The sequence below is a fragment of the Diceros bicornis genome, chromosome 27 (assembly GCF_020826845.1).
Source record: "Diceros bicornis minor isolate mBicDic1 chromosome 27, mDicBic1.mat.cur, whole genome shotgun sequence".
In the NCBI taxonomy this organism is placed as follows: Eukaryota; Metazoa; Chordata; class Mammalia; order Perissodactyla; family Rhinocerotidae; genus Diceros; species Diceros bicornis.
The window spans coordinates 43812333-43916503 of NC_080766.1; the positions used below are offsets into that span (position 1 = coordinate 43812333).

Genomic DNA, 104171 nt, shown 5'->3' on the forward strand with positions numbered 1-104171 from the left:
TCCGTGACTCCTGAGCTCGCTGTACCCTCCACGTGCGTCCCCACCGCGGTCACCTGGGCACTTATGTGTCCAGGGCTGCTCCAGGCCTGTGCTCCTGCCCTGGCAACTGCAGAGGCTCAGGAGGAGGTTCTGGGACCCACGAGGTTTTGTGGGGCCTCAGGGGGCCCACAGGCCACATCAGGGGTCCCCTTGGGCAGGGGTTCTTACAGTGGGGCCCAGGCTGGCAAGGTGGCTCTAGGGATCAGGTTGGGCCCTCTGTCCCTCAGGCTACCTTCATGTCCCCACAGACCTTGGCAGGGAACCTGGGTCACTCCAGGGGACAGCGGGCATGGTTGGCCTGGCCCTGTGCCGGGGGCCACGCCAGCCTCACTGTGTTGGCCCAAAGGCTCCCGGGTGTCCATTTCTGGAGCTGGGGCCCCTCCAGTCTGCTCTGCCTGCCGTGTGCGTGGGCGGTCCTGGGGCAGGCCCAGGAGCGGCCAATGCCCCACACAGAGAGCCCTGAGGCTCTGAGCCTTTGTCCTGAGACCAGGGACAAGTTCCAGGGGCCAGAAACCCTTGCATGTGTGAGCATGTGCATGTGTGCAAGCATGCATGCAAGTACGTGTACACGTGTGACTGTCCTTGTGCACACGTGTTCACATATGCACGTGTGCTATGTGTGCAAGTACATGTACATGTGACTGCCTGCGTGTCCATATGTGCATATGTGTGCCATGTGCGTGTCTTAAGTACATGTACAGGTGTGACTGCCTGTGCGCATGTGTTCATATGTTTGCGTGCTGTGTGCGTGTACATGTGTGCATTATGTGTGTGCCTGTATGTGTGTGCACGCGTGTGCATGTGCCTGTGCACGAGTAGGGAGGCTGGAGCTCAGAGGTGGCAGCTGAAGGAGACCCTGGCTGGCAGCAGGGAAACCCTCCGCTGTACAGCCGTGTGTGCACTCTCTTCACCACACGTCCACACCCCGCCCAGATGCCAAGCTGGCCCAGGCGCTGCCCCGTGCTGGCCCTCCCCTTGCCCCCTGCCCCTTCACCCTCTGCAGTCCCAGGGTGAGGCCACCCAGGGCGCCCAATGCCCTGCCTGGGGAAGGGGAGGGGAGGAGCACTGCGACGCTCATTTCCCTGGGTTTTCCTATTGGTTTTGCTTAAATGTGCAGCATCTGGAGATGCTGGTGAAACAGGTCCTCCGTGAACGCTTCAGCAACAGCAACAGGACCGGCCTCGTGCTGGCCTCTGCTGCAGACACGTCCTCCCCGGCCTGCTGCCCGCCGTCCCGGAGCCACTCAGCCCTCCCTGCAGGAGGGCACGCAGGAGGCCATCTCCCTGGCTGAAGGGCAGTCAGCGGGCGCCATCGGCCACCCATCCCACAGCCTGGGAGGCCGAGGCAGAGGCTGTGGCGGCTGCTGCTCTGCTCCTTCCTGTCAAGCCTTTCCCTCCTCGCAGCCAGCCCTGGGCTCCCCAGTCAAAGGCCCGGCCGCCCTGGAGGTGGTCCCAGGTCAGGGAGTGGGCCCTGCACCCAGACCCAATGGGCTATACCCTCCAGCTCACCTGTGAGGACACAGCTTCCCGGGCCGGTGTGACGAGGTGACAGGAGGGGGAGCCTGTGCCCCCTGCGGGTACCCAGGTGGTTGCGGGGTGGGGGATGGGGGCGGCCCCAGCAGCCTGAGGGGCTCAGCAGGCTGTCAGCCAGACCTCAGGGCCGGCAGGGGGTTTGTCTCAGCCGGTGTGGGGGTGGGCTGGGGGCAGCCACTGTGGGAAGGACGTGGTGAGCCAGGCGCAGGCAGTGGAGCGGGCCATGCCCAGGAGGGAGCTGCTGGCGGCAGGGCTCAGCTGTGGGCTGGAGTTCCCGCAGGACCTCTGCCTGGTTTCCTAAAAACCACCACAAACGTAGCGGCCTCAAACACCCCCTTCTGTGATCTCACTGCAGCTCCAGAGTGTGGCACGGCCTTGCTGAGTCCTCTGCTCAGTCACAGCCGTGCCTGAGGTGTCAGCTGGGTGTGGTCTCACCTGGACCTCGGGCCCTTCTGCACTGCCTGTTGGCAGAATTCCGGAGGCAGCAGGAGGGCATTTGCTCCGCTGGCCTCCTGAGCTCAGGGAAGGAAGGCGCACGGCCTCTTAGCCCGATCATGTGACGCCTGTAAAGGCGTGCTGAGGCTCACTGATCAGGCTAGGCCCACCCAGACACTCTCCCTTTCAATTAACTCAGTGTCAGCTGGTTAGGGACCGTAACTACATCTGTGAAACCCCTTCCCCCTGGCTATACAGGGCCGTCCATCCATCACATCACAGACAACACCCCCTCCACTTGGGAGTGGGAATCATGTGGGGCCTGCACACTTGGGTCCCCCTGAGAATCCCGCCCCCTGCCCCCACCCCCAGCCCCAGACAACATGCCTGGCTTCACTCACAGGAAAGCATGGGCCCAGCAGGTTCTCAGAACAGGGTGGCGGTGTGAGGCCAACAGCAGGCCCCAGGGAGCATGGCTGGAGAAAGAGGGGTGTTGGGGCCCCAGGAATGGGGTGAACCCGGGACCCGGCAGTGCTGTCTGGCTGCCTGAGGGTGGGGCAGGGTCCTGGGAGGGGCCAAGTGGGGTCCCCTGTGCAGTGGGGAGCTGGGCAGGTGTCCACGCAGTCCAGAGAGTGGAGGCAGTTATCCCACTGGCCTCGGGAAGCAGCCCCACCCCCATGGCTCTTGCAGTGCTGGGGTGGGACCCCCAGCTGGCAAGGGTGAGGAAGACTTGAACCCAGAGCCGGCTCTCAGCCCAGACAGCCATCCCCGAGGCTCAGGGCAGCCCTGGAGCGCAGCTGCCCTGAAGCCACCATCCCAGGTGTGGAGGAGGGGGAGCCCCACGGGGCAGGCTGTCCCCAGTGCCCATCCTGAGCCTGGGGCCGCTGGGGACGCAGCAAGGGCAGGCTCTGGGACGTAGGTGACTTCAAGTGCATTGTTCTTCTGTCATGTCACTTTTGCATTCTGTCTCACTACGTGAAGACTAATTTCAGGCCCTGGAAAATACTGATATTTCTTCAAGCTTTCCAGGAAATGAAGCCCGTGAGTGAATCTAAGCGGGACAATGGAACTTGGAGAAGCATCTGCCCAAGCAGAACGCCTTGTGCCCAAGCAGAACGCCTTGTGCCCGGCAGGTTTAATGACAGCGTTTTCCCACAATTCTGCTGGCGGTGGGCGCTCAGCGGGATGCTGGACAGCGTTTCTGGAAAATCACCTCAGAGGCGGGTGCGCACAGGTGCCCTCACAACACGACCTCGGGAGGAACCTCTCCTGAGGGCCTCAATGCACCGTCACAGCCCCCCAACAGCCTGGCCAGGGGACGGCAAGGCCCCACACGGGGTGTTTGTCTCAGTCTGACGGTCCAGTCGGGGCGCTCATCCGTCGGCTCACCTGTCAGGCACGTGGGAACGGTGCAGTGACACTGTCCTGGCTTTCCTACTCGAGGTTTTGAATGATGGTTTGACGCAGACGCCTCACCATTGGCCTGGGTAAGATTCACAGGTTTGTCTCTTCCAGCCCTGCCCCGCCCGCCCGTTCCCGCGGAGGGGAGGGCACTGGCTGGGCTTCCACAGGCGAGACCCGTGGCCCCCTGCCTCCCTCGAGCGCTGCTGTGATGGCAGCTCTACCTTTACGTAGAAACCACATTTCATTCTAACATAGAAGGCGATGGACCTGCAGGAACAGAAAGACATCGAATTCCTGGGGAACGTCTGAGCCCAGGCCTGGCTAGTCATCTTGGGGACCCGGAGCAAACGAACATGCAGGCCCCTCAGTGAACAACGAGTAACACTTTCAGGACGGCAACAACGGAGTGTTAACTGAGTGCAGGGTCCGTGTGCCCACATGGGTCCCGGCCCCGTCTGAGCATACTGCAGGAGCACAGGGGTGCAGGCAGGCAGGACCAGGCACAGGCCGGCAAACAGGTCCCCTCGCTGGGATGGTGGATGTCCAGCCCCACACCTCACTCTACGAGGCCACTGTGAGCGTCCACTCCTAGCTGGCCAGGTCTCTCAGCTGGAGAGGAGAATTCAGCAGTCGCCACGGTGGCATCACGCTCAGCAGACCTGGGCTGTTCCTACGCCCTGGCGGGGACCCGTCAGAATCCCAGGCCCCCCAAGGGGAACACTGGAGCCCGTGTGTCTATTTATAGCACCCCTGGAGAATCACTGTTCTCCGAGAATGCCGGCAGCAAAGACCCCTGGTTCCTTCTCTAATTTCCCAACTGATTTGACTCCAGAACCCGTGGGGGAGCTGTGAGCGTGCTGCAGGCCCCTCTGGGGACAGAGGCCTCCACAAATGCTTTCCCGGAGGACGACCATCAATGAGAGAGCCACCCATGTCCTCCTCCAAACAGGGCCACTCCGGGCTCGGGGACAAGGTGAGCTAGCGCTCCGTCATCTGGAAGACTCCTTTCCACTCCCTGCTTCTCCCGAAACTCGTCCCCAGGCACCAAGAGCAAAGGGCACCGTGAACTTCATCTTCCCCAGAGCTCAGAGCTCACCTCCCGCCCTGTGTAGGGGAGCAGAGGGGGAGGGCCTCCGGCTCAGCAAGCTCCTGTGCTGTGGGGCGCTTAGGGCCCAGCCCCAGCGCCGTGGGGTGAAGGTCCCCACCCAGTGGCAGGAGACAGATGGTGTCGCCTCCACATGGGAGGCTCCAGTGGGGGGACACCGGCCACTTCCTGGTCCTGGTTATGCTTTGGCCTGGCCCAATCAGTGTCACACGCTGGATGAGGACTCAGTTCTTGGGGTGGAAGCCCCTCGGCTTGTCCTGCCAGATGAGTGTTGGAACCTGCACAGCTGTGCATCAGCCACTGGCCCTGGTGACCAGCTGGGTGGTGCCTAAAACACAGAGTGACCGCTCTCGCCCCTGGACAGCGGCTCTGCAGTGAGGACACGGAGTGTCGGGCCCACCTATGGCTGGACTGCCCAGCATTTCTAGCTGGGTGATGTGTCCTCCTGGGTCTCAGTCTCTAACGGGACACATGCACAGGGTGTAATGCCAACACCTGCTCTGCTCTAAAGCCCGGCTCTCAGGGTTACTTGGGGAGAAGTCCAGAACAGGGACTGTAAAGGGCCTGTTAATGGCCAGAGGCCACGGGTTCCAGGCCAAGGGTGGACATGCTCTGTCCTCGGTCCAGCCTGAAGGCTTCAAAAGGGCACCGAGTGAGCGGGTAGCCAGGAGCAGGACCTGGCGAGCTGACGGGAGGCTCTGAGGAGGGCAGCTCACCCTGACCAGGGTCCAATTCAAGGGTCCCCAACTGAGGTGTACCAGGTCACGGGGCAGGCGGGAGTTCGTGTGAGCCCCGCCCAGTGGATGGGAAAGGGACGGTGTTCTTAACATAACCACGTCCAACTTGTTCTCACCAAGATAACGCTTTATTGAGAGCGTCCTGTAATTACAAGAGAAGGCACACACACGGGCTCTGCGCCGACCCTTCCTAGCTGCCACCAGGCAGCGACTCCTTGCTTCCCACTGCTCAGAGCTCACCCCTGGTCCTGAAGAACTACAGAAGAACTCCGCAGATAAACCGCCCACCTAGCCTGGGCTCCCACAGCTGGTGGGCAACAGCCTTCCTTCAACAGCTGGGAACGGCCCGCACCACAAGCGCAGCATCATCTTCAAGGAGAGCGTGGTCTGCCAGGCGCTGTCACTCCATCACTGGTTTCTCGCACATGTGGTGGTGAAGTCACCCCTTCGCTTTGTGTGGCTCTGACACAGCTGGCATGTCCTCAGCTCGCACAGGAATGTGGATGTTCCCCGCAACAGGAAGAAAGGGGCGGACAGAACATCACTCTTTCCCTCTCCGGTCCCAGTCATTTCAACTGCAGTAAGAACGGGCTTTTCTCTAAGGGCTCAGGGCTCACACCCCTCCCCTTCCACGTGGAGGCATCCTCGGCTTTTGGGGGCACTAGGAGGGACCCCCAGGGCTGCAGCATCATGGCCCAGATCCTGTGCATCATGTAAGGCCTGATACTCCTCCCAGAGGAAGAAAATGTTTTAGACGCAGTTTCCACAAGGCTGCCGTTTCCCACCTAGCTGCTTCACCTGTGGCTGCCCCGGGGCCCCATACGGCAGTGGCAAGCCGGTCTGTCCAAGCCCTCTCCAGCCGGGTCAGCACAAACCCTCTGCATGGCTGCTGGGCTCTCAGGAAGGGACAGAGAAAAGAGGAAGCACGTCCCTCCCAGCCCCTGCCATTCAAACACAACGTCCCCAGCGGGCAGCAGGAGGCTGTGTGTGCTGATGCGAATGCAGGGCAGCTTGTCTCTCTAAGGATGCTGTCATTCTGGAAGTCTCTGTGGTCTATCTCACGACCGAGTCAGAGAACTGACATGGGAAAGCATGGGTGAGCAATGGCTCTGACCTTTGAAAAGCACGTCCAGAGCGTGTCTGTCACTCAGGAAATGTCTGCTTCCAGATCAGACTTGGCAAAAATATTTATTAGGGAGAACGGCCTGCGAAGCCCACCTTCAGGAAGAGCTAGGTCAAGGTGGGCCCTCCCGATGGGCGTCCAGGCCTGGGCCTGGCATGTGGTTGGGACCCCTCACGGTGGAGGGCACAGGAACGGGTCTGCCCAACAGTGCCCAACGCCCCTTCTGCCCTCGCCGGGGTGGCCGGCGTGCGCCCAGAGCTCAGCTTTCCTGGGCGGGCTGAGGCGTCCTAGGGAGGCAGTCCTGCGTGCAGGGACTCAGCTCGCAGGTCCAGGGGAGGCCGCGGCTGTGGCAGTGACCCTGTCTCTCAGGTGCTCGGGACCTCGGGGCAGGGTCCTGCGAGGAGGGCCTGCCAGCTTGGGGCCCTGCTGACGGTCACTCCATGTCCTCCTGCAGCTCCGGCTTGTGCAGGGTCTGGAGCTGGCTGACCACGGTCTGGTGGACGGCCTCCAGCCCCTCGGTGTCCAGTTCTCGCAGCAGCAGCAGGATGGCGGTCAGCACGTTGTTCTGGGGGCACAGGGAGTCACTGGCTGAGCACTACGCCCCGCACCGTGATGCACTGGTCCCTGGCCAGTGTCACGTGCACATCATGGTTACCGGCCTTCAGGAGGGGCGGGCCTTCCGGGCAACCAACAACAGACCACTCGGACAGAGAGCCGGGCAGCCTGAAGCCTCAGCCGTGGCACTGGTGTGGCTCACCGCATCTCACGCTCACAGCCTTGAAGCCCAGGGAGGCTGAGTGACTGGCCTTTGGTCACACAGCTGGTCAGTGATAGAGCAGCATTAGAGGCAGGCTGAGTGGCCCAGAATGGCACTCAGTAACACGTGCTCAGATACATGTGCTTATGTGTGTCGTGCGTGTGTACGTCCATACATCTACACACAGTTTCTACTGTCATTTCTGCCGGAAACATGTGGGAAGGATTTTGCACACAGGGGGCTCCTTAAGCTGATTCTCGTGAGATGAATGGAGGAATGGTGTGAGCTGGGAGCACACCGCAATGTGAGATCTGCTCAGAGGCTCACACACGGGACAGAGCATGGAGCTTCTGGAGCCCCTGCTCCATGGCCTACACCCTGGGTGCCCACCCCTGAACGCCCCCAACACTCTAAGGCTTCTGCTCCCCTCGAATCTCACTCGGCTCCCCACGTCCCCAGGGTCTCCCTGGCACCTGCATCCTTGCACTCAGGAGCCTGTGGGGGGCTTGCCGCCCACTGGGGCACCCAGCCTGGCTGGGACTGTCCATGGCAGGGCCTGGGCCCTTCCTTCCTCTACTGCCCAGAAGCAAGTGTGCCTGTGTAAGCAGCTTGCATGATTTCTAGTTTGCGTTTATGGGAGCACAGAGTTGAACCAGTGTTTCCAACTCTGGTCCACTGTCCTCAGCTCTGCAGAGGCCCCAGGCGGGGGGAGGAGGGAGCTTCGGGCCTCAGCCCCCTGCAAGGACAGGCCTGCTCCTGGGGACTGTGTCTCTATCCAGGCTCCTCCCGCAATGCGTCAGGGAAGTATGTGCACGGACCACTGAGCTGGCTCCACACAGCCACCTCTCTGAGAAGCAAAGTCCTGAGGGGACACTGACCTGCAGGTGGGGGGATGGGCCATAGGCCCAGCGATGGCTCCCCAGACCGGCCATCAGTCTGCAGCCACATCTGTTCGCAGCTCTTGGGGACACTTTTCATGGAGGTTGGGCTGGCACTTTCCAAGGCCGGGGCCCCCATCTATCCATGTCTGGACCTCCCACAGGCTCTGCATGCACTGCGAGTGGTCACTGAACGAATGACTGAGCCCTAGCCCACAGTTTCAGGCCAACCCCACCCTTTGACTGTGGGGCCCTGCCTATGTGAGCCCACGTGGAGACCACAGTACCCCGACAGCTGTGGTCAGGCCAAGCCAGGCCCCGCAGGGCTGAGGACAGCCGGGCACCCTGGGAGCAGGTGCTGAGGGGTCATGGGCCTCCCTCACAGACCCCGGTTCTGCTCAGGCAGCCCCTTCCCACATGACCAGGTGGTAAGGTCTCCACTGGGCCAAGCTAGCCGTGGTGACCCTGGTCTCCGGGCCAGTGACTGGGTCTGGCTTGGGGACGTGAGCAATTCCAGCTGATGAAACCAAGACTGCTGGGGGTGAGGTGGGGGAGGCACACAGGGGAGCAGCTGTTTGCCGATAAGATGACACACAGGGGATGTAATGTCCCCTGTCCTTCTGTTGGGTGTGACCCTGGACGAGAGGTGTCAGCCCTGTGACCAAGAGGGGCATGAGCTCAAGGACGAGCCAGAGTGACGCGGGCAGCAGACAGGAACCCAGGTCTTCCACAACGTCACCCAGCTGCCCACTTGACCCACTTCTTGTTAGTCAATGACCCATTATTCCTTACAGGGAAGCCTCTGGAGCCACGGGGCCTGCTTCCTGGTCACTGCACGGTGACACGGCATCCACCCTGGCCAGGACGAGGAGTCCCCACCTCTAACTGCAGGCAGGAGGCCACTCCACAGCAGCAAACCTCTGCGGTTCAAAGCACTGCCACAGCAACCTAAGCCCAGGCCAGATGCGGGGTCCTGCCTGCAGCCTCAGGCCCTCGGCAAACCCCGCGTGCTGGGAGGCCCAGTCGCACACACGTGCACACCCTCCCCCGCCCTTGTGCCTCTTCTGATAATCAGCTTAGATCAGACGACTGGCCAGCCTCCCACCTTTTGGGGCCTGGCTGTGAGGCCCCGAAACGTCTCCAGCCCCTGTCCCCACCCCAACCCCCGCAATTCCCACATCCTGGGCAGAGACAGCGGTGGCCACCTCTGGCCAGGATCACCTCCATCACTACTCACCCTGTTCCTGCGACTGCTCACAGCGTCCCTCTGTGGGAAGGAAGGAAGCTGGTCCCGTGAAGCGGGCTTCAGGCCGAGCTGCCCCTGGATGCTGCTGTGGGTGGGGGACGACAACGGTGCGTGAGGCCCGAGGAGCGCAGGGCCCGGCGGCACCTTCACAAGCGTCTGTAGGGTCAGATCCCAGAGCCCGGGGCACAGCGACAGAGACTCCTGCGCATGAGTCTCCACCCCTCAGTACGCAGGGAAACACCGCTACGTGACACTGCTCTGGAGGGATGGAGCACCGGACAGAAGGGTGGAACTGGTGGATTCGTGGCCCCAGCACTTATTTCTCTGTGATCCCATTGGGGGCCACTCCCTGCACCTGGAGCTCCCCCAGGGCCGGGGGGGTCACTAAACACAAAAGATGTGTGAGAGAGCCCCTGACACAGGGCGGCGGACGCAAGTGCCCACCACTGAGGCAACATCCAGACCTCCCCGTGCAGAAAACAGAAAGGGAGACTTCATCTGCTACGGGGAAGCTCAGCCTGGTGGCCCCGCGGTAAACGCGGTCTCTACAACATCCGCCACGTTCAGTTCCTGCTCACAACGTCCGTGACAATCAGGGAACAGCCCTCAGAGGCCGCCCAAGCCCTGTTTGAGGTGGTCTTTGGGTCGGGGAGGGCCGTTCCTCAGGGCCCACATGCCCCCCCACCGGACTCCCTGAGGCTGTACAGCAGCTCAGGCAGCCACGGCCACGTGGCTTTCCCTCCTGCCCACTAATCCACTGCACCGCATCCCACCTCCAGGCCACGCCCACACAAGCTCCTGTGTCCTGTGCCTCCTCCTGGACACACCACTGACACCAGGTTGGGGGCGACAGAGAGCCACAGACAGGAAGAACCACCCTGAGCAATTCCCTTCCCTCACTCCCCAGAGACGAAGCCACAGGATGGCCCGGTGACTCTCGGTGGGAGGACCGGGACAGGCTCCGCTGGCGCACCTGGCCTCCTCCTCGCCGTAGCTCAGCGGGTCCCGTTGCATCTCGGCAGTGGCGCTCATGGTGCTCAGGGCGTAGGGCAGCTCGGGCCGGCCGTTCCCCGTGCCCTCTAGGCTGGGGGCCGTGACCTCCTCTCCCTCCATCAACGCTCGGGCCAGCTCCTCCTCGGTCACAGCTTCGGGGTCAAGGAGAGGGGCAAAAGCGTCAGACCGGCCTCACGCACACCAGCCCCACGAGCTGCGGCTCTGTCTTCACTGCAGCATCAGCCCAGTTTGCTTTAGAAAAGAGGCGTCTGTCTGCCCACCTGATGGCCAGCAACCCGAGAGCAGGACCGGGTCCTGCCACTGTCACATCGCCCCCCCAGCACTTGCTGGACACACAGCAGATGGTTAACAACTGCTTGTGAATGTGAATTCCACCATTTGCCAAAAGCAAACACTCAAAAAAACCCAAATTAAGATAAATTTTAAAAAGGAACAGAATACATCACATTTATTCCATTTCACTCACATGTGACTAATTTCCCTGAAGTTTATTTATATGAAAATTGTTCATCTGGGAGAAAATCATTGTGCACATGTGACAAGGATTAGGAACCAGCACACAGGGAACGCCAGTGCACTAACAAAAAAGGCACGGCCCCTGGAAATGGGCTGGACCTCACTGGAGGCCGGAGCACAAACCACCCACTGCCCATGACGAGCTGAGCTGCTCACCTCAGGGTGATGGAGATGCAGATTAAAACCACAGGGAGGCGGCCATCCACACCTCCAGCAGCAAGAGCGAACACCAGGTAACCCAGCGCTGGGAGGGCGAGGAGTGAGGGGTGCACCCTCACCTGCCGGTGGGAGCATGGGGATACCACCACCTCGCGTCCCCATGGACCAGCAGTGACACTGCTTGGCCGGCCGGGACACTCGCCTGTGCTCCCCAGGGTGTGTGGATGAGTGTTGGAGCCGAGTGTACTTAACAAGGAAAGGAGAAGAAACAGCTCAGCGGTCAACAGCGGGGGGATGAACAATTGTTAGGGTCCAGAGATGCTGCCCTGTGCGGGTAGGCCATGCCCAGTAATCGGATGACCCTGACTTTTGAAGGAGCAGCACGAATCTGGGGGACACCCCTGAGGAGACCGCAGAGAAGGAGGCACCCACAAAGTCTCGAGAGATCCGAGTTTGCAGAAAGGGCGGGGAGGGGGAGGGACTGCCCAGCTCAGCTGCGGCACCTGCGGACACCTACCCTGGTTGTCCAGCTTCTGCAGCTGGGGCAGGTTGCGCAGGACGGTCATGCGGTAGAGGTGGGGGTTGGCGCCGCAGCACGGGTTCTCGGCCAGCCACAGCACGCGGAGACGCGGCAGGCCCTTCAGGTAGAAGAGCTCGGCCAGGCTGGGGATGCGGTTCTTCCTCAGGTAGAGCTCGCTCAGCTGCTGGCACTGGCTCACGGGCTCCAGGGTGGACACGCTGTTGACGCTGCATGGAGACCGCAGGGTTAGCAGCTGCCTCCCGCATGCCCGGCATGTGTGCCAGGCACCCCTCCACCCTGTCTCGTTGCAATTGTGAACACCAGAAACCAGCCCTCCCGGGGCTGGGCCCAGCTGCTCTCTCCTCAGGAGGAGGTCAAAATCGGCTGTAATGAGTCAAGTTCAATGAAGACCCCAGGAGACCTCAGAGGAGGAAGCTTCAGGGCAGAAGTCCCTTAACTGAAGGTGTGGGCGGCAGGGACAGCCCCTCTGGCCTCCTGCTCCATTTAGGCCTCGAGGAGTCAGCGTGGGGGGAGGGATGTTTTACTCTCACGTATAGGAGAGGAAACGCAGACCCCCAAGGGGTAAGCACTGCACCCCAAAGCAGGCGGTGCTAGAAAAGCCCACGGCAAATGTGAGTAAGCTCCATGTTACACAGAACTGAGCACTGGACTTCCGAACCCCACATCTAAAAAAACCCAAGCGTATGGGTTTAAATTTGGTTCCACAGAATCATGAACACATCAGAGACAGAAAACCAGCTGGGATTGAGGCAGAGCCCTGCGGGTTTAAACTGACACGAGCAGAATCATCCACCTCCACACCCAGACAGGCCGGGCTGCTCACACGCTCAGCTCAGGGCGGGGCCCAGCATCCTCCGGCGTCCCCAGCCCCAGGCCCACTGCGCCCAGCGGCAGCGCCACACAGCCCGGTGCGTTCCTCCTCCACAGCTTTGTGGGACGCCGCTGTCCCCTGCAGAGCTGGAGGCCGTGAGTCGGGCTACTCTGTGGGACCCTGCCCGATGTGCGAGACCTATCTAGAACACTCTTTCCGGGAGGCTGCATTTGTGTTTGCACGCACGTTGAAGGGATGTCACAGTTCTCCCTCAGGGACACCATACTGGACACTTGCTTGTTAATGCAGTTACTGGTGGGGGTGCTGTGCTTGGCACATGGGTTATCTCACTTAGCAGCTGGGTGTGGGGTTGACACCACTCGCTCTTAAGCGAAACGCAGGCTTTGGAATCCTCGAGATGGAGGAAGCTGCCCAGGGCACAGGCAGTCAGTGTAAAGCGAGGAGGTGAGCCTGCAGCCTGGCCTGGAGGCCCCCTTCTTGACCAGGGGGCTAACACCGCCTTTGCTGTGGACTGAATGCTTCTGTCCTCCCCGAAAACCTATGATGACATCCTAACCCCCAATGTGGTGTTGGCAGGAGGGGCCTTTGGGAGGTGAGTAGGTCGCGTGGGTGGAGCCCTCATGAATGGGATTAGTGCCCTTAAAAAGGGGACCTTGGAGGCCAGCCCGGTGGCATAGTGGTTAAGTCCGTGCACTCAGCTTCGGCAGCCCGGGGTTTGCAGGTTTGGATCCTGGGCGCCAACCTGCACACCACTTGTCAAGCTATGCTCTGGTGGCGTCCCACATATAAAGTGGAGGAAGATGGGCACAGATGTTAGCTCAGGGCTAATCTTCCTCAGCAAAACAAAAAGGGACCCCAGAGAGCCTGCCCGTTCCGCCATGTGAGGACACAGTGCAGAGATGGCTGTCTATGAACCAGGAAGCGGGTCTTCACCAGACACCCTAATCACGGACTGCCAGCCTCCATATTGTGAGAAGTACATGTCTGTGTTTGAGCTGCCCGGTCTGTGGAATTCCGTTACAGCAGCCGGAATGGACAAGGACAGCTTCCCACCCCCGGCGCTCAGACCACAGTGCAATGGATTCACCCACAAAAGGACTGCCCCCTGTTTTCAGGCAGCAATGCCCACACGGCGTGGCCCCACTAGTTCCAATGCAGCCAACGTCCAGGCACCGTGTACCTGAGCCTGGTCAACAACCCCGGGCACTGCCCTTCCTCCACGCTGTGTACATGAGGACCTGCTGCTCAGAGAGGCCCAGAATCGCACAGACAGAGCATGGCAGAGACAGGGTTAAAGTCACACCTGCCTCAGAGGTTCCTGCTATTCTGGGGAAATGGAAAGCTATCATCTGTCAGGTCAGGCTTTCTGGGGCGCAGGCTCAAGTCCCAGCTCCACTGACAATTGTAACGAGTAAACGACATGACAGAAGTGGCATGAGCACACTTGCTACATGCTCCACGATCCCGACTGTAGCCGCTCCTCATCGCCCTGTGAGGTGGGTGCTGGTATTTTCTCCCTATTACAGATAGGGAAACCAAGGCACAGAGATCCAAGCCTTGCCTGAGGTGGGAGAGCAGCTCCAGGCCCATACGTTCATCTCACGAGAAGGCATGGCAGTGACAGGACAGGCTCGGGCTGGGGCTGGGGGAGCCGTGAGCACAAGGTGGGTGGACATGGGGGTCCACCAGGAGACCATGGAAGGCACAAAACAGAAGGAGCGGAGGGGTTGATGAGGGACAAACAGTGGCCATCAGTGTGATCAGGAAGGTAAGTCACAGGGGTCTGCAAGGGACCAAGTGCCTATGACCCCCACGTTTAGGGCGACTTCCAGAACCTTCTGAACTACCAAACAGGCAGAGTATGCCTTCCTTGCAGGGTTTCAACTCTGTGAGGTTTTACACGGGGGGACTTGCAAAAAGCACCCACGCTAGCATCTGGCAAGTAGTGGCAATCCACAATTGTGGGCTCCCTCCCAGGGTCTAGATGGGCAGGAGTGAGTTCGGGGGCAGAGTACGTTCCTCCCTCCCCCGACCCCCCAAATACTCCCCGGCTGCCTGGAATCCCAATGACAGTGTTTGGTTAATTCAAGGTTTCCTACGTCTGTTAAAACGCCAATGGCGGGCTGGCCCCGTGGCTTAGCGGTTAAGTGCGCGCGCTCCGCTACTGGCAGCCTGGGTTCGGATCCCGGGCGTGCACCGACGCACCACTTCTCCGGCCATGCTGAGGCCGCGTCCCACATATAGCAACTAAAAGGATGTGCAACTATGACATGCAGCTATCTACTGGGGCTTTGCGGGGAAAAGAAAGGAGGAGGATTGGCAATAGATGTTAGCTCAGAGCCGGTCTTCCTCAGCAAAAAGAGGAGGATTAGCATGGATGTCAGCTCAGGGCTGATCTTCCTCACACACACACAAAAAAAAACGCCACTGGCTCTGGACGAGGTAACTCTTATCAATGACAGATCACGTGACACACAGAAACTGGCAGAGCTCCTAGCAGTGAGGGAACCAGGAGGGCAGAGAAGGCTGGGGCGCTGGGGCGCTGGGGGCAGACGCGGCCACTGTGAGGTTGGCTGCTCATCGTTAAGAGGGCGGCATCCACCGACTGCAGTGAGGGTGGGCAGGGACGCAGCAGGGCGTGCTCAACGGGGGGGCCCAGGTTCCCTCCAGAAAAGCGGTCGCAGCGCGGTGGGAGCTGAGGAGCAGCCAGGCTCCCCTGATGGCCGTGGGCCGCCTCCCCTACACAAGCGGCCCTCCCAGACTTTCCCTGGGAGTCTTGGGGTTATCTGACGTCCCGCGGTTCTGGGGAGGGATCTGAAGGCTCTCCCCCTCTTTCAAGCCCCAGTGACTCAGAGTGACAGCAGGAGTTTAGGTACCTGAGGGTAATCACTTCCAGGCTTGGCATTTCCCGGCAGATGGAGATCTAGGAAGGAAAAGAGTGTGATGTAAACAAACATACGTACAGAGAACAGATCGGTGGTTACCAGAGGGGAAGGGCGTGGGGGGAGTGAAAGGGGTAAAGGGGCACACGTGTACAGTGGACGGATAGCAACTAGACTTCTAGTGGTGAACATGATGTGGTCCTTACAGAAGTCAAAACATAATGAGACTTATATAATGTTATAAGCCAATGTGACCTCAAAAAAAAAAAAGAATGTGATTGTAAACATTGCTGGGCACCGGCACTGTGACATCACCTCTCTCTATCAGCCCAATGGAGAATCCAGTTGAAGGCACAGTCAACTCCACTTCAAGGGCCTCCACGGCAGAGTAGCCTCCCTCACCTCGCCAGGGCTCGCACAAAATACTCAAGAGCATGCTGGGCTCTGCACTACACTCTACCCTGCAGCCTAGACAACTCCCCCAACCGGGAGGAGAAATGTGCGTGCTCTAACACTTTAAACAGCATCATCACCATCAAACACTGCCAGCTGTGGATATAGAGCACTCCTAATTTCAGATGCCCTCAAAGCACATCAGGTGAGGGGACCTCAATGCCCCTATGCTGGACAGAACCTTCCTTCTTGCTGTCCCTGATGTACAAGGAAAGGACGAAGCCCCTTCTTGCCAACAAAGCTGGGCCAAAAGGGAGACAGGCTTGAAATGGGATCTCAGATCACATTAACACTGTCGATGCAGTGGAAAGAGCAGCGAGGTGCTCAGATTGGCCCATAAAGGCACCCCAACCTGTAAGGCTGATGAGTGGTGTAGCCCCAAATATCTCCGTGCCTGCTGTACGCTGGCCTGGAGCCAGCCGGGCCCCGGACCTCACCTGACCTCAACTAGCTCATGGTTTGGTCAGAACGCTTCACACTTGCAATGGGTTCATTTTCTGCTACGGTGGTGCTTTTGTTTTTTGGGGTTTTTTTTGCTGCTGAATGAGAAGCACTTTGGCTATAGCAGGAGGTGGAGTCGGCTTTTCCGGACAGCCCAGTTACTCAGTGTTTCCAACTTTGTTTCTAAGGAAAGGTACAGTTCAAGTTACAAAACAAAAGGAGATAAGAAAGAAGTGGCTGGTACACAAAGTCTGTGTAAGTTGGGGACATTCAGTCTAGAAGAGAGAGAGAGAGAAAGGGAAAGAAATCTATTCCTAGGCCCACAGCCCAGCTCGGCTCTGCGCACTGCCCCCCCATGAGGCCCCATCTCTTCCTGCCATGCGGGGGCAGGGGAGCATGATGCTGGATCTGACCAAGGGGAGGAGCTGAAGTGACAACCCTCCTCAGTGACATGAAGTCCAGGCACCTACAAAAAAAGACTCCCAGCCAAGCGCACTTCTCTGTAAAGTCAACCAAACCCCTGGGATTCCTCCAGGGCAGAGCAGGGGCTGCACTTTGGCTCTGCTCCCTCCTCTGCGAGGCCTGCAGGACACAGGGGCCTTTGATCCACATGAGAATAGTCAAAGGAACTCAAAATAAACTTGGGCTTTAGAGAGTATTTTCTTCATTAGCGGCTCTGCCTTATGAAGCACCGCATTAGGGGACGAATCGAATGGGTGCCCTTCTGTCAACTGAACAACTCTCCTGGGGAAGAGGCTACAGCTTTGGGGATCAGGGAGCATTTGGAGATGATCAACATAATACTTACATCGGTGAGGCGGCTGCCCCTGGGGAGGAAAAGACACATATACTTTAATTTTGTTACAGTTGAATACAAAAAATTAAAAACAAAAATTCCAAAAATTAGTGACAAATGCCTACAAACTTTAAGATTCTATGATTTCAATGACAAAGTAAAAGAAAGCTTGCCCAGATAACCAAGAACGATGTCAAAAATTGTTTCTTGGTTGATTTAGAACAAAACTATACACGTTTGATGCTGGAGGGTGACTTCACAGACTAAGGAGTGGCAGAGGTTGCTCCATTTGGAGGACACAAAGATCTACGCATTCTCAAGGCTGTCGCATAGCAGGATAATTTCTGTCATTAATGTAAATAAACAAGTGAGTCTTTATAAGAGGCCAAGTTCAAAGGCTAAACATGTAACTTATGAAACACACTTTAGAAAGGCTGAAATAGAGTTGTTGTTTCTCCCTGCTTAGAGAAAGTATGATAGCCTAATGCAGAACACAGGGATGCATTATTGAAAACAAATGACAGGGGATATTGTGGCCAAAATACCAGCTGTGCCAGGGCAATAAAAAGGCTTAATAAACAGGCAGAGCTCCCTGTAGTCAATCGGCCGACACCACAGGAGTAAGGTCTGCTCTTGGCTCAGCTCCCCACGCCCCACCTGAACTGCCCAGTTCACAGAAGCGCGTGAAGCCTGGCTCTGAGTCCCCATCGAACCATGTAGGTCTTTCAGGAGTTGAGGAAGCATTCTGGTCCTTCCTTGGCCCAGCTAGACCTGGCCACCCTGCCCTTGAGCCTGCACTGACTCCACAGCACCTATATCCCGTCGTGTCACCTCCCAGGCAGTGAGTCACCTCGAGACAGCACCTCCCACCCAGGACTCAAGTTCAACAATGTTTACTGAATCATTACTTTAGAGTCTCAGTTCTCTTTCTTTCCCCCTAGAAATGGTATTGTGGAAATTAATAAAAGAAACTTTAACTAAACTGGAGTCGGGAAGGCTTGTAGGGGGAGCTCTCACCCCCATCACACATCATCAATTACACCAACTAGGAAGAGATGTACACTTGCATCTCGGGTGGAAAGTACAACTACTTTTCTACTGAAGGAAGATTTCTCTCCCCTCCCAGCAACATCCCAGCCAATGAGAAACCGTTGCTGCCCTGAACTGTTACTCCCCACTCCCCACAGCCCCTCCCTCTCCCCCTTTTTCTCCATAAAAGCAGTTCCCCTCCTTTCTTTTCCAGATTTGCCTGTGGTTCACCATAGCACGCACACCCCGAACTGCAACTCTTTTGGCTATTCCCAAATGAACTCATTTTGAGAGAAAATAACAGGAAATTTTATTTTTTAAGTTGACAGTATTAATCCCCTTGATCTCCCACCTTGTTAGTAGACATGGCTCCCAGTGACTGGCAATGTCAGAAATCAGACCCATCCACGGAAGGATCTATCTGCCCCACTAAAGGTACCTAGAAGCCTGACAACAGTCTTCAAGGCAATTCCAATTGTTTCAAGCAAGGATAGCAGGTTTGGAGCCTGGGTCTGAAACACCACCACTCGGGGTCGGGAGGGGGGTGGGAGTGAAAATTCTGGAATGACCTTTGCCAATGGCCACCAGAGCATGTGGCAGCACCTCCCAGAGGCTGTGTGCCCCTGGGACTGGGCAGGCTAGCCTAGGGCAGGGGCCAGGAATGCTTGGCCCCTGACTTAACATAAATGTCGCCATGTTTGTCCATTTGGTGACCCTGGGAAACCACCCACACTAAAAAAATGCAGAGCAGCTGCTTGTGGTGGGAACCGGCCCTTCTCTCACAATACTAGCTGCAATTATTTAGGTTATAAATCTTGTGGGATGTCAAGGACAGGCACAGGCCGGCCATCTGTGCCGGTCCGAGATCAGTGCTGGGAGTTACAGTGCACGTACACACGCCATAACAGTGAGAAGGAAAAATACCAAAAGTTCCCATCGAGATGGTCTCTAAGTAGAAACATGCATAAAAGCAACTCACAATTCTGCTTGGGTGAGAGTTTCGCCTGTGGGGGGACGCCTTGCCCAGGACCTCTTTCCATGGGCACTCCTGCCTAGCCGTGTCAATTAAAGGGACTCTCTGCCGTGTAAGGGCGTGGATGTTGTGAGTACTCGATCTGATGTTTTCTCTTTTTGATGAATCTGATGTTTCTCTTTTCAATTGATCTGATGTTTTTCCCTCTCGGTCGATCTCATGTTTCTCTTTTTCGATCGATCTGATGTTTTTCCTCTTTTGATCGGCACTCCCGCCTAGCCGTGTCAGTCAAAGGGATTCTCCCAGCATAGGGGCGCGGATATTGTGAGTGCCGATCTGATGTCTCTCTCCGCCCCCGCCCCCCGTCTCTCACTCTCCCCTATTTTTTTCCATTGTTATTGAATTACTATTTGCTTCTGCTTCTGCTATAGTATACTCGTGTATATACATATATATATATACAGCCTATTGTCTTCCTAATAAATATATGCACTATTTCTCACTAAAACCAGTATATTGGTGTCTTATCGAGCCAAAACAGTCCATTCCATAAGTCAATCCAAACGTGCCCCTTCTTCCCACTCCTGACACAACATTTTTGGCGCTGTGAGCAGGACTGACTGGGAGAATGGCCTTTATGTTCAAACGCACCAATACTGCTACCACCCCCGTTGCAATTCCCAGGTGGGAAGACCCTCCTTTTTGTGTTTTGGCTGAGGAGTGGGCCTGCCAGTTGGGCCTCTGTGAATCTTGGGACATTGGGTTGCGCTGACATGAACCACTAGATGTCACTAAAGCTTTTCAGTCAGTAGAAAGGAGAGGCAAGAATGATGCTTCTTTTCTAGCACGGAGGAGCTGGTGCCTGTTAACTGCTTACCGTCGGGCTACTGAGGACAGAGATAAAATACGAAGAGAGAAGGCACTTTTGGAGAAAGAAATGTCAGACTTACAGTCCCGACTGGCTGTGATTCAATGCCAAACTTATGTTTTGGGAGATCAGGCTCGTAATTACCAACATATAGCAGAAAAAGCAGCTGTGAGAGCGGCTAAGTATAAATATAAGAAGAGGAAAGAAAAAGTAAACAAACAAAAAGAACATATGGCAATAGCCTCTGCTGGTCCTGAGTGGGACCCGGATACTTGGGATGGTGATATTTGGGATGATGATTCAGAGGGGACTGATTATGAAGAAGAGCCTATCCCCCGACCTAAACAGCCAGAAGCACGCCCTCTGCGGCGCAGGTGAATGGAAACTAATGGGGAACATCTGGTCAGGAGGGACGAAGTAGATTTTACTCAGCAGGAAATTTCTGATTTCTTAGCTCAGGCCACGCAGAAGCCTCGTGAAACTATTTTGACTTGGTTAGTTCGTCTATACGATACGGGGGCTACTGGGATCAACTTGGATGCTGGAGATACATTTAAGTTTGTGACACTCTCCAATGACCCAGTAATACGGGGAGCTTTCCGAGATTGGAGCGTGAATGCTCACCACCCGAATGATCATGGACAAAACTCTGATGGTACAACTTTATTGGCTCTTGCAGTAAAGGGAGCTCAAGACAAATATCCTACGGATGATATTTGGCTGGACACTGATAGACCATGGTATATTTTAAAAGACTGTGTCCAAAAACTGAGAAAAGAAACAGTAAAGAGGGCTGTGTTTTTGGGGCCTGGTGAAGTCTTAAATAAAATGGGTCTAAGCATCCAGGTTCATAATAAGCTAATTCAAACCGCTTCCCCCACATATAAACAAGTTATGACTCTATTAATGAATGACACTGAGAATCCTATTTCGGGGATTATAGATAAAATTATGCAATTAGGAGATTTGGGGGACTGGGAGGCTAATAAGCCTCCTTCCAATAAAAGGGAAATGAAAGATCAAATGTCACAGAAAGACATGTTCATGGCCCTGCTACAAGCAGGAATTCCAAAAGATCAAGTAGATGGGCAGACACAAGGGATCTATGGAAACTATATTAAAAAAGGGGTTAAATGTAAAGAAGGTCAGCACGGAAGAGGGGCCTCCCCCGCTAAAGAAACTGTATGTACCCCTGTCAGTCCTAGCGCGCCTCCCGCAGCAGATCCATTGCTTGCAGGACATTGGGACTGAGAAACAGGCCAAGCCACCTTGCTGCTTGAGACCGCTGCCACTATTTGGTGGGATGCACGCCCCCATGTCCCGTTAAAAATATATTGGAAAAATGGTTCAATTACTGCGGTATGAGCCGTAGTAGATACGGGGACGGAGGCCACTCTCATTAGTGGAAACCCTACAAAGTTTAAGGGAGCACCAATTGTCATTACTGGATTGGGAGGAAAGGAAATTCCAGCCACAGCTGCTAAATTATGATGCAAATAGGCCAATTACCAAAACAAATGTATTTAGTAATGATTGTTCCAATACCAGAGTATATAATAGCAATTGACATTCTTAAGGGGCTCACCTTAAATCTTGCTATGGGAGATATCAATTCGCAATAAGAGCTGTTTCCTTTCACATACATGCAGTCATTGTGACACTACCCATTGCTACTCAGCTAATTAATAAAAAACAGTATAGAATCCCAGGAGGACAACAAGAGGTTTCTGACACCATTACAGACTGTTTAGCTGTAGGAGTATTAAAACGTGTTACAACAGCTTGGAATAATCCAATTTGGCCAGTGAAAAAAGGAGATGGTACCTGGCAAATGACAGTAGATTACTGGGAATTAAACAAAGTTACTCCCCCGATACGGGCTGCTGTCCCTGATTTGGTGTCCCTCACAGAGCCCATTCAACATCACCCTGGCACTTGGTATGCAATAGTGGACGTAGCCAATGCTTTCTTTACCGTACCAATTCCTGAGGAAGCCCAAGAGCAATTCGCCTTTACATGGATGGGCCAACGATATACATTTACTACACTCCCCCAAGGATATATACATAGTCTGACCATCTGTCATAGGCAGGTGGCTGAAACTCTTTCACCTTTTAAATTACCACCAGCAATGCAATTGACACATTACATAGATGATATAATGATACAAAAAACATCAGAAGAGACAACACAGGAGCAATTAACTAAATGAATAGAGCTTTTAACTACAGAAGGCTGGAAAACTAATCCAGCAAAAGTACAAGGACCCAGCACAACGATAAAGTTTCTGAGAATACTGTAAAATGCTGGTAAACAAGAAATTTTACCTAAGGCATGTCAAAAAATACTCGATTTTGCAGCCCCATGTAATAAAAAAGAAGCCCAAAGGTTTATTGGATTATTTGGATTTTGGTGGGCTCATATATCTCATCTTAGTTGTTTATTAGCTCCCCTATATAAAGTAACCAGGAAAAAATATGATTTTGTGTGGGGCCTCTCCCAGGAGGAGGCTTTTAAAGCTGTTAAACAAGCAATGCAGACTGCCTTAGATTTACGGCCTATACAGAAAGGACCTATTGAAATTCAGGTAGATGTTACTGATTGCTACGCTAACTGGAGTCTCTGGCAAAAGCAGCAAACTAAATGCTTTCCGTTGGGTTTCTGGAGCCGTAAACTTCCAGACACTAGCAAACATTACACACTCTTTGAGAAACAGCTAGTGGCTTGTTATTGGGCCTGATTAAATTCAAAAGGATTGACCTTAAACCATAAAGTTATATATTAAGACCTCAAATCCCTATAATGCAATGGATCCAAAGTAACCCCATTACACATAAAATTGGTCATGCTCAGGAGCCTAATATAATTAAATGGAAATGGTATATCCAAGATAGGGCAAAACCCGGACCTAAGGGAATATCACCATTACATGAACAAGCTTCTACATACGACATGGAGACTCAGATTTCCCCCACAGGGCAGCACGAAGAATCCCCCGCAAGACGGGGAGGCCCTTATGACTCTCTCATAGAGGAGCCAAAACAACATGCTTGGTTTACTGATGGTTCTGCTAAAGTTGTAGGGGGACTAAAAAACTAAAAGGAAGTAGCTTATAATCCATCCACTCAACAAACAATTGTTACTACTGGGGATTATGTGAGTAGCCAATATGCTAAACTTTATGCAATATATCAGGCAATACCACAGAAACAGGGGCAATAATGCTTCGTCTATACTGATTCATGGGCGGCGGCACAAGGATTGACAACATGGATGACACAATAAAAACGACGGGGATAAAAAATTGGAGACAAAGAAATATGGGGTCAGCCAATATGAAAAGATATTTGGAAATGGAGTAAATCAACCACTATTTCAGTATTTCATGTTGATGCTCATAGTCCTTGGATTTCAACAAAACAAAAATATAATGCACAGGTGGATCGACTAGTACAGATTTGCTCCACTGAGACTAATCCAGGATTAAGTGCAAATAATTACAAACAAATTAAACATCTGTCCTGTTCACTCACTCATGTTATGAAAGACACTGTTAGAGCTTTATTTACTATTTCTAAAAAATTACAAGAGTTACGAAAAAAAGCATTAATTCAACAAACAGCTGTAGATTACCTTTTCCTATTACATAAACTGTCATGTATTCAGATACCAGGAATATGTTGTTTTAATGTTACTGATGAAACCTCTACCTTAGACTCTGTAATCAATGACTTACAAAATCAAATTGATAACATTTCTTATTCCAAAGGATTGTTTAATTGGTTACCCTGGCACATGGGATCTATTTTTCGTGATTGCTTTGTATTTGTTTTATGCACTGGCATTGTCATCATGGGATGTATTATGCGTGGCTGTGTACGAAGTTCACTGTCTGTGCGGCTGGTTTCTTACGGATAACCAAGCAGCCTCGGCCGAGATGACTTAACGTAAATGTCGCCATGTTTGTTCGCTTGGTGACCCTGGGAAACCACCCACACTAAAAAAAATGCAGAGCAGCTGCTTGTGGTGGGAACCGGCCCTTCTCCCACAATACTAGCTGCAATCATTTAGGTTATAAAACTCCTGGGCTGTTATAAAAAACCGGCCATCTGTGCCGGTCCGAGATAAGAGCTGGGAGTTACAGTGCATGTACACACGCAATAACAGTGAGAAGGAAAAATACCAAAAGTTCCCATCGAGATGGTCTCTAAGTAGAAACATGCATAAAAGCAACTCACAATTCTGCTTGGGCAAGAGTCTCGCCTGTGGTGGGGAGGCCTTGCCCAGGACCTCTTTCGATGGACACTCCCGCCTAGCCATGTCAATTAAAGGGACTCTCCCCTGTGTAAGTGCGTGGATGTTGTGAGTACCTGATCTGATGTTCTCTCTTTTCGATCAATCTGATTTTTTTCTTTTTCGATTGATCTGATGTTTTTCCCTCTCGGTCGATCTGATGTTTCTCTTTTTCGATCTATCTGATGTTTTTCCTCTTTTGATCAGCACTCGCGCCTAGCCGTGTCAGTCCAAGGGACTCTCTCCAGCGTAGGGGAGCGGATATTGTGAGTGCCGATCTGATGTCTCTCTCTCGCTCTCCTGCTCTCCCTTATTTCTTTCCATTGTTATTGAATTATTATTTGCTTATGCTGTAGTATACCCATATATATATATTTCTTCCTAATAAATATATGCACTATTTCTCACTAAAACCAGCGTATTGGTGTCTTATTGAGCCAAAAGAGTCCGTTCCATAAGTCAATCCAAACTTTGTGCCCCTTCTTCCCTCGCCTGACACAACAGCCCCTTCACCCTGAACCCCCTCTGACTCTCCTGCAGGCCATTCCCAGCCCTGTCCCAGGACTGAGGTGTTGGGCGGGGGCCCTCGACCCAGGGAGGAGGTGTCAGGCAGAGGGGTCCCCGATGCTGGGCAACGAGGAGGACGCGCGGGGACGGCCCCTCACCAGCAGTTGAGCTTCCGCACGCTGTGCAGCTCCGAGGCCTTGGCCCGGGACAGGACCATCTTCCGCGTCAGCTTCATAGTGGCGGCCGCCCGACCCCCAGACCCCGGCCCGGCCCTCAGTCGCCGGCTACCCTGCAGGATATATCTGCTCCGCGGCGGCGCGTCTCCAGGGGCGGGGCCCGCGTCGTCAGGGGCGGATCCTGTAAGTCCATTGGCTGTCAGGTGAGGGGCGGGGCGGCGCGAGCGCAGTGGGGCAGCCTGGGTTTCCGCTCAGCACGTGGGCCCCGCCCTTGCCCGCCTGGCCCCGGCCTTCGGGCCGCGGGCCTGGTCCTGCGCATGCGCGGCGTGGGAATGCCCGGCTCTGACGCAGTTCTGCTGCGACGCGGCATGAAAACTGCCCCGAGTTCCGCCTCCCAGCCGCGAGCCCCGAACCCTGAACCCTGAACCCTGAACCCCGAGCCTAGACCTCCAGCCCCAAATCTCGAGCCCTGAAGCCCGGTCCCCGCTGTCACCCCAGACCCGAGCCCCACCTCAGCCCGGAGCCCCCAGACCCCAGACTTCAGCCTCGAGCCCAGAGCATAGAGCTGATGTTCTCTGAACTGCCCTGAATCACGGCGATTTAAACTGTTGTCCTAGAGCTGGGTCGATTCCCTTCCTCCATTCAGCATTTAAGGAAACGAGGCAGGGGCCAAGGAGTGAGGGTGAGGTCAGGGCGCAGCAGGTGGAAGCCAGCTATGCGCATGAGCGGGCTGCAAAACAGGACGCTGTGGGTGCTGAAGGGGGTCCTCCCAGGAGGCTTCTTCTCTTGTGGTTTGACAGCTTTTGTCCCTTCCCCTGCTCACGTCTGACTCACTACCTGCCTACAACAGTACGAGCTGGCGCTAATAGAGACCTCACAAGTATTTAAACCTCTCAGAAGTCAAAGGTTACGTTCAGACAGACATTTGGGTTCCCAGACCTGTGAGAGGTGACGAGACCTAACTTGAGTCAGCCTCCTCTGAGATCTCTTCTCCTCCGGGCCCCTGTCCTGTCTTTGACCTGCCCAGCCTGGTCCCAACAAAGACCCTCTTAAGTCATCCCCTCGCCCTTGATGTCTGACCCCCTCGTTCTGTGATGAAGCTCCCCATCCCCCAAGTGACGTCTTGGCGTCCCTTTAGCAAGATCCCCTACCCTCGAAGTCTCTCGATCATTTTCCATCCACTGGCCCCTCACTCTGCTCCTTGGCTGTACGTCCCCAGCTGTCATTGTATTCAGAGTTGAGGCCAATCTCTCTCCCGTATTGCAATAGTCTTGAAGAAAGTCTTCCTTGCCCTTTAAACAAAAGTGTCAGAATAATTCGTCTTTAACAGAGGGCAAAGGTTGCTTTCCCAGGATGTCACAGCAACATCCAAAGCTTAGGGCCCTGAGACTGGTGGAGGACCAGCCTGTACCAGGGACCCATGACAAGATGAGGGGGCATGATTCAGTGGGGGAGAGTGGAGTTTTGCTGCAGCATCTTCCATCCCACCCAACCCTGCCATTTTTATTGTAAAAAGAATGTAGGGGATCGTGATAAGAGAAAAACATTCCCACAGTAGTTTAGCCACAGCTGCTGTTTTCTGTCTTTTGTCCCATGTGCTGTATGTTGCTGGTCTGTGGGGTGCTGTAAGGGGCTTTTCCGTCAGATTCTTGCCCTGAGCCCTCTCACTGATGCCTGGGTGAGGTGGCCCAAAAGCAGTGTGTGAGCCTTCTCAGGCAACAGAGGATTTTGGCGTTCTTTGGAGAGGAAGGCAAGTTCACAAACAGAGCCCGTCGGAGTGCTCAAGCGGACGCTGGTTTTAGTAGCGGCCTCCCGGGGACTGGTCCCAGGTACCAGGGCAGGAGAGGCCGGATCTCCTGTTGGATGCCTGCAGTCACGGAGAGCAAAGGTTTTGGTGATGGCCTGCAGTGGCACTGGGGGTCTATGACAAGGAGGAAACATTCTAGGAATAGGACGGCCGGGAGGCTGGGGAATGAGGAAGGGTGCTGTGCTCAGGGTGGCAATGGGTGGATTTTGGGTTAGGGTGAGAGGTGGGAGGATAGGGCATCTCAGGGCAGTGTGATCCGAGTTCTTAGCCACTAAGCAGGCAGAGAATGATCTGGCTAGTAAGGCTTGAGCTAAGAGAGGTGCAGACACCAGAGCTCAGCCCCACCAAGAGCAGTGGGGAGCTTCCAGCAGGCCCAGGCTGTACAAGCTTGCAGAGGGCCTCTGGCTGTCCCAAATGAGGAGCCATGTCAGGTGGACAGGGACAAAGCAAGGGCTCCTGGGAGCTGTGGAGAGTAGGCTGGGCCAAGAGATGGTGCAGAGTATCCAGAGACTGCCCAAGGTGTGGATAAGGACGCTGCCCATGGAAGGAAGCAAGTGTCTCCAGGATCTGGTTCTGGGGGAGACCAAGCAGATGTATGACAGAGGTGTACACTGTGAAGGGTGCCAGTGGGCTGCTGGCTGATGGGAAGAGGGCTTTGGGGTTACGGGCCCTGCTCGTCCTGGGCCTAACCCCACCTGGCCAAGATGGCACCTCTGCCTTCTACCTGGACTAGTGTAGGTGGGTGAAGGGGACGGTCCAGGTGGGTGGCAAGCCATGCCAGGGAGGGTTATGGGAAAGGCCCCAGCTCTCTAGCCTTGCCAGTCTGGCCCCTGCCCCTGATGGCATCCAAGGGTGCTTGGAGAGGGCTGCACCTGGAGGGTTTTGCATAGGTGAAGGGGGTGAAGGAAGAGAGGTGTGGAGACCCCGAAGGTCTGCCTGGAGTAGGTCAAGGAGCATGCTTTCATGGTGTGTCACTGGGGAGCAGGCACCACTCCTCCCTGAGTCTGGGCAGGCTGCCTGGGCCTCTGGCAGGAAACATCTGTTTCTTGGCTTAAGTAGAGGATGGGCTACTGTCAGGCACACACAGAGGAAGGGAGGAGGGGACAGGCTTGCTCATGGCTCTCCAACCTCTGGGAGCTTCTGCAGCCCCAGCCACTTCTAGGTGGCTGTGCAAGAGGGTGGTTGGGGTGTGAATTAGGTGAGGGTCCTGGTGGGTCAGGTGACATTTGTAAAGTGAGGATTCTTTGCACGGTAAGTAGAAGTTTGGTGGTTTCTGTTGTGTCACTGTGCCTTTTCCAGAATGCTCTTCCCCGTGTAGCTCCAGGTGGACTCGACCCAAAGAGAAATTGGCATCAAGGCTTTGGCAGGTGGAGGAGGAGCAGCGGCCATCACACCCCGCAGGCCATCCTGCTCAGAGATGGAGACACAGACGCAGAGGGCGGTGGGGTCTTCCCTGCGGTGTATCCTCTTCCAGAGCTGCAGCCAGCTCTGCTTCTCTCGCTGCAAACTCACAGGGGCCGAGGCTCTGAAGGGGCCACAGCTTTCCACAGACTTCTCCACCAGTCCTCCTGTGGGGCCACTTCTGGAGCTGACATGCCCAGCTCCCCCAGGCCCGGCAAGCTCTCTCCTGTGCACCTGCCCCCCTGCCTCAGGAGGGCTGCTCGGTGACCCCCGCCTTCTCCAGCTTCTCCTTTTGGATTTCTAAGTCCCCAGCTCCTCCTACAGTTGTGTAAAGTCGAATTTCTATAACATATTTTGTATTTCATAATACTCAAGGGGTTTTGCTTCCCTCCATTCACCTGACACAGGCAGAAGTGCAACCAAAACTTACTTAAACCAAAAGTGAAACATTGGCTCATGTGACCCAGAAGGCAAGAGTATCGGGTTCAAGCATGGCTTGATCCAGGGTCTCAGTCTCATTATCAGGGCCAGTCTCTAGTCACCCCCACCCTCCAACTGCACGTGTTCAGAAGCTCTCCACCCTCTGCTTCAGGCCTATATCTGAACTGCTTCAAGTCCAGTGGAAAGAATACTTTTTCCCAATTACTCAGGTGCAAGTTTGGGGATTGTCCTGCCACCAGTCCTGTGCCACCGGAACCTGTCTCTGTGGCTGGTTGCTGGCCTGAGCCACGTGCCCAGGTCTGGAGTTGCCTGGAGAATGGGACGGAGGGGAGGTGACCCAGGGGACATCCGAGGAGAAGGAGAAACTGCCACCCACCTTACCCCTGTGTCCCTGCACAACTTCTTTATTTCAGCAGAGTCTCCCCCGTCTGAGTGGTCACTCCGGGGCTCTGTTCACGGAATTCCCACCGTGGTGGCATCCAGGGGTTGTCACGGTGGTCCTGGCCACGATAGGACAGTCTCTGCTCCCTCTCTCTCTTTTTAAAAAAATAATTTGACATCTCTAAATGCCCTGCTGACTGAATCCAGCTCTAATCCAGCTGAGTCGTGAGCTTCATTTCTGCTGATGCCACGTCACAGACCTGTGTCCCCCCAGAACTCCGGTGAGCAGCATTTCCCACACGGGCGCCGCCAGTGTCTCCTCCTTGCTGGATCTTTGAATCCTTTAGCACTGGAGAGAGGACAGGAGGGGCTTCCTGTGTGCCAGATGGCCTCCAGGGGCGGCAGAGCGTGGTCATCTTGTGGGTCTTGGGCCCCTGTGCAGTTTTGGGGGTGGCACTGCTCTGGCAGGGGTGACAAGGACCCAGGGAAGGGGTCTGCCCTCCTCCCCGGAGCCCTGACTGCCCAGCTCTCAGCGGGGGTTGCCTCAGTGTCTCAGGGGAAGGTTTGGGCTGCAGGGTGACAGAGCAGAGGGCCCTGCAAGTGAGGAGGGAGCGAGCCTCCTCCAGGCTCGAGTCCTGCTCCGAGGATGGTGGCAGAAACTGTCACTAGCTAACAAGGTCACCCCCAGGGTGGACAGTGGACACTCCCTCCTCCCACCGGCTTCCCTTTGGAGACTTGCCCCTCCCAGTGCCAAGGAAGCTGCTGTCCCTTGTCTGGCGGGGAGCAGCCAGGAAGGAAAATGGCAGCCTGCGGCTGCTGTGGCAGGCTGCTGCCATGGGGAGCTTGGACACCGAGCCCGGGGCCGGCGTGGGAGGAGGGCGGTGGGTCCTGGTGACTGCGCTGGGCGCTGTGGGCAGAGGTGTGGGTCCTGGCCAGAGGGCCTCTCCCAACAGCTCTCAGCTGAGACCCTCCCAGGAAACTGCCCTCTGCCAAAGGAAGCTGCCCCGCCCAAGCGTGCGCCCCTCCAGCTGGTCGCTGTTGGGGGGCACAAAGTCAGGCCCCTGCGGCTCAAGGAGCACAGCTCCTGGGCCGCTGGCCTCAGAGCTCCCCGTGGGCTCAGCTGGGGCCTCGGCCGCCCAGCCCTGCTCCTCATCCCCTCCGTCCTAGGGCACAAGCAGGAGAGCACCTGTGTCCGAGGGACCCGGCCCGGAGCTGCTGCTGGGGTCTTTCCTAAAGTGAGCTTAACTCTGCTCTCTGCACCTGGGCGGGTCCAACACTCTCTGTGGTTTAAATGGATTGGGTTGGATGAGGGTTTCTGAAACTCATGGTCAGGAATACTGTTTAGGGAAGAGCCCACTGTCTTTGCTCAGCGTGCTGGGAGAGGGACTTCAGCAGGGGCCCAGCTGGTGAAGGTCTGCTGGCCGCACCTGGCACCTGTGCCCCCGTGGCCCTGGGGATGGCCTGGCCTCACCCCAGACTCTGTCTCCCCTTTCGCCATCCTCCCTCTCCTGGTGATCCCATTCAGGCTACACCAGCTGGTCTTTCCAACCATCTGAGTGAGCCGTGGCTGCGTAACAAACGGCCCCAAACTCCACAGCTCCTGACAACAGACACTGTCTCCCAGTTCCTGAGGGATGGGGGAGCAGCTGGGCAGGGTGACATGGCCTGGGGCCTCTTGTGTCAACCTAAAAACAAGAAACCGGTTTAAGAGGCCAAGCGTTTATTTGGGATCAAAGAATTGTAATTTAGGGTACACAGATTTAGGTAGAAACCCAAACAGTGTCCCAATTACAGGAGGTGGACTCAGGATTTTTAGGGGGAAAAAGAGGAAGATGAGGCAGGTTGTTTGTGAGAAGAGGTTGTTGGTGCCGACCAGCAAGGCTGCACTTGTGCTCCATTGATCAGGCATTGGTCAGGGAGTGTGGTCACCAGGCCAAGTGCGCTTCTCTCGTCCTTTCACACAGAATGCTCTCGTTCATGCTGACTTCTGGGAAGGCTGGCGGTTCGGCCCAGGTCAAATGTTCAGAAAACGGGACACGAAGGCAGTTCCCCTGAAGTGGCTGCTCTGGCTCCATTTTAAAATGGCTCCACTTATGTCATGTTTCACAAAGTCAGGCTGGGGGCCATGGCTGCCATTGCTGATGACCTGAGTGGGTCTTCCAAGCCCACTCATGGGGCTCTGTGCAGGATGCTTCATTCTCACCATGCGGTCTCTCCATGGGGCTGCTCACAACACGGCCTCCCCAGAGAGAGTGTTGGAGGGGAGAGAGGGAGAGAAGGAGGGAGACGGGAAGGGAGAGGGAGAGGGAGGGGGAGGGAGGGAAAGGAAGAGGGATAGGGAGGGGGAGGGGGAGAGAGATGGAGGAGGAGGGAGGGGGAGAGGGAGGGAGGGAAAGAAGGGGAGAGGGAGGCAGGGGGAGATAGGGGGAGATGGAGGGAGGGAGAGAGAGGGAAAGAAGGAAGGAGGGGGAGATAGGGGGAGAGAGAGGGAGAGGGAGGGAGGGAAATAAGGGGAGAGGGAGGGAGAGGGAGAGGGAGGGAGGGAAAGAAGGGGAGAGGGAGGGAGGGAAAGAAGGGGAGAGGGAGGGAGGGGGAGAGAGGGGGAGAGGGAGGGAGGGAAAGAAGGGGAGAGGGAGGGAGAGAGAGGGAGAGAGGGAAAGTGAGGGAGAGGGGGGAGAGAGGAAGAGAGAGGGAGGGAGGAGGAGAGGAAGAAGGGGGAGAAGGAGAGAGATTCAGCAGAAGTGCTGGGGGCTGCAGTCTTTGTAACCCTAGAGGTGGCCCACTGTCCACCCTGGTGATACTGGCTCAAGACAAGGTTGACATGAGGGAAGCCATACTGTAGAAAAGAAAACCCCTATTGTAACTCTGAATGACCTCGGAGTAACTAGCCCAGCTGGATCTGCACCCTCCAGGAGATCTACCTGCTCTGTAGATTTTACGACCCCTGCTTGTGCATGTACCTCCCAGCTGCAATAAGATGATAACTTTGTTCTTTTGAGTTCCTTCGGAATGTGATGACCCCTGAACAGAGAGTCTATGCTGATAGCCATCATCAGTGAAAACGGAAAGATCTGGTGTGGCACTTCCAGTCTGTAACACCAGAAGGTCAACATTCCTAACCCCTGCCCTATAACCCACTGGCCTATATAACTGCTATAAGATTTTGTGCCCCCTTAAGATGGTTCTTTTGGACATGAGTTGGTCATCTTCCCTCTTGCTAGTAAGCTGTAATAAAAAGTCCTTTTTCTCCTACCACTTTGCTTCTTGACTATTGACATGTCTTGTGGTGAGAAGAAGGCCCCATGTTGGGTGGTAACAGTGTGACCTGGCAGACCCCCTGGTGTTGGAGGTATCAGAGGGGGAGGGTAAGCCCCAAGTCTCCTACTCACAGTGCAGACCCCAGTGTTCTGGAGCAAGGCCGTGCCAGCCGAGTGGGGGTATGCATGGTTTGAAAGCCATGGTTTCATGGTTCCATGGTTTGAAAGAACATGCATGTTCCTGGACCCTGGTTGACACCAAGCGACGAGGCTGCCAGCCCCATCATGCCTGGGCATGCAGAGGCCTGACAGGGACCAGCTCCCCACGTGGAGCGCCTGTTCCTCCGCTCAGTGCGGGGAGGGAAGTACACTGTTAGAGCACACGGGGACTCCTAGGCAGGCCAGAATGGCCTGAGCCTCAGGTGGGGGCCCGGAAGGAGAAAGACTGGAAGATTGGGACAAGAAGGTCTGGAAGAAGCACTGGGGGCGGGCCACTGCATGGAGACCCTCATGCCCCAAGTGAAGGCCCATTGGGCATCTGCCGAGGATAAGGCTCTGGACAGCTAGGGAGGGAAAGGACTCGGCCAGTTGATGTCCACTAGCCTCTATCCTCAGCCAGCCCAGGGCTGGCGGTGTTAGGAAGGGCATGGCCATAGTGGCTGGGACAGAGGCCATGCACTGCACCATCCCTCCAAGACATGGGATGCGATGCATTCAGACAGAATGGACATGTCTGGGCTTGCCTTTCCTGCCCACCCGTGGGGCCTCAGGCAGCTCACGGCCTGAGTGCTCACAGTGGTCTCATCCAGCATACAGGGCCCCACGGAACATGGCATCAGATTAAGGGACCCACTCCACAGGCAGAAGGCCCTGCGTGATCGGACCCCGTCCCCCTACCTTCATCTCCTGCTGCACTCTCCTGGCACTCTCTGCCGGCCAGGCCCTCGCTGTTTTTCTCAAACACGTGGACTTGGGTTCATCTTGGGGCCTTTGCACCTGCTTTTCCCGGGGTCCGGGGTCCAGATGTCTTCCATCAGGTTCTTCTAGCTCCCTCCATCCTCCTCCAGGCCTTGCTCAGCAAGGCTTCGTGCCCTGCCTGACACTGACCTTGCTCCCCTCCAGCTCTGCTCTGTTGAATTCCTCTCGACGCTGACCACAGCCTGAAGTTGTCTATGCCGTTCTCCTCGTGACTGCAGACACGCTCCTGATCTCCACGGGGAACCGCAGAGCACACCTGCGGAGGAGAATAGCGGCCTGCATTTATCCACTTTATTCAGCGCCCGGAGAGATCGTTCGGGCTTGGTGTTTCCGGCTCTGTTCTCATCACTGTCACTCCAGAAATGTGCCATCTGTTAGAGAACCCTGGGCAGGCATGCTGCCACCGGAGCATCCACAGGAGCCACTCCTCTTAGTTGCAGTCTTTACGCTCCCGTGCAGCATCATCGCTTCCGTTTCCTTTTAAATTTCATGGGCGGTCCTTTCAGATAAGATGTTTCTGGAATGCAGACGACCTGTTGCCTTCGGAGATGAGGAGATGAAGGAAAACCTTGTGTCCCCCAGCACGAAGCCCACTCTTCTTGGTGCTCTCTCTAGACCGGGGGTCAGTAAACCACAGCCCACGGGCTGGACCCTGCTGCCGCCTGTCGTTGGAGATAAAGTTTTATTGGCACACAGCCACATCCATCCATTTATGCTTTGCCCATGGCCGCTTTCCGGCTGCAATGGCAGAGTTGAGTAGATGGGACAGAGACCACGGGCCTGCAAAACCTGGACTAGTTATCATCCGAGCTGAATAGAAGAAGTCTGCAGCCCCTGCTCTGGACTCCGGCCACGCTCGCCCCCACCCCTCGGGCCCTCATCTGCCCTGCTCTTCTCCGAGGAGCCAGCAGCCTCGCTTCTCCGCCCCTGTGTATTATTCATGACCAGAGCGTGCCGATGCTAGGCCGTCAGATTACCATCTTTTTCACTGATTGCAGTTTTCTTCTTGCTGCCAGAGCAAGGGGCTTTTTAATCTTGGGCATGATGTCCATGCCATGAAAAAGTCCTCTGCTCTGTGTTTCCTTTCTCGGAGCTTGAAACAACTCTCAATCACAATCCAGTCCTTCCGGTCAAATGCCTTTTTATTTCATGAGAAGGATACTTCATAACTGCTCTTGTGACAGGGTCCTGGCAGAAGGAACATGGCCTTCTTGTGCAATGTGTGGTTCTTCTCTAGAAGGGAAGGAGTCACGGGGGAGACAATGTGGCAGAGCTGTTTCGTCAGAAGCCTGTTTCATGAACTACTTCACTTTAAAAGATGTTCCCACAGAGGCCCTGGGACACTGGGAAACCAAAGCCAGCTGGTCTGGGCCTGTCCAGACCATTGCTCTTCGTCAATGAGTGGCTCTCGGGCCAGAAGGCACCCCAGGGAAGGAGCACTGGACGAGAGTCTGCACACAGCTGCTGACAACAAGCTGCTGACACAGGTGGGTCTCCATTCACTAGGAGCTCAGCCTCCTCTCCGGGGCTGGGGCAGGTGTAGCGAGCCTCCTCCTGCAGCCGGTGCTCACCCAGCGCTAACTGCTGCCGGGCTCTGAGGATGCACAGTGGAGGGTGGAGGGCCGTGCCCACTGCAGTGTGCCATCCAGCAGGCCAGAGCCACTGCATCGGCAGTCACACCTGCTGCCGGTTCTTTGATGCCATGGTGCTTTGGAGGAGAGGCTCCAGCTATCTCTGTGCCTATCAGTGTCCTGAAGAAACGGTCACGTGCTGCCCCATACAAGGGGCTCTGATGGGTTCTGACCCCTTCAGCTGCTAGAGACCGCTGGATGGCAGGATAGCTAGCGAGACAGGCGACATCCTTCAGCCTGTGGACCCGCGGTACTGCTGGCTGGCTCCTTTGTGGAGAGGCAGGAGCAGGTGAAGGCAGGGGCCTTCCAGAGGAGGGTGCCCTGGGCAGGAGTCTAGCCACTAGGCCGGCGCTCCCAGGGGAGGAAAGGAGCAGGTGGCTGGTCAGCCAGGAATCAGCTGGCAGCCCCTGGGCGCCAGATCGGAGAGGCCACAGGACCCTCTTCACTCCCCTGGATGCCCAGTAGGGCCCAGGAGTAGCCTCTGGGTGGGGAAGGAGAGGACAGAGGCCTTTGTGGAGTGAGAGAATTGGGGCTGGTAGTTTGGACCTTTAGGGAAAGCCGATCAGCTTTTCAGGAGTCAGACTTCAGTCCCTGTCATCCCTCCAGCCAGGAGGACTGAGAAGGGGCAGTGCCACGAGGGTCGAGTTTAGACATCTGTGGAGCCCTGTGGCTAGCACCTGCTATGGTGGGTGCTGTGTGGTTATGTTACCGGGTGGGCTGGCTGGATTTTCCAGGTTCTTCTTCGGTGTGGCAAAGGAATTTGTGAGCAAACACAAGCAGGAAAGTTTTAAGCAGTTTATTAGCAAGGTGAAAGTACACTCCAAGAGAGGGAGTGGGCAGGCTCAAGGTGAGCGACTGCCCTGAGGTTTGAGTAATTTGTGGGTTGTATAGGCTATGAAGGGGATTACAGGGGATTTCTTCAACTGGCTTGTTGCCTCCTCCCTCACGTTGGGAGGGGGAGTTTTTTCCCTTGGACGGTCCCTATTGGAACTGTCATGGTATCCACCCCCTGCAAGGGGGGTCAAAACCGCAATGTGAATTTATTATGATTTCAGTATAATGAAGGTGAGGTCAGGGCAGGGCATGTCGGGGCTCTTTGTGCACCTGCTCTGTCCCGGGGGGGGGGGGGGGGGGGGGTCTTTAGGTGTTCACCGCTAGGATAGGTGTCAGGATTTGTGGGGTTCTCTCGCTCATAACTAGCTGCAAAACAGGACGTTGTGGGTGTTAGGTGGCCCTGGGAAGAGGCTTCTTTTCTGTTGACTGTTAGCTTTTAACCCTCCCCCTGCTCCTGTCTGGCTTACTACCTGCCTACAACAGATCTTGCCAGCTTCTCCTGCCCCTTTGGGTCCTGCCTTACTGGACATTGTCTCCCGGCATTCAGTCCCGCCAGGAAGACTGGGGAGGGCAGCTGCAGGAGTCCGTGGAGGGGGAACCTGAGGCCCAGGGAGGAAGTGGTTCACTCAGCCTCAGGCCCACTGGGGTCTCCCGACCCCCATGTTCCTCCCGCCCCGGTTGACAGGCTCCTTCCTCTTCCCTGCCCCTGCCCAGGCACATGCGGTTAGGACTTTCAAGGAATCGTTGCCGTGGCTCCTTTACACGCCGGAGAAACTTGCCACTAGCCGCTAGAGAGGCAAACGCCCGCGTGAGTGCTGGGTCGGGGGTCTCCGGGAAGGCTGGACCCCCCTTATCGGGCGTCTCGGGGCGACCTGGCTCGTGCAGGCTGGTCCTCGGCTGTCGCGGCGGCGGGCGCAGGAGCTCTGCGGGGCGAGTGACGCAGAGCGCGTTGCGGGCGATGCGGGCTGCGCGGGGCGCACGCTCGGCGGGAGATGCGGCGGTCCGGCGGGGCCAGGGCGGCCGTCCTCCGCAGCGGCGCGAGGGACGCGGGGGCGCGGGCCGGCTCCGAGCAGGTACGCGCGCCGGTGATGGACGACACCGGGGTGCGGCCACCAGGTAGCGGGACCGGCGCTGGGGCGGAGGCGCGGGCCAGGGGAGACTACGCCGGGGTCCAAGGGCGCGTGCCGCGGGGAGGAAGGGTGCGCAGGGCTGGAGTGAGTGCACCGCGGGGTGCGGAGACCTAGGCGCTGGCCGGGGTGCCAGTGCGGGCGCGAGGGCGCCAGCTGCGGCGCCGCTGGAGCGCGGGGACGAGTGCAGGCTAGCGGGTCGTGGTGTGGGCCGGGGCGCAGGCGGGGGCGCGGGCACGGGCTGGGGTGTCGGGGCGCGGGGTGTGGAGACCGAGATCACCATGACACTGGGCGCCGGGACACGGGCGCTGCGACAGGACTGGGGCGCGGTCTGCCGGGGGCGCTGTGCCCCACCTTTGGGAGATGAGAGGCCCATTTCAGACTCTTGTTCTGAACCCTCTACAAGACTACAGGGCCCACTTCTGTCGGCTGGTACTTCCTTAGCCACTCTCCACATATAGCTATTTATAGCCTCCAAAGTGCCCTCACAGCCAGGACTTCAGAGGATGCCGGAAGTCAGGAGCGGCAGGGAGCAACTACGCGGTTTAGAGAGAGAGGTGGAAAGGGCAGTGCATATCCTGGGCAACTGGCCAGTGCGCCCATGGCCAGCCCCCCAGATGAAGTCAGCGTGCCCACGGTCAACCCCACACATAAAGTCAGCCCACAGTCGGCCCCACATATAGAGTCAGCGTGCCCACAGCCAGCCTGACGTATAAAGTCAGCGTGCCCATGGCCCGCCCCATAAAGTCAGCGTGCCCACGGCCTGCCCCACTTATAGAGTCAGTGTGCCCATGGCCCGCCCCACAGATACAGTCAGCGTGCCCATGGCCGGCCTCACATAGAAAGCCTGTTGTTCTATTTCCTGGTGAATCTTTTGGGCTGAGGTGCGTCGTGTACAAGTGTACCCCACAAAGTTGTCTTTGTGAGTCCCCTTGGTCCTGGGCCCACATGGCAACTGTAAAAATCTGTGACCAGGAATTTTATTCTGTGTGGCCTTGGTGTCTGTTCTCGATGGTGGGGGTGGTTTACACCAGGGGGTCATTCTTTCAGCCACCACCCCTGGAATGCAGCAACCTGGGGATGAGGTGCAGCCTGGGTGCTGAAATTGCTCAGGGGCTGAAACAGATGGGTGTGAACTTGCCCCTCCCCATGCACCTGTGCTTGCTTCCTGTGGGCCCCCTCAGCACCTCTCTCCTCCTGGGGATGGCTCAGTGCGGAGCTCAGATTCGGACGTTCACCCCAGGTCGGCTTTGCCTCTGTTCAGGCCCACTCGCTCTGTGGCAACAGCTCCACATTCTCCTCAGGTGCCCTGTGCCAGATGGCATTTATAGATGTGCATTTTGTATGACTGTGTATTTAGGCTTGTGTGCTGTCAAATTCTATGTATGTATCTATCAATCTATCTATCTATCTACCTACCTACCTGTCTATCCATCCATCCATCTATCTATCTATCCATCTATCTATCTATCTATCTATCTATCTATCTATCTATCTATCTATCCATCTTCATTATCTATCTATCATCTATCTATCTGTCTGTCTGTCTATCTATCTATCTATCTATCTATCTATGTATCTATCTACCTGTCCATCCATCCATCCATCCATCTATCATTATCTATCTATCGATTGATCTATCTATCTATCCATCCATCTTTGTTATCTATCATCTATCTATCTATCCATCCATCCATCTATCTATCCATCCATCCATCTATCTATCTCCATATATCTATCATATCTATCTGTCTGTCTATCTGTCTGTCTATCTGTCTGTCTATCTATCTAATCTATCTATCTAATCAATCTATCTATCTATCTATCTATCTATCTATCTATCTATCTATCTATCACCATGTCTGTCTGTCTGTCTATCTATCTATCTCTCTATCTGTCTATCTATCATCTACTTTCTTGGAAGTCATTTACTTTCAAAGTGTTCTCAACACACACCTATGTCAATTGCTTATGGAGAATTTTAGCTATAAACCAGGGTGGCCAAAATTGCTTTTAGGTGATGTGTGTAGAAAGGGACTGATGATGTGATTCTCTCAAGAAGAACCCCAGCTGTTGGATGGGGGACTTTGTAAGGTTGTTGTCAGCCATGGGTTTTCAGACTCTTCCAGGGCCCAGGCTCTTGGACAGGGGGAGGGGAGAGGAGGAGCAGGGGGAGCAGAAGGAGGGTTGGGCCAGCGTCCCCCATGCACCTGGGGGGAACGGTTACAGCGTGGCTCCTGGCCCTGCCCTGCCAGGTCTGATGGGGTGGTAGCCAGTGGAGTGGTGTTTGACATATTTCCCAGGGACTTGTTGGCAGGTGGGACTTGAGAAAATGTGTACAAGACCCTAGTGGGTGTTCTGAGATGGCAGCTGTCTGAAAAATGGGAATGTGAGCAAGAGCACTTCAGAGTTTCTTAAGACAGAATCTTTTATGGCACATACTGCTGTCTGCCCCTCGGCCCATTTCATTCCCACCCTCCCGTCGTCCTCGTCCTGTGCAGGTCAGAGCCCTGGAGAGGGTGGCTGGAGCCGCCTCTAGTCCAGGTCCCCTCACAGGCTGTCTGACTCTAAGCTTCCAGGAGCCTTGGTTTCCTCTTCTGTCAACTGGGAACATTGGTTGCCATCTGCTTCCCTTGGAAGCTGGGTGTGAGGCCAGGTGAGCTGCTGTACAGGGCACAGATGGCCCTGTAAGGGCCATACAGGTATAAGGCATAACCTCCATCGTGAATGCTGTGCTGGAAGGCCCTGGGCAGGACTACTGGGCCATCACTGGTTACTGTTGTGTCTCAGTCCATTCTGGCTGCTCTAGCAGAATACCATAGACAGGGTGGCTTAAACAACAGAACTTGATGTCTCACAGTTGTGGAGGCTGGAAGTCTGAGACCAGGGTGCAGCGTGGGTGGTGAGGGGCGTCTTCTGGGCTGCAGACTTCTTGTGTCCTCACGTAGTGGAAGGGGCTGGGAGCTCTCTGGGGTCCCTTCTATAAGCACATTAATCTCGTTCATGGGGGCTCCGCCCTCATGACCTAATCACTTCCCAAAGCCCCTGCCTCCTAAGACCTCAGTTTTGGGTTGGATTTCAACATATGAACTTCAAGGGAACACATTCAGACCATAGCATCCTGGCCCTGGCCCTGGCCCCTCAAAATCTATGTTCTTATTGTGTGCAAAATACATTCCTTCCATCCCGACAGCCCCAAAGTCTTGACCCATTCCAGCATCAACTCTGAAGTCTTGTGTCCCTCTGGGGCTCCTGGGCAGGGCCGGGTGCATGCCGGAGTGGCCAGGGTGGAGATGAGCTCTTTCTCTGGCCCTTTGCCGTGACCGAGGTTGTTACAGTTATGAATGGATGCCCGAGGCCCCGGGGGTGTGGGTGTGCTGTCACACTGCCCAGGGGCTCCAGCCGGGGGCCAGAGCTCAGGCAGCCAGGAAATTGTGCAGACGGACAGACAAATGGAGTGGGCTCCACATGAGGAAGCACATGCTGGCTCCTCTGAGGACATCTGCCTCATTTCCCCTCTGATCTATTTCAGCAGCCCCCGGGGTGTGTTTCCAGAACCCTCAGCCTAGCAAGCTGGAGAAGAGCCTGTGCTGAGGGAGGCGGGGGACCGTGGAAGCTGGAGTGGGGCCATCGGGATGGAGCCCTTGGCCCCCAGGAGAGCTGGCTCCAAGCAGGAGGAGGGCTTCGGGGGGCAGCCCAGGAGGGTTGCTGAACTGGTCATGCTCCCCGATCTCCGGCGAAGCAGCAGCGGTGTCAGCAAGAATAAGAAGTCCCAGTACCTCCTCAGCAACTGTGAAGAGGTAGGCTTCGGACAGTTAGTGGGGGCCCCATTGGCCGGCTCCACCAGAGCCCCGTGGGGCACATGACCACCCAGGGAGGGGCGTGTTTCCTGCCTGGGCAGAGACTTATCTGGCTTGGGGGCTCCAGCCCAGAAAGGCCCTAAGGATAGAATTGGAGAGAACGGTAAGGCCAGATCTGTGCCCCCCGGGGATTGCACAGTCGCTTCCTGTTCTTGTTCCGACTGGAGAAGTGCTGAGAACCACGACAGTCCTGGGCCAGGCTGGTGGAAAGCATAACCACGACCTCATTGCGCAGTGATTTCACTTACTTGACTGGGAACGCCCCGAGCGCCGTCTGGAGCCCTGGGCTGGTTTCCCGGAAAGCCCTGGAGAAGACTGTTGAAAGAGACGCTTGACTTGCATGGTCCCCTGGTCAGGTGGGCAGGGGGGCAACTCAGCCTGCGTCCCGCCAGGACAAAGGCAGACCCTCCTCTGCCATCTTTCCACCACCCTGAGTTGTTCTCGAGGAAGGCAGTGTTGACAGACAAAGTGTAAAGTGTAAAGTGCTGTGCTGGTTCAGATTGGGCCCATGAGGAGGTGATTCCACTGGTTCAGTCCTGCCTCCCGAATCCACACCTGAGCGCCTTTGGCCTGAGCGCCTTTGGCGAGGGTAGTTTACCCCTCGGTGTGGCAGGGGAGGGCTGGGGTCTTGCTTCTCTGAAAAAGGACCCTGAAGCTTGTCAGGGAGCATCCGTGTGTCTAAGAGAAGCCCTGGATGTGCTCGTTTGAAAGTGTTGATTTGATGCCAAAGGATCTCAAAGTGCCCTTTTTACCCTCAGCAAGAAAATTCGAGTTCCTGGATTCTTGAAAACATCAAGAAGAAAGAGTGCGTTTACTTTGTGAAGAGCTCCACGCTGTCTGATGCTGGGTGAGTGGCCTGCTTCCTCTCGAGGGCCCCTTTCTCCGTCCCCAGGCGGAGCGGCTGATCAGAGGAAGACCGCCCCACCTCGGCAGGAGGACAGTCCCATGTCTGTGGAGGCCTAGGTACTCGGGGCATTTCCATTCACCCCACAAACAGTGTTCATTGTGTCTCTGTTTCCCGAGGAGCCACGCCCTAGTCTGCGCTGTGCCACACAGGGGCCACGCTCTTCCTTGCTTCTACTCCTTCTTCAGCACCTGGTGAGCTCCTGTTTGTCCTTCAAGGCCTGTTGCAGATGCTGCCTCTGCTATGGAGCCCTCCTTGACCACACCCCAGGAAGTCACCTCTCCCTCCCACCACACTCTGTATATTTCCCGTTTATACCAGCTGTCGATTGCACTGCAATTGTGTGGCTTTGTGGTTATGTCTCTTGCTGGTTCTGAGCACCAAGGCAGAGACACTTGTTACTTCCTGTGCTGGACAAGTACTTGCGTCCGGCTCATATTTGTTGAATGATACAGGGAGGAGGAGCATCCTGTGCTGGGAGGATTGAAGAGGATTACGATATGGAGTCAGATATGAGGGATCACCAAAGATCATGTCGTTTTTTGGGTCCTGTGATATGCCCAGGGTGTTGTCACTAAAAGTGCACTGGGCATGTTTTGGGGTTCATGCCCCTGGCTTAGCTCCTCTTCAGATAAGAGCCCTCATTTCTCACTGAGCAGATCCTTGAGTTAGAGAAAGTTGCCACCATGCTCCAGCTGACAGCTTCATGGCTACTAAGTAACCTCTCGTATTCTTGGTGCATAATCAGAGTTTCAGGTTCACACTGCTTATTCTGACAGTAAACAGAGAGTACTTCGCAATGAGGTCTCCAGTTTTAGTTATTATTATTATTTTTTTGGTGAGGAAGATTAGCCCTGAGCTAACATCTGTTGCCAATCCTCCTCTTTTTGCTGAGGAAGATTGGCCCTGGGCTAACATCCGTGCCCATCTTCCTCTGCTTTATATGTGGGACGCCTGCCACGTATATATGGCTTGATAAGTGGTGCGTAGGTCCATGCCTGGGATCTGAACCTGCAAACCCGGGGCAGCAGAAGCAGAGTGCGTGAACTTAACCACTACACCATGGGGCCGGCCCCCAGTTTTAGTTATTTTAAAATAGGTTTATAAAAATAGCCTTGGAGGGAATGTGTGATACACAAGCTTCCTGCATAGGAATCACTGGTTTCAAAAACATTTTGTAGACTGTTGCAGTAATCTGGTTTCTGGTTTGTAGGGGTATGGGGGCACCATTGGTCAAACTCTGGACCACTTCTTTCCTCTGAATTCTGAACTGTGGAGAAATGTTGACAGGAGTCAGCGAGGGTCGGGGGATACAGCTTCCTACTCCATTAGTACTTCCGTCCCGCTTTGAGGAACTAGTGCTCAGCATGGGTTTGGTTCTGAAAACTTCCGGAAGCACCTTTACTAGGATTAGGTTTAAGGCAAGGAACTGCTCCAGGGAGATAGCAGATGGAATGGCTTTTTCATTCCACTGTTACAGAAGCTCCTTCAGATTGCAGGAGGGGACCTAGATTGGAGAGAATGTGCTTCCAAGAGCTCTCGTTTCTCCCACAGGGTGCTAGGAGTGGTGTTCCTGTTTATGTCCATCTAGGCCAAGAATTCAGGGGCAGGTTCTCTGATGATTTAATTTCTGGGTCAGCGGTCTCAGCACAGTTTCTTGCACTGTGTCAGGTTTGGTAACACACACAGGTTTAAGATCTAATCTCATTCGAGGGCAGTGGTTCAAAGAGGAGAGGGAAAGGAGGAAGCTTGTTATGGGCTAACTGTTAGAAACTTAAGGGAAAATTTGGGGCAGCCTTGGGCCAAGATACGAGAGCTCGGGCCCCGTCCTGGGGACTTCCTTCCCTGCCTTGGCCCCAGTCCTCTCGTCTATAAATTGAGAAGGCCACACAAGGTGTTCCCTAAGATTCTGCACGCCTTGAGTCTACCTAGGGGTCAAGAGGAGGGTCAGATGGGCGTGACTTGAGTTCATCATGGCGTGGGCCCTGTGCTCACAGCCCTGGGAGCCCCTGCGTGAGCAGTGGAAACTGGGGGTAGCAAGGGACATGCTTTGTGAGTGGTGAGCCGAGAGGAGCCCAGGAGCACTTGGGTATGCAGCGGGTGGTGGGTCTCTCAACTGATCCTTGGTCCTCTGCATGGTTAGTTCATCTGCACTAATTTTATAAATTATTTCCCATCCCCAACCTCATTCGACCTTCTCAAGTTTTGCAGGGCTGGGGTCAGGGAATGTATTATTTTTCCCATTTACTGGTTGAGAACTTGAGAATCAGAAGCATCTAAGATCACACACTTGCTAAGGGGCAGAGAAACCTGTTTTCTTTCTCCTGGTCCAAGAGTCTGTCCCCTGTATCATCTGGCTCATCTGGTTTTAGACTTTTTTTTTTGGTCTCATCTGTATCTAGTCCTCTAGGTCGTTTATTACTAGCAAAAAGTAGGAATCTAAAAAATGTGTACATTTCCAATCAAATAAGGTGTGCAGAACACATGTTTGTCTCCTCTGTCTCCTCAACCCCCAGTAAATAGTAGTAAAGGAATAAAAAGATTTCGACCCCTGCAGACAAAGAAACTAAGAGAGGAGGTAAGAATTGAAACAGGCGTTGATGCATTCTTGGTGGGGAAAGCAGAGAACACGGGGGCAGCTCCTGAAGGTTGGAGTTCTTCTGGAGCGTGACCAGGTGCATCCACCTGGGCCTGGTGGGAGGGGGAGAGTTTGGGGGACCATGTACATCCTGCTAGCCTGTGTCTGAGAATTTTTGCTTTGAGCCTGCACCGTGTGGGGTTTTTACCCTTTTTATTTTGAAATAATTATAGATTTATAGGAAGTTGCAAAGATACTACGGATAGATTCTGTGGTCCCACCAATAGTTATACACTTGCCTCTACCCTACCATCCCTAACCCCTGGCGACCATTCCTCTGTTCTTCATCTCTATAGTTTTTTCACTTCTAGAATGTCACATAAACGGAATCATACACTATGTGATTGTCTGAGACTGGCTCTTTTTTTCGCTCAGCGTAAGGCTGTTGAGATCCATCCAAGGTGCTGTGTGTGGCAACAGGTTGCTCCTCTTGGTTGCTGAGTGGTCCTTCACCTTCAGCGGGCCTATATCGTCATAGACGAAGTGAGGGTTTTGTAGACAACAAATAATTGGGTCTTATTTTTTTTTTAAATCCACTCTGCCAATCTCTGCCTTTTAGCTCGTGTATTTAGACATTACGTTTAATGTAATTATTGATATGTTAGGCCTTCAGTCTGCCATGTTATTTTTTGTTTTGAGTTTGTTCTGTATTTCTTTTCCTGACTTTCTGTAGGTTGCTTGAACAGTTTTTAGAGTTCCCTTTTAATTTATCTATACTGTTTTTTTTTTTTTTTCCCCCTGAGGAAGATTTGCCCTGAGCTAACATCTGTGACAGTCTTCCTCTATTTTGTATGTGGGTTGCCGCCACAGCAAGACCACCAACGAGTGGTGTAGGCTGCACCCAGGAACTGAACCTGGGCCACCAAAGTAGAGTGCACCAAATTTAACCACTAGACCACAGGGATGGCCCCATCTATACTGTTTTTGAGGTATCTCCTTGTAGAGCTTTATTTAGTGGTTGCTTCAGGCATTACATTATATATACATAGCTTATCATAATCTACTGATATCTACTGATCTGCTGATCTTACATAATCTACGCATATGTGTATGACTTAGTCTCCTGGTGTTGACCAGTTTGAGTGAAGTGTAGAAACATTACCTCCTTTTACGTCCCTTACCCGTCCCCATTTGTAATATAATTGCTTAAAATATTTCCTCCACGTACATTGAGAACCGTGTTAGATAGTGTTGTAATTTTTGGTTCAACCATCAAACACAATTCAGAAAATTCAAGAGAAGGAAAATGTATTCTATTTACACATATTTTTTCTCTTTCTATTATTCTTTCTTCCTTTCTGATATTCCAAATTTCCTTCTTTTATCATCTCATTTCTGTTTAGAGAACTTCCTTTAGCTATCCTTGTAGGGTAGTTTTGCTGGTGACAGATTCCCTTAGTTTTCTTTCGTCTGAGAATGTCTTGACTTCCCTTTCATATGTGAATGATATTTTTGCTGGATGTAGAATTTTGGGGTGGTAATTTTTTGAAATTCAGTATTTGAAAAATGTTGTGCTACTTCCTTCTGGCTTCTGATGAGAAATCAGTTGTTGTTTGAATCGTTTTCCCCCAACAGCTAAGGTGTCATTTCTGTCTTGCTGTTCTCAAGATTTTTTCTTTGTCTTTAGTTTTTAGAAGTTTGACCATTGTGTGTCTTGGCTTGCATCTCTTTGGGTTTATCCTGTTTGGTGTTCACTCAGATTCTTGAATCTGTAGATTTATGTCTTTTTTTCCAAATATGGGAAATTTTGGCCATTCTTTCTTTTTCTTTTTGCTGTTGCAGGTAGTATTGTTTTTTTATTTCACTTTTAAATTGTTTGTTACTTCTATATAGAAATAAAATTGATTTATGTATGTTGACTTTATATCCTACAAACTTGTTAGACTTACTTGTCAGTTCTTGTAGTTTTTTTGTAGATTTGTTAGGATTTCCTACATACACAGTTATGTCATCTGTGATTAAACATAGTTTTGCTTCTTCTTTTCCTATCTGTGAGCCTTTTCTCTTTCTTTCCCTCTCTCTCTCTTTCTTCCTTGCTCACTTGCTTATTAGCTAGGACCTCTAGTACACTGGTGAGGGCAGACCTCCTTGTCTTGTCCCCTGTCTTCCAGATAAAGCATTCAATCTTTCATCATTGAGTATGACGTTAGCAGTAGGATTTTCATAGATGCTTTTTTATCAGGTTGGGAAATTCTCCTCTATTGCTAGTTTGTTGAGAGTTATTTTTATGAATGGGTGTTGAATTTGGTAAAATACTTTATGCACCCAAGCAATTGATCATATGACTTTCCTTCTTTATTCTGCAAATATGATAAATTAGATTTATTCATTTTTAAATTAACCCAACCTTGCATTCCTGGGAAAACTCCCACTTGGCCATAATCTCTTTGCATAGTTTTTCAGCCTTGCCTTCTTTCTCTTGTCCTTCTGGACTCTGATGACGTGAATGTTTGATTTTTTGTTTATTCCAGAGGCTCTGTTTATTTGTTTATTTAGGTCTGTTTTCTCTCTGTTGTTCAAATTGGGTTGTTTCTATTGTTCTGTCTTCGAGTTCATGGCTTCTTTCCTCTGTGACATCCATTCTGTTACTGAGTTCATCCACTGAGTTTTCAAAATTTTGGTTAGTGCATTTTTTAGTTCTAAAATTTCCATTTGATGTATCTTCTATTTCTTTGCAGGGACTTTATGTATTTTCATTTTTTCAAGTGTATTCATGGTTTCTTGTTAAAGCATTTTTATGGTGGGTGCCTTAAAATCCTTGTCAGATAATCCTAACATCTCTGTCATCTTGGTGTTGGTGGCTGTTGTCTTATGTCATTCTGGTTGAGATTTTCCTGGTTTCTGGTATAGCTACTGATTTTCAACCAAAAACTTGATATTTTAGGTATTAAGGTATGAGACTCTCGATCCTGTGTTTTAGCTAGTCCCCTATGACATGCCTATGGAGAAGAAGGGCACCATCTCATTATTGCCACATGGGAGTGGACGTCCAAGTCCCCCTCAGCCTCTATTGATACTTGCTAGGGAGGGATATCTTGTTCCTGCTTGGGGTGGGGGGAGTTCCAGCTCCCCACTGGGCCTCCACAGATCCCACCCTGGCTGGGAGGGACAGGGGTGCCTTGTTACTGCCCCCCACGTGGCCTCCACTGACACCATGGCCGTGGTGCCTCATCACTGCTGGATGGGGTGAAAGTCCTGGGTCTCCACTGGGCCTCCACCGACACCCCCAGCAGGAGCAGGAGTGGCACCCCATTACCTCTGGTGACTGTGTGGTCTTTGCAGGAAGGTGGTGTGCGAGTGCGGCTACCCACGTGAGCAGCACTTGGCAGAGGCCATGAACCCCTACGCCTTCCAGGGCGAGGAGTGGGACCCAAAGAAGCATGTCAAGGAGATGCCCACAGACGCCTTTGGTGACATTGCCTTCAGGGACGTGGGCCAGAAGGTTGGAAAGGTAGATTTCCATCACTCCGTTGTTCTTACTGTGGACCAGAGCCCACTGTTGGTGACCGTCGGTGGCTGGGATTTTCTGGGGTGGGAGTGGGAGGCTGGCCAAAATCCCAGGGACACAGAGCCCTCCTAGGGCTAAGGATTGGGTCAGGCGGGGGCTCCTCAAGGCATACAGGAGACACAGGGTGCTCAGCATCCTTGGTCACCACAGAGCAGGGTGGGGCTACGGTGAGCATTCTAAGGAAGGTGTAGGGAGTGAGGTGAGTGAATTCTAGCTGAAGGGCCCTGGACATCATCTTGTTGGGCCTTGGGGGAGCGGGAGGAGCACACAGGCACAGGCACAGGCGCTGGACATGGGGCATCTTGAGGAATGGCAGCGAAGTGTGGGATGGGAGAGAGGGCTGTCAGAAGGGGTTCGGGGATGGTGGGAAGAGGGTGAGGTGAGAGGGGTGGGATGGGAGGCCCGCAGTGGGAAGGTTAACTGTCCTGGTAGCAGAGTCGAGAGCCGTGACAGGTGGCCACAGCAGGGCGGGAGCCCAGCGGGGCCCTAAGCCTGCACGGGAACATAGGAGGGACAAGGAGAGGCCCAGGCCCTGGCTGGGCTCTTCAAGTGCCGTGGATTGCAGGGTGGTCCCTGGACCAGCAGCACCGCCAAGCAAACTCGGGCCCCATTCTAGACCTGCTGAATTGGAGGCCCAGCCACCCTCATTTTAACCAGCCTTCCAGAGGATTCTGAGGCAGCTCTTGGGCGCCACTGTTATGGGGTCTGGTGGAGCCACTTATTTCTGTGCTCGCGTTCTGGAACCCCCAAACCTCTTACTAGCTGGGTGTGACCTTTCCTCTGAGTCTCTGAGATGCTGCTCACTTGGCCAAAGAGGTTGGGCAAGGAGGGTCCAAGGATGCGGTCACACGGCTTCCTGGGTGGCCACCGGTCCAGAGCCCCCTGCATCAGCACCATCACGTGTCGGGTGCTTGCCAAACCGTTGTCCTTTTGAGCCACTCTCAGGGCCATTCCAGCCAGGCTGAGTGTCTTCAGATGCGGCTGGCTTAACCCGAGAGAAAGCATCCTCTGTGGAGCGTGCGGGGGTCTTCTGCAACATGGGGGATCAGAGTGAGAGTGGCTCCAGAGGGCAGTGTCTGGACTGGAGGCCAAGGGCAACTGACCCCATGTGACGGCCAGGACGTGGGGACCCAAGGCAGGGCAGCAGCCGAGAGGGAGGCTGTGCTGGATGAAGATGGAGAGAGGGAAGGACAGGGCAGCAGCTGGTTAAACCTCGAAGGACGTGATGGCAGGCCAGCTGTGATGGCGGGGTGGGACGTGGGGCCTGGGGCCGGGGGCGCTCCCAAAACAGAGAGGAAGAGTAGAGAGGGAGCCGGGCTGAGGGCTTGTGAAGGTGAGGGCTGGTTCCTTCCCATGGGGCCCCTCTTTTTGGCCTCGCCTCCCCCTTTTCTCCCAATCCGTGCCCTGCATGGGCACGGCCCTTTTTTCTCGCTGGATCTAGACCCGGGGTGAGGCGTCCACCCGCCTGGTTGGGGCTCTCAGGCATGGCAGGGCGTGGGGGCACCGTCCCCCTGCTGCTCTACAGCCTCAGGCTGGGTGGGCCGCCCGCTGACCCAGGCTCCTCCGCTGTCCTCTGACGTCCCTGCAGTACGTCCGCCTCTCCCAGGACACGCCCTCCCACATCATCTATCACCTCATCACTCAGCACTGGGACCTGGACATCCCCAACCTCCTCATCTCGGTCACTGGCGGGGCCAAGGACTTCAACATGAAGCCCAGGCTGAAGAGCATCTTCCGTAGGGGCCTGGTCAAGGTGGCCCACACCACAGGTAGTGCCCGGGGAAGGGGGGACACGAGGCCTGGGGTCTGGGAGGCACTCAGGCCCGGGAGCAATGGATGGGCTGAGGGGTGAGTGGGTCCCAGAGAGGCAGAGCTGGGCCATTGGGACTGCTTGGCCCTCGGGGGGTCACTGAGGCCAAGCCAGGCCCCGGTGGGGAAGCGTGGGGTCAGAGTCACCCACCCCTTGCCGGCCCATAGCGCCTTCCTTGATGTCCTGCTGCTGCCCCTTGGCTTGCTCGTGGGGTCAGACAGGGCTCCCGTTTGCTCCCTGGTGATGACGCCCCGCTCTGCGCCGAGAGGAGGCCTGGAAGCCCTGAGCCTCTGCGGTGCAGGCAGGGGAGGCCAGCAGTCTGGGTGAATCCTGGGGGTGTGAGTGAGAGTTTCTGTTGCCTGATCTTTCTGTCAACGTCGCGAAAGGACGGATTACTATTTCCACCTTTTCCCGTGAGGCACCTGCCTCAACGTTGAGTAACTCTCTGGGGTCACCCTCCTAGAAAGAGCAGGGCAGGGGCTGGAGGGCCAAGACCCCGTGCCTGCCTGCCATGCCCAGGGCTCCATGTGTGGCGGCCCTTGGTGCTCTCTCAGTGACGGCTGATAAGCAGACCTCGTGCCCGGGGGCATCCGAGGGGTTCCACTGGGGTAGATTAATGCAAGGAGAGCAAGGATTTGGGGTCCAGGTGAGACTGGGGTCACCCAGAGGGTGCTGATCCTCTTCCTGCGATCTGGTTTCAGGAGAATGTGAGGGTCACACCTTCCGTTTAGTTTTTGCCCTGAAACAGAGTCTTAATTGGCCGGTGTCACTCAAAACTTCCTTGGTTTCGTCATCTACCTGTAGGCCCCAGGTTTTCTGGAGTCTTGCTTTCCCTCCATCCCTGCCTGCAGATTGACCAAATCTTTTCTCAGTCATGGGAGACTTGGCTCAGTGCAGCTGACCGTCACCCAGGCACACTTGTGACCTTTGCCACGCATTCATTAGGTGCTCACCTGTCCCCCGGGTAATCATAGGTGACAGATTTACCACGTCTCGACATTTATCTTTTTAGCATTCAATATCTGTGTCCTTGCTGCCACTTCCCGGCCCCAAGGCAATGCCATATGTTTTAGGTTGTTTTTTATGGCAACACCATGACTGGCTTCCAGGCACCGATTTCTGCACAGTCATCGGCACTGTGCTGGGAACAACAACCCAGACGACAGCAGACGTGACTCTGTGCTTATGTTTCGAGGAGGTGGCTGCAGGTCTGCGGCTGCAGCTGCACCCCGTGTGTCCTCTGGTGGGGACACCGCTGGAGGAGCAGACCCCACTGGCAGGTGGAGCGCAGCAAAAACAGCTGGCAGGAATTCAGGTTGCTCAGACTTGGTGTTGGTTCTGCTCGCCTGCGTGAGGTGACCCAACCGGGCCACCTGGTCAGGCTGGACAGTGGGGGTGGGAAGTACGTCCCCCACGGGGGCCACTTCAAGTCACATGGCAGTGGATGGGACGTATGATCCCTTACAGGGAACAGGGCCCAGTGATCGGGCACAGGGATACGGTCTACCACACTCCTGGCCCAAAAACTGGGAGGAAGAAGGGAAATTTGTGTGTCTTGAAAGAGAAGCAGAGACATTTCTGAGGTGCTGTGTTCCCGAGACCAGGACAGAGAGGAGGCGGGAGAGAGGACAAGGCCGGCAGTCGGAAGACTGGTGGGGCTGGGGGTGGGGGCTGTTCCTGTCCTCGTGTTGTTGTCCCCTCCCCGTGCTCCCGCCGCCCCCTCTTGCCCGCCTACCTGAGCAACATGATAAGCCTCAGCTCCCGGCTGCAACATGAAGACATAATTGTGCTGTGGCTTCCTCCGAAGGCCTGGCTTGGAAACTTTCACCTGATCGTGCGTTTGAAGGCCCCTTGCATAGGGGCTCTGCAGCTGTGGGCGAGTGAGCATTGGAAACATACAGGGCCTTTGGTGTCAGGCTTGTGCGTGGCAGGGTGCACACCAGGCCTCTCTCCTTTCCCCAGGGGCCTGGATTATCACCGGGGGGACCCACGCCGGCGTGATGAAGCAGGTGGGCGAGGCGGTGCGCGACTTCAGCCTGAGCAGCAGCCGCAATGAAGGAGAACTTGTCACCATTGGAATTGCTACGTGGGGCGCCGTGCACAACCGGAGGAGCCTGATCCATCCCACGGTGAGCCGAGCAGTCCTGCTCCTGGGGTGGCGGGGTCAGAGGAGAGCCGGGGAGGCAGGGAGGTGATGCGTCGGATCTTACGGGGTGCCGCAGGGGACAGACCACCATCTGTGCCCCAGGGTAAATGCAGCATGGAGGGGAGAGGCTGGACAGGGACGCAGGAGACCCAGGCTCAAGTCCCCCACGCCGCAGACTCTGGTGACCTGGGACAAGTAGCTAACTTGGCTGGACTCTGGCTTCCTCCCTTGAGATTACTGGATGGGTCCATAGAGGAATCGTCCTCTAAGAACCACCACTGGTCGGGGGCTCTTCTGATGGCTGTTCTGATGCGAAAGAAAATAGACTTAGTGGAAGGAAGTGGCTTGGCCAAGAGCACACAGCCAATGAGCATCTGAGTTAGCTTGAACCCCGGCCGTCTGATCTCAAAGCCTGACCTGTGACCCTTGAACTCCTGCACTCAGAGGTCTCCTCCAGCCCAGGGACTGCACGATGCTCTGACCTCCAACAGTCATTACACACCAGGAACTTCTCTTTTAAGACCAAAGACAGAGCACTCCTATCTCCATTTAACGAGGTGCAGCAATGAGAGGCAATTGCTTAAATATGGAGCCTTGAGTTGGAAAAGATCATTTGATTCATTTGATAAGATTTTTTAGGGACACAGTAGATTTGGCATAATGAGCACACATCCACTTAGTCCACAGAGTCAGGAAAGCTCAGGGAGGCGCTGGCCCCAAACACAAGTCTCTGTGACTTCTGAGGAGGTTTTCTTGTACCTGCCCCATGAGCGGTGACGTGAGAGTGGAGCCCTTTCACCCCCACCCCTGGGCAGCGCAGCCCACATTCATTTCCTGGGGGAGCCTCTCTGGATGGTGATTTCTTTAGTCATCACAAATGCTCGTGATCTGGCCAGCCTGACCCCAGTCCTTGTCTTCCATCTGTGTCAGAATCCTAGATGTGCTTAGCTGGATGGGGCTGGTTCTGTCCTGTGTGCTCATTCTATGCAGTGGAAACCCGAGACCAAGAGAGATTGGGTGACTTCCAAGATCGCTCTTTACTCTTCCTTCCATTTGGGGTTCAGAAGATTTCCCACGACACCGCCCTGCTGTCCCTCTGTGGACAAAGGGGGACATGTGCTGGTCCAGCAGCCGTGTCCTGGGGCTGCCGTAATGAATGATCACCAACCCTGTGGCTTAAAGCAACAGAAATTTACTGTCTCATGTTTCTGGAGGCCAGCACCTCGAGATCAGGATCACTTGGCCAATGAAGATGTTGCAGAGCCGTGCTCCCTCCAGAGGCTGTAGGGGAAGACCTTTTCTCACCTCCTCCAACCTCTGGTGGCTGCCGGCTTTCCTTGGCTTGTGGCTGCATCGCTCTAGTCTCTGCCCTCAGGGCCACGTGGCCTCCTCCTCTTCTTCCGTGGTCAGATATCCCTCTGCCCCTCTCTTACAAGGACACTGTGCTGGCGTTTAGGACCCACCTAGATAAACCAGGTTAATCTTCCCATGTTAAGAGCCTTAACTGAATCACACCTGCAAAGACCCTTTTTCCAAATAAATGAACATTCACAGGTTCGAGGGGTTAGGACCTGTGTATCTTTGGGGGTATTTATCCAGCCTACTGACCCCTATTCCTAGCTTTAAAGATGTAGGACTTTCCGTCTGTCTGTGTCCAGCTCCTCCCCAGCCATCTGCAAGGCGGCTTCTGTGCCGAGTACGTCGTGGATGAGGAAGGCCAAGGGCACCTGACCTGCCTGGACAGCAACCACTCCCACTTCATCCTTGTGGATGACGGCACCCACGGCTGCTACGGGGTGGAGATTGCCCTGAGGACAAAGCTGGAGAAGTTCATATCGGAGCAGACCAAGGAGAGAGGAGGTGAGTGGGGCACGCTTCCGAGGGTGTGTGGGGCAGAGAGGAGCAGGCTGGTTAGGGTGTCTGGGACACAGATGGCCGGGACCAGGACGTTCAGCAGGTGGGGTGCTTGGGGTTGCGATCAGAACACACCTGGATTTCTTTCCCGTCATCTCTTTGTATTTGTTCAGTGGGGTCATCTTCTCTCAGACCTTTTAACCAAAGGAAGGAAAGTCAGGGCAGGCTTGGGTTTCCTCTGCTTCCTTTCATGTCACAGACCATCCTAAGCCGCTTGACCCCCAAAACACGTCTCAATTTAGAAATCAGAACGAGCAAAACTTGGGCCTGGACATCTTTCCCTTGTGGGTAGGATGGGATGGACTCTAGGACACTGGGAGGTCAAATACACAGGACTTTGCACATGATTTGAGGGGCGTGAGGAAGGACCGAGATATTGGAGGTTCTAGCTCTGTCCCCGGGCTGGGTCGGCACCTTCCGAGCAGCGGTGTTCCTTGCACATCAGAATCCCAGGAGCTTGTCAACCAGAGTGCGGCCCACCCCAGGAACTCGGACTCACAGGTCCAGGTGGGTGAGAACCTGCATTCCTAAGTTCCCAGGTGACGCTGATGCTGCTGGTCCAGGGACCACACTGAGAGCCCTGATCCAACTGAGAACATGGGTGGGGAGTGTTGGGGGTGTGCTAGTGTGTGGGGACCATGACAGCATGCAGGCACTTGGAGAGAAAGTTAGCTGCCCAGGGAAAGACAATTCTGAAGTCTTCACATTTCCCTCTGCTGTTGGGCTGGATGAAAGGCTCAGGATGGGGGCTGGACGGCTGGACGGAGGACAGAGGTTCCAATGCTGAGCTCCCGTGTCATGTGTGTGCGTGTGCCAGATGCTTGATGTGTCTCCGCGGCACGCCCAGAGTTGTAGCAGCGGAGAGAGGCAGGTGGTTGTGGTGGCCTGCCTGATAGAGAAGACAGGCGGGGGACCCTGGGCATTGCTCTGATCGCCCACAGCCCTCGGCTCCCCCTGACCCTGAAAGGGGGCAGGTGCAGGGGAGGTGCCATCACAGGGCCCTCAAGTTTGCTCTCATTACACAGAATAGGGAGATGATCTGCCAGCTCTGGGGCGCCAGCCTTTAAAGGCTGCTTAGTGCTTACAACACGGCTCCCAACTGACGCTTCCGCAGCAATTAGGCCGGAGATGGCAGGGGGTGAGAAGATGCCCATGTTCCCTAAATGGGGCCCCGTGCTTCATCCTAGGTGTGGCCATCAAGATCCCCATCGTCTGTGTGGTGCTGGAGGGGGGACCCGGAACACTGCAAGTGAGTACTGGCCAGGGGGTGGGTGCCCCTTGGGGGTCGAGTCCTGCTGTGGCGGGACAGCTGGCCCAAAGCGCTGTTACCAGCATCCCAGTGGGGTCACTGGCAAGAGAGGGCAAGAAGCTTGTCCACCACAGGGCAGAGAAAGGGAGGCCCACCACGTGGCAGGGCCCTTTCCAGGTGGGGCAGGTGGGGCGGGAAGGGAGCCTGCGGAGTGGTGCCCTGCTGTGGGAAGGGTGCACTGGCTTCGGTCCCGGGCAGTTGACCGGTACAGAAGTAAGAGAGGCTCCGGAGGGACGGCAGCAAGGGAGGAACCGGTGGTCCCCTGCCTGCAGGACCCAAGGGCAGCCTGTGGGGGGTTCTGCAACTCTACACCCAGACTCCCCTGGAGGGGTTCTCAAAGTACAGGCCCTCAGGCCCCACCCCAGCTCTGAGGGACCAGCGGCTGAATGGAGGGCACCTCCTCTGTGGTTGTAACATGCTACCCACAGACCTTTATTCAGGACCCACTCTACGGTGTGTGGTTCGCCTCACTTGTGGAACACTGACCAACTTTGTCTCATCTGTAGGAACGTATGATGATACCGCAGGCTGCAGATTTGGGGCAGGAGCATGGATGTTTCGTTTGTGGGATGATAGAAAATGTCCATTTCTGTTTAGTGATTGTAGGAGGTCAACCTAGAGCCCTGGGGTGTCCTGGTGCACGGGAATGCATCTGGTCCCCCGTTCCCTCCCACGCAGAGTCCTCTTTGTGGCTCTCCCGCAGACGGCGCCCAGACTGTTTCCTCGCACCCAGAGCAGGGCGCCTGCTCACGCTGAAGGCGTCTTTCCTGCTGGGGTCACGAGCCCGTTTCTGAAGTTGATCTCCCCCAGGGTCTCTGGGGTCTCCCTCGTTGTCCTGGTCTCACCCTGGTCCTTAATGAGGGAGCTAAAGTCCAGCCCAGGCAACGCCCTCTCTCTCTGGAGACGGCTCTTGTGTCCACAGGTCACTGGGTGGAAACGTCCAGACCTTTCATTACGGAGGTGTTTTGGTGGGCCTGAGAGAGGTGGTGTATCAGGTGAATACCCGACAGTGTGTAGGATTAGTTGCTTTTTCCCTCTGAGCAGTGGAATGCTACCAAACCAAGTGTTTCAGTGGATTTCCCAGTAGCCCGTTGGCCCCGAGAGTAAGTGCTGTTGGAGAATTCTCCGTGTCAAAAGATGTCAGAGTGGGACGGGGACCCAGGCCCTGGGGCTCATAATTAGCCCCTGCCTTGCAGACCATCTACAACGCCATCACCAACGGCACCCCCTGCGTGATCGTGGAGGGCTCGGGCCGCGTGGCCGACGTCATTGCCCAGGTGGCCAGCCTGCCCATCTCCGAGATCACCATCTCCCTGATTCAGCAGAAGCTGAGCATGTTCTTCCAGGAGATGTTTGAGACCTTCACCGAAAGCAGGATTGTGGAGTGGACCAAAAAGGTAAGGCAGACAGGCACGGCGGTCACCAGGTGTGAACCTGCGGCTGTTGAGTCCAGACGCTGTTGGCATGGTAAGCAGGCCCAGGATGTGCAGGACCCAGAAACGGAGACCCCCGTGGGCCTGCGGCTGGCATAGGAGTGATCTACAGAGGGTGAGGGGCTTTGAGCCGGGTGGGCAGAGGGCCCAGGGCTGACAGGAAGCCTTCGCTGAGGCAGCACGCTGTGCTGCCAAGGGAGGGCGCGTCTTGAACCTCTCACCTGCAGAACTTCAGGCTGTTCTGGGCTACTGCAGGGCGAGAGCACAGCTGTTCTGGGAAGAGGAACTGGCTGGACTGGAGGGACAGGAGGCTGGTGCTGAGGCCTGGGAGGGCGGCAGAGGGATGGAGAGCAGAGATTTGTGGCAAGGGTGCTGCGAGGCAATGGCAGCAGGTGGCGGGGTCCGGCCCAGCCTCCCAGCCTGGTGAGCTCAAGGTGCCTGGGCAGATTAATGGAGGCATTCTGGGGTAGCAAGGCAGGGAGGCAGGTAGAGCGTGATGAGACAGGGGCCTGAGCATGGCTCCTGGGTACCTTTGGTGATCTGGGAGGGCTTCATGTGCACCCCTCAGACAGAGGCATTCGGTGGGCACACGTCTGTCCTGGGGATGTGCAGGTGTAGCGAGCAGTCTCCCGGACCAGGGGGTTTGAGTTCAAGAGCTGGGAGGGAGCTAGTTACACCCAAAGGGGCGACCCTTCCTGCCCCGAGGGCAGGATGGATTGGGTGGAAACGAAGGGAGTTCTGAGACGTGAACCTGCAGCTGACAGGTCCAGGAACATACCATGTGAGGGCGGGCACGGCCCTCTGCTGCTTGGCGCAGCTTGTTTCAAGGGCCTGCTTGTTCTCTCTCTCTCTGTTTTGGAATTATTTTAGATTTATAGAAAAGTTGCAAAGACAACAAAGGGCTTCTGTCCACCCTTCACCCCACCTCTCCTGATGATAGCATCCTACGTAACTGCAGTGCATTTGTCAAAACTGAGACACGAGCTTTGGGACGTCACTGTTAGCTAAATGCAGGCTATTCGGATTTCACATTGATCCACTAGTGTCCTTTTTCTGTCCCAAGATCCAAAGGAAGACACTACGTTGTATTTAGCCTTTTCTCTCTCATCATTTTGTCCTTTTCTTTTGTTTTTTAAGCATTACGTTATTAGTTAGCCCACCAGATTTCAAGGATTTTCTGGAACATCACCATGTGGACTAGATGAGAGGGGGGCTGCTCTCGTCAAGGGGGGCTGTGGGCTCTGGGGCCCGGCTTTCTACCCATCCCCTCTGCTCCTGAGCCGTGAGCCTTGTGGGCACCCCACCCCCGCCGTCCTGTTTTGGACCCTCCTCTTCCCTGACCACTTCTCTGGGCCCAGGGGAGAGCACGGCTGTTACAGTCAAGGAACATAATTGCCCCGCAATTCTGTAATTTTGCATTGGTACCTTGTCTTTTATACCTACAGCAGGAGATAAAATTGTTGACTTTGCAAGGACCCCTTACAGATGGGCTCCTCGCGCAGACCAGGGCGGGAGTTAGCTTGGAACATAGGGAGTTCTGAAGTCCTGGAAAGAACAAGTTTCTCGTTCAGATCCCTAGAGGCTGTCTAGCTCCATTGGGAGACCTGGGGCATTTGGAGTGGGCCTTGGCAGCGGCCGTCTCCCCAATCCAGATTTCGGGTGGCCCCGGTGAGCTCTGCAGAGGGACCACAGCCCATGGCCGTGACCCCAGCCTCCAAAGGGGGTCAGTGTGAAGGAGTGTGGCTGGGCCAGCCCCACCAGCCCACGAAGCCCTTGGCCAGCCCAGGTGAGCTCGAGCGTGGAGCCCCCAGCACCTGCCCTTCCTGTGGTCTGCTGACCCTACTGTCTCAGCCGCACTCTGAACCCCGAGGGCTGCGGCTCACCCATCACCTGACCTCTGTTTCCTGGTGGGATTCCCTGGAGGGGCAGTTGGTGCCTCTCTCATCCTTGGTTCCCCGACAGTAAGTTGTGGCTAACAAAGTAATCAGGGTCTGTATCTTTCATCCAGCTCCATGAACGATAAACCAGGTTGTAAAAACTCCGGGAAATTCAAAGTTTTAAGTGCCTGATGTGTGAGTCTGTGGGTCAGCTTGGCTCCGACTGTGTCTAATTTTGGGCCATATGCGTGGCCCATGCCCACCAGCCAAAGAGCACAGGGACACACCTGAGTTGACCGAGTGGCGGGAGGACATTCCCTTTGGGGTCCCTGGGTGTGGGAGAGGCTGGGGAGGGTTGAAGGTGGGGGCTCGTTCTGGATGGGGTGGGGGCAGTTATTTGGGTGTCTTGTGGGTGGCACAGTGACTTTGTTCTTTTCGAGGCTTATTGTGGTCTCAGAGTTAGATACGGCTGTTCTGTGGGATGGTTTTCACCATGAGCATTGGGTCAGTTTGTGAGACACAGAGGTCTGGCTGTGAGAGCCAGCTCCATTCCAAACTTCAGGGCTGCTTTTCCTCCTGGTAGCCACAGGGACTTGGCAGGCGGGCCCTGGGGCCTCTCCTTAGCTAGTTCATCAATTATTCAGGCGGTTCTCAGAATGGAATCTAACCCATTGTTGTCAAAGGTGTCTTTTTTTAGTCCGCTCTCTGTTGCCAAGTCAAGGCCCTGAAAACGTGTTTCATACACTCAGTCTTAGGCTGAGGGGGTGACCCATCGTTGTTCTTCTTGTTCAGTGGGAGGGGACCCCAGCCCCATAGTCATGATCAGTGATTCATTCAGCAAACCTCAGAGCATGGGTCTACACTGTGGGTGGGTGACAGGGCGAACAGAAGGGGGCCTTTTCCTCAGATGCTGCCATTGGTGGACCTGGGTATCAGCCATGGGAGTCTCAACGCGGCCAACACCGCATGGCTGTGTGTCAGGAGGAACTTGTGTGCCTTCTCTCAGCATTCCTTTTCTTGTCTGTAAAATAGGGATCATTAGTACTTAAACTCAAGATGGGCCGAGATCATCTGTGCAGAGTGCTCAGTATTGTGTCGGCAGATTCGCACTCGGAAAGTGATAGCTACTCTGTCATGAATGTCTATTAAGCTGGGTTAAATTCAGGAGACATTTTGGCTGGAGACAGGGGTGGGGTTGGGGAGGGAGACCAGGGGGTATTTGGAGTTGACGTGAAAGCTGGACCCCGAGGGATGGGGAACGATTGAGGTCTTAGAGTGGAGGTGGGTGCGTGAGGGTGCCCTCTGGGTGGGGAGTTGACTGTGCAGAGGCATGGGCAACATGGCTGGGCTGGGGGAGGAGGCGGGAAGGCAGATGAGGCTGGGTGTGGCCGGCCTGGGGAGCTAGGCCTTTGGAAGCCATGAGGAACTGTGGAAGGCTCACCCTGGGGTGAAGGGGTTATGGGAGCAGTGACTGGGAGCAGGCATAGCAGCTGGGAGACAATGTGACAGGTGATAGATAAGATAGATAGACAGATAGATAGGTGATAGATAAATAGATGATAGATGAGAGTAGATAGCGTGGGTAGGTAGCTAGATATATAGACAGGTAGGTAGGTAGATAGGTAGGTAGGTGGGTGGATGATTGGATGGATGGGTGGATGGGTGGGTGGGTGGGTGGATGGATGGATGGGTGGGTGGATGGATGGATGGGTGGATGGATAGATGAATGGATGGGTGGATGGATGGATGGTTGGGTGGATGGATGGGTGGATGGTTGGATGGATGGATAGATGGGTGGATGGATGGGTGGATGCATGGATAGATGGATGGGTGGATGGATGGGTGGATGGATAGATGGATGGATGGATGGGTAGATGGATGAGTGGATGGATGGGTGGATGTGTGGATAGAGGGATGGGTGGATGGGTGGATGGATGGATAGGTGGATGGGTAGGTAGGTAGGCAGATAGATAGGTGGTCAGGCAGGTAGGCAGGTCGGGGAAGGCAGGGCCTGGGAGGGAGGACCAGGGGGAGAAGTCCTAAGTTAAGTAGCACTGGGCGTTCAGCAGATACTGCCTCATGGGCCAGGTAAAGATTCTTTACACTTGGGTTGTGTTTTCTGCTCAGCATACGACTGGAAAACATTGTGTATTTGGTCCTTACTCATCTTCATCTTCACCGTCCAGAGTGTAGAGAGGCGAGGTGGTGGCCCTGGCCACACGGACAGGCAGCACTCATGCCCAGGGCTCTGGCTTTGTGTTTGGGGCCTCCTTTCTCCCAGTGCCCTTGGAGGAGGCAGGAAGCCCACTGGTCACCACGTACCTCACTTGGGGAATGTTTGTTGCAGATCCAAGACATTGTCCGGAAGCGGCAGCTGCTGACCATCTTCCGGGAAGGCAAGGATGGCCAGCAGGATGTGGATGTGGCTATCCTGCAGGCCTTGCTGAAAGGTGAGGGTCAGGCAAAGTGGGGCCGGGGGAGAAGCGAGAACAAGGGCACTCAGGACCCTGAGTCTGGAGGAGCCGAAAATACCACCCCTGGGCCAGACGCACTGGTCAGAGGGTGTCTGGCGGTGCCCCTCACACTCCTGCTGGGTAAGTGGGTGCCCTGTCGCTGATGGTGGGGTGCAACCTCCTTTCTCCAACTCATCTTCTTGACTGAAATTTGAGCACAGCCGCACTAATTTATCCCTCCATGGTCGTCGTAGTTTCTCATAAAGTTTCTGGGTAGAAAGAAAGCACTTTGGAGGTCCCCTCCTGACTTCCTATGCTTCGACCTGTGCTTAAACTTCCGTGCCTCCAGTGCAGGAGAGTCCAAACGCAGGGTGTCCTTGTGAGCAATCAAGCTGGGGTGTTACTGCTCTTGGGGGACTTCTTAGTTTGGCTGCTGCCCTCTGGCCCATTCTCCATGGGCCCACACTTCCCCGTTCCCTCTTCTAGGGGAAGTAACGCTTCTCTGCCCTTCCTCTATGGTTTCAACATGGCTGAGAACATCCCCGATGCTGGGGACACCGCCCCCAGGCAGACCCAGATGGCAGAGGAGGAAGCTTTTGTGGTAGAGGGTCAAATTACCTTTATTTCTGTATATCCATTCCATACTCCTTTTACTGACAAAAAGACTGGATATTGTGCATAAAACCTCACATTACCAATGAGGTGGTTAAAACTAAGACTAGAGACTTCTGTTTACAGGCCTCTGTCCAGGGAGATGCCCGCTCCGATAGAGAGGAGCTGGGAAGAGGTGGTTCAGCAGAATCAGAGCAGCTCCCTCTCTGCTACCGCAGAGGGATGTGCAGGCGTGCCGGCTGGGTCAGGGGCTGTGACTTGCCACCATGGTGGACCCCGACTTCCCCGCCAGCAAGGACACCGAGGGCCGGGGAAGCTGCGTGCGTATCCAGATGAAGACCAGGGCCCGAGGGTGTTCCTGACTTGGCCCTGAAGCTGTTCTGTTTACAGATGGGGCTGTGAAAGCATCTGTCTCTTCTTTGCTTTCTTCTCTGAGCAACCAAAGGAGCGAGAAGAGGGATACCAGGCAGCCTGTGTCTGGCGGAACCTGAAGCTGCCGTGGCCCAAGAAGGCAGTGACAAGGGGCTGGTGGGAGCACTGAGTCTGACCATCAGTGCACAGCACTGGGAGGGGGAAGGACCCTCGCTCGCGGCCTGGGGTGGACCCCACAGGCGTGGGGCGCCGAATCCCAACGGCCTGTGCTTTCCGATTCTGCTGTTGCAAAGTTCGGGAAAAAGCTGTGGAATCGTGACTGCTCTGGGGCGAGTACTGAGCGGGAAGGGGCGTGACGGTGCCTCTGGGGAGCTGGAATGCTGCCTAGCGTGGTCTTGGTGGTGGTTGTGCAGGTGTAGATAGTAAAAAGTCGTCGGGCTGTGCATTTAAGATTGGTGCACTTTAGAGGTCTGCTATCCTCAGTAGAAAGTCTTAGGAAGATGGTTTTGGCATGGCTGCGTGTTGTGGTTCCTCCCATGTGTTCAGGGTGCAGGGAGAGAGAGGTGATGAGGGTCCTGCAGAGAGAAAGAGAGCATCTATTTCTGGAAGCAAACACAATGTAATGGGTTGTAATTGGTTGCTTAGGGGAAAGGGAGTGGGCCTCGGGGGTGGGAGAAAGGGACTCTCTCCTTAATGTATGGGTATATATGAAAATATTTATGTGTATAGAAATATATACATATATGATTTTCCAATATCAGCCCTTTTTAAAAATCAACTTTATTGAGGTATAGTTTATGTACGGTACCCCCAGTCTAAGTTTACTGAATTTCAACAGGTGTGAGCACCCGTGTGCCCACCAGAATCCAGATACAGGACAGTCCCCTCACCCCAGAAAGTTCTCTCGTGCCCGTTTGTAGTCAAACCTCCCTCCACTCCACCTAGCAACTGTTGATCTGCTTTCTGTCACTATAGATCGGTTTTACCCGTCCTAGAAGGTCACCTAAATGGAATCGTACACTGCGTGTTCTTTGGTGTCTTTCTGCTTCTGCTCGGGGCACTGTTTTTGCGGCTCCTCATGTGTTGCTTGTCTCAGAACTCTGTTCCTTTTTACCGTGGAGTAGCATTCTGTCTGTGAGGATCCACCACAATGTGCTCTTCCCTTCCCGTGTTGATGGACATTTGGGTTGTCTCCAGTTTGGGGCCATTACGAATGAAGCTACTATTTGCTTTCATTTCTCTTGAGTCCACATCTAGACGTGGAATTACTTGTTCTTTATGGTAAGTGCATGTTTAACTTTATAAGAAACTGCCAAGCTGTTTTCCAAAAAGATCCTAGCATTTTACCTCTCTGCCAGCCCGGGACGCGAGTTCTAGCTGCCTTCATCCTCGCCAACAGTTGGTGTTGTCAGTCTTTTACACTGTAGCCATCCTACTGGATGTGAAGGATATCTCAGTGTGCTTTGAATTTGCGGCTCCCCGTTGACTAATGATGGGGAGCGTCTTTTCCTGGGTTTGTTGGCCATTTGTATGTCATCTTGGGGAAGTGTCTTTCAGATCTTCTGTCCACATGGACTTGGTTCTTTGTCTTATTTTTGAGTTGTACGAGTTCTTGATATGTTCTGACACAAATCCTCCATCAGGTACCCGTGCTGGGGGTATTTTCTCTGGGTTCACGGCCTGCTTTTGTATTTCCTTCAAGGTGTCTTTGAAGAGCAGAAGGCTTAAACTTTAATGCAGTTTAATTCATCAGTTTTTTCCTTTATGGTTCATGTTCTGTGCATGCCAAGGACTCCTTGCTTGCCCCCTGGTTGCAGACACTTTCCTCTGTTTCACTGTAGAGGCTCTATAGGCACAGCTTTCTCACTCAGGTCTGTGACCCACCTCAGATTCACTTTGTGTGTGGTGTGAGGGACAGGCCACTGTTCTTTTTTTTTCTTCCCGGAATAACAACCCATGTTCGAAGATGTTAAACCGAAAGAGAAAGCAGAACTAGTCAGAAAAAATGCTTTTCTAGGACCGGGTGAGGTGGCGGTTTTGCAATCCAGGCAAATCAGAAAGTGAGATGGCTGGAGCAGCTGTCACTTTGGATGTTGATGTAAACATGCCTGCCTTTTAGTGACCCGTGTTGTCTTCTACTTGACCGGGAGGTGGGGATGGTGCAGGGGAAGTGGGGCTGAGCCGAGGGGTGACCGAAACCCAAAGATTCTCTGGTTCTAACACTGTGTGTGTGTGTTTGGGGGGGGTGGTTTGCAATTGAGCACTGATTTACTCCATTAAAATTATCGAGACCTGTGGGTTGGTGACGGATCCCTCCCTCTCTGACTGTATTAGATGGCAGGGGTGCTGATGGGAGGTGGCTTTGAGACCCAGATGGAAACCCCCCTGACGCGTGTGCTTTCTCCTGCAGCCTCTAGGAGCCATGACCACTTTGGCCACGAGAACTGGGACCACCAGCTGAAGTTAGCAGTGGCGTGGAATCGTGTGGACATTGCCCGGAGTGAGATCTTCACTGACGAGTGGCAGTGGAAGGTAAGGCTTCTGGGGGCTGCCCTGTGGAGGGATGTGTTGGGCCCACATGAATCACTAGGACAGGCCCCGGAGGGTAGCCTCTGTCTATATCCCAGCCCTTCCCTTGGTGGAGCGCGACCTGGGAGTTCCAGCCTTCCTAAACCGAGACAGTAGTCTTGTCTCCAGGGACACTGAGATCAGGATTACGCGAGGCAATGACCAAACTCAATGGGCGCCCCTTGGTACCCTCTTTCAGCCTTCAGAGCTGCATACCATAATGACGGCCGCCCTCATCTCCAACAAGCCTGAGTTCGTGAAGCTGTTCCTGGAGAATGGGTTGCAGCTGAAGGAGTTTGTCACTTGGGACACCCTGAGCTCCCTGTACCGGAACCTGGACCCCTCCTGCCTGTTCCAGTACAAGCTGCAGAAGGTGCTGGCCGAGGATCCCGAGCACCCGACCGCCGTGCCCGCCGACCCCCGAGTGCATATGCACTTTGTGGCCCAGGTGTTGCGGGAGCTCCTGGGGGACTTCACGCAGCCGCTGTACCCCCGGTTCCGGCCTTACGACCAGGTGCGGCTCACGCTTCGCGTGCCGCATGGCAAGCCCAACGTGCGTGCTGGTAACGTGGCCCCCGCCAGGCTTGGCTTGTGTGTGGGCAGGGCTGGTTCCTAGTGTGGCCTCTCTTCCTGGTTGGCAGATGGCTGCCTTCTTACCATGTCCTCACAATGGCTTTTCCTCTGTGTGTGCTCTGGTGTCTCTTCCTTTTCTCATAAGGGCACCAGTCCTATTGGATCAGAGCACCACCCTATGACCTCCTTTAACTTAATCACCTCCTTAAGGCCCCTATTTCCAAATGTAGTCGCAATGGGTGTTAAGGCTTCAACACATGAATTTTGGAGGACACAGTTCTGTCCATAACATTCCACTCCATGGCCCCCCAAAATTCATGTCCTTCTCACATGCAAAATACATTCATTCCACCCCAACAGCCCCAAAGTGTTGACTTGTTCCAGCCTCAACTCAAAGTCTAAAATCCAAAGTCTCATCTAAGTATCGCCTGATTCAGATGAGGGTGAGACTTGAGGTGCGTTCCTCCTGAGGCAGATTCCCCTCCAGCTAGGAACCTGTGAAACCAGGCAAGTTATGGGCTTCCAGACACAGCAGTGGGACAGGAAAGGATGCACACTCCCATCCCGAAGGGAGAAATCAGAAAGAAGGAAGGGGCGATGGGTTCTAACAAGTCCCAAACCCATTAGACCTGAAGGCTCGAGATACTCCTCTTTGGCTTTATGTGCCCTCTGGGCCTGCTGGGGCAGCACTATCACCCCCATGGCCCCAGGTGGTGGCCCTCCCTGCAGCACTGAGCAGTGGCCTTGCCCCTTAGGCACTGGTGGTGGCATCCTGGCCCAAGGAGGAAACTAGTCCACCTATTGGATTCTGTTCCTTTAGACAACAGAAAACTATTCCCTCACAGTTCTGTGGAATGTAAGTCTGAGATCGAGGTCCTGGCAGGGTAGGTTTCTAGTAAGGCTTTTCTTCCTGGCTTCTCCTGTGCGCACGTAGAGAGCAAGCTTTCTGTGTCTCTTCCTCTTCTTATGAGGACACCAGTCCTATCCGATCAGGGCCCCACCCTATGACATCATTTAACCTTAATCACCTCCTTAAAGGGTCTGTCTCCAAATACAGTTGCGTTAGGGGCTGGGGCTTCGACATATGAATTTTGGGGGATGCAGTTCAGTCCATAACTCTCTCTTTCTAAAAATTTCAAATGGTACAAAAAGTTATGCAGGGAAAATGACCTCCTTAATTCCCTGTATCCCTAGCCCTGCTCCCCAGATGTAGTTGGCTTTTCATGTAGTCAGGTCAGAATTTTCAACCTTTATCCGTGTGAGATGCCCCGTATGTGCATTACAACAACAGAAGGAGAGGGGATTTTCTGCTCTCATCCTTATTTGATGGATACCTGTGACATCCAATGTTAAGTACAATGCTGGTGTTTGCATATGTATTTATGTTAGAGAGTATCCATCTCCCGATTCATTCAAGTTTTACAAAACGAAGCCTCGGTGCTGAGTTTTGTCAGATGCTGTTTAAGAAACTGAGCTGCTCTTTTTCTTTGACCTATGAATTTGGTGAATTATTTTCGTAGATTTCCTGATAGTGAAATGTTTTTATTCCTGTTTTGAATCTCATCTTGATTGCCAGGTAATGTGTTTAATATGATGCTGGATTCTGTTGCCAATATTTTCGAGGTTTTTGCATTAGAATGTTTAAGCCTTTGTTTGTAGTTTGATTTGGCAGCTGTATTTGTCAGGTTCTGGTATCAATTTTGTGTTAGCCTTATAAAATCCGTTGGGCAGTCTTTCCTCTTTCTCTGCTCTGGAACAGTTCATGTGGTTGGAATTCACTGCTTCTTACAAGCTCAGCAGACTCCCCTGTGAGTCCATTGGGGCCTGGTGCCTTTTTGGGTAGTAGCTCTGATAACTTTCTCAGTTTCTTTCCTGACGATTTCTGTTTATGTTTTCTGCCTGTTTTAAGATCAGATTTGGTTTTGTTTTTTTTCTTGCTAGAAAATGACCTACTTCTTTCAGGTCTTCAAATCTGTCCGTTGTCCCATTGATCCCTGAGAAGGACGTGGTTGTGGCTTGGTTTTATGTATTCACAGTTCTGCTCTTCTTGATTCCAGTGTATTTAAGACACCTGGTTGGAATGTGCTTAAGAAGGTCCGGAGTGAAACCTTATACTTAACCATGTCTGTAATTTGAGAAGATGAACTAATTTTTTTTTTTTTATAAAGACAAGCCTTCAGGAAATTTCTAAAATCACTTAAGGAAAGTGCAGTTTTGTGTGTGATGTGGGAAATGTGTTCCCTCTTCCGGGAATTGTTTCCAGAGTGTCTGAGTACTTGTTTATTTATGATCGGCCAGGAAGCCTGGTTCTTGTGTCGTTACGTATAGTGAGTATTTCTGGGGCCCAGGTGCCCTTCCGCTGACAGGTAACCTCATTGTCCATCAGCGGCTCTTTCTTGTTGGCCTTTTCTGTAGGAGACACTGTGTAGGTTACCTGAGGAGCTCACAGCCATGAATCTACTGATAGACTCTGTGTTAGAATTTTACTTCATAGAAAAAGCCTTTGATGCCATCAGATAAGACTCAAGAACCTTGAGCTGCCTGATATGTAACAAGAGTCTATAAATGTTAGTAAAGGAGTTAGCTGGGTATTCCACTTTCTGGATGTTTCTACATGTCTCCAGAGTGATGGTTTTTAAAGCCCTAGTGTGCGTGGCAACTATCTAGGGTGTTGTTGAAAATGCAGGTTGTGGGGCTTGCCCTCCAGGAGCAGTGATTCTGAGAAGGTGCGGGGCTGGGCCCAGGACCTGCACCCCTAACAGGCCCCCTGGGGAGTCTGATGCCAGTGGGGACCTAGGTAGGGGCTCTGACTATCCACTGCTCACCAGATGTAGAGAGTGAGTCCCCAATCTCTCTATAAGGATTCATCAGGTGATGCTGCCTTCAAAAGGGACCCAGCCCGTGATCTTCTCATTTGGGCCATCGTCCAGAACCGCCGCAAGCTGGCAGAAATCATCTGGGATCAGGTAACCAGACTTGCTTCCTGGCACACACAGCTATGGGGTGCACCTTATGGCGCCCCGAGATGGAAAGGCCAAATGCAGATTCCCAGGCTCTGACACCAGCCCCTCGTCCTGGGCCAGTGCTTCCCTCTGACCCAAGCAGTGCCTTCTTTGAGATTTTCTCAGCCCCTTCTGGTGCCTGGGACTGGCAGTGCCACCGAGGCAAGGTACCCTGAGCTTGGATGGGGACATGCATGGGCCTGGTCCCGTTTCCTCCCTTCGGGGTGCCCTCTGCCCCTCAACCCCATGCCTGGGGTTGACCAGATGCCCAGGGAGTGCTGGAACTTGTGCCCATAGGGCTGTGCTGATACCCTGTGTCCAATCTGTGTTCTGGGTGGGCACAGGGGCCGCTTGGTAAGCAGACCACTCCCACTGGCCAGTGCAGGAGACTGGGCCACCAGTAAGGGCTTACATGCTGATGTGGGGGACCCAAATGGTTTCTGCAGACAGGGACCACCACAAGTCATCACCCAGTGGCCTGTGTGTCCCGAGTCTCTGCTTTCATCTGCCTGGCAGTGTGGCAGGGGTTCCCTGGGCTGGACCATCCAGGCCCTCACTGGCTTCCTCCGGGCCCCAGAGTCAGGAGTGCATTGCTGCGGCCTTGGCCTGCACCAAGATCCTGAAGGAGCTGTCCAAGGAGGAGGAGGACACGGACAGCTTGGAGGAGATGCTGGCGCTTGCTGATGAGTATGAACACAGAGCCATCGGTGAGTTCTGCAGGGTGGCGGTCTCGGACCACAGCTCAGCTCCTCGTGTGTCACTCTGGGGTCCTCCTCCTGGGTCTCAGCCCCTCATGTCACCCTGTGTCACCCTGGGGTCCTTGGCCCAGGTCTCAGCCCCTCAGTCACCCTATGTCACCCTGGGGTCCTCGTGCAGGTCTCAGCCCCTCAGTCACCCTGTGTCACCCTGGGGTCCTCATCCAGGTCTCAGCCCCTCAGTCACCCTGTGTCACCCTGGGGTCCTCCTCCTGGGTCTCAGCCCCTCATGTCACCCTGTGTAACCCTGGGGTCCTTGGCCCAGGTCTCAGCCCCTCACGTCACGCTGTGTCACCCTGGAGTCCTTGTCCAGGTCTCAGCCCCTCATGTCACCCTGTGTCACTCTGGGGTCCTCGTCCAGGTCTCAGTCCCTCACGTCATGCTGTGTCACCCTGGGGTCTTCATCCAGGTCTCAGCCCCTCATGTCATGCTGTGTCACCCTGGGGTCCTCCTGGGTCTCAGCCCCTCATGTCACCCTGTGTCACCCTGGGGTCCTTGGCCCAGGTCTCAGCCCCTCACGTCACGCTGTGTCACCCTGGGGTCCTTGTCCAGGTCTCAGCCCCTCACGTCACCCTGTGTCACCCTGGGGTCCTCGTCCAGGTCTCAGCCCCTCACGTCATGCTGTGTCACCCTGGGGTCCTTGTCCAGGTCTCAGCCCCTCACGTCATGCTGTGTCACCCTGGGGTCCTCGTCCAGGTCTCAGCCCCTATTGCTGTCCAGGCTGTGCCATCTGGAGAGGCCACACTCTGACACTGTCCCCAGGTATCAGTGACTGGGACTCTGCTCCTGTGACATGGATCTTCCTTCTCCGTGCAGGAGTCTTCACCGAGTGCTACCGCAAGGATGAAGAGAGAGCACAGAAACTGCTCGTCCGAGTGTCCCAGGCCTGGGGGACGACCACCTGCCTGCAGCTGGCCCTGGAGGCCAAGGACATGAAGTTCATGTCCCACGGGGGTGTCCAGGTGACTTTCTGAGGGCCTGCTTCCAGAAACAGCCTCCCGTGGTGCTGTTGGGCCGGATGCAGCCTCCCACTCACAGAGATGGCACACGTGTTCACGAGCTTTGGGTCCCTCAGGGACCCAGGGATAGCACTGGCCGGTCGGTGGCGTGAGCAGACCCAGCAGACCCTCCCGCCTCCCATTTTGCTGATGAGGAAATTGACTCTAAGTGAGAGGGGGTGGTGGTCACGAAGGCGTGGCTCACGTCAGCCCCCCGACCTGGGGCCTGGGGAAGGATCTTCGGGAGGGGGCAGGGCCTCCTCCTGGAGTGCCAAGGGCAGGGGCCTGGTGTTGCCTCCATGCCCACGGCAGGCCTGGCACGTGGCAGGTGCCCCTGGGATGCCAGCACTTCCTTGGAGCACGGCTTCATGTCCATGCAGCACCATCGTGTGCCGGGCTGTGCCTGGGCCTGGGGACGTGGTGGGGAGGAGTCCTGTCCCCCCCCATCCCCCTGACACACACATGAACAGCTTAGAGGGGCCAGCTGATGAGAGCTGGGGTCCTGCAGCTACGGTGGGAGGAAGACGGGCTCTGGAGCGGAAGCCCTGAGTTCGAGCCCTGTCTCTCTGCCACTTGCCTCTGGGACACCCTGGCCGGGCTCTGCCCACCTGGAGCCTCTTCCTCAGCAGGCAGAGCACCTGTCCTGTGCTGCCCACTGCATCTCAGAGAGCGCTGTGCTTGAGCCCCTGGAGTCCCTTCGCCCAGAGCAGACGCGTCATTCACTCTTAGGGGTGGGTTGCAGGGGGCGCAGGGTCAGGGTGGGGTGCGGGTGCCGCCCGTCACGAAGCCACTCCTCTGTCCGCAGGCCTTCCTGACCAAGGTGTGGTGGGGCCAGCTCTGCGTGGACAATGGGCTCTGGCGGGTGATCCTGTGCATGCTGGCCTTCCCGCTGCTCTGCACCCACCTCATCTCCTTCAGGTGCCTGCTGGCTGTGGGGCTGCGGGCGGGGCCAGGGGCTTGAGACCTTCGTTCCCCAATGCCCTCACTGGGGGCAAGTCACACGTGTCCTTATGGCTGCGACTGGATGTTAGAAGGGTAGAGATGCTTGTGGGCAGGAGGCAGAGGGAGGGGCCCCACCTGTGTGAAGCCCCCAGCACTGACCTGCTTGCGCTGACCGCCCACTGTGCCCCGAGCACCCACCGTGGCCTGAGTGTTTGTCACAGCCCTTACAGAGCCAGAGCCCAGGGCTCTGTGGGGTCCTCCCTTTGTAGGGCCACCTGGTTGAGCCCCTCTGTTGTAGCTGTGTGTGCGGGGTCAGTGGCGCACGGACTTAGCCGCGTCCCGGTCCTCCCTTCTCTGCCTCGTGACCCCGGGCGCCTTGCCCGCCCAGCTGTGCGGGCGGCTGAGGTCCTCCGTGCTGCCTCCCCCGTGCCCCCCCCCGCAGGGAGAAGAGGCTGCAGGCCGTGAGGGGCCTGCTCCGCGTCCGTGCCTTCTTCAGCGCGCCTGTGGTCATTTTCCACGTGAACATCCTGTCCTACTTCCTCTTCCTCTGCCTCTTCTCCTACGTGCTCATGGTGGACTTCCAGCCCACGCCCTCGCACTGCGAGTACGTCATCTACTTCTGGCTCTTCTCCCTCACCTGTGAGGAGTTGCGGCAGGTGTGGCTCCCTCCCTCCCTCGCTGTGATCCCCGGTTCCTCCCGCCCACCCTGGGAGCACCCACTTGGGCACGTTCGCACGGTGGGCCCTGGCCCCCTTAGTCCACACTGCATCAACACCACCGCCTCCTGTCCTCCTGTCGGGCCCGGGGCCTCACGGTTGCCAGGAAGGAGGTGCGGCCGGGCTGGTGGCGTCGCACTGGCTCTCCTCTCGCTGGCCGTGTGGCCTCCTGCAGCCAGAGTCTCTCAAGGAGGCGGGCAAAGCTCTGTGCCCTGAGCCCCGGCCTCACAGCTGGACGTCCCAGACCAGAGGGCGCACCCTCCTCCCCGATCTGTCCTGAGGTCCCAGGGAAGGGACCTGGGTGTTCCCGTGGGGCCTCCTGCCCGCACCATCCCCGCAGCTGCCGGGGTCTGGGGTCTGGTACCTGGAGGAGGGTGTGGGGACTCCTGCCAGGCAGGCCAAAAGGGACTCCCACGGTGCTCCCCAGGGTCCCACCCTCCTCCCAGGGCTGCTGCAGGAGGCAGGAACAAAGCTCCTGTGGAGGGCGGCTGGCTCCTGGCCGTGGGGAGGGGGCTCTCCCACAGCACACGCCTTTGCCTACTGAGCAGGGCTGGGGTCAGGGCGGCCTCTCCTGCCCTGATCCCGGGGCCATGGGAACCCGTCCCCTCCACACCCAGCTGCCCCCAGGAAGGAGCAGTGTCTTCACTGCCGTTGGTGATGAGTGACTGACAGCACAGGCCTCCCTAATGCGTCTCCTCGCAGCTCTTCTATGACCCTGACGGGTGCGGGCTGAGGAAGAGGGCCTTCTTGTACTTCAATGACTTCTGGAATAAACTGGACATCATTGCCATCTTGCTCTTCATAGTAGGACTGACCTGCAGGTGAGTGGCCGTGCATCTGCCCACCTTCTCCCCTGGAGGTGCCCCTCCTGACCGAGGCAGCAGCCCCCACAGGGGTGGGCTCGGGACTGGGGTTGTAGCTGGCGCCGCCGGGCAGGCTGAGCTCCTATGAATGCATTGGTCGTCTGTCCAGTGGGCGACGCTGTGAACCCCGGGGACTGCTGGAGGAGATGCGAGAGCTCCTTGTCACCTCAGAGGACTGCCCACATACAGGGGGCATCGTCCCAGCCTGGTGGCTCCCTCCCGCAGTGGCCCCAGGCCTTTCCACTGCTCCTTAAGGCCATCTGTGTCTGCTGGGCCATGGTCCCCTTTCTCCTTGGAGCGAGAGGGACCCAGCCCAGCCTCCTGGTTCCCAGGATGCCCTCAAGGCCTGGCTACCCTGCCTGAGGCTGGGCTTCTGGACCTTTCTGGAGAACGCCTCCACTGAGGCTCTGGCCCCGAGCTCACACCCAGTTTTTAATACTTCTGGGTCTGGGGCTGCCAGAGCCCTTTGCCTCCAAGGGCCACACGTGGACTCGGGCAGGTGAGCGGGCGGCTTGAGACAGGCCCTGGGCAGCCAGCTGAGGGGGTCCCTGCTTCTGCCCGGGGCCAGGCTCATACCAGCGTTGCTGTACACCGGGCGCGTCCTCCTCTCTCTGGATTTCATCATGTTCTGCCTCCGTCTGATGCACATTTTCACTGTCAGTAAGACACTGGGGCCCAAGATAATCATCGTGAAGCGGATGGTAAGTGGATGAGGGGGCCCCTGGTGCCAGTTGCAAGTGAGGCGCCCCAGGGCTTAAGCACACCCCTAGTTTCCATGTCTCTGCTTTGCCCCTGGGGCTTCCACCCCCTGGCATGCCTGTCTCCGGTCTTTGCCTGTGTGTCGCCTCTTCCAGGCAGCCTTCCCTGATCTCCCCAACTCATTCCTGATCCCTGTTACAGTTCCTGTCACTCCCATCTTTGGGTCACGGTCACATCCGACCTCTCCTACACCTCGCAGGGTGCCCAGGACCTCGTTAGGGTATGGGGACAGGCCCAGGGCTGACCCCCAGAGCTCCTGGCTCCACGAGTCCACACCGTGGGCATCTCCCTCCACTGCAGGGTACACAGGTGGAGTCCACCTGGGGGCAGGGAGAGCACTGGGGGTGTGTGCAGCTGCAGTGGGTCCCCTGTCTCTGCAGATGAAGGACGTCTTCTTTTTCATCTTCCTGCTGGCGGTGTGGGTCGTGTCTTTCGGGGTGGCCAAGCAGGCCATCCTCATCCACAATGAGAGCCGGGTAGACTGGATCTTCCGGGGGGTCATCTACCAGTCATACCTCACCATCTTCGGGCAGATGCCGGCCTACATCGACGGTAGGAGGCCCCACCCCAGCATGGGCTCCTGCAAGCTCACAGGAGACTGGGGAGGGCTGGGCGGGCCTTTTGCACTTGCTCGGCACTGCCCCGGGGGCAGGAGCTCCAGGGAGAAAGAGACAGGTGTGTGCGCTGCCCTGTTGATGGGAGAGGGCGTCACTTGGGGTGGGGGAGCCTGAGCTGTACCTTGCAGCTGGCGGAGATCCCAGGTGGGCCGAGGGTGTGGCCCAGGGAGGTGGACGCATCAGCTGACAGCCCCTCCCCAACACTGAATGCACCCTATGCCTTCCCTTCCGCGCACCCCAGTCAGAAATGACTTCCTCCTTCTCTGGGTGGAGAGAATACTTTTCGTATACTGAGTTTTTCCTTTTAAACAGCTTCGTTGAGATATAAGTCTCATACCATAAAGCTCACCTGTATAAAGTGTATGCTTCAGTGGTTTTATGTGTATTTACAGACTCTAATTTTAGAACATTTGTATCACCCCCAAAAGACACTCCATGCCCATTAGCAGTTACTCCCCATTCCCCCCTCCCCTCAGCCATAAGGAACCTCTAATCTACTTTCTATCACTATAGAATATGCCTTTTCTGGCCATTTCATACAAATTGGATATTGTAATATGTAGTCTTTTGTGTCTTGCTTCCTTTATTTAGCATAATATTTTCAGATTTACCCATATTGTAACCTGTATCATCTTCAACTCCTTTTTATGGCTGCGTAGTATTCCACCACGTGGATTGACCATATTTATCTACCCCTTCACCAGCTGGTGAACCTTTGAGTTGGTTCCACTCTAGCTGCTATGAATCACATTGCTGTGAGCAGTAATTGATAAATTTTTGTGTGAGACATATGTTTTCATTTCTCTTGGATGTGTACCCAGGAATGGAACTGCTAGGTCATATGATGACTCTGCTTTAACTTTTTGAGAAACTACCCAACTGTTTTCCACTGCAGCTGCAGCATTTTACAGCTGACACTTGTTATCATTTGTCCTTTTTGATTCCAGCCATCCTAGTGGGTATGCAGCGGTATCTCATCGTGGTTTTGATTTGCATTTCCCAGATGGCTAATGTTGAGCATCTTTTCACGTGCTTACAGAGCCATTTGTATGTCTTCTTTGGAGAAATGTCTATTCTTATCTTTTGCCCATTTTTCAAGAGAGTTATTTGTCTTTTTATTATTGAGTTGTAAGAGTTCTTTACATATGGATACCAGTCCCTTGTTGGATATATGGTTTGCAAATACATTCTGCCATTCCGTGGGTTTTCTTTTCACTTTCTTTATGTTGTCCTTTGAAGCACAAAAGTTTTTAATTTTGATGAAGTTCAACTTCTCAATCTCTTTTATCCTTCGTGCTTTGGGTGTCATAGTAAGAACCCATCCCCTAACCCAAGGTCACGAGGATTTATGCCAATGTTGTTATTCTAAAAGTTTTATAACTTAGCTCTTACTTCTGGCCTTTGAGCCATTTAAGTTAATTTTTGTATATAGTGTGAGGTAAGGGTCATTCTTTTGCATGCAAATATCCAGTTGTTCCAGCACCATTTTTTGAAAAGACTATTCTGTCCCCGTTGAATTGTCTTGGCACCCTTGTCAAAAATCAACTGACCACGAACAAAAGGGTTTATTTCTCAGCTCTCAATTCTATCCCACTGATGCATGTGTCTGTCCTTGTCAGCACCATACTATCTTGATTAGCGCAGCTTTGTAGTAAGTCTTGAAGTCAGGAATTACAGAACGAGTCCTCCAACTTTCTTCTTTTTCTGGATTGTTTTGACCTCTGAGTTTTCTTGGGTCCCCATGAATTTTTAGATCAGCTTATCAATTTCTCTAAAAAAGGCATCTAGGATTTTGACTGTGAATATGAGATGTCTTTCCACTTAGCTCTTTAATACCTTTCACCAATATTTTGTAGTTTTCAATGTATAATTGTGCTACTTTTGTTAAATTTATTTTCTAAGTGTTCTATTATTTTTCATGCTACTGTAATAAAATTGTTTTATTAATTTCATTTTTGGGTTGTTTATTGCTAGTGTATAAAATACACTATATTTTGTATATTGATCATGTCTCCTGAAACCTTGCTGAACTTATTTATTAGTTCTAAGAGTTTTTTTTGTGTGTGTGTGTGAGGAAGATTAGCCCTGAGCTAACATCTGTGGCCAATCCTCCTCTTTTTCCTGAGGAAGACTGGCCCTGGGCTAACATCCATCCCCATCTTCCTCTACTTTATATGGTATGCTGCCACAGCACGGCTTGATGAGCAGTGTGTATGTCTGCACCTGGGATCCAAACCCATGAGCCCCGGGCCGGCGAAGTGGAGCGCACGAACTTAACCACTACACCACCTGGCCGCCTCCTGTTAGTTCTAAGAGTTTTTTAGTGGATTCTTTGGGATTTGCTATGTACAAGATTATGTCATCTGAAATAGAGGTAGTTTTACCTGTTCCTTTCAATCTGGGTGCCTTTTCTTTCTTTTTCTTGCCTGATTATCCTGGCTAGAGCCTCTGGTACACTGTTGAACAGAAGTATCAAGAACAAACATCTTTATCTTGTTCCTGATCTTAGGGGGGAAGCTTTCAGTCTTTCACTATTAAGTACAGTGTTAGCTGTGGGTTTTCTGTAAATGTCCTTGATCAGGTTGAAGAAGTTCCCTTCTCTTCCTAGTTTCTTGGATGTTTTTATTATGAAAGGGTGTTAGATTCTGTCGAATGCCTTTCCTGACATCCACTGAAATGTTCATATGGTTTTTGTTCTTTGTACTATTAATATGGTGTATTACATGAATTGATTTTTGGATGTTAAATCAACTCTGCATTCCTGGGATGCAGCTCACAGGGTCGTGGTTGTATAATTCTTTCTTTATGTTGCTAGATTCAGTTTGCTAGCATTCAGTTGAGGATTTTTGCATCTATAGTCACCAGGTATTGGCCTGTAGTTTTCTTGTAAGGTCTTTGTCTGGTTTTGGTATCAGGGTGATGCAGGCCTCATAGAATGAGTTAGAAAGTATTTCCTCCTCTTTTAAATTTTGGAAGAGGTTATGAAAGATTGGTTTTAATTTTTCTTTAAACATTTGGCAGAATTCACCAGGAAAGCCATCTGGGCCTGAACTTTTCCTTTGTGTGAATTTTCAAAATTACTAATACAATCTCTTTACTTGTTATGGGTCTAAATATATTTTCTATTCTTCAGTCACTTTTGGTAGTTTGTGTCTTTCTGGGAATTTGTCCATATTTCTAAGTTATCTAATTTGTTAGCATACAGTTTTTGTAGTATTTCCCTGTAGTTCTTTTTATTTTTGTAAGATTGGAAGTGATGTCCTCTCTTTCACTTATGATTTTGTAATTTGAGCCTTTTCTTTTTTTTCTGATCAGTCAAGCTAGAGGGTTGTAATTTTGTTGATCTTTTCCAAGAACCAAATTTTGGTTTTGTTGCTTCTTTATTGTTTTTGTATTCTCCATTTCATTTATTTGCATTCTAATCTTTACTATTTCCTTCCTTCTCCTTGCTTTGGGTCTAGTTTGCTTTTCTCTTTTTAGTTCACTAAACTGGACGGTTATGTTATCAATTTCAGTTCTTTTTAATATAGTTATTTATAGCTATCATAGTCAGTTTCTATCTTAGGAACTTAGTAACACTTTAAAAAAATGTATTTGATTATATGGTCATATATTTGAAATAGTGTGCACCCATTGTTGCAGAATTTTAAAATTCAAGGTAAGAATAGAGAAAAATGTTATCCATAACCCCACCTCCCTGAGTTAACTACTCTTAATCCACTTAGTACGTTTCCTTAGAGGTTTTTTACGCGCGAGCTGAATATTTATCTATGTCTTATTGTATTCCATGTCGTTTCCTCTTCCACAAATGTGGGACTGTATTTTCACAAGTGGGTTTGTGATTGCCTGTTCCTGATGTCCGCCCATTCCCTCTGCTGCATTTCTCCTTTCTCATGTCCCCCTTCTCTTGTGATTGTTGTTGTTTTTTCTCTTTTCGAATTCTTTCCCACCGTGTTGGGCTCCTGGGTTGGGACCTGGGTCTCAGCGATGGCGGTAGCCCCAGTGCCTCCTGGTGCCAGCCCTGCCTGGGGCCCAGGAGGTGCCCTGGAGGGGTGGCTGGGTCCTGGGCAGGGGCACGTGCCAGTCTGGGTGCTCCTGGAGCTCCCCTTGGCACTGTACCCCCTGCCCGCAGAGGATGCCCAGGGGTGGACGGACCCCCTTCTCTGGGGCTGAGCTGACCGCTGAGGTCCCCCAGATGTGCGGGCATCCAGGCCTGGGGGATCCTCATTGCCCGAGGGATCCTCATGACTCCGTGTGGCTTTCCTTGTCCTTGCCCCCCACCCAGGCGTGAACTTCAGCCTGGACGACTGCAGCCCCAATGGCACAGAGCCCTACAAGCCCAAGTGCCCGGAAAGCGACACCAACCTGCAGGCGCCTGCCTTCCCCGAGTGGCTGACAGTCATCCTGCTCTGCCTCTACCTGCTTTTCACCAACATCCTGCTGCTCAACCTCCTCATCGCCATGTTCAAGTGAGTGCCACGGGCACGCTGGCCCAGGCTGGGCACGCGCGGTGCGGCCAGAGCGTGAGCCTGGGGCCCCTGGTGCTCCGAGACGCCTAGCTCGGCCCAGCTGGAGCGTGCGCTGCCACTCTGCCTGGTCACTGGTGTGTCTGACCTGGGCCTTGCTGCTACAGGGACCAGCGGCGCAGGTGGTGCCAGCCTATGGGCTGTGCTGCATGGAGGCCGCGGGCTGGGGGCGCACCGAAGTCCCACTCCTCTCCGTTCCTGGGCTCCTTCCTGGGGTCAGTGGGGCTGCAGGGGGTGGGCTCCAGGTTCATGATCACGGAGCCGGCCTGCAGAATCACTGGGTGCCTCACGGGAAGTCAGCCTCCCCGGAGGGCCTCGGGGCGCAGCCGCATGCAGTGGGCAGCTTGGATTCCCGCCCAGGGAAAATCTTGGGAAACACATTGAGCTTCACTCCCTCTGTCCTTTCGGAGGAACTACTATTTCACAGGTTGTTTGTGGAGACAAGACAAGATCCTGAGGGTGAAAGGTTTTGGTGCAGGCCTCCCACTTTGCAGAGAAGGGGACCAGGCTGGAGGGGCAGAGTGTCTTGTCTGAGGTCATCTCTACATGTAGAGGAGCGCATGTCAGCACTTAACTAAAAATGCTCCTCTTGGGGGCCAGCCTGGTGGCATGGTGGTTAAGTTCTCTCGCTCTGCTTCGGCGGCCTGGGGTTCACAGGTTCGGATCCCAGGCGTGGACCTATGCACCGCCCATCAAGGCATGCTGTGGCAGGTGTCCCACATATAAAATAGAGGGAGATGGGCACAGATGTTAGCCCAGGGCCAATCTTCCTCAGCAAAAAGAGAAGGATTGTCAACAGATGTTAGCTCAGGGCTAATCTTCCTCACTAAAAAAAAGAAAAAAAATGCTGCTCTTATGATGCAGGACAGCCCGTGGAACCCGTGACCCTTGTGCAAATCCCTTAGTTCCTGATCTGAGTTGGCACCATTTCTCTGCCCCTTTTATCAGCTAAGTTGCTGAGGTTGTCACTTTCTGATTTAATGTGTGCGGGAACTGTGACATAGAGGCCAAAAGGGACCAGCAGGCAGGGGCTTTGCCCTGTATCGAGTAAAGCAAGTGCGGCTGCATTTCTGCACCACTGACTTCCACTTGGGAGGGCCTCTCTCACCTCAGATTCGGCTCTGTCGAGGTCTGTCTGCAAGATGACAAACGTGTGGAGAATAAATGCATCTGCCTGTCAAAGACACCGACCCTCCTGATTGTCAGACTCAACTGAAACTCCTTTTGGAGTTCAGCACCAGGACATTGTCCATCTCCCCCCAAACGTCCATTTTGTTTTATCCAGTAACGAAGTTTATAAAATCTAAAATCTAGATGTGCTTTGTTCTTCTCATCTTGCCTCTCAGGAGGCTCAGAATTCTGAGGCTGGCTGGTCAGCTCTCTTTTTCTGCATCTAGACTTGCCCTCCTGGGCGGTGTCTGCTTTTTATGGGCCATCATCTAGACACTCTGGGTATGATGTGGGCGTGTTCCCAGGAACCGTTCTTGTGCGTCTCACCGTACCACGTCTTGTCCTCCTCGGGTAACCTGTGCGTTCCTTGCCTCCTGCCAGCTACACGTTCCAGCAGGTCCAGGAGCACACGGACCAGATCTGGAAGTTCCAGCGCCACGACCTGATAGAGGAGTACCACAACAGGCCCCCGGCGCCGCCCCCCTTCATCGTCCTCAGCCACCTGCATCTCGTCGTCAAGAGGGTCATCCTGAAGATACCCGCCAAGCGACACAAGCAGCTCAGTAAGCCGACCCCTGTGCCGTCCCCAGAGCACGGTCCCAGCCACCGCAGGGAGCAGACGGGGGCTTGCAGGTGGGCCTGGCAGCTCGTTCTGGGATCCTGGGAGCTGGGTGGGCATGCAGACCACTCAGGCCATGACCTCCCCCAGCCTACTCGGGGGCGGGCTCCTCCTGCCGCTCAGGGAGCAGCCCCTCCCAGTGGGGCCCTGAGGTGGTCAGGGCCTCACGTGTCCTCCTCACGCAGAGCTCGGATCCCTCTGTCTGCTCCTCCCGCAGAGAACAAGCTGGAGGAGAGCGAGGAGGCGGCCCTCCTGTTCTGGGAGACCTACCTGAAGGAGAACTACCTGCAGAACCAGCAGTACCAGCAGCAGCAGAGGCCGGAGCAGAAGATCCAAGACATTAGCAATAAGTACGGGAGGTCAGGGCCGTCCTCCCAGGGAGACGCAGCAGCTCCCTGTGGTTCCGAGACCCAATAAGGACATAGCCCACCTGGGGGGGGCGGGGCGGCGCCTGGTCACCTAGGGCAGGAAGCCTCTGGGTCTTGGGCTGGACCTGTGTCCCCCAGCTGATCCTTGGCCTCTGGCTGCTAGGGAAGGCTGGGTCCACAGTGGGGAGGAGGATAAAGCCACCTGTGCTGGGGCTTCCTAGAGAGGCAGGGGTGGGACGGTCCCTGGTGGAGGGACCGGTGGGCCCACAGGAGGACGACTCGAGGCCTGGGAGGGTAAGCAGGGAGCTGGTTGGCACACAGCCTTGCTGCGGCTTTGCAGAGCCCAGCCTGGAGCTCAGCACACTCACACCGTCCTCCTGCTCTCCGTTCCTGCCCCCTGCTTCCTTCCAGGGTGCGAGCTTGGTGTTGGGGACAGATCTCTGCTCCCTTCTCTCCACCCTGCCCCTCAGCAGTGTGGATGCCAGCAGGGCCCTTGGGGCACAGATGTGGGGGTTTTGTCCTGTGGTCAGTGTGTGTCTCACTGTGGGCCCGGAGGAGGGAGGGGACACAGAGCCACCCAGATGTGCAGCTCCTGCCCTGGCCTGGAGGTTCCTGCAGGTCATGGAGGGGGCATCTTGGGGCCGCGGGGGAGCTGCCACAAGCCTGGGCTCTCTCCGCTCAGGCCAAGTGCCCCCTCCTTAGACACGGGCACCTGCCTGTCTGCGCCTCTCTCGTCTGTCTGTGTGATGGAGATGATGCGGGTATCCATCACCTGGAGGCTTTCCAGAACACAGTGGGAGCGAGCGTGTAAAGCCTTTGCACATCCTGTGCTGGAGACACAACTGGCACCCCGTCACCCTCGGTTGTTGTGGGCGCTGCTCTTACTGTCCCTGCTGCACGTCAGTGATGATGATGGCGCCCCGGCCTGGTCACCTTCTCCCCGTGGGTCGGGTGAGGAGCCCAGGCCCAGGGAGGCAGCGTGGCGCCATGGCCCCACAGCTTCGCGGGCTGAGCTGAGCCAACACCGCTTGTCAGCGTGACTGAGACCCCGGCCTGAACGCGCCCGGTCGCCTTCTTTCCAGTAGCCTCACAGCGGGTCCGCAAGGCTGACTGGGGACAGGAGGGGGTGGTTACGTGGCTTTTGTGGGATGAAGCAATGTGTGGTGGGAATGGAAGTAAACTCCTGGGCCCTTCATGAAAGCATTTCTCCCTTTTCCCTGGACAACCATTCAGTGTTCGTGGCCCCAGCTCAGCTTTCACTGGTTATTGAAGTGGTTGCTCCCTTTGTTACAGAAGAACGTGCTTGGCCGTTGGCACTGTAGGAGAGAGGAAGTAGAGGAACCCTGGGCATAAACAGATGAGAGTTCGAATGGATGTTCGGCCATGGAATTATTTTACCTGTAAAGATGGCAGGCCAAAATTGGGCGAAATTCCTGTGTTGCAGCAAAATAAGACAAAAACCAAACATTCCCAAAACAATAGCACTCTCCCCTCCTCCCTCCAAAACTCATGCTCGTTCTATACGGAAATGGATATCATAGGTACTTTCAAATCAGGGTGATGATGCCTGACATGGAGGCGGATGGCTGGGCTGCTGGGTCTGACACAGCTGTCCACCTGCAAACCAGCACCGTGTTTCTGCAGCATCCAGCCCCCCGAGGCCTGCCTGCTGGACTCAGCTCTGTGCTCTTGCAGGGTGGATGCCATGGTGGACCTGCTGGAAATGGAGCACGTGAAGCGGTCGGGCTCCGTGGAGCAGAGACTGGCCTCCCTGGAGGAGCAGGTGGGTTCCGGGCCCAGGCCTTGTGTCTGGGGTACAGATCCAGTGAGCCCAGCTGGTTACTTTGTGCTGCGGTGGCTTTGAGAATGAGCACTCTGGGAAAATGACAAAGACCCTCGTCTTTGGGGTGGGCAGCCGTCCCCAAGCGGAAGAGGCACTTTCATCGTCGTCCAGAATATTCCGCCAAATGCTTCCCTGGTTGAGCGCCACCCCACTGCACTGTGAGGTGTCCACACCCTGGGCCGGTCTGAGGGGCAGACTCTCGTCCCCTCCTCTGGCCTCCTCGGAGCTGTCCTCTGAGAGGGCTGCTGTTGCGGGCCTCCGTGCCCAGAACCTGGGAGGGGGCTGCTTTCTCAGGCTGCAGCTATGCTGGGAAGGAGGGAGTGTCACGGGGCAGCAGAGAAGCATTTGAACTCTGGTGGGTGACTGGGCGGGGGAGCAGCATCAGAAAGCCGCGTGTGGACGTCTCGGACCAGCCCCAGAAGAGAGGGTGGTCACCAGTACGCGATAGATGATGGCCTCCACCCAGCCCTCCCCCATCAGTGTCTGCTGACAGCTCCCCGATAGCCGGGCCACACCCACTGGGCTCCCAGCCCACAGGCTGTGACGGGCAGCCCTGAGCAGCCTCTTGTCCCAGAGCCAGTCCGTCGAAGGCCAGCTTGTGCCTAAGTGCTGCGAGGGACACTAATGTGTGTTAGTTCATTCATCCACCGATTCATTCATTCATTCATCAATCCATTAATCCATTCATTCCGTGTTTCCTGCACTCCTCTTCTGTGCCATGTCCAGGCTCTGCCTCGGGAATGTCAGGGTAAACAGGCATTGTCTCGCCCCAGGGGGCTCCCAGTCAGGGGGCACAGATATAAACATCCATTGTCACGGTGTGGTTCCATAAGCAGAGTGAGAAAGGTGGACGCCGGGCTGATGGTCAGGGAGGCCTCAGGCCTCCAGGACAATGTGGGGTGGACAGGGCAGAGGTCCAGTCCCCGCCTCTCTGTGTCCTTCCTGCTGGCAGGGCAGGGAGCCTCGAACCTGTGCCCCCACCGTGGGCCTGCTCTGGGTTCGGGCCCCAGGACCTGTGCTTTCTGACAAGAGCCCCTGCTGCCCACAGCGCCCCCACCAGCAGCACCTGAGCCCCCAGCTGTAACAGGAGCCTTGCTGTGCTGGGTGGGGGCAGGCCACTTGGCCCCCCCTGTTGGTGGGGCATCCACCGGCAGCCAGCTCTTTCCCTGGGGCCACTGCATGGGATGGGGGTGGGGGGTCTGCCCAGGCCTCCTTCTCCCCAGGGGTCTTGCCTTGCTGACACCCCCTGAAATGGCTGTGGCCACTGCCGAGCTGCATTCTCCTGGCACCTGTTAATCACAGATGGTTCCCACCGTCCCCTGTAGTTGAGCATGTTTGGCCTCCGGAAGTTTCTTTCCTCTGTGAGGAGCAAGAGCTGTGGGAAGCCTCCGAGGGTGGTCGTGTGTCCCTCTCTTCCCGCAGCTCAGACTTGTCTTACCGAGGCTTCAAGTTGGGTGGATGGCCTCTGGTGTGTCCAGTCCCGGCAGTCATTGTGTCTCATTGGCTGGTGCTGCTGCGACTCAGCAGCCATGACCCTGATGCTTGGATGCTGGCGGGTCATCGCAGCAGGACGGGCCCTCCCGGCAGTGCCCTTGCTGTTTCGGGGGCCGCCTGGGGAGCAGGTGGACAGGGGTGGGGGGGTGGGCATGCTGCGTGGGGCAGGTGTTGACCAAACCTTGTTCGGGACGTGCCTCCCAGGTGACCCAGACGGCCAGAGCACTGCACTGGATCGTGAAGACCCTGAAGGACGGTGGCTTTGGCTTGGAGGCAGACGTCCCCACTCTGGGTGAGTGGGTGGCCGTGCTAGCAGCTAGTCCTGCCGGCCTGTGTTCCTTTGAGTCTGGGGGTCTGTGGGAGGTGAGGCGGCTCGTGCTGGGCCTGGAGGAAGGCTGCAATTGCAGCTGTCTCTGAGCCCTGCAGGCCCAGCGCCTTGGGGAGCATGGCCTGCTCCACGGACACAGGTGCTGAGCACGGCTGAGCCCCTGACTTGACCAGGTTGGGGTACTCCAAGGGGAGGCCTGGCCCATGGCCCCCCGACCACCTGTGTGTCATGCTGCAAAGCGGGGCAGCTCTAGGAGATATCTGGGACCTAGTCATGTCAGTGGGGAGACAGAAAGGAAAGTCTGTTTTGCTAAATTTGCAGCCAGTCAACAAATGGGCACGAGGCACCTCCAGGGTGTGGCTGGCCCCAGGGGGCAGACGTGCCCTCCTTAACGGGATGGGCCTCTGTAGGGCCCGGGACTTGAGTTGCACAGGAGGCGGGTCCCTGGATCTCTGTCGTCCCAAGGCTGCAGTGCTAGGGGTCCTGGGGAGGGTGCCCCCTTCCGGGCTGGCATTCAACCTGGGTTCGAGGAGGTGGAGGCAGCCCAGTTTTGGGGAAAGGAGCATAGAGGACGCCCCTGTCCTGTGGGCCGGACACCTGAACTCCGGTCCAGTTTTGCACACGGCTCCATGTGGCTGTTCCCAGCATCCCAGAAGGCCTCGGAGGGGCAGGATCCTGAGCTGCACAGCAGGCAGGAGGAGGAGGACCCGGGTGACGCCCACCACGTGAATGCCCGGCACCTCCTCTACCCCAGCTCCCTCATCACGCGCTTCCCCGTGCCCAATGAGAAGGTGCCCTGGGAGGTGAGTGCCCATCCCCGCTGCGCTCCCCACCAGGCAGGGGCGACCTGTGTTCTGGGGGCGAGCAATCTTGCCCCGAACCCTCTGACACAGCTGGGCCCTGGGGTTAAGGACAGAGGTTCGGACCGTGGTTCCCGCCCACTGCAGCCTCACAGGGCATGTTGGACAGATGAGGAAACTAAGGCATGCAGGTCCACACAGCTAGAGGTGGTGGGGCTGGGATTGGCGCCTAGGGCACCTGGTGCCCCTCTGATCCTTGCACGGAGCCCAACGTGGCCAGGGGCTGCTCCCGCGGCCTATCGTTTGCCCTGGTACCTCTAGTCACCACACTTGTCCTAGTTCCCAGCGTCCCAGGTGAACAGTCGCTTCCCCCATTCCTGAATGCCAGATAAGTGAGAACATGGGAGGGAGAGAGATGGAGAGATGGTATCCGAGTGCCCCTCCCCCCAGACCTCTCTCTGGCCTTTCCAGAACATTCCAGGTGTTGCTTCAATTGCTTTCTCTCCAGGCTCTGCCAGTTGGAACCCTTCTCCCTCTAGAGTCCAGCTTAGACTCCTGCCCCTAGACCCCTTGGCCGGGTCCCCGGTGTGGCACGTGCTTCAGTTCGGCCGAGCTCAGAGCCACTGTGTGCACTTAGGGGATGGTCTTGGGGTCCTTGTCCGTGATGCTTTGAGGAGAAGGAGCTGCCCGCCCTCAGTCATCCTGGGTGTGTGGGCCCGAGCTTTGCACGGGGACGAGGTTAACAGTCTGAGGAAAATACCCCTGTTTTGTGCAGACGGAGTTTCTCATCTACAACCCGCCCTTTTACACGGCCGAGAGGAAGGACAAGGGCGTGGTGGACCCTGTGGGGAGGTGAGTGCTGCCTCACAGCGCCCCCCAGCAATTCCTCACGGCCCAGGCCGGAGGGTGAGAGACCGGCTGGGGTGCTCCAGAGTGACCGCTGGGAACTCACGCAGGCGAGGGTCTGCGTCCTGCCTGGACAGGGCCCCGTCCTCCCCAAAGGCCCGGGACACGCTGGGGAGGCCACGGCTGGGGGCGTCCGTGGCCCGGTGAGGGAGCCCTCTGGTCCTCTGCCGCGGGACTCAGCGGAGGCCTGTGGTCACCGCAGCCACTCTGCCTCTAACTTCTCCTGTCGGACTGTGACTTCCCGTCTCCCCTCAGTGCCCTGGAGCCCCTGTCCGGGATCCGCTACAATGCCGTGGATGGCCCCGTGGACCGCCGCAGCTCGCACGGCCCCTACGCTGTTCGGGACGGGCTCCCTCTGTGAGTGCGGCCCTGCCCCTGGCCACTGCGCCTTCGGGCCTTTGCTTCTGGGGTCAGGCTTCCTCTCTTGGCAAACTGGGCGTTTTTCTGATTAAAAAAAATATATATATGGAAGAAAAGAAACATCAACTTAAAGTGTTTCCTAGCCCCCCCATGGAGAACCCTCCTCTGCGGCCTCCCCGGGCACGGTGGGGACGGGGAGGGCATGGACTTGACCCAGCTGGCCGAGGTGCTTTGCCCTCATTCCCTGATGTCCCCTTGATGACTTCCATCCCTCCGCGGTTAAATGGGAGCAACCTTGCCCACAGACCTCCATAGATTGGTGAGAAGGAAGCAGGAGTGATGGAAAGGGCTCTGCCGGCGGGGGAGCTGTTAAAGGGCCACTAGGGTCACGTTTAGGGGATGGTGGCGTGTCCCAGCATCTGTCCTCTGTAGGGACAGGCCCAGTACCCCCTTGTACAGGTGAGGTACTGGGGTCACATTTAGGGGATGGTGGCGTGTCCCAGCATCTGTCCTCTGTAGGCATGGGCACTGTGCCCCACTGTACAGGTGAGGACGCCCCACATAAAGACGTAGGTGGCCAGTGGTGTCTTGGTGAATGCCCACTTCCCAGCATGGGGTTCCAGAGGAAATGGAGCCTCCTCTGACCTGGGGTCGCCGGGGAGGTGGCACCACCAGGGTCCTGAAGCTGAGGAAGGGGCCTCAGAATTAGAGGAATGAGGACAGGTTGCTGGGATGTGGGGCGCCCCATGCAGCAGGTGCAAGCTGAGGGGGTCTGAGGGAGGAGGCAGGTATTGGGCCTCTTGGGGAATGTTCTGGAACAGGGAGTGGGTTACTCTGCCTGATCCAGAGGCTGTGTAAGGAGGTGTGGGAGACCGATAGGGCATGAGAACAGAGATGTGACCAGGAACGACTTCAGCTCTGGTGACAGGAGGTGGCACAGGGTGGGGTGGAGGGATGTTAAGATGTGCAGCTGGAGTTGTGGGGAGAGGGCAGGACAGAGTGTCTCAGGGGGACCAGCCAGGTGCCCGCTCCCATGCGTGCTGAAGTCTTTGGATACAGACAGGTGTGATATGGCGCGACAGGTGGGTCACACGCTCTCTGGGGGACAGGATGGCTGCTTTAACACCTGGCGCATCTGCAGGGGGCCAACTTCTGCTCCCAAGGCCCCCTTTCTTTCCAACCGACCCCAAGGTAACCTGAAGCCCTTGCCTCAGCCCTTGATGTCCCCAAGGGACAAGATTGGCAGAGGACAGCCCCAGGTGTGTGAGGCGAGTTTGGCAGGCTGGTAGAGGGGTCCTGTCCGGGCCTTCCCACGGCGGCCGCTTCCCTGCTTCCATCGAGGCGAGCGGCCTAGGCTCTGAGAGTCCTGGGCCGAGGCAGGGCCGGGAGAGACGCACGCTCCTCCCGGGAGCGGCCCCCGCCTGCTGTCCCCTCTCAGTCCGCCCTCCCTGCCCCGTCCTGGTTCTCCCAGTGGAGGGCGCGGGCTGAGCAGACCCCTCTCCACCCCAGGAACCCCATGGGCCGCACAGGGCTGCGTGGGCGCGGGGCCCTCAGGTACTTTGGACCCAACCACTCGCTGCAGCCCGTGGTCACCCGGTGAGTACGCCTGAGATAAGGACACGTGGTCACCCACACGTGCCACGAGGGACCCCTCCCCGACCTGTCCCCGTGCGCCGGAGAGCCCAGAGGACAGCTTGAGCTTGGCGCATGGTGCCAGTCTCACAGCAGGGCCTGGAAAAAGGTGGTGCACCCCGAAACAAGGGGCAGGAATGTCCGTGCCCCCGGAAAAGTTCGGGCCCGTACCCCCAACCTCGGAGACTGCCCTCGCTTCCCAGTGGGTCCCCCTGCCTTAGCGTGCCGCCGGGAGGAGGGATGGAGCCTCGGCCAGGGCCCACCACCACAGACAGACTGAAAACACGTATAACCCTTCCCGGCATTTCCGGAGTCGTGGGAGTGGACCAGCTGGGTCCAGGGCACGTGCTTCTTTAAGGCTTTCGATAAAAAAATATTCTCCAAAAAGGCCAGACGGTTCGAGCCTGACCAGCGGTTCTGGGAGTGGGAAGGACACCTCCAGTGGTGACCAGCTCGGGTCTTCCCCTGGAGCAGGAACTCAGGCGAGGAGGCAGGGTGGGGCCTCCCCTCGCTGCAGGGGAGGTGGGCTGACGCAGAGACTCCGGGAGGTGTGAGCCGGGTTCCTTTTGCAGCTGGAGGCGGAACCAGGACGGAGCCATCTGCAGGAAAAGCATAAAGAAAATGCTGGAAGTGCTGGTCATGAAGCTCCCCATCTCAGAACACTGGGCCCTGCCTGGGGTAAGCCATCGCCAGCTGTCTGTCCATCAGTTATTCATCAGTTCCACTCCCTGACTGAACACCCCTGCCCTGGACACTCCTGGACTCTGTCTCTAGTTCTGCATGACCACGGTGGGTAGTCGGCGTTTCAGAAGGAATTCTCCCTCCCTCTTCCCCATTTGGCAGTTGTGAAAACAGGTTCAGATGCTCTTTGGTGTATAAGCACTAATTGAGCACCTACTGTGTCCCAGGCGCCAGCTCAGAGCTGGGGCCGCTGAGGAAGCTGGACCAGATCTCTTTGTCGAGTTCATGGCATTGGGGGCAGACGGGGCACCCCACACAGGTGTCTCAGGGGCGCCCCTGCCCCTCACCCTGCGGCCCCAAGCTGAGCTCTGAGGATGGGACGGCATTGTCCAGGGGCTGGGGCAGGGGGCAAACGGCCCCTCAGCTCTGGGGTGGCAGCTGGTTGCGGGGCTGAAGGCCGGAGTCACCCCAGAGGCTTCGTGAGGAGGGACAGAATCGGGGTAGAGAAGGCCCTGGGCCCTTCCCGTCCAAGTGGGCCAAACCCCTCAGGTGTTGCTCCCAGATCAGTCTGCCCTCCTTGCCCCCATTGTTGCTCTAGAGTCAGAATAGCCTCGTCCTGGCAGGAAGACTGTGTCATCGGCCAGGCCCTGGGCTGGGATGACAGATACTTCTGTGACGTGGCCCTGTCGGGGGGCCTCTCCTCTGAGTCTATTCCTGGGTAATCCGAGATTTACCCAACTCAGCAAGAAGCCGTCGGGTTTCTCTAACACCTAGCCTGTGGCCCAGGGCTGCTTTGCTGGGGGTGGCATGTTAGTGGAGTGTGTGGGGCAGCAGTGCTGCGTCCGGTTCTCAGGCCCAAGCTCAGGTTCCAGGCTCCGGGCGGCTCTGGCCCCTGCAGCCATGAACCCTGTGCCCCTCAGCTGAGGGAGCGCCATCTGAGCCTAGGCCCAGCCCCTCTCCCCCGAGGGTTCTCCTGCACGATTCACTCTCCCTCTTGGGTACTTTGGTCTCTCCAGGCAGGATGCTGGCCCCAGTCCCGATGTGGTTCCTGCCGATGGGCGTGCTCTGAGCGGTGTCCCTGTCGCCCCGAGCTGGGCACTTTGGGGCGTCTGATAAGCCTGCACAGGTCCCCCCGCTGCAGCTAGTGGGGGGCAGGCGTATCGTGAGGGCTGAGGCAGGATGGACGTGACGTGGACTGGGAGAGACTCTGAATAACAACAGGGTCCCCTAGATGCTTGGGGACACGGAGTGCAGGGTCTGTGTCCACGGGGCAGGTGGCATTGGGAGCGGCTGGGAGCCTGTTGTGCAGGATCGGAGGCGAGAGAGGGGGCCGGGGAATCAAACAAACAATGAAGACGCAGCCCCCCGCCATGGCCAGGGTGGGAGGTCAGGGCACTGGCCACCTTACCGGGAGCCTGAGAGAGGCGCTGGTGCCCACACATGGCTGTGCCCTTGGCCCGACACGCCCTGCTCTGTCGCAGGCTGATGTGGACAGGAGGCTCTGGGCAGTGTCACTCTGGCCCGAGTCAGCCAGGCTGCCAGATGCTTGTCTGCCTGTGGCTCCCGGGGGCTGGCCAGCTGCCCGTGCCAGGCAGGGGGCCAGTGGAGGTGGGTCCCTGGACGGCCTTGCCCACTTGCGTCCACCTCCCTCTCTGCTCAGGGGTCCCAGGAACCAGGAGAGATGCTGCCCCGGAAGCTGAAGCAGGTCCTCCAGAGAGAGTTCTGGTCTTCCTTCCAGAGCTTGCTGACTCAGGGCGTGGAGGTAGGGCGGCCTTTCTACTTTGCCCCCACCTGTGTGTCCTGAGCCCCTACGGTGTGCTGGCCATGTGGGCTGCAGGACGAGCAGGACGGGACACAGGGGAACCTGCTCCTGGCCCACATGCCAAGGCTCCTGGAGGAAGGAGCTGGACAAGGGGGCACGGCCGTGGCTCTGGGCCTCAGGCACCTGCCGTCCCTCTGTGTCCCCTTTTCTCCTCTCTAAATCTGCCGCCTTCGGGGAGGCCTGGTGTCTGGCCCCTCCTTCCCACACTTACTCTGGCCCTGATCACAGCGGGGCACACGGGGACCTGCAGCGTCCGTGCCTCCTAAGGCAGAGGAGGGGTTGCTCCCCACGCCCTGGACGGGGCAGCACAGCTGGGCCTTTGGGCATTTGTCAGGCCTGTTTTCTTTATTGGATCTTTTCTAAATTACAAAAGCAACGCGTGTTTGCTGAAACGCATCCAGAATGCAGACAGGTAACGGTGACGGTGACACCATGTTCACACTCACCCTTAGTGCCGCCCAGGGGGATGGTACCCGACGTTCAGTTTACTTCTTCATGCCTGTGTCAGCTCCATCTCCAGCTCTCTCCACACACGAACGCGTACATACTGTTTCAATAAAAAGAGGCTACACGGGAGGGCCGGCCCAGTGGTATAGTGGTTAAGTTCGTGCACTCTGCTTCGGTGGCCCGGGGTTTGCAGGTTCGGATCCCTGGTGCAGACCTACACACCGCTCATCAAGCCATGCTGTGGTGGCGTCCCATATACAAAATAGAGGAAGATGGGCACAGATGTTAGCTGAGGGACACTCTTCCTCACCAAAAAAAAAAAAAAAAAAAAAAAAACGGGCTACGCGGTGCACAGTCCTCTGTAACTTGCTTTTCACTTGATTTGCAATGCTCATATTTTTAGGTCAGTATTTACAAACTTACCTCACTATTTTTCATGACTACATAATATTTTTCAGACTACATAATATTTTGTGCCACAGTTTGTTTAAACAGTCCCCTAAGCGAGTGTCTAAGTTGTCACCACTCCTGCTTTGGTCGCATCTTAGGATGACACAGGCAATTGCTGATCTTTGCGGTTTTGACCCACAAACCAGCAGTTTCTTATGGTTTGTCACATGCGTGCCTCAGGGACACCACTATCCCTCTTTTCTTTACTTTGTAGAAAGAATTAGTTTATTTATTGAGGTGAAATCCACATAACAGACAACCATTTCAAAGTGAGCAGTTCAGCGGCATTTAGTACATTGACAATATTGTGCGACCATCTCCTCTGTCTGGCTCTGGAACATTCCACCACCCCAAAAGGAAACCTGGTACACACCAGCATCACTGTGTCTCCCCTCCCCCAGCCCCTGGCAGCCCCTAATCTGCTTTATGTCTCTGGATTTGCCTGTTCTGGACATTTATTGTAAGTGGAACCATCCAGTACTCGGCCTGCGGCGTCTGGCTTCCTTCACTTAGCACGATGTTTTCGAGATCACCGTCCCTCTTTAATCCCTCTGAGCACAGTGGAGGCGGGTCTGGATGCCAGGCCAGGGAGCGGGAGGGAGATGGTGAGGCCATGGTTCGCCGCGATGTCAGTCAAGGCTGAAGGCAATGTCGGGAGCAGGCTGGACGGGGCAGAGAGAGAGGCAGGCCGGGGCCTGGGTGCAGTGGGCAGCCGAGCTCAGAGCGTGCCAGGGATGGACGGAGCACGGGGGACGCGTGAGTCCCCTCCCTCTGGAAGGAAGCCGGGGTGGGCTCACCTGCGCTGCCTCGCAGGTGTACAAGGGGTATGTGGACGACCCTCGGAACACGGACAACGCCTGGATCGAGACGGTGGCTGTCAGTGTCCACTTCGCAGACCAGAACGACGTGGAGCTGACGAGGCTGGACTCGGTATGGGGCTCAGGTCACTGGCTCCGAGGAGGGGGAGAATTGGGGCGAGCGTGCTCTGGAGGGGTCTCGGTCCTGTCGGGGGGAGTCTGACCGGGACCAGAGGCTGGGGACTGGGGGTCAGAGTCTTGCTTGGAGGGTACCAAGGGGGGACCTGGGAGAGGCGAGAGGCACCAGCAGATGGCTGGAGTGGAGTCAGAGCTGGTCGGGGACCCTGGGACGGGATCTCCTGGGGACCCCCAGGCTCATGTCCAGGGGAGGCTGGTTCACACACCTCTGTGGGGAGACTGCCCCCATAGATCAATCCTCATATCCCTAGTCCAGAACTGGAGCCCAGGAGTCCCGGGGAGCAAACGTGGGCTCTATTTTCGGGCTGGGGGGCCTTGGAATAAGGCTGTGCCCACCCCCTCCTCTCCTTCAAGGACATCGGGGCTCTGCAGGAGTTTTCTGAGTGGTGCCTGCAGTGGCGTCCTGACTCCCCTTCCACAGAAGAGTAAAGTGAGCCCGCCACGGGCCAGACCTGGAGCGAGGGCTGAGACGTTCTGCAGTTCAGGTGTTGGGGCGTCTGGGTGGAGCTCGGGAGGGAGTCAGATCTTCCTCTGTCCTTGCAGCACTTGAAGCACCACGACCCGAAGATATCCGTCCGCTGGCAGGTCGTGGACAAGCGCATCCCGCTGTATGCCAACCACAAGACCATCCTCCAGAAGGTGGCCACTCTGTTCGGGGCTTACTACTGACCTGTGGACTTAGGCCGGGCCCCTCTGCCAGCAGCAGGCCAGGCTAGTCTGTCCACGGGCCCCTCCGAGAGGTGGGCTGCTCTCTCCTGGTGCCGGCTGCCCCAGACACATGCAGCTCTGGACCTTGGGCAGGGGAGGGGCCGCTGCTGGGGCACCACATGATGTGGTTTGGGGACCTACCGCCCCTCATAGCCAGCTGGAGTTGCTGGCCAGAAGCTTGTGAACCAGACAATCAGGGCGCCCTGAGAAGAGAGCCAAAGCAGGGGACAGTCTGGCTCTGGTCACACTGCAGTTCCTCAGGGTTGAGGTGGGCACTGGGACCCGCCAGCCATCGCTGCCTCTCCTGAGCAGGCTGGCAGCCTGTCAAGGGGCTGGGGCGCCCTGGCAGCCTTGACCATTGGCTGGAGTTGATTCCCTCCTGCTCATGTCATTGTGATCAGTGTGAGAGGTGCAGCGGCCCAAGGCCTGCATTTCCTGGAGAGTCAGGGTTCCCCTGTGTCCTCCTCCTCGGGCTCAGGCCCCCAAGATAGCCTCCCCTGTGACTTGACTCGGACCCTCGCCTGGTGCGGGGCACTATAGGAATCCTGGGCTGCCAGGGCTGAGCCCCTTAGCAGGGGCAGGGGGCCAGGCAAGGGCGGGCCTTCTCTGGAGGCGCAGAGGGTCTCTGCCTGTCTGCTGCCTGGGGGACCCAGGCAGGGGCTCTCACACGTGCACTCACTCCCTCCCCTCCCTGTGAGCCTGGAGGTGGGTGGGGAGCATGCAGTGGGTGTGGATGGTGGGGGGCCACCCGGTTTAGTGTTAGTGACTCACAAGCCATCAGCATAAACCATCAGGAGCGAACCAGAAAATAAAGTTACAGACGTGTGCAGCGGTCAGGGGGGTGTGTCTGGGCCACGGAAACCTCTCCCACCCCATGACCAAGCTTCCTGTGGCCCGTGGCTGTCTCCCTGTGGACACCCTGCAGGCCCCTTAGGTCCAAACTCACAGTTTTCCCTCTGACCCCTCAACCCCCCAGCTCCCTTCTCTTCACCCTCCTCGAGCCAGGCGTCGGCGTCGCCCGCAAGCCCCCAAGCTGGGACGCGGCATCTTTTTGCCTTCGCCCTGCTCCCCAGCCCCGCAGGTGCTCAGGTGCTGTGGGGGCCTGGGTTTTTATCTGGAATCACACAGCCAGCCAAACTGGCATTCAAGCAATAGTGCCAAATAAAGACATTTTAGAATCGTAAGGACACAGAAAATGTGTTACTCGTGGGTCCTTTATGAAAGAATTTCTCAAAGATGAATTATAGAAAAACAAAACCCACTGACTTAGCGGGCTTGGCTGCCATGACAGAATGCCATGGCAGGCGGCTTCAGCAGCAGACACGTGTCGTGGAGCCTGGACTGCCGAGACGAGGGTGCCGCAGGGCCGGTTCCTGGAGGGAGCTCTCTTCCTGCTTGTGGGGCCCCCTCTCCCTGTGTCCTCACACGGCCTGTCCTCCGTGTGCCCGCGGAGAGGGAGCCCGCTCTCTCTTCTCTTCTTATAAGGACACTAATCCTTCTGGGCTCCGCTCTCACGACCTCATTTAACCTTAGTTACTTCTTTAGAGGGCCCACCCCCCAACACAGCCCCACTGGGAGTTAGGGCTTCAACATCAGGATTTTGGGGAGGGACACAACCATTCAGTTCGTAACATACACAGACACACACACACATACACACTCACACACACACACAGACCGAGCTCCGTGGTGAGCAAAGGAACCACTAAAATGTATGGCTGAGTCTTGTAATTGTTGAGGCACAATGTGAAAAGAAAATTTAATAGCTGAGAATTAAAATCCCAGCTGGTCTCCCAGGAGCTGACAGAGGAGACACGCGGGCCAGCCGAGCTCAGTGGATGTCTCTTCTGGCTCAGGAGTGAGAAATAGATGCCGACCAGACACAGCGCTGGGAGGGAAATGTGGGCTCACAAATGCAGGCGGGGAGACTGCGTGGATTGCAGCTTAGGGCGGCCGTGAGAAGGACAGAAACAGAGGAAGGGCTTTAAACCCGCACGGGAGTTAAATGGAAGAGTAAGAAACTCAAGGAAAAAGATATCTATTGAGGATGGTTAACGTGAAATAAAACAGGAGGAGATAGTCAAAATGTGGTAATCATCACGGCACACATAAACTGGGATTCTCATATTGCGACAAAAAAAGGACACAACGGATTTCTCTTGTTTTCTATACATTTCCCTATATCAGCCAAAACAAAAGAGACATTTAATAGCTGACAACGTGGGCAGTCTTATCGGGCAGATGCTCTCAGAAAGGAAGGTGTGCAAACAGTTCCAGCACACCAACAGAACTCAGGCCCAAGTGTGTCCTTTAGGGAACAGAGAAGACTCTTCAATTGGATAAAGGTGTAAATCCATCGAGAGAGAGCGCTTTCGTGAACTGTTATCTACCTAACACCATAGCTTTTTAAAATACATAAAGCAAAACTGATAGAAATTCAAGGAGAAATTGGCAAATTCAGAGTAACATTTGAGATCTTCTCTCAGAAATCAAGGAATCAAAGAAACAAAAGGAAAATCGGGCGGAATTTGAATAATGCGGTCAACAAGGTTGGGGTCATCCTGTGTGTGTATTTCTCTGGTGTGTGTGTGTGTATACCCATGTGTGCGTGTGTATTTATGTAGAAATATATATTATACATATAAACTATGTATAATTTACACATAAGTTTACGTATGAATTATGTGCTATATATTTATATTTGTACAATAAATTCTGTGTAACATAAATACAGACACAGCACATGCAGGAACACACTGCTCATAAGTGCTAACTTTCTACCTGTGTACGTGATTCTGTACCCGCCCCACAACAGCAACAGGAAAACCCCAAGGACACATGTGCTTCTCAGACACACACGGGACATTCACAAAGGCTGAGTGTGCACCACACCATCGAGGGGATTGCCACAGCTTTCCAAAGGCAGCCCATCATCGAGGCCACACGCCCTGGCCACAGTGTGAGAAAGGTAACACTGGAACGTGGGAACGTGGCCGTACAGCAGAAGAGGACAGAAATACCTCTAGTGCTTCCAGGCGCTTGCACCTGGGATGCTGAGTGACCAGTCCCCTGACCAGCTCAGAGGGAGACGAGGTGGTGGCCAGGGCGGGGCGCTGCTGGGTGATGGTGCTCTCTGCCCTCTGCCCTCCCTCGAGGGTCTTCTGTCCTCACTGTGGAGCCTCCTGTTTCTGGGGCAGGAGGACCAATGGGCAGCAGCAGTGCCTCTATCTGGGGGACAGACACTGTCCCTGCGACTCTGGTCAGCACTCAGTCCCAGGGCCACCCCCAGCTGCATGGGATTTGGGCCAAGGGGGGACTGTGGGCTGGGATTGTCTGGGTAGAACCACCGGGGGCCGCCACATGCCCTTCCCCACCCCCCATCTCCCGCACCTTTGGTGGGGCGTGAACCAGAAGCCACACAGGGAGAGGGTCCTAGGTTGAAACCTCGGCAGGCGGCTGGAGAGTCTCAAGGGGAACAGTTATACCTTTAAACGCCTTTATTTAAAAATCAAAAGACTGAAAGTAAATTATCTAAGGTGATGACTCAAGAAGCTCAAAACCCAGCTACAACATAAATCCAAGGACTAAGGCAGGGACAAAGTCAGAATGTAATGCAGGAGGGAAAAATAAAGAATCAGCATGAAAAAACAGGATCTTGAGAAAGGTTAACAAAATCGACCAAACTTGGACTTTCAAGGTCCGGGGTGGGGTGTAGGTGCAGGGAGAGCCCCTGGACGAGACTGATCTGGAAATCCCCGTGAGAAACTCGAGATACAGTGAAGGCAGCCATCCAATTCCCTGGGCAATGGACGGGCCCTCCGCTCCCCGTAGGAGGGTGGAGGCAGCTTGGTTCTGACGGGGCCTTGGGGAAGGGCTCCAGGGGTGCTCAGGCGCCCTGCTGGGAACCACTGCCAGGCCTTCTTTTTGGTTTTCCAGTTGGTTTTTCAAGATCAGGTAGAGAGAACCAGGAATTCCGGGAGCATGGAGGAAGTCTCAGTCTGGCCAAAGCTGCTGAGGATAATTTTGCCAAGGCCATCCATCCTCCCATGGAGGCCCTTTGGCACACTGCGGGGTTCCCATTCAGTGAGTCGGCTCCCTTCAGCTGCCCTGGGTCCTTTCCCTTCATCCTGCTCCAGCCCCTGCCTGTGAGCCGGTTGCCCTCGATGCTGCCCGGTAGGCTGGGGTCCCGTCTGAGGGTCCCTGCGGCTGGGTGAGGGCAGGACCCCGGGCAAGCATGGAGGCTGGGGCGGCTGGGCCCTGTGGAAGGGCAGGGTGGGAGAGCAGGTGGCCAGCGCATGGCCCAGAAGGAGGGCAGTCCCAGGCCGCCTGCCGTCTCTCTGTGTGGGGAGGGCAGTGTTCTCGCCTCACCAGGAGGTTTTATTCATCTGCCTGATTTCGTCCTGGCCCAGGCTCTGCTCCTCCACACTGATCCCCAGAGACGTGCACTCAGACAGCGCCCAGCAAAATATCCTTCCTGGTGGGGAAGCAATTAACCAGCTGCAGCCCTGCATTTTATCCCTGGGGCCACGAAGCTGGGATGCTGGGTGGATAAATGGTGAGATAATCAGCGCAGAGCCCAATTACAGTCAGAAGAACGGCTACAGTGGTCAGACCAGGTGGCCAGGATGGCATTAGAAGGTTCCTGGTGTTTCTGAGAGCACAGGCTCACAGTCCAGAGTGGACAGTGGGCCAGGCTCTCACTGGGCCCTGCTGCCTGGGCCTGGTGGGGGGCCAGAACCTCCCGTGGCAACTCTGACGCTATCATCTAGTGAGGCGGGCCGTGGAACTGTGAGGACAGGGAAGACACACTGGCCACGTAACTTCCCATGAGCGCCCCGCATGGATCAATCCATCCATCCACCCACCAGGGTGCACGTCATTAATACATGTAATCACCTGTGAAGAGCAGACTGGTCCGGCACATTACTGTTCTCTTTTTTTGAGGCCGAGCACACACACAGTCACCTGCACAAATCTGCAGTGCAAGCAGATTGATGGATTTGTTACTTATGTTAACTAGCAGCACCCAGATCAAGATATAGAACACCCAGCCTCCAGGAGCCCCCTCGTGCCCCATCCCCATCACTGCCTCCACCATCCTCGGGGGTTGCCTGTTCTTGAATGTTCCATAAACAGAACCATACAGTGTGAGCTCTGAGTGAATGGACTCTCCTACTCTGTATAATGTTTGCGGGTTCACTTGCATCTGCATGGCAGTTTTTGGTGGTAACCATGTTAATTCGTTTAATTTAAATATTAAAAATATTGCACAATTTTTGGGCTCCCCTTTGGCACCTCTTAAACTGACCATGCAATAACATACCAGCAGCTTCACGGCTTGTATTATTTTAATCTCCTTAAAACATAGTTGACTGTTTAAAGCAGAAATAATGTATTGTGAGTTCCTACACGTGCGGACATAAACTGTAGGACAACAGCACAGGCCCAGAGCGGGTGTGGCACGCCGCTGTGGGGTTCTTAGGCTGCACGTGAAGAGGTCTAATGTGACCTGACGGAAGACTGGGATGAGAAGTGACAGCCACCACCGCACCCTGAAGCAGCCACTGAAATAACACAGCAGAGAGTTATAGCTCAGAGTCAACTAAGGAGAGAAAGTGGACTGAAAAAATACTCAATCCAAAAGAAGGCAGGAAAAGAAGACAAGGGAACAGAGCCAGGGACATGGGAAAGAAATCGAGGAAGACAGACTGGAGCCAACACACCAACCACCCCTTTAAAGGCAAGCCGTCGAAGCCAGGACGGCGCCGTGGGTGACACACTATAACGTAAACTGCCGGCTGTATTCAAGGGCACCGGTTTTCCCACTAACTTCCCTGTCCACTCCAGGGTCCCACGTTGCATTTCGTTGTTATTTCTTCTCAGTCTTTTCCAGTCTGTAACAGTGATTCAGTCTTTTCTTGTCTTTCGTGATCTTTCCATTTTTGGAGTGTACTCATCAGTCACTTTGTAAAATGTCTTTCACTTTGGGTGTGTCTGAGGTATTCTCACAGTTGGGATGAGGCTGTGCATTTTTGGCAAGAATACCAGAGAAGTGATGCTGTGTCTTTCCCAGTCTGTTGTGTTGAGGGCTACATGATGTCCCTCTGTCTTATTACTGATGATATTAACCTTGGTCACATAGGTAGGGTGATTTCTGCTGGGTTTCTCCACTGTAAAGTTATTATTTTTCCCTTTGTTAATAAATATATTAAGGAAGATACTTTTGTGCTATGGAAATCCTGAAGGACACTAAGTATGAAGACCCAGGAGGCTAGGAGTAAAGGGATGGAGGAAGACTTCTCACACTAACCTACTCAAGAGAAAGCTGGAGCGGCTATGTTAATGTCAGACAGGGCAGAGAATGTGGGGATAAAGAGGGCCATTTGATGATGATAAAGCAGTCAATTAATCAAGAGGATATAATATCTGAACATAGAGTTTCAAAATGCACAAAGCAAAAACTGATAGAACTGCAGGGAGAAACAGACACATCTACAATTATAGTCGGAAACTGCAACACCCTCTCTTGATAATTAACAGAGCAACAGACAGAAAATTAGCAACTAGATAGAACTCGAATCGCACCATCAGCAGACTTGACCTCACCAACATTTATAGAACATTCCACTGAGCAACAGTAGAACACACATTTAAGTGCACACATAACAATTACTAACATGGGCCATATTCCAGGCCATAAAATGAGTCTCAATAAACTTAAAAGGATCCAAAATGTACAGAGTGTGTTCTCTGACAACAATGGGCTTAAATTAATAATCAAAAACAGAAAAATCTCTGGAAAATCCCCAAATATCTGGAAACTAAATAACACACTTCTAAACCCATGGGTCAAAAAAGAAAACAAAAGGCAAATTGAAAAGTATTTTTTTTTGTGTGTGAGGAAGATCAGCCCTGAGCTAACATCCACGCTAATCATCCTCTTTTTGCTGAGGAAGACTGGCTCTGAGCTAACATCTATTGCCAATCCTGTTCCTTTTTTCTCCCCCAAAGCCCCAGTAGATAGTTGTATGTCATAGTTGCACATCCTTCTAGTTGCTGTATGTGGGACGTGGCCTCAGCATGGCTGGTGAAGCTGTGTGTCGGTGCACGCCTGGGATCTGATCCCAGGCCGCCAGTAGCGGAGCGCGCGCACTTAACCGCTAAGCCACAGGGCCCCCTGAAAAGTATTTTAAACTTAATGAATATGAAAATATAACATATCAGAATTTCTGGGGTGCAGCTAAAGCAGGACTTTAGAGGGAAATGTATAGCACTAAATGCCTATACTAGAGAAGAAAGGTCTCAAATCAGTGAGCTCAGCTTCTGTCTTAGGAAACCAGAAAAAGAACAGAAAATTAAATCCAATGTAAGCAAAAGAAAAAAATACAGATCAAAGTGGAAGTCAATAAAAAACAAAAAGGGAAAAAATAGAGAAATCAATGAAACCAAAAACTGGTTCTTTGAGAATATCAGTAAAATTGATAAACTTCTATCCTGACTGATCAGTAAAAGAAAAGAGAGAGACACAAATTACCAATATCAGGAATGAGAGAGATGACGTCACTTCATACTCTATATTTAAAGAATAATAGCAGGATATTATGAACAACTTTATGCTGATAAATTCAGCAACATAGGTAAGTGGACAATTCCTTGAGAGACACAAACTACCAACATTCAGTCAAGGAAAAAAATAACCTCAGAAGCTCTATCTCTATTAAATAATCCAACAACATATAAAAATGATAATACATCCTGACCCTAACCCTACAACACTCTGACACGTGGACCAGTGCCTTCCTGGTGATGGGGGACAGAGAGGAGGGATGACAAAGGGGGAAACTTTGGGGTATTTATTACGTTGATTGTAATGATGATTTCACGGGTGTATGCAAATATCAAAATGCATCAGATTTAAATATGTGGTTTATCATACATCAATGACACCACAATAAAACTGTTAAGAAGCCCTAGGGATGGCTCAGGTCAACTTAAATGCCCTCACCGCCACATTCCCTTCCCTCCTTGGGATGCCCACGCATGGACCCTAAGACACAGGAGGGTACGGGGTGGAGTAAGGGAGGGAGCTGACTAAGGTGGGCAGAGGCCAACCCCATTAACCAGCTTTGGGGGCTGCTGGCAGTGGGCTTGTGAGGGACTCACAGTACGGGCTTCGCACTGACACCCGCACCAACAAGGGATCTCCCCAGCGCCTGGAGGGGTCGGCATCGGGCAGGGGCAGGGGCAGGGGCAGGGGTCTGGGGCCTCACAGCCTCGTCCCGCCCGCAGACCACGCCCACAGCCCCTGAGAACTACACCCGACCCTCCTCACCCATAGCCTCCGAGAACCACACCCCACCCTCCGTCTAAAAGTCCCGCCCCCCAGCCCCGCCCGGCGACTTTCACAGGCCCCGCCCCAACCTCAGGCCCCGCCCCCGCCTTGCCTCTACACCCCCGCCCAGGCCCCCTCCCCTCCCCCGCACGCCCAGGCGTCGTCCTGGCCCCGCCCTGCCCTTGACCCTGCCCAGGCCCCGCCCCTCAGTCTCCTGCCCCGCGTAATCCTGGCCTCTTCCCTGATCCAGGCCCCGCCCCACCCCTCCCCCTAGCCCCAGGCCCCGCCCCTCACCTTCACGCCTCGCGTCATCCTGGCCCTGCCTCTTCCCCAGGCCCCGCCCTGCCCCCGACAGGCCCCGCCCCGCCCTCGTCAGGCCCGCCCCTCGTCCCAGCCCCGCCCCCGTCCAGGCCCCGCCCCTTCCCCGCCCCGCCCCGCCGCTCTCCTAGGCCCCGCCCCGCGGAGCGGAGGCCGAGCCGCGTGCCGAGCCGGGGACCTGGGCGCAGGCTCCGGGGGCGCAGCCGCGCCCGGGTGTGGCTCCAGGTCGGGCTCCGCGTGTGCCAGTGCCTCTTGCAGAGCAGCCTCCGGACTCGGCCTGCAGGTAAAGCCACCGTCCGCCCGGGAGCATGGACACCCCCGACCCCGTCCATCCCCCGCCCGCGAATCCCGGGGTCTCGGGGGTCTCGGGGGTCCCTGGGTCCCGGGGTCTCAGCCCCGCCCGCCAGGCCACGCGCGGCCCCGCCACTCCACGCCCCAGCGCGGGCCGCGCGCCCAGGGCTTGGCTTTTCTCTTTTCCCGTTTTCCTTCTTTTTCAAACATAATGGAGATAAAAGGCGCCGACCCGGTGCCGCTGCTGGGTGGTGGTTCCTATTAGGGCCGCCGGAGAAGAGCTTTATTTATTACTATAATTTTTAAGGGCTGTCAAAATTAGCAAAGTGCTCAGCTCCTGACCGCAGCCGAGCCTCCTCGGAGACAGCCGCCTGCTCCGCTCCCAGTCTTTGCCCATTGGGTCTGACCCTGCAGCCCCGTCTTCCTGGTTTCCAGCCCTGAGGAGCTCGGAGAGGTGGACCCCATTCCGGCCGTCACCCCCGTACTGTCCAGGCCCCGGTCCCCTGGGTGTGCAGTGGGTGTGTCCAGGGCTGGGTGGCTGGGTTCTGGACCACTTAGCTCCGAGCCTGCCCCCAGCCAGCGGTCAGCACGACCTGTCCTTGCTCTTCTGGGTGGCATTGGGAGACTCTGGAAATAAGTTACAGAGACCCCCACTGGTCAGATGCTTCAGTTTGCCCGTGACATCTCCCCAAAGTCAAAGTGTGCCTGGGTTCCCAGCTGGACCACAGTGGACAGTGCTGCTTGTCTCTTTCAGAGCTGAAAGAGAACAGTCTTCCTGGCACGTAAGGAACGAGAGTTTATGTCTTTGTTGGATGGTCAGTTGCACAGCGGCGCCCAGGGAGTGGGGAAGAGCAGAGATCCGTAGCCCTGAGCGAGAGGAACGTGCTGTCTGTCCCCACGCACAGTCAGGATGGGCCCCATGGGCAAGCAGAGCCCCTCGTCCCTGCCGGTCCCCACGGGAGGGTCTTGCCTCCTCCTCCTCTTCTGCCTGCGTTTGGGCGCCTCCTGCCCACAGAGCTGCCAGTGCCCTGACCACGCTGGGGCCGTGGCCGTCCACTGCAGTGCGAGGGGCCTGCAGGAGATCCCCAAGGACATCCCCGCCGACGCCGTGCTCCTGAAGCTGGATGCCAACAAAATTGCCCGCATCCCCAACGGAGCCTTCCAGCACCTGAGCCAGCTGAGAGAGCTGGACTTGTCTCAGAACGCCATTGAGACCATCGGCCCTGCTGCCTTCTCGGGCCTGGCCGGGGGCCTGCGGCTGCTGGACCTGTCTCACAATCGCATCCGGAGGATCCCGAAGGACGCCCTGGGCAAGCTCAGCGCCAAGATCCGCCTGTCCCACAACCCCCTGCACTGCGAGTGTGCCCTGCAGGAGGCCCTGTGGGAGCTGAAGCTGGACCCCGACTCCGTGGACGAGATCGCCTGCCACACCTCGGTGCAGGAGGAGTACGTGGGGAAGCCGCTGATCCAGGCTCTCGACTCCGGCGTCAGTTTCTGCAGCATCCACCACAAGACCACCGATGTGGCCATGCTGGTCACCATGTTCGGCTGGTTCGCCATGGTGATCACCTATGTCGTGTACTACGTGCGCCAGAACCAGGAGGACGCCAGGAGGCACCTGGAGTACCTCAAGTCCCTGCCCAGCGCCCCCGTGTCCAAGGACCCCCTCAGCCCCGTGCCCTAGTGCCCGTTGGCGCAAGCAGACCACAGCCCCCCTGTCTCTCATCACTCTGGTAGCAGGTGGCGAGTGACTCGTGCTTCTGAGATCCCCCTGGTGAGGTGGTCATCCCAGCTGCTTCTGTGCAGTGCTTCCCTCTGACAGAGCATTTTCCCGTATCGCGTTTAGTCACTGCCATATCCTTCAGGTCAGGTAATGAGGAAACCAGAGCTGAGGGACGTGGACTGACTTGCCCACAATGACACAGGCAAGAAATGATCCAGTTGGGACTTAAACCAGGCTGTCTGTTCTGAAGTTCTGTGTCCCTTCCACTCTGTGAGCCTGTCTTGTGTGGCGCCCAGAGCACGTGAACGGCATTCAGAGAAGAAAGGGCTCGTGCCCAGGAGCGCATGCGCCCCCTGCCGAGGTCTGGGGTGCGAGTCCTCTGTTGAAGGCACGGGTGATCCCACACTCTGGAACAGAGATGCCTTGTTTTCCTCGTATTTCCTGAGCACGTTTGACCACAGAACTCTCTCCAGAGCAAAGTCAGAGAGACCAGGTGTTTGGAGAGCGGCACGTGAGAGGCGCAGCTCATACTAACCTTGCACAACTCCGTTTGTTCTCAGAATGTTTGCGAAGAGTAACGCTTGTACCAAAATTTCAGTCCAGTCGGAGGGAAAAAACCCGCAAACCAAAAACCAAGAAACCCTGGAGAGGACCCTGAGAAAGGTCCAGAGTGGATCATCCCGGGGCAGTGTCAGCAGGCAGACGAACACGGCCCCCGCCCCGCTTCCTGCCGTGCCATCTGGGCCACATTGGTGGGAAGGCTGTCACCTTGGGTCACTACGTGCCTTGTTCTTTCACCCACTGCTGCCTAAAGAGTGCTCCAAGGACAGGAGGACGGAGGCTCCGTGTTTCAAGGCCAGTCAGCGGGGTGCTTCCTCTCCAGCAACGGGAACTCTGTCGCTCTGTCTCTCTTTCTCTCTCTTCACCTTTGCTGCCAGGAATCTCAGAGCTAAGTTAGCGCTCAGTTTTCTTATCCCTATTACTTCCAGTTCAGGGTAGACGTTACCTCCACCTATATAGCTCTGATCCGTCTTTCCAATTTTACTTTTTACTAAAAAAATCTTTTTGTATGAGTGTTTATATTTTAAACTACTTCAAGTATTTTTGGAGGGAAGCAGATAGGGATAAACTGCTTG

The 104171-nt window shown here is 55.1% G+C and overlaps 3 protein-coding genes and 1 non-coding gene across 23 annotated transcripts in view; 3 read left to right on the forward strand and 1 right to left on the reverse strand.

Annotated features, from left to right (window-relative positions):
* Window positions 1-4837: 4837 nt before the first annotated feature.
* On the reverse strand, window positions 4838-24827 carry CFAP410 (cilia and flagella associated protein 410). 3 transcript variants are annotated; one of them, XM_058523227.1, is made up of 7 exons: window positions 24719-24827; window positions 16903-16921; window positions 15195-15241; window positions 11463-11692; window positions 10230-10401; window positions 9248-9341; window positions 4839-6940 (listed from the first exon to the last, which is right to left on the reverse strand). In XM_058523227.1, the coding sequence occupies exons 1-7, from the start codon at window positions 24793-24795 to the stop codon at window positions 6809-6811; spliced, it is 771 nt and encodes a 256-aa protein (XP_058379210.1). In that variant the 5' UTR covers window positions 24796-24827; the 3' UTR covers window positions 4839-6808. The 3 variants fall into 3 exon arrangements, with proteins under 3 accessions (XP_058379212.1, XP_058379211.1, XP_058379210.1); XM_058523229.1 differs by lacking the exon at window positions 16903-16921 and having other exon boundaries at window positions 4838-6940; window positions 24719-24798; XM_058523228.1 differs by lacking the exons at window positions 15195-15241; window positions 16903-16921 and having other exon boundaries at window positions 4838-6940.
* Window positions 24828-34209: 9382 nt separating this feature from the next.
* On the forward strand, window positions 34210-92915 carry TRPM2 (transient receptor potential cation channel subfamily M member 2). Of its 18 annotated transcripts, XM_058523232.1 has the most exons (35): window positions 34210-34488; window positions 36181-36274; window positions 39095-39249; window positions 40126-40393; window positions 41212-41300; window positions 47278-47446; window positions 49092-49272; window positions 51276-51442; window positions 53118-53319; window positions 54561-54622; window positions 55879-56079; window positions 60340-60442; window positions 63840-63961; window positions 64197-64550; window positions 67432-67536; window positions 68150-68279; window positions 69144-69289; window positions 70131-70243; window positions 70710-70923; window positions 71686-71804; window positions 72415-72547; window positions 72986-73157; window positions 77508-77691; window positions 79300-79481; window positions 79755-79887; window positions 81601-81688; window positions 83447-83534; window positions 84216-84373; window positions 85146-85222; window positions 85532-85633; window positions 87146-87232; window positions 87841-87946; window positions 89610-89711; window positions 91482-91598; window positions 92207-92915. In XM_058523232.1, exons 4-35 carry the CDS (start codon window positions 40229-40231, stop codon window positions 92330-92332), a joined length of 4497 nt encoding a protein of 1498 aa, XP_058379215.1. In that variant the 5' UTR covers window positions 34210-34488; window positions 36181-36274; window positions 39095-39249; window positions 40126-40228; the 3' UTR covers window positions 92333-92915. The 18 variants fall into 18 exon arrangements, with proteins under 18 accessions (XP_058379215.1, XP_058379214.1, XP_058379231.1 ...); XM_058523230.1 differs by lacking the exon at window positions 34210-34488 and having other exon boundaries at window positions 35850-36274; XM_058523236.1 differs by lacking the exon at window positions 34210-34488 and having other exon boundaries at window positions 35850-36274; window positions 64197-64511.
* Window positions 87900-87963, forward strand: LOC131393051 (Z6 small nucleolar RNA). Its single transcript, XR_009215840.1, has one exon. It is a non-coding gene; the product is annotated as a Z6 small nucleolar RNA (small nucleolar RNA).
* Window positions 92916-101192: 8277 nt separating the features above from the next.
* The window catches only part of LRRC3 (leucine rich repeat containing 3), a 5589-nt gene continuing 2610 nt past the window's right edge, over window positions 101193-104171 (forward strand). Inside the window, 4 exon segments of the mRNA XM_058523250.1 lie at window positions 101193-101304; window positions 102067-102145; window positions 102147-102221; window positions 102223-104171. The exon segment at window positions 102223-104171 is cut by the window's right edge and continues 2610 nt beyond it. Coding sequence (XP_058379233.1) covers window positions 102125-102145; window positions 102147-102221; window positions 102223-102996 — 870 coding nt within the window. The 5' untranslated portion in view covers window positions 101193-101304; window positions 102067-102124 and the 3' untranslated portion in view covers window positions 102997-104171.

Bases quoted from the DNA above. Each gene is read 5' to 3' on its own strand.
- TRPM2 (XM_058523232.1), top strand. From the start codon at position 40,229: ATGGAGCCCTTGGCCCCCAGGAGAGCTGGCTCCAAGCAGGAGGAGGGC. The intron at 54,623-55,878 runs GTGAGTACTGGC...CCTGCCTTGCAG, and splicing joins GGGGACCCGGAACACTGCAA to ACCATCTACAACGCCATCAC. The intron at 91,599-92,206 runs GTATGGGGCTCA...CTGTCCTTGCAG, and splicing joins AGCTGACGAGGCTGGACTCG to CACTTGAAGCACCACGACCC.
- CFAP410 (XM_058523227.1), bottom strand. From the start codon at position 24,795: ATGAAGCTGACGCGGAAGATGGTCCTGTCCCGGGCCAAGGCCTCGGAG. The intron at 11,693-15,194 runs GTACCTAAACTC...GTCTCCATGCAG, and splicing joins CTGGAAGTGATTACCCTCAG to CGTCAACAGCGTGTCCACCC. The intron at 9,342-10,229 runs GTGCGCCAGCGG...CCCCACCCACAG, and splicing joins TACGGCGAGGAGGAGGCCAG to CAGCATCCAGGGGCAGCTCG.